Genomic DNA, 121,896 nt, shown 5'->3' on the forward strand with positions numbered 1-121,896 from the left:
CTGACCCGGGACTCAACCTCATGAACCATGAGATTATGACCTGAGCTGAAAGCAAGAGTCGGACACTTAACAGACTGAGCCACCCAGGCGCCCCTGTTTTTGTTTCTTAAAGTTCACATATGAGTGAAATCATATGGTATTTGTCTTCCTCCATGGGCTTTTTTTTTTCTAATGTTCATTTATTTGTTTTGAGAGAGAGAGCTGGGGAGGGGCAGAAAGAGAGGGAGAGAGAGAATCCCAAGCAGGCTCTGCACTGTCAGCACAGAGCCCGATGTGGAGCTCAATCTCACAAACCATGAGATCATGACCAGAGCTGAAATCAAGAGGTGGACCCTTAACTGACTGAACCATCCAGGCGCCCCAGTCCATGGGCTGTTTAAAACCCAAACTCCTGGCGCGCCTGGGTGGCTCAGTCAGTTGAGCATCCAATTCTTGATTTCATCTCAGGTCATGCTCTCACGGTTTGTGAGTTTGAGTCCCGCATGGGGCTCTGTGATGACGGCACAGAGCCTGCTTGGGTTTCTCTGTCTCCCTCTCTCTCTGCCTCCCCGCCGCCCCCAACACTCTCTCTCTCAAAAATAAATAAATAAACATTTAAAAACCCAAACTCCTAATGTTCCAGTAATTGTAAACATGGTCCATACTTTCATCTTTCAACATACTCATTTATCCAAGTGCGAACCCAACCAGTTTCCTTTCTTTATGTGACGTTTATACACTGGTGATTTCTACATTGTTATTTCTAGTTGAGACCTTTCTTAGGATTTACATATCCAATCAAGCTCTTCGTGTCTGTATCAGCTATCCAAAACGCCTCTGAAGGCTGATACGCTCGCTTAATTTCCCCACATTCCAAACCCCAATAATATTTCCCATCTCATTAAAAGTCACTACCCACCTGTCAATTGGCCTAGGTCAAATACTTCAGAATAAGACCTGATTCCTCACGTGTATTAATTCCCCCCAAGTTGAAGTTGTGAGCAAGCCTTGTCTTTTCTCTCTCCACGTTATGTTCTGACTCCGTCCACCTCACTCTCCATTGCTCCCTGAACCCACTTTTCACAGTTTGTACCTGCTTTCTCTGTCACTGCTTGGTTAATTTGGTTTTTCCTAACTAGAACGTATGCTCAGTGGAAACAGGAAATGTGTTTCTATGTCCTCATCACCAGCACAATGCCTGGTACATGGTCATAGTTTCCTAAGGATTTATGGATATGAATTAATGATTTAAGGATTTATGAATGTGTCCCACAACATTTTAAAACAGATATCCTTCTATCTCCTCTGGGAACTTGGTTTTATTGTACTTTCTTAGCATGCTTTGTAAGGTCACAGTTAGAAAGGAGCCAAATCTATGTTTATTCATTTTGAGTGATCTAACCTTATTTAAGCACTGACTATTCTTACCTTTCTTCTTTGCTTATATTATTGTGCTTAACCTTTGTTCAAATGATAACAAACATATTTCCTGGAGTTTCTTTAAAATGAGGTCATAGTGTTGTCAATAAGGAACCAACCTACACAGATCCACTTGAGAAATAGTTTTAGTATATATCAAGCTGATATATCAAGCTCATGGAAAGATTCATTCTTCTCTTCTTTCCTAGAGATCAAGAAAGATGGTGGCCATCTACAAGGGCACTTGCAAAATCAAAGATGTCCAAAGAGAATGAAACAATGCCATGAACATAATGCATTTGGAAACATTGTTCATCGGAGTAAAAGTAATTTTCCTGTAAGGCAAAGTCATGACATCTTTGACTTACATGGGAAAACACTGAAGTCAAATTTAAGTTCAGTTAACTGGAACAGAAGCTATGAAGTAAAGAACCTGACTGAGGTTAATGGGGATATGAAATCCTTTTCCCATACAAAGCATGACCAGTATTGTATTGAAATTAAATTTCCTGAATGTGGAAGTTCTGCAAATACAAATTCCCAATTCATCAAGCATCAGAGAACTCAAAAGACAGAGAAACCCCATGTATGCAGTGAGTGTGGAAAAGGCTTCTTCAAGAAGTCTCGGCTCACGGATCATCAGAGAGTGCACACAGGAGAGAAGCCTCATGGATGCAGCATATGCGGCAAAGCCTTTTCCAGAAAGTCCAGGCTCACCGAACACCAGAAAACTCACATAGGAGAGAGGCGGTACGCATGCACTGAATGTGACAGATCATTCCCCAAGAAATCACGGCTCCTTGTGCATCAGAAAACTCACACAGGAGAGAAACCCTATGTATGCAGTGAGTGCGGAAAAGGCTTCTTCAAGAAGTCTCGGCTCATTAACCATCAGAGAGTTCACACGGGAGAGAAGCCCCATGGATGCAGTCTGTGTGACAAGGCATTTTCCAGAAAGTCCAGGCTCATTGAACACCAGAGAACTCACACAGGAGAAAAACCTTACGAATGCACCCAATGTGACAAAACGTTCCGCTGGAAGTCGCAGCTCAACGCCCATCAGAAGACTCATACAGGAGAGAAACCGTATGTATGCAGTGATTGTGGGAAAGGCTTCATTCAGAAAGGCAATCTCATTGTACACCAGCGGACGCACACTGGGGAGAAACCTTACGTCTGCAGTGACTGTGGAAAAGGCTTCATTCAGAAGGGCAATCTCCTTAAACATCAACGCATTCACACTGGAGAGAAACCCTATGTATGCACCGAATGTGGGAAAGGCTTTAGCCAGAAGACCTGCCTCATATCCCATCAGCGGTTTCACACTGGAAAGACGCCCTTTGTGTGTAGTGAGTGTGGAAAATCCTGTTCCCACAAGTCCGGTCTCATTAACCACAGGAGGATTCACACAGGAGAGAAACCCTATACCTGCGGTGACTGCGGGAAGGCCTTTAGAGATAAGTCGTGCCTTAACAGACACCGGAGGACTCATACAGGAGAGAGGCCCTACAGGTGCACTGACTGTGGGAAGGCTTTCTCCCACCTGTCTTGCCTCGTTTACCATAAGGGAATGTTGCACGCAAGAGAGAAAGGTGTACGTCCAGTCTCGGTGGGGAATCCTTTCTCAGAGAGCCACAGCCCGTCACGTTCAAGTGATAGCACGCAGGAGAAAGACCCTGTTAATAAGGTGTCCAGGCCAATGCCTTCTGTAGCGGCTCAGACTTCGTTACGCCTCTGTGGGCTCCTAGCAAATAGGAACACAGCCACGGTGGGACAGCCAGGTGCTAGATGTGCACCACCAGCAGATAACCGAGTTTGCACAGGGAAACCTGTTGAATGCAGTGAATGTGGTGCTGCCTTCACCGACCAGTTGCGTCATAGTTTATGTCCCAAAAAGCACACAGGCATAAAGTGTGATACAATCTAGGTGGAAAGCCCTTGAATAAAACCTGCCAGGTCAGTGTGTGGCTGACAGGCGTATACTGAGACGCATAGTGTAAAGCCTGGGAATAGTATAAAAAGACAAATAGAATAAAGATCCAGAAAGCCTTTGTGGAAAGATAGAGCCTGCCTGGTGTCTCACGGGTCCCATATCAGCAGTGAGCTCATAGCTGGTAGAAATATAATGACTGTGGGAAAGTCCTTCCCCAGAGAGAAGACCTCACTAGGTGCCAGACGGTTCCCACAGGAGAGAAACTGTTGGAAGAGCTTTGAAGGCAGTACTGTGGCAGGACTGTCACTGAAGCATCCTCAGGCTGGGGAAATCCTACAGAAAAAAAGGACTCTGAGCACACCAACTGTGGAACGTCTTCAGCAAAATAGCAGCAAACACATCCAGCGAATACGCCCTGTGAAAGTGAATATTTCAGAGATTTCTGCCAGAAGTCTAGCCTCATTCCACACCGTGCACATTTCAGGACAATATACCTTGAATCAGACTCCTAATTGATGTGATGGTGACTCCTTAATTCAAAGGAGGTGGTAGATGGTGCACATCAGTGGTTAGAACTATAACCGTGCACCCCCCCTTTTCTGGGGGGCGCATGAATCTTTCATTCCCACCCAGGATCAGTATTTGGTTAGCTCCTGTATTATTTTGGTTCTAAATTTATTCAGTTAATTTTAGACCACTGAAGTCCTTCAAAAGGAAGCTGAATACATTTAATTCAGTGTTGTACCGTGGCATATTTGGATGCCTTTGACTTTGTAAATATCCCCCAAAGGAACAACTACTCGGAACTCCTGAATAACCTATCCGTCAAGTTCTTTGCCTAGAAGACAGTTCCCAGCCGGTACACACACCGCTCAGAAAACCTTTCATTAGCTATTTCCTTACATGATCTACAGATGCTGACAGTAGTGAACTAAATAAGAATCCTTGCTGCCTTTGAAGTGTTTTTTTTTTCTTTTTAAACTGAATTACATGCATATAGCACTTTGACCTTCTAGCACATGTAATCAGAGGATAGATACACCTACATTAGTTGAAAGGGACATAAGGTAAAAGGTACAAAGTATCATGGTAATTTCTTGCTGGAGGGGCATGTTATTATTTGGACAGGGATGGGGAAAAGATTCAGTTGGTTTTACATGTGTAAAATAGGATGTGGATACTTTGTTAAAAGATACTATCTTTCTACCTGGATTATAAATCCCTACCCAGATAGTTTATAGATTTTCGCATATTCCCCAGCCCTTAGCAGACTGGAAACAAATCCCATGGCTTTGAAAGGCGACTGAAAGTAAATGTGTGGCCTAAATGAATGACCCACTGGACTAATCAATCAAGCGGATTTTTGTTCACTTAAGGAAAGGAGCTACGGAAAAGAAATTTCAAAGATCAGAAAATTATAAAAAAAAGAAAAAAGAAAAAAAAAGAATCCTGAATAGAGGCCCCTGGCAATAGAGAAAGGGCAGATCAGAGAAGGAATAGGATCCTCAGAGCAAGCCCAATTGGTAGAAAATGACGTCACCTCCAAAAAGGAGGACAGTGCATTAGATGGGTGGAGGTGAGATTCTTTCGATGCTGTGAAGCGCCCTGACCCTCGCTCCACAGTCTGCCCCCTGTTAGAGCTTTTATCTCAGGGATCCCAGCTCCTTTGTGATGTGATGAACTGGGACACGTAGCTTCATCACGCTCACTGTCCTGGGAACGGGGCCTTGTCCTCTCTCCTGTACTCAGGGTTCTTTCCCTTGCTTCAGGAAAGATCTGTCCAGCTTAAAAGCGGAGCGCTGATTACAAGGGAAAAACGTGGAAATTTGCCATCAAGTGGCTGTCTCATTGAATTCCAAACACTGGGTTTTTGAGGAATTTACTGCAACAGATGTTTTTTTGAGCGCCTGCACTGTGCCAGGCACTGTTGTAGACATGGGGTACACACTGGTGAACAAAACATGCAAAATAATGGCCTCTGGAAGGATGGATTTGGGACAGATGCTCTTCAAAGAATCAGAAATGGACTCTTGTTCGACTCAGGCTTCAGGTCATCTCCACTCCTCGTGTCGCGAATCTGCACCGCCTCTCGTGGCCCGTGTCTTTGTCCTTGAATCTTCAGTCAGGGTCCCTGAAGGGGCTGCCCAGGCCTGCCTTGAACCCTGAGGCCCAGGTGCTGACTCACCTTTCCGAGGCTGGCGTTCCAGGTAAATAAAACATTTTAGTAGGATAGGTAATTCCAGGTGGTCCTCTTTGAGAAGGCCATGTCTTTACATCCTCTAGGCTCTACCTCTCACCTTCATAAAAATCGTAACAATTACTAAGCATGCTGACTGCCAGATGATAATGGCATTGTTGGTTACTTAGACTCTGGAACGCTCCATTTCCATCTTCATGTATTTTAGGGAACTGCTTTTCTACCTTTGAAGCCTCATCATTTTCCCCTCCGTCCAGGTGCCACGTTCTCAGCTGTGGCACAGGGTGATGAGTGAGGATCCTAAGGTCTACGTGGGTCACTGCCTTGTGTGGCTCAGTGGGGTGGGTGTATTAGTCTTCTCGGGCTGTCATAACAGAGCACAGACTGGCTGGCTTACGCAACAGACATTTCTCACAATTCTGGAGGCTAAAGTCTGAGATCAAGGTCCCCACGGTTCCTTCCGAGGTCTTTCCTCGACTTGTACATGCCACCTTCTCCCTGTGTCCTCATGTGGTATCTGGTCCAGGTTTCTTTTTTTTTAAATTCATTTTTATTAAAAAAATTTTTTTAATGTTCATTTATTTGGGGGGGGGGGAGGACAGAGCGTGAGAGGGGGAGGGGCAGAGAGAGCAGGAGACACAGATCCGAAGCAGGCTCCAGGCTCTGAGCTGTCAGCACAGAACCCGATGAGAATGGACTCCCGAGGTCATGACCTGAGCTAAAATCAGACGCTTAACCGACTGAGCCACCAAGGCACCCAATATATGTGTATATTTAATAGTTAATATTTATGCATATATTGTATGTATATTCAGCAAACAAGTGAGTTCCCTTTTACCTTGCGGGTCCCCAAGACCACCCTCAGGTATGCTAATTTGCTAAGAAGACTCAGAACTCAGAAAGCGTTTTATACTCGAGGTTACATTTATGATAGAAAGAATAGAGATTAAAACAGCCAAGGAAAAGCCACAGCGGGACTTGGGGGGCGGCTGTGTGTCCGTGCACCCCTGGAGAGGCTGGAGACTGAAGGCGGACATGCGTGTGTCCTGCCCAGCTGATTGAGCCCCCACACGGAGCAGACATCAAGCTCGGGAGTTTTCTGTTGGCAGTTTCCCCTGCCTTCTGTCGCAGGTGCATGCTGAGGAAGTAACACTGCCCGTGGCTCCATTGTGGGAGGTCATCTGGAAGCTCCATGTCTGGGACTTTGCTGTGCTCTGCGCTTTGCGCCACTTTTCTTGGCTCATGTTAACCCGTATCCTTTAACTATCATAAGCTGTAACAGCTTTCAGTGAGTTCTGAGTCCCGCTAGCAAATTATCATGGTCTTTCGGAATATTCTGCCCAGCTGCAGTAGCTCTGCTGCATTTTGGGTAATTTCTAGTTCACTATCCCTTCAGTGCCTCTAATATGCTTTCAACCTGTGGGGGTGTTTCTTTTTTTCAGATATACTGTTCCTCAATTCTGCCTACCTGTCTCTTTATAGTTCCTGTTCCTTAGACATTTTAAAATACTCCTGGCGACATTTTAAAAAGATGTTTAGGGGCGCCTGGGTGGCCCAGTCGGTTAAGTGTCCGACTTCAGCCAGGTCATGATCTCGTGGTCCGTGGGTTCGAGCCCCGCGTCAGGCTCTGGGCTGATGGCTCAGAGCCTGGAGCCTGTTTCCGATTCTGTGTGTCCCTCTCTCTCTGCCCCTCCCCCGTTCATGCTCTGTCTCTCTCTGTCCCAAAAATAAATAAAACGTTGAAAAAAAAATTAAAAAAAAAAAGATGTTTATTTATTTATTTATTCTGAGAGGGGGTGCAGAGAGAGAATCCCAAGCAGGCCCCACACTGTTGGTGCAGAGCCCGATGTGGAGGCTCGAACCCATGAACTGGGAGATCACGACCTGAGCTGAAACCAAGAGTCAGACGCTTAACTGACTGTGCCACCCAGGTGCCCTACCTTGCAACACTTTTTAAAAATTCCTTAGAACATTTTAAACACACTTATTAAACATGACATATCTTGTAATTCTGGCATCCCTCGTCTCCACGTGGTTAATTCGGATCCACCAAGTCTGGGAAGGCCCTGGATGAGTGTAATAACATGTTTCATTAATCTTGTTTTATTAATATTGATTAATCTTGTTTTATTAATCTTAATATCAAGATTAATGTTTGGCAAGTGTATAATGTTTGGCAAGTAAGTGCTCCCATGTATATGATTCTTGGTTGGCAAGAGAATGTCATATCTACTTATTACAGAAATTTCTGATCTGTCAGACGAATGGACTATTGAAAGTATAAATGCAGAATATCCCAATAGTATTTTCCTTCTACAGACTGATTTAAAATAGTTTTTAATGATTATTTATTTTTGAGAGAGAGACAGAGTGTGAGCGGGGAAGGGGCAGAGAGAGGGAGACATAGAATCCAAAGTGGCCTCCAGGCTCTGAGCTGTTAGCACAGAGCCTCATGTGGGGCTCGGACTCACAAACCGTGAGATCATGCCCTGAGCCAAAGTCGGATGCTTAACCGACTGAGCCACCCAGGTGCCCCTACAAAGTGGTTTTTAAAAAACTGCTTGTGGGGCTCCTGAGTAGATCAGTTGGTTAAGCGTCTGACTTTGGCTCAGGTCATAATCTCACAGTTCATGGGTTCAAGCCCTGCGTCTGGAGGGGCAGAGAGAGAGACACACACACAGAATGGGAAGCAGGCTCTGCGTTCCGAGCTGTCAGCCTAGAGCCTGACATGGGGCTCGAACCCACGAACTATGAGATCATGACCTGAGCTGAAGTCATACGCTTACCCAACTGAGCCACCCAGGCACCCCAAGAAAAAATAAAATCTTAAAAAAATAACAAATAAAAGGGAAACGCTTCTATCAAACAGGACCATGTTATTACAGGAGTTGCTGACACTGGAGGATGTGACCATGGACTTCATGTGGGAGGAGTGGCAGCTCCTGGCCCCCACCCAGAAGAACCTGCCGGGACGTGATGTGGGAGAACTACAGGAACCTGGTGTCAGTGGGTGAGGACAGCCCCCCTGTCATTCAGAGAGTCCCCATCAGTGGCCTTTCCTCTGTCAGCTGCTTAACACTTCAGAGTATCTGCAGCGCTTTCCAGTGGTAGATTCTCGGGTCCTTCTCTGGCTTCAGACAAGAGTGTATAACGTGTCCGCTCCTGTGAGAGAAGAACCCCTGCCATGCAGATTCGAAAAGTGCCTCAGCCCCTCACGTGTAGCGTCCTCCCATCCCGACACACCCCAGCCCATCTCCAAGTGTCCTGTCTCTCCCACAGGCAGGGCATCAAGCCAGCAAACCAGACTCGCCGAGCTGGAACTAGGGGAAGAACCGTGGGCGATAGAAGAGGAAGTCCGCAGTGGAACCAGTCCAGGTGAGCAAGTGACAACAGCAAGGTGAATGGCCGAGGAGGTCACATTCTCATGAGCCAGGGAAGGTGCCAGGGCTGTGAGAGTGTCTGAAGATGTCTAAACAGCTGCCCCTCATATCCTTCCCTGATGAGAGCTTCTTTGTAGGAGCCGATAGGAAAATATGCCCCTTTTCTTCTTCCGAGAGCCGACCCCTGTTTATTTTATGTACATCTTAATTTTTTTAAAAGATTTTATTATTATTATTTTTAATGTTTTATTTATTTTTGAGAGAGAGAGACAGAGACAGAGTACAAGCAGGGGAGGGGCAGAGAGAGAGGGAGAAGCAGGCTCCGGGCTCTGAGCTGTCAGCACAGAGCCTGACGTGGGGCTTGAACTTGTGAACTGTGAGATCATGACCTGAGCCGAAATGGGACACTTAACCGGCTGAGCCACCCAGGCACCCCTAAGATTTTATTTTTAAGTAATCTCTACATCCAATGTGGGGCTCAAAATTATGACCCTGAGATCAAGAATCACATGATGTACCGACTGAGCCAGCCGGGCATTCCCATCTTGATTTTTGTCATTGTTTGCTTAGTTCTCTTCTTCCTACAGTTCTCAAGTCTTTTTTGTCCATTGTTGCAGTGTCTCTAGCTACTTCTTCCCCACTTCCATTGCTATGAAATTCCACCTTCTAAGTGTTACTCCAGACATAGCTCTTTGAATTCAAAATAGTCTTCCAATTGGTTCATGTAACTGCCCCATTGCAAACTAGTGATTTCCCTTCCCAGCATTCAGCCTCGCTTTGGATGCTGTGTCCACACTGTAATCTGATCTCTGTGTTTCCATGGCTTCTTAGCTTCTTGTTCTAGACTAAATGTTTGTGTCCTCTCGAGATTCAGGTGTTGAAATCCTAATCCCCAAGGTGATGGTGTTAAGAGATGTGGCCTTTGAGAGGTGATTAGGTCATGATGGTCCTGCCATTTCTGCCATATTAGATTGTAACTAGAAGGTACTGCCCACGAGGAAGCAGGTCTCACCAGACAGCCAATCTGCTGGTACCCTGATCTGGGACTTCCCAGCCTCCAAAAATATGAAATACATTTCTGTCGGTTTTTGTTCTAGCAACCTGAATGAACTAATGAGACACTTCTCTTTCCCCACTCAGAAGTTGTCCAAAGATTCTGTTTTCCATCTCTTGTTCTGTTCTCCTGTCCTTAAACTTTCCCTTTAATTTGTGAGTTAAGCTTTTATTTTCAACAGAGACTCCTAAGTTCACAGAAACTCCTGAATGAATTCAGACTTTTTAGTAAGGAACTAAAATCACTTTCTCTAGAAGAAAATTTCTTCCACCTTCCTCTTTTTTCCCCTTAAGTTTAGTGTCTTCTAACAGTTTAGAAAAATGAGTACTATAGAAGGTTAAGAATGGGGGGCACCTGGGTGGGTTAGTTAAGCATCTGACTTCAGCTCAGGTCATGATCTCATGGTTTGTAGGTTTGAGCCCCACTTCCGGCTCTGTGCTGACAGGTGGGAGCCTGGAGCCTGCTTTGGATTCTGTATCTCCCTCTCCTCTGCCCCTCCCCTGCTTACACTCTGTTTCTCTCTCTCTCTCTTAAAAATAAATATAAAAGAAGAAAGAAAGAGCAATGGAAATTAAGAAAGAGGTGGTGAGGTTGGAAGATCTAAGAGAGGCTGGTTCTCCAAAAGCAGAACAAAAATGTCTTTCAGGAAAGTAAGAGCCATAAACGTCGTGGGGAGTTGCTGATTCAGCAAGAAAAGACAAAAACTAAGGGACAGGGGTATGATCTTAGTGTTGTCTTCCCATTCATATAATTGTGTGTGTGTGTGTGTGTGTGTGTGTGTGTGTATTGCTGCACTTTGAATTCTGTGTTCATGAAATGGTCTCTGACTGTTTGTTTTCCTTCTATGAATTCTCTTAGTGCTTTGTGCCCACAGCACTGAAACTCAGCCTTGAAAACATCGTATCTATTTTTCAAACATTTCTTAAATCCAAGGCTTTTGTTGGAGACCGTGTGTATAATGCATGCATCCAGGCCTTTCTCTCTCAGCCTGGTTGATTAGATTTCGGGTACAAGTCTGGGGATGTTGATATCTAAAGTTCTTTAGAGGCTGCTGTTGTGGCACTTTATTTGGTGACTCACAGCTAAAATGCTGAATTTCAAAAGAAGCAAAGAAATACCACCTAGTAGCAGAGATGTTTGTGGTAAATATATGACATGGATCCATGAAAATCTGTATGCAATACAGGTTTTGAACACATAGTATTGTTGCTAGAATTCAAGGTTGAGGTTACATGTCAAAATGATTAGCAAAGGTGTGATACTGTGGAAATCTAGAGGAAATAGAACCTACAGTTATATAGAGAGCCTGGGGAATAACGCCACGATATGTGGGCGCATACCTTGATTTTAAATAAAGAAGGTAATGAAGGGCAAAGAAGAGAGGCATAAATAGTAAGAAATCTGCAAGGCCATGGCCAAGACTGCCACAGAGCAGCCTGAAGCCTCGCAGAGGCCAGTGTCAGAGGGTATTTGGGGGGGCAGCACTGGAATGGAAACAGGTAAATGGGGTGATCAAGGCAATGTTAACTTTTTTATTTTTAAGTTTATTTATTTGAGAGAGAGAAAGCACGAGTTGGGGAGGGCCGGGGGGGGGGGGGCGGGAGAGAGAGAATCCCAAGCAGGCTCCACATCATCAGTGGAGAGCCCGATGCGGGACCCGAACTCACAAACTGTGAGATCACGACCTGAGCCCAAGTCGGACGCTTAACCGACCGAGCCCCCCAGGCACCCCAAGGCAATATTAACTTTTATTGCCAGGCTGACTGTTTAGACTTTATGTATTGTTAATTGAACTAGTTGAGGTAGCATGATGAATGGTAGGGGTTTTTTGTTGTTTTGTTTTTTCACCTCTGGGTTGTCTTAATTTCTACCTGGTGGCAGCTGTGTAGCAATAATAAGGAAGGGCCTGAGGCTGTGGGAAAAACAGCGTACCAGTGGCCCGAGTCTTGGTTCAGAAGGAGGCAAGCGGTCCCAGAGGCTGCTTAACTGAGGCCAACATGGAGACAGAAATGCAGAATTATGGAAGAAGACGCAGTCCATTGCAAGATGAGGGATCAGTGCCTTAGGGGTGTCAAAATGGGAGGAAATCAGATGTGACATCTGTACAGGTACAGCTTGCAGAATGCGACGGAAGGTGATGGTCTTCTTCTTCCGTATGGAAGCACATCTGTCCCTGGAGAAGTCTGCGTGTCCACCAGTCTGGTGGAATTTCCTGGATGGTCATTCTCTCTCACCTTTGCCCCTTTCTTCAGGAACGTGCCCCAGCTAGACTAAAAGTTGGGAGTGTGGAGATAAGAGTCTGTCCCTAAATGTATGGCCAGGGTGATGGTGCTGTGCAGAATGAAGAAAGGGGTAAATTTTAGAAAGCCGACAACCACCCAAGAGTATCACAGAAATGTCATACTCAAACGCTGAGGGTCCAACATTCTGAATTGCCTGAGATGTTTGTTCATAACAAGCATCTGGTTCTGCCCTTGACCACCATAGTCCGTTTGCTTCCTTTGGTGGGACTCTTCCAAACCGGAAGTCTGAATGTTTGAGCAACTAACATCTTGGTCCTTTGCCTCAACTTTGTTTCAGTCTTTGTGCTCTGAACACGACCTCAGCTTATCCTTTATCCTTAAAAATTTACATATGGTGGGGCGCCTGGGTGGCGCAGTCGGTTAAGTGTCTGACTTCAGCCAGGTCATGATCTCGCGGTCCGGGAGTTCGAGCCCCACGTCAGGCTCTGGGCTGATGGCTCGGAGCCTGGAGCCTGTTTCCGATTCTGTGTCTCCCTCTCTCTCTGCCCCTCCCCCGTTCATGCTCTGTCTCTCTCTGTCCCAAAAATAAATAAAAAACGTTGAAAAAAAATTAAAAAAAAAAAAAGAAATAAGGGGCATTAATAGAGACTCTTTTATACTGAGATCACGCAGTCAACACTAGAGATTGGCTAGCCCACACCTAGGCACTCATTGTTCTCTTCTTTCCTAGAAGCTGAAGTTGATGATCACCTACGGTGACACTTGCATGGCTGGAGATGCCTAAAGACAACGAAATGCGGAACAATGCTGTGAACATGATGCCTCTGAAAATATTGTCCATCTGGACCATCATTTTCCTTTAAGGCAAAATTAGGGAAAAACTCTGAAATCAAATTTAAATTCAGTCAGTTAAAGCAGAGGCTATGAAATAAAGAACTCCGTGGAGTGTAGTGGAGATGAGAAATCCTTTCTCCTTACAAAGTATGAGCAAATTCATACTAAAATTGCCTGAAATTGGAAAACCCACCAGCACTAAGGCTCCCGTTTCAGCATCAGAGGGCTCACAACATTGGGGAATGCACGTATGCAGTGAATGTGGGGAATCCTTCATGAGGAAGTCTCAGCTCACTAAACGTGAGAGGATTCACCGGGGAGAGAAACCCCATGGATGCAGTACATGTGGGAAGGCACATACCACAAAGTCCAGGTTCACTGGACACGAGAAAATTCACACAGGAGAGAAACCTATAGGTGAATATGGCAAAGCCTGTTATAGGAAGTCAGAAGTCATTATACACGAGAGAAATGGAAGAGGAGAAAACCCCATTGAGGCAGTAAATGTGGCAGAGCCTTGCTCATTAAATGACATCTCATTTTACTTCAGAAAACTCATACCTTAGAGAAACCCTATGTATGATTGTGGAAAGGGCTTCACCCAGAAGATTAGTTTCATTGTACGTGAGTGAACTCATACTGGTGATAAACCCTGTATATGTAGTGAGTGTGGACAAGGCTTCATCCACAAGGTGCGCCTCTTACGACATCAGGGAGTTCATGCAAACAAGGCTTCCTTTGTATGTAGGGACTGTAGAAAATCCTGTCCTCAGGGGCACCTGGGTGGCTCAGTCAGTTAAGTGTCCAACTTCGGCTCAGGCATGATCTCGTGGTTTGTGAGTTGGAGCCCCGTGTTGGGCTCTGTGCTGATGGCTCCGAGCCTGGAGCCTGTTTCAGATTCTGTGTTTCCCTCTCTCCCGGCCCCTCCTCACTCACGATCTATCTCTCACTCTCACTCTCTCAAAAATTAAAAAAAAAAAGAAAATCCTGTCCTCAGAAGTCAGGTCTCATTAAACATCAGAAAACGCACACAGGAAAGAAACCATATAAATGTAGTGAATGTGGGAAAACCATCAGGAAGCAACAGGTCATTATCCATTAAAGAACTCCTACAGGAGAGAGATCTGTGAATGCACTGGGTGTGGGAAAGCTTTTGCCTACAAGTCTTGCCTTATTAAACAAACAAACAAACAAACAAACCCCCCCCCCACACAAAGGAGAAACACGTAGATTTATAAAATTGGAAAACCCTTCCACAGAGTCACAGCTTCTTAGAAGTGAAGTCCTGTTAATTTGGTGACTGTGCAAATGCCTTCTGTCGCCTCTCAGACATTATTAAATATCAGTGGGCTTCTAGCAAATAGGAACTTAGCCCTTTTGGAACAGCCTCTTGCTAGGTTGTGCCCTCCAGTGTTGGCAGAAAATTTGCCCAGGGGAACAAAAATCTTACAAATGTAGTCAATGTGATTGTGCCTTCAGTGGTCAATGATTTCACACGTTATGTCTCAAAAAACCTATGGGAAGGAAATACAGAGTAGAAAAACAGTGAACAAAAAATTCCAGGCCATTATATAGTTAAGTGTATTTTGAGAGAAATATGAATGCAGAGACTGGGAAAGCCTGATAAATTTCATTCTCTATATTGTTGATACAGAGACACAGTCTGATGTTAGTAACCCTGTTGTTTCTTTGCCTCTTTTGTTTCCTCCCCTATGTTCATTTGTTTCTTTTTAAAAAAAAATTTTTTTTTTCTCAACGTTTTTTTATTTATTTTTGGGACAGAGAGAGACAGAGCATGAACGGGGGAGGGGCAGAGAGAGAGGGAGACACAGAATCGGAAACAGGCTCCAGGCTCCGAGCCATCAGCCCAGAGCCTGACGCGGGGCTCAAACTCACGGACCGCGAGATCGTGACCTGGCTGAAGTCGGACGCTTAACCGACTGCGCCACCCAGGCGCCCCATGTTCATTTGTTTCTTAAGTTCCACGAGTGATATCCTAAGGTATTTGTCTTTTTCTGAGGTATTTTGCGTAACATAATACTCTCTAGCTTCCACATCAATTGCTCAGTTTCGTCAACTAATCTGGAATGCCTGGGATCATAAGTGAAACAAAACACTGCTGTGAGTATAAAGAGATAAGGTGGTATCTGGATATTGCTAGGAATGAACATCTTTATCATATAGAGTTGGTTGATAGGAAAAAGCAGTCTTTGACTAGTGGAGTTTGGGGAACATATAAGATCTGTTCAGTTTCCCTAGGATAGTGTGGAGATTTTCAGGACCTTATATTATGTAAAGTCACCTGAGAAATAGCCTTTCAATGAATTGCTGTTCATTCAGTGAGTATTTGTGAAGTACCTGCTTTATACCCGGTATTCTTCTACCAGCTAAGGACACAGAGGTGAACAAAATGTCTTTGCCCTCCTGGAATGAGTGTTAAGTTAGCTGAATTAGGGGCGCCTGGGTGGCTCAGTGGGTTAAGCGACCAACTTCAGCTTGGGTCAAGATCTCACCGTCTGTGAGTTCGAGCCCCGCATCAGGCTCTGGGCTGACAGCTCGGAGCCTGGAGCCTGTTTCCGATTCTGTGTCTCCCTCTCCCTCTGCCCCTCCCCCACTCATGCTGTGTCTCTCTCTGTCTCAAAAATAAGTAAAAACATTAAATTGGTTAAAATGAAATAGAAAAAAAAGAAAAAAAAAAGTTAGCTGAATTATATGTAAGTGGTGTATCTTCACGCTCCATCTAACATACTCAGGGTATGTAAACTCCACATTAGGTGAAATGGGACGTGAAATAATTGGATCACAGGTTTTGTGCTTAGAATGACGTGGAGTTAGAATGATCCTAAGTACATTTTTCCCCAAGGAGAGTATTTGAATGGGAGACAAGCGAAGGAGTCCTATTAATAATGTATAAGTAATTGATTAATGAATGGATAAAGATGTGATACACACACACACACACACACACACACACACAAATGGAATGATAGCCACCAAAAAGTGGAATCTTGCATTTGCAATGATATGGATGGAGCTAGAGAGTATTACACTAAGTAAAATAAGTCAGAGAAAGACAAATACTTTATGATGTCACTAGTGGAATTTAGGAAACAAATGAACATAGGGGAGAAAAAAAAAAAAAGAGGCAAACCGAGAGGGAGGGTGGGGAGGGGTGGGTTAAACTGGGGATGGGGATTAAGGAGTGCACTTGTGATGAGCACTGGGTCTTGTATTAAGTGATGAAGCACTAAATTCTACACTTGAAACTAGTATTACACTGTATGTTAATTAACTGGAATTTAAATTAAAACTTGGAAAGAGAAAAATAATGTATAAATAATCCAGGATACAAATACGTCTTTAGAAATGCCCATGTCTTTTCTCCCCATGTTAACTGTACATTCCTTGATAGTTTTGCACTGCTTCAGTACCACTAGCCACATGTGGCTATTTAAATGTAGATTAATGAAAGTTAAACATGTATTTCCTTAATATCAAGAGTTCACATTCCAAGAATTCAATAGTTCTAGGTGACTAGTGACTACCATGTCAGACAATACAGATGTATTACATGACAATTACATCATCACAGAACCGTCTATTGATTGGTGCTGCTTTATAGGGTCATACATTCTTTGTGACATAGAAGAAATAAAAGAATTATCATGTCGATTTGGAAGATGAAGGTGAATGGACTATAAAGAAAAAAGTTCTATCAGTGCAAAGAATGAGCGATTGTAAGGCAGTTGTAAAGAATGGAATTGTTCAAAAAAATACTGTGTGTATGTGTGTGTTATTAGGCTAAATGTTTGCCTATAAAAGGGGGGAGAGAAGAGGACTAGGATCCCTAGAGAAGCAGAATAAAAAACATGAGAACCTCAGGCAAGATGGAGGAAAGCTGGGATATGAAAGGAGGTAAGATTCCTCTTGAGTGTATTGGAGAAGAACCCTTAAGTTGTTCACAGCCCTATCACCTTTGAAAGTTGCTATAATTTGAGTTCCCATTTCCTCTGTGACCTGCTTAACAGCATATGTGGTTTGCCTTTTCTATTCCTTTTTCCTCTTATGATTGGGGCTCTTGTCCTCTCTCCTCTTTCCAGTCTTTCTCTTGATTCATTAAAGATACCCTGCTTGAGTCCTGGTTAGAGAAGAAATGGATATTTGCTATGCAGTAGCTGTTTTACATTTCCATCACAAACCCTGAATTAAGGGGTAAATTGAATCCGACATATATATATTTTTAAGCATTTAAATGTTATGTTTTAAAAAAAAATTTTTTTAATGTTTATTTTTGAGAGAGACAGAGACAGAATGCAAGTGGGTTAGGGGCAGAGAGAGAGGAAGACACAGAATCTGAAGCAGGCTCCAGGCTCTGAGCTGTCAGCACAGAGCCCGATGCAGGGCTGGAACTCACCAGCTGTGAGATCATGACCTGAGCCGAAGTCGGACACTCAACCGACTGAGCCACCCAGGCGCCCCAACCCAACACATTTTTAAGCACCTAAACTTGGTTATCTCAATTCCTGAGATTTTATTCTGTATTGCAGTCATTAGATAATGGAGAACAGGAAATTTTTCATGATTGATTTGTATTTTACAAACATCACCTTGCCTGCTGTATGAAAACGAGCTTAGCACAGACCAAAGGTGCAAGCAGGGACAATTTTAGTATCAGGGGCGAGACTGGGCCAGCATAGTAATGATGGAGGAGTATGAAGATGGAACTGTCTTTTGCTTTGACCTGTGGTTACATGACTTTATCAGGTGCATTCTGAAAATTATAATAGCCTATGGGCTTTAACATAGTGGGGGCAAACAGGTGAACACAGCCTGTGTTCTTGAGGTGTCTGGTTCCTGGGAGTGAGGGAGACTTCTAAGCTCAGCAACTGGCATTGGCGGGAGTGAGGGTGGGGAGGCGGTGCGGGCTGGAGAGGAGAATATGAGCGAGAGCAGGCTGGAAACGGGTAGCAGGCCTGCAAAAGGCTGGCAAACACGTCTTGGTGAAGATGCACAGGGCTGTGGTCAATCTGTTTTTTGTGCTCATTTTATTTCCTGCACGTGAATATTCACAGCAGTTCCAGCTGCAATATCCAAAACACTGGAAACAACCCCAAGGCAATTATGCTGTGTTCAAGAAGCTAGAAAAAGGAGTACATACGCAACTAATTTCATGAATATGTTGCAGACTAATCTTTATAATTTTTTTAAAGTTTATTTATTTACTTTGGCGGGGGCGGGGGTGCAGAGAGAGAGGGAGCGACAGGCTCCGCACTGTCAGCACAGAGCCCGATGCGGGGCTTGAACCCACGAACCAGTGAGATCATGACCTGAGCCGAAACCAAGAGTCGGACGCTCTACCGACTGTGCCACCCAGGCGCCCCTTTATAAATTTTTTTAAATTAACATGTATTTACTTTTGAGAGAGCACGAGTGGGGGACGGGCAGGGAAAGAGAGGGAAACAGAGCCCGATCGCCGGCTGGAACCCACAAACCGTGAGATCGTGACCTGAGCCAAAGTCCCACGCTTAACCGACAGAGCCACCCAGGCGCCCCTAATCTTGAGTGACAGAAGTGGCTGCCTGGGATGTGTAAGGGACATGGATGGGATGAGGCTGGCAAGAGGCTCACAACGACCGTGGCTTCAGCTCTCTTGGCGACCGCCGCATGCCCCACCCCATCTCACTTTTCCAAACCGTGGTCTCCCCGGCACCCTCGCCGAGCTCCCGGCCGCGCGGCTCCCTCCCAGCCGGCGGGCACCTGCCCCGGCCCTCTCCGGCCGCAGCACGCCGCCCGCTTTCTTGGCAAGCCTGCTGGAGCTTTTACACCGCCGCTGAGCCTTTCCGCGATGAGAATCGAGACCGTGGTGCCCAGAGGTTATTTTAATTTCCCACCGAGCGGAGACCTCACGGCCGGAGGAGCCGCGCCCCTTAGATGGGGAAGGGCTCCGGCTTTGGTCAACTCGGCGCCGTTCCGCGTCCCCTACAACTAAGGGTCCTCTGTCCCTTCAAAGGTTACCGCCATATCACGTCTGCTTCGCGTGAGCGGGAGCCTCTGAACATCTCCCCATTTTCCTGTGAGGCCTGGAGGGGCGAGAAAGGGCGAGGGTTTCCGCGGCGTTCTTTCACCGCCGCCTCACAGCGCAAACACACCGCTGCCCAGGTTTCCGTACGGCGGGTATTCAAATATGGCGGCCCCCGGGGCGCCGAGGCGACGGCCGCGCGGACTTATGACCTCATAAGGAGGAGCCGGAAACCCGTACTCAGTTCTCCATAGAAACGCGCCAGAAACGCCGCTGACCCTCGTCAGGTGTTCCCGGGAGAGGAGGCCGGGCGAGGGAACTAGAGCGAAGGAAGTTTAGGGAAGTAAGTTAGGCCCTGAAGAGGTCGCTGCAGGTTCAGGAGAGACTCAAGTCCTTGTGTGGGTCTATTTGTAGAAAAGGCGGGGAGAGGGGCGGCCTGTCGGCCTCTAGGTAAGTTGTTGCTCCCCTAAGTCGGTGAAGGTAGCGTATGGCGGGTGTGTTTTTGGAGGTGAGCACGGAGGAGTCTGTACTGAATGTCTGTAATCGAGATGTCTTTGGGGTCAATCCTGGGGGGGCTGTGCTGGTCAGTGATTAAAGATCTTAACAGATCAACTACCGGGAGTCCTGAGGTCAAGGTTTAGGGTCTTCGCAGGTCACCCAGCCTGTAGGTGATTGACAGCTGGTGGGGTGGTGTTTGTCACAGAAGGCGGCGTTTGGCTCTGGTTCTGCAATAATTTGGAGCTCAGTGATTGAGGAACCATTAAGGGAGGTCAGTGTAGCTGATCCAGTTTTGGTATTGATTCGGTGGGGTCGTGGCCTGTCTTTTGTGCAGGATCGTGTGACAGCAGGCTTGGAGGCTCAGGGGCCCCGGCTGGTTCGTGCGTTGGGCTCAGACCGGCTCCTGGAACAGACGTGTTGAATGTTAACATTCCTTAAAAGCTTCAGGTCCAAGTCCCTCCTCCATATAATTTTCTAATCTCTTTTGGCTCTCCACATCATCCCGTCCCTTTGAATCCGCAGAAATGAAAGTTTTGGGAGAGAGAAACGATTCAGCAGATTTAAAATTAATTAGCCTTTTGTTTTTATTAGGCTTTTATTTAAGATTCTGTGTTTATCCTTCTGTAATTTTACTGTGTGTTGTCTTGGATATTTCCTTTCAGGTTATATATTATATAAAGTCTGCTATTTTCCCAGTATTTATTTAAAATTTTTTTAAATGTTTGGTTTTTTAGAGAGAGAGACAGAGTGTGAGAGTGTGAGAGGGGAGGGAGCAGAGAAAGAGGGAGACACAGAATCCGAAGCAGGGTCCAGGCTCCAAGCTGTTAGCACAGAGCCCAATGTGGGGCTCGAACCCATGAACTGAGAGATCATGACCTGAGATCACATCGGACACTTAACGGACTGAGCCACCCAGGCGCTGCTCAGTATTTATACTTTTGAGTTGTCTTTTAATTTTTAATTTGTTGAGGTGTTTTTAAAACTTTGATTCTATAGCTCATATTCTCTCTCTCTCTCTCTCTCTCTCTCTCTCTGGTGTGCTCATTGTTCTGCATATTGAAGTGTATGTACATAGGGTAAATAAAGAGATAGGAGAGCAACATAGTTTAAAGGAAAAATTCACTGTTCCTCGCTGTCCATATGGCCTCATTTCTAAAATTGATCTGAAAATTACTTGCCACTGAGGCAGAGTTCTGTTCCGATTCTCCTTTGCCACTTCCCATTACCTGCTACTTCAGGGTCTTATGCCTAAGTCATGATTCCTGGGGAACCAAATAGACACAAATACTGGGGACCATGTGTCAAGGTGAGTACACAGCAAGAGAGGATGTAACACTGAAAGTAATTTTGCTCTTTGGCCTACAGGTCCTGACAAGAGACAAGAAATGAATGAAGAAAGAGGAGGTTCCACGACCTAGACAGTGTCATTTCTGGAGCACTTTTGACTGGCTACTAGATTTCTAACTAGAAATTTGGGGCATATCCGGAAGAGACAAAGACAGAATATCCCAGTTGTTGGCCATTTCTCAAAACAGAAGAAAATGATCAATGCCCAGGTGATTTTTGTCTTTTTTTTAATTCTCTTCTTTATTCCCTGGTGAATTTATAGAGGCTTGTGAAAATATAGAGCCTGAGTGGCTCAGCTGGTTAAGCGTCTGACTCTTGATTTCGGCTCAGGTCACAATCTCACAGTTGGTGAGTTCAAGCCCTGCATCGGGCTCTGCATTGCAGTGCAGAGTCTGTGTGGGATTCTCCTTTTCTCCCTCTCTCTCTGCTTCTCCCCTGATCACGTTCTTTGTATCTCAAAATAAATAACTTTATTTTTTTTTTTAAATCCGTTCAGTATCTAGAGAGAAATAAACTTTGACTCTACCTCCAACATCATGGCAAAGTAGAATCAAGAATATAGTGTTAATGTGATTCCTGGTAAATGACCAGCGTTGGAACATAATATGTAACTAAAGGATCCTCTGGGTTACATCAGCTGACACGCTGCATCTAATATGTGTGACAATGACAAGAGAATCATGCTAAGTTACATGATATGCAGTGACTGAGAGGAGAAAGCAGAAAGGTTCCTCAGGGGATGTCAATATTTCATGGTACTGAGGACTCAGGAAAAATTTTATATTCTTCTTAGAGGTGATGGGGTAGACAGTGTTTTCAGCAGTCACCTTTTTTTTTTTTTAAGTTTATTTATTTTGAGAGAGAGAGAGAGACTACCAGCGTGGGAGGGGCAGAGAGAGAATCTCAAACAGGCTGTGTGCCATCAGTGCAGTGTATGGGGCTTGAACTCACAAACTGTGAGTTTATGACCTGAGCAGAGATCACGAGTCGGACACTTAATCAACTGAGCCACCAAGGTGCCCTAGAACACTAACCTTCTAATAAAGGCAGCAGCTGACTCCCTCCTGCTGTTTATTATAGAGTTCCACAGAGACTCCTGGGGCATAAACCAAGCAAATTCAGTGAACACGGCTTTTTCAGGGGACCAAAGTAAGGCTCCAGGAACAGGTGCCTGTACTGGCATTCAAGAACAGATTTGGCATTAGATAGTTGCACAAAATTTTGTCTAGTAAGGGCTTGAATTACTGGGTTCTAGGATGTTTACAACTTTATGTTATCTCAGAAAATGAAGAATCCTTTCCTGTTTAAAAAAAAATTTTTTTAACCTTTATTTTTGAGACAGAGAGAGACAGAGCATGAATGGGGGAGGGTCAGAGAGAGGGAGACACAGAATCCAAAGCAGGCTCCAGGCTCCGAGCTGTCGGCACAGAGCCTGATGCGGGGCTCGAACTCATGGACCGCGAGATCACGACCTGAGCCGAAGTCGGACGCTTAACTGACTGAGCCACCCAGGCGCCCCCCTTTCCCGTTTTTAGATCCAGTTTTGACCTACTCTTCTTTTTAGTGCTTTTGTTTCCTGTAACTATACAAATTGCTCACGAGTACCTTTTAAAGAAAAAAAAAATCGGGGCACCTGGATGGCTCATTCGGTTAAGCATCTGATTCTTTTTTTTTTTTTTCTATTTTTTTTTTTAAATTTTTTTTTTTCAACGTTTTTTTTTATTTATTTTTGGGACAGAGAGAGACAGAGCATGAACGGGGGAGGGGCAGAGAGAGAGGGAGACACAGAATCGGAAACAGGCTCCAGGCTCTGAGCCATCAGCCCAGAGCCCGACGCGGGGCTCGAACTCACGGACCGCGAGATTGTGACCTGGCTGAAGTCGGACGCTTAACCGACTGCGCCACCCAGGCGCCCCTAAGCATCTGATTCTTGATCTTGGCTCAGGTCGTGATCTCACAGTTTGTGAGTTCAAGCGCCATGTCAGGCTCCGCACTGATGGCATGGAGCCTGCTTGGGATTCTCTCTCTCCCTCTCTCTGCCCCTCCCCTGTTCATGCTGTCTCTCAAAGTAAATAAATAAAACTTAAAAGCAAAAAAGTACATTCTCTCTTCATGTCCTCTTTCCTCATTCCTTCATACCGCTTTAACAGATGTGTGAGGTGCTCCTGCTGTCCCTGGACCTGTGTGTGCATCTGTGCACGTGGCCCACTTACAGATGTAACTGGATTTATGTACATCTGTGTATGTAAACACACCTGTCATGACATCTTGTGTGTCGGTGGAACCATACTCCAAAGAACATAATCTGTTCTTAATCCAGGCATCTAAAGAAATAATGACTGCAATGGATTGATGAATATTAACTATACAAAATTCCATTGGTCTGTAGTCATACTCAATGAGTAAAACTGTGTAAAGCATTTAGCGGGTACCTTCTAAGTGATATGTGGATCATCTTTGCCTAAAATCTTCACCAATGCTTAATAATAGCACATTATCAACTTGCATAATTGCAGTCTGGGGCTCGAACCCACGAGCCGTGAGATCAGGCCGAAGTCAGCTGCTTAACTGACTAGTGAGCCACCCAGGCGCCCCCTAATATCCTTGTAGTTCCTTAAGTGAAAAGAGCACTAGAGGTATCTTTCGGTCCAATATTTGGTCTTCAATCTCATCTGTGACAGAGTTCCTAAATCCCTTGGAATGTCCTGGGTGATAGGAGCAGCTCTTGTTCTTAATAAACTTTTTATTTAAATTTTTTTAATGTTTATTTATTTTTGAGGCCGAGAGAGACAGAGCATGAACAGGGAAGAGGCAGAGATAGAGGGAGACACAGAATCGGACGCAGGCTCCAGGCTCCGAGCGGTCAGCACAGAGCCCGACGCGGGGCTCGAACTCACGAAGTGTGAGATCGTGACCTGAGCCGAAGTCAGATGCTTAACCGACTGAGCCACCCGGGCACCCCGGAGCAGCTCTTGTTCTAATGGTGTGACTCTGGGTGGGCTCCTGGATGGGGGCTGGTCTGCAGAAAGGCCAAGCCATTATCAGAAGTGTGGAATTTTCAGCTGTATCCCCATTATCCAGCGAGGAGAGAGGGGCTGGAAATGGAGTTCATGACCCCCCATGCCTGTGATGGAGCCTCCATAAAATCCCAAAGGTGTGTGGTTTGGAGAGCTCCAAGCTTAGTGGATGTGGGTCCGGAGGGGGTGACGTGCCCCTCCCCTCGGACCTCGCCCTGTTCGTCTCTTTCATCTGGATGAAATCTGTATCTTTTATCATATATAATAAACTAGTACGCAGTTAAGTACACTGAGTTCTCTGAGCCGCTTAAGCAAATTAATCAAACCCAAGGAGGGGGGTCACTGGAACCTCCACTCTGTAGTTTGTTAGAGCACGGGTGACAACATGGACTTGGATTGGTGTCTGAAGCAGGGGCAGGGGCAGTCTTGTGGGACTGACCCCTTAACCTGTGAAATGTGACGCCGTCTCCAGGTAGGTAGTGTCAGAATTGAGTTCAGTTGTAGGCCATCCAGCTGGTGTCAGAGAAGGGCTTAAAAAACACACAAAAACACCACCTATACTTCAGAACTGGTCTCAGCGTCATAGTTACTATTAGCAGGGCAGCTTCCTTTATATTCCTCATGAACCAATAAAAGCGAACCTTTCATATTAAACAGGGCTTTGTTATTACAGGAATCACTGACACTGGAGGACGTGGCCGTGGACTTCTCCCGGGAGGAGTGGCGGCTCCTGGCCCCCGCCCAGAAGGACCTGTATCGAGATGTGATGCTGGAGAACTACAGGAACCTGGTGTCAGTGGGTGAGGACAGTTTCCCTGTGTCCCTCAGAAGGTGCCCGGTCGGTGGCCTTTCCTTTCTCAGCTGCTTACACTTCAGGGTCCCTGCACTGTTCTGAATGGCTGATTCCCAGGACCACCTCTGGCACATGCTAAAAGGGTCTAACGTATTATGAGCTGTTTTTATTAGCAACACAAATGATGCCAAGCGCGTGGGGGTTTTCCGCACCGACAACCAGGCCTCCAGCTCTTCAGGTAGCAGCTAGGTGTCCTGCAATCCATTTCAGTTCTGACACTACCCAGAGTTGGCGTCAGACTCCACAGGTTTAAGGGTTTAGTACCGCAGGACCGCCCTCACTTTGGAGGCCAGTTGCAAGTATTGGGTACCCACTGTACCCACGCTTCAGTCCAGCTATAAATTAGGCATTCCTGCAACCCCGCTTCTGGTCTGCTAATTTGCCAGAACAGGTCGCAGAGCTGAGGAAAGCACTTTACTTAGGATTGCCATTTTATGGGGGCACCTGGGTGGCTCAGTCAGTCAGGTGTCTGACTCTTGGTTTCGGCTCGGGTCATGGTCTCGCGGTTCGTGAGGTTGAGCCCTACATTGGGCTCTGTGCTGACAGCGCAGAGCCTGCTTGGGATTTTCTCTCTCTGCCCCTCCCCTGCTTGTGCTCTCTCTCTCAAAATAAATAAATGAACATTAAAAAAGAAGATTACCATTTTATTATAAAGGATAAAACTCAGGAGCAGCCCAAAGGAAGAAAGGTAGAAGGGAAGGTATGGGGGGAGGGGTGTGGACCTTCTATGACCTGTCCAGGTGAGCCACCCTCCTAGCACCCCAGTGTGGTCATGAGCCTGGAAGCTCTCCCAGCCTGGTTGTTTGGGACTTTTTATGGAGATTTCATTATGTAGACATAACCACTGAGATCATTAGCCACTGGTGATTAACTCAGTCTCCAGCGGCCGGGGGAGGGGGTTGGAGCTGAAGGTCCCAACCTCCTAATCACTCGTGGGTGTTTCTGGCAGCCAGCCCCCAGGCTAAAGCTAGATTGGTGCCCCTATGACCAGTCATTAGTTCACAAAAGACACCCTTCACTCTGGAGACTCCAAGGACCTTAGAAGTTCCCGTGTCAGGAATTGGGACTTAGAACAAATCCTGGAACAGATATTCCTATCACAGCTGCCACTCAGGAAATTACAAGGGCCTTACGAGCTCTGTGCCAGGAGCCTGTACAAAGACTAAATATATATTATAATATCACAGCATCACGAGTGCCCTCTCCCGAGAGAAGAACCCCTGCCATGCAGATGCGAAAACTGTCAGCCCCTCACGTGTAGCGTCCTCCCATCCCGACACATCCCAGCCCATCTCCAAGTGTCCTGTCTCTCCCACGGGCAGGGCATCAAGCCAGCAAACCAGATGTGCTCGCCAAGCTGGAACGAGGGGAAGAACCGTGGGCCATAGAAGAGGAAGTCCGCAGTGGAACCAGTCCAGGTGAGTGGGAGCCAGCTAGCTGGGTCACTGAGGAAGTCCCCCTCCAGCCGGGGAGAGGAGGCGGGCCGGGTGCTTGAGGACTCCATGCATCTCCCCGCCATGGGGGAGCTTTTCCTCCAGGTCTTTAGAAGGAAGTAGAACTCTTTTTTTCCTCTTCTGATATCTGATCCTTGCTTTTTTTCATTTTACACCTTAATTTGTGTTGCTTTTGCCTAGTGTTCTTCCATGGATTCTGTAGCTGACCCCCTTCTTTGTGCCCCATCAGAGTGGGTGTCCCTGTTCCTCCCACCCTGGCTGTGAAATTACCCTCCCGGGGGCTGAGTCCAAAGAGAAATGTGTGACTTCACACTGTTTCCGACGGTTGCACGTTCCGGCCCCTCTGGAAATGCTGATTTCCCTCCCAACAGCCAACCCCACCCTGTATGTTGTGTCTCCACAGTAACCTGGTCTCTTCCCTGGTCCGCTTCCTAGCTCTTCCCCCACCTCGAAGGTCTTCAGATCCTTTCCATTTTCTCTGCTGTATTCCTAATACTTGAGATTTCTCTTCTGGGTTATGGATTAAGCTCTTTCTGATGTCTGGATGAGACTCCAAATCGATACCTCCCTACTTGTTGTCTAGTGTGAATTCAGTTCTAGGTATTTTACCTGCCTACAATTTCCGAGTCCCTGCATGAGGAATAGGAATGCTCTGCCCTCTACACAAAAAATCCCTCTTGATCCCATTTTAACATTATTCTGTCTTAGTACTGCACACCTTTTCCTGCCCACGCTGTTAACTGTGGCATTCTTGTCTTAAAGACCCCTGCTGTTTCTGTTGACTGTGTCACTAGAAAAGTTTCTGTTGACTGTTTCACTGGAAAAGATGGTTTTACATCATCAGGTCTAGCCTAAATCAGCTGTGTTTGCTTCTGTGGCTTCCTTCCTGTGGTTGATATTTCTGATTTTCCTTTGGTTCATCGTAGGTCTTCCCGTTGTACTAATTTCTCTAAGTCATTTGTTTTTCATATTCTTTTTTTGTAAGCAGTTTTAAGATAATTCACATAGCCTACAATTTGCCAACTTAACACATACAATTGAGTGCTTTGTATCACATTAACACAGTTATATAACCATCCCCGATTCTGAAAGATTTTAATCACTTTAAAAAGAAACATTTCTGGGGCACCTGGGTGGCTCATTGGATTAAGTGTCTGACTCTTGATTTTGGCTCAGGTCATGATCTCACGGTTCATTAAGTTCAAGCCCCGCATGGAGCCTGCTTGGGATTCTGTCTCCCTCTGTCTGCCCCTCTCCCACTTGCTCTCTATCTCTCTCTCATAATAAATTTAAAAAAGGAAAGTTAAAAAAAAGGGAAACATTTCTAGGGCTCCTTTTTTGAAATATTTTGAAATATTTTTATCACTTTAAAAAGAAACATTTCTAGGGCACCTGGCTACTGGCTCAGTTACGAGAGTATGCAACTCTTGATCTCAGGGTTATAGAGATTACTTAAAAGTAAAATCTTTGGGGTTCCCAGGGGGGGGCTCAGTTGGTTAAGCGTCTGGCTCTTGATTTCAGCTCAGATCATGTTCTCATGGTTTGTGAGATCGAGCCCTGCATTGAGCTCTGTGCTGACAGCATGGAGCCTGCTTGGGATTCTCTCTCTCCCTCTCGGCCCTTCCCTGACTCGTATTCTCTCTCTGTCTCTCTGTCTCTCTCTCTCTCTCCCTCTCAAAAAAAAAAAAATTTTTTTTTTAAAAAGTAAAATTTGGAGTGCCTGGGTGGCTCAGTCAATTAAGTGGCCGACTTTGGCTCAGGTCATGATCTCATGGTTCATGAGTTCAAGTCCTGCGTCGGGCTCTGTGCTGACAGCTCAGAGCCTGGAGCCTGCTTCAGATCCTGTGTCTCCCTCTCTCTCTGCCCCTCCCCCATTCACACACACACACACACACACATACACACACACACACATTCTCTCTCTCTCTCTCTCTCTCAAAAGTAAACAAACATTAAAAGGGTGCCTAGATGGCTCAGGCTGCTAAGCTTCTGACTTCAGCTCAGATCATGATCTCACGGTTCATGAGTTCAAGTCCCGCGTTGGGCTCTGTGCTGACAGCTGGGAGCCTGGAGCCTGGTTCACATTCTGTGTCTCCCTCTGTCTCTGTCCCTCCCATGCTCACACTCTGTCTCTCTCGTAAATAAACATTAAAAAAAATTTTTTTAAGTAAAATCTTTTAAAAAATAAGATAAAGAATAAAAGGAAACATTTCCTCCCAGGCCCCCAGCCCCAGGCAACCCCTGCTCTCCTTTCTATATCTACAGATTTGCCTGTTCTGGATATTTCATATAATCATAAAATATTTGGTCTTTTGTGTCTGGCTTCTTGCATTTAGCCTAATGTTTCTGAAGTTCTCCTGTGCTTTAACATGTATCAGCACTTCATTCCTTTTTATTGCCAAATAATACTCCCACTGTATGGATATACCACATTTTATTTACTTATTCATCCATTGATGGACATTGGGTTCTTCCACTTTTGGGGCTTTTATGAATTATTCTATTAACATTAATTTTTCTTGGGTATACATCAAGGAGTGGAATTCTTGGGTCACATGGAGTCCAGGAAGTGTCCGAACATGGTGCTTCCAGACTCATGGTCAGCATTTCCTCCTCCCAGCCACGGTGTGTGACAATAACAGAGTATTGCCAACCAGGGGACCTCACTTGATCCTTTGGGTGTTTTTACTGGGGCTCAATCCCACATTGCCCACGTGGCTGAACTTTAGTTTCTAGCCCCTCCAGAAATCAGGCTAATTCCTATAGTCTCCAGTTCCTCTGAGGGTCTGAAGGTTGGAACTGATATGGCATGACCCAAAGCCTCCATCGTAAATCACATTGTTAGAATGTCCTGTGGTCAAAGACCCCAGGCAAACAAAGACACTCCTGTCAGGTAGGACATCCCAAGGGCCTAGAGATCACTTCCCTGGAGCCAAGGGCAAGGGCCAGACTTCTCTTTGGGTGAGGTTAAATCTTCACTGAAGGTAACTCTAAACACGAACAATAAAGGGATTAATTTAGAAATAAAGAAGAAATAGAGCTGATGGCCGTCCGATCAGAATGGAATGACAGCATGATATGTATAAGGTACACGTACATTTTGAATTAAGAAGATGCTGCCATGAATTAGGAATGAAGGCATGAAATAGGAAATGGGCAAGGCCATGGGGTTGACTATTCAGAGTGGTCTGGAATTGGCTGGATGAAAGCCAGCATTAGAAGATATCTGTAGGAGAAACAGCGGGGACATGGATGAATGGGAGTATTCATGATGATGTACACGTTTATTGCCAGGATGACTGGGTTTGATAGGTGAGTAATCGAGGTAGCATGGTGGAGGGCTGTGCTTGGTTTTGTATTTTTTGTACAAAGATTTCCTGCCAATCACGTGTGGCCTATATGAGCCAGGTGGACCAAGATTGGACTGTGGTTCACTAAATCTGATTGATGTTTGGGAAGTTAGTTGGATGGTGGTCTATAGAAAGGCAAATTTAGGAACAGGATTATAATGCAAGAGTATCTTTCAGCTCATGTTAAATTCTGAAGGCCTTACTTTCTTATTTGCTAGGTAACAAATGCATTTTTTCTATATACACCTTAGTATGCATATTTCCCTGATCTCTCTAGTCAGAATTTGGTTTCTCTCCGTGAACTTAAAGAATCCGCAAACTAAATGTTGGACTATCTAAAACCTTCATTATCTTTCATTCTCTGTGTCCTCCCAATGTTTCACCCGGTCCTCTTTTGAATAACAGGTATGTATTATTTCCACATTGCTATCTCTATTTATACCCCCAACCAGATCTTGATGTCTATACTACATTTTTTTAAGTTTATTTATTTTGAGAGAGAGAGACAGAAAGACCGTGTGTGGGGGGAGGGACAGAGAGGGAGAGAAACAACCCCAAGCAGCACAGAACCTGATGCAGGACTCCCCATCCCACGAACCATGGGATCATGACCTGAGCCAAAACCAAGAGTTGGACGCTCAAACAGCTGAGCCACCCAGATGCCCCTATACTACATTCCTAATAATCCTCTCGATGTTTGCAACACAGACTTTTTCCAACACTTTCTGGATCTCAGTAATATTCCTCATCTCCATTTGACATGTTTCTACCTACCCAGTGGCTCAAGCCATAAAGTTAGCAGGGTCACCCTGATTCCTAACCACTGTCTGCTGAATTCATCATTTAACTGTCTTTTCCTTATGCAAGTACGTCCTGTTTTTCTCTACTTTCCAGTGTCCATTTCTCCTTTAATCACATTTAACAGTATCCAACTCCTTTCTTTTTTTTTCTTCATTTGGTTTTCCCCAACTAGGCTTAAGATCAGTGAAAGTGAGGCATATTTTAAATGTTCCAAACACCAGCATAAGTGCCTGTACACAGGAGCCATTCAGTAAACAGCTGGGAGTGAATAAACACAACCCTCATCGTTCTGGATAGTAGTCTCTTCTACCCCTGTGACCTGATGTCTTTCCAAGTTCTGTGGAATGGTATCCCTCCGACCTTGTCATTTGCTGCCAAAAATGACTTGTGTTTTAGTATCTCTGCAAGTTCCTAGTTAGAAAGCAGCCAAATGTACATACGTTGTCAACGGTGTCACCTTATTGGTACACTTACTGCTTTTTTCTTTTCATTTGTCTGTATAATTATGTTTTTATCAATGTATAAGAGATAAGGAACATTTATATATGGCATTCTGTATTATACTGTTGTCACTAAAATGCCGTTTTTAAGACACACCAAAGAATTTCTTAAAGTTTTATTTGGGGGCACGTGGGTGGCTCAGTCAGTTGAGTGTCCAACTCTTGATTTTGGCTCGGGTCGTGATCCCCAGAATCTTGGGATTGAGCCCCACATCGGGCTCCAAGTCTGGAATCTGCTTGAGATGATCTCTCTCTCCGTCACTCTCTCTAAAAAAATAAAAAATAAAGTTTTATTCTCTCTTTCTCTCTAAAAAATAAAAAATAAATAAAGTTTTATTCAAAACAAGATTATGAAAGGATTCATTGTTCTCTTCTTTTCTAGAAACTGGCAAAGTTGATAATCACCTGCAGGGTCACTGGGAAGATGAAAGAATGCTGAAAGGTATGGAACTGTACCCCGAACACAATGCATTCGGAAATATCGTCCCTCAAAGCAAAAGTCATTTTCCTTTCAGGCAAAATCATATGTTTGAGTTCTATATAAAAACTTTGAAATCAAATTTAAGTTTAGCCAACCAGAGCAAGATCTATGAAATTAGGAACTCTACAAAAGTCAATGGAAGTGAGAAATCATTTCTGCATGATAAGCGTGAAGATTTTCATTCTGCGGTTAAATTCCCTGTAAGTACAAGACCCGTCAGCAATAAGTCCCAAGTCACTAAGCATCAGAGAACTCATGAAATAGAGAAAGCCCATGTGTGTGGTGAGTGTGGAAAAGCCTTCGTTAAGAAGTCTCAGCTGACAGATCATCACAGAGTTCATACAGGAGAGAAACCTTATGGATGCAATATTTGTGCAAAAGTTTTCTCCAGAAAGTCCAGGCTCAACGAACATCAGAGAATTCATAAAAGAGAGAAATCCTTTATATGCAATGATTGTGGAAAAATCTTCACCATGAAGAGCCGTCTAATTGAACACCAGCGAACTCACACCGGAGAGAAACCCTATGTTTGCAGCGAATGTGGCAAAGGTTTCCCAGGGAAGCGTAATCTCATTGTGCATCAGCGAAATCATACTGGAGAGAAATGCTATGTATGCAGTGAATGTGGGAAAGGCTTCACTGGGAAGAGCATGCTCATCATACACCAGCGAACTCACACAGGAGAGAAACCCTACATCTGCAGCGAATGTGGGAAAGGCTTCACCACGAAGCACTATGTCCTCATACATCAGCGAAATCACACAGGAGAGAAACCCTATCTATGCAATGAATGTGGGAAAGGTTTCACCATGAAGAGTCGACTGATTGAACATCAGCGAACTCACACCGGAGAGAAACCCTATGTATGCAACGAATGTGGAAAAGGCTTTCCCAGGAAGAGTAATCTCATTGTACATCAGAGAAATCATACGGTAGAGAAGTCCTACATATGCAGTGAATGCGGAAAAGGCTTCACTGTGAAGAGCATGCTCATCATACACCAGCGAACTCATACTGGAGAGAAACCCTACGTCTGCAGCGAATGTGGGAAAGGCTTCCCCCTGAAGAGTCGGCTGGTCGTACATCAGCGAACACATACCGGAGAGAAACCTTACAGATGCAGTGAATGTGGGAAAGGTTTCATTGTGAATAGTGGACTGATGTTACATCAACGAACTCACACTGGAGAGAAACCCTATATATGCAATAAATGTGGAAAAGGCTTTGCCTTTAAGAGCAATCTCGTGGTACACCAGCGAACTCATACTGGAGAGAAACCCTTTACGTGCAGTGAATGTGGGAAAGGCTTCACCATGAAACGCTATCTCCTCGTACATCAACAAATCCATACAGGAGAGAAATCCTATGTCTGCAGCGAATGTGGTAAAGCCTTCGCTGTGGAAACCGAGCTGATTTTACATCAGCAAATTCATACTGGAGAGAAACCTTATGCATGCAATGAATGTGGGAAAGGCTTCACTGTGAAAAGCCGTCTAATCGTTCATCAGCGAACTCATACAGGAGAGAAACCTTTTATATGCGGTGAATGTGGAAAAGGCTTCTCCTCAAAGAGAAATCTGATTGTACATCAGAGAACTCATAATGGAAACAAACCCTAATGACACAATGAACGCGGTCACACCTTGAGGAGGAAAATACGCCTTGTGCCACATTGGAGATTTCACACAGGATTGACTTCCTTGATTTGTACCGACTGTGGAAAATCCTATTCATTACCTCCCAGGGAATTTATGCAGGAGACAAACTATGTATGTGGTGAGTGTGAGAAAGTCTTCCGACACCAAGTCAGCACCATTGGACATCAAAGAATTCATAGAAGAGAAAGCCTCGATGGGTTCAATAACTGAGGATTACATCTCTCTCATTTGTCAAGCCTCATTAATACACACAAGAAATGGGGGCACCTGGGCGGCTCAGTTGGTTAAGCGTCCAACTTTGGCTCAGGTCATGATCTCACGGTTTGTGAGTGTGAGCCCCACATCAGGCTGTGTGCTCTCAGTGCATCAGGCTCTGTGCTCTCAACACAGAGCCTGCTTCGGATCCTCTGTCTCCCTCCCTCCCTCTCTGCCCCTGGCTCACTTGCATTCTCTCTCAAAAATAGACACTAAAAAAATACACACAAAAAATGTGTAAGTCAAAGTACATAATCCTTTGCAGGGAATCTGAAATTACATACAAGTGAACTCAGGCAGGAGACAAACAGTGATAGTTCAGTGAACTCATTAAACACCAGTGTGCTCCCAGCATACCTGAAAAAGTCAGTGTAGATTAATTAGCCTGTTGCTAAATTTTCACCCTTGGGAAGGTAGGGAATTTGGATAGGAGTGACATCTAATGGATGCAGAGAATGTGCTAGTGCCTTCAGTGATCAGTTACCTCACACCGTAAGTCAAAACAGGTAGACAAAACCTCTGACACATTCAATGTAGAAACGTCTTGAAACATTTTTAGGTAATTATATATCTGAAAAGCATACAGTAAGATGAATCTTGTGACTGGAGAGAGCAGGGAAGCCTCATGGGAATAAAGATCCTGTCTAATCAGTGATCATAACAGATCACCAGTGAACTTACACACAGTAGCAACATGATGATCGTGGGAAAGTCGTTGCCTAGAAGTAAAACCTCAGTAATTGTCTGAAAGTCATGCTGAAGGAAAATGGCAGTGAATATGGCAGGATTTTAGTGATACATTCTGCCTCATCCTTTCTCATGAAGTCATGCAGAAATAAAACTCATGAACACACTAAATGTGTTGGAACTAGCAAAATACCAGAAATTCTGAAGAAAAGAAGCCTCATGAAAATGATGCATACCTGAGTTTTCTGTCACAAATCTAAACTTAATACACCTGATGTCCATTTTGGGGCAGGGTACCTTGAATCACATTCTCAGTGATTACATACTTTTAAAGCAGGGTGTTCTCACCGCTGATTAAATGTTAACGTTGTACACAAGGCAGGAGTGTTCTGTGCCCAACATGTGTCATCTGATTCTTGCATTTCTGAGGCTCTAAATTCATCTCTTTTGGGCAAAAGAAAAAGGAATATATTTATAAATGTAATTTAACATTTGGACGTATTTATCTAAGTTTATAAGTTAGCATTAAGTAGTTTACAAAAATAACCTTATATATGATTTTTCTAAGTTTTTTGAAATAATTTTAGACTCACAAGAAAGTGTAAAGTATGCAAAGTTCCTGAGTACCTGTACTCAGCTTCTTCAGTGACGTGATCTTACATAACTGTAATACATAATCAAAACCAATAAAATAACATTGGTACAATGCTGTTAACTATAGACCTTTTTTGGTTTTCACTAGTTTTTGCATGCACTAATTTGTGTGAGGTTTTGTTTTGTTTTTTAGTAGAGAGTTCTAAGAAACTTTATCACATATATAGATTTCTGTAAATCCCACCACACCACAAGCAGGAAGCAGAATTGTGGCAACACAAAGAAACATCCTTGTTCTGCCCCTTATAGTCACACTCTCCCCACAACCCTGACCCATGGCAACCGCTGACCAGTACTCCATCACTCCGATTTTGTCATTTCAAGGATGCTGTTGAAATGGGATGATTCAGTGTAGCCTTTGAAGACAGGCTTTACTTTACGCAGCAAATTGCCCTTAAGTTCCATCCACTTTGTTGGGCATATAAATAGTTTTGCTTTTTGTTATGAGTAGTGTTCTTTTGTGATGAATGTACCATGGTTATCTGTTCAGTGTTGATGGACTTTGGGTTGTTTCTAGTGTTTCACTGTTATGAATAAAGATGCTATGAATCCAGTTTCGTGTGAATGTAAGTTTTCATTTCTCTGGGATAAGTACCCATGTTAAATTTGTGTTTAACCTTATAAGAAACAGCCAGGCTCTTCCTGAGTAGCCATACTAATTTACATTCCTACCAGCAGTGTACGGATGCTCCAGTTGTGTCTTTTCTAGCATTTGGCACAGTCATATCGGATCCTAGACATCCCATCCAGTGTGTGTATGTAGCACATAGTGGTGGTCTTAGCTTTCCCAACGGCACGTGATGCTTACTTAGCACTTCTACATATGCTGAGAACCATTATCAGGGAAAGTTGTTACTTTTGTTTTCAACCATCAAACATAATTTAAAAAACTCAAAGCCTATCATGTCTGATGATATATTCACCTTTTCCTTTTTTTACTTTGATATGTTTATTTTTATTTTATTTTTTAATTTATTTATTGTTTAACATACATCCAAGTTGTTTAGCATATGGTGCGACAGTGATTTCAGGAGTAGATTCTTTAATGCCCCTTTACCCATTTAGCCCATCCCCCCTCCCACAACCCCTCCAGCAACCCTCTGTTTGTTCTCTGTATTTAAGAGTCTTACATTTTGTCCCCCTCCCTGTTTTTATATTATTTTTACTTCCCTTCCCTTATGTTCATCTGTTTTGTCTCTTAAATTCCTCATAAGAATGAACTCATATATTTGTCTTTCTCTGACTAATTTTGCTTAGCATAGTACTCTCCAGTTCCATCCACGTAGTTGCAAATGGCAAGATTTCATTCTTTTTGATTGCTGAGTAATACTCCATTGTATATATATACCACATCTTCTTTACCCATTCATCCATCGATGAACATTTGGGCTCTTTCCATACTTTGGCTATTGTTGATAGTGCTGCTATAAACATGGGGGTGCATGTGCTCCTTCAAAACAGCACATCTGTATCCCTTGGATAAATACCTAGTAGTGCAATTGCTGGGTCGTAGGGTGGTTCTATTTTTAACTTTTTGAGGAACCTCCTTCCTGTTTTCCAGAGTGGCTCCACCAGTTTGCATTCCCACCAACAATGCAAAAGAGATCCTCTTCCTCCACGTCCTTCCAACATCTGTCGTTGCCTGAGTTGTTAATGTGAGCCATTCTGACTGGTGTGAGAGGTGGTATCTCATTGTGGTTTTGATCTGTATTTCCCTGATGATGAGTGATGTTGAGCATTTTTTCATGTGTCGGTTGGCTATCTGGATGTCCTCTTTGGAGAAGTGTCTATTCATGTCTTTTGCCCATTTCTTCACTGGATTATTTATTTTTAGGTGTTGAGCTGGTAAGTTCTTTATAGATTTTAGATACTAACCCTTTATCTGATATGTTGTTTGCAAATATCTTCTCCCTTCTGTTGGTTGCCTTTTAGTTTTGCTGATTGTTTCCTTTGCTGTGCAGAAGCTTTTTATTTTGATGAGGTCCCAATAGTTCATTTTTGCTTTTGTTTCTCTTGCCTCTGGAGATATGTTGAGTATGAAGTTGCTGTGGCCAAGGGCAAAGAGGTTTTTGCCTGCTTTCTCCTCTAGGATCTTTTTTTTTTTTAATTTTTTTTTTCAACGTTTATTTATTTTTGGGACAGAGAGAGACAGAGCATGAACGGGGGAGGGGTAGAGAGAGAGGGAGACACAGAATCGGAAACAGGCTCCAGGCTCTGAGCCATCAGCCCAGAGCCCGACGCGGGGCTCGAACTCACGGACAGTGAGATCGTGACCTGGCTGAAGTCGGACGCTTAACCGACTGCGCCACCCAGGCGCCCCTCTCCTCTAGGATCTTGATGGCTTCCTATCTTACATTCAGGTCTTTCATCCATTTTGAGTTTTGTTTTTTTTTTTTTGTATGGTGTAAGAAAGTGGTCCAGGTTCATTCTTCTGCATGTCGCTGTCCAATTTTCCCAGCACCACTTGCTGAAGAGACTGCTTTATTCCATTGGATATTCTTTCCTGCTTTTGTCAAAAATTAGTTGGTCATATGTTCCCTTTTCTTCATTCCTGATGTTTCATGTTTCCTTCTGTCATTTCGGTTTTGTTAAAACTTCCTTTAGTAATTCTTGAGCAAATCTGCTGGCAACAAATTGTTAGTTTTCGTAGCAAAACTACGTTCTCTCTTGTTCTCTCTTTTTTCTGGTTCTCTCTTTTTTGGTCAGTTATTTCTCTTGATATAATAAGGATATGCAATCCAATTTACAAATCCTACTTGTGGGGAAAAAAGACGTTTGCCATGCAGTGTTATGGTAAAATTCATTACCAACTTAGTGTTGAGTAATTCATTTATTAAAAAAAATTTGGGGGGCGCCTGGGTGGCGCAGTCGGTTAAGCGTCCGACTTCAGCCAGGTCACGATCTCGCGGTCCGGCAGTTCGAGCCCCACGTCGGGCTCTGGGCTGATGGCTCAGAGCCTGGAGCCTGCTTCCGATTCTGTGTCTCCCTCTCTCTCTGCCCCTCCCCCGTTCATGCTCTGTCTCTCTCTGTCCCAAAAATAAATAAACGTTGAAAAAAAAATTAAAAAAAAAATTGGGGGGGACGCCTGGGTGGCTCTGTCAGTTAAGCATCCGACTTCAGCTCAGGTCATGATCGCACAGTTCATGGGTTCGAGCCCCGCGTCGGTCTCTGTGCTGACAGCTCAGAGCCTGGAGCCTGCTTCGGATTCTGTGTGTATGTCTCTCTCTCTGCTCTTCCCCCACTCATGCTCTGTCTGTCTCTCTCTCTCTCTCAAAAATAAAAAAATAAACATAAAAAAATTTTTTAATGTTTATTCATTTTGAGAGAGAGAGAGTGTGGGTACATATGCATGAGTTGGGGAGAGGACAGAGAGGGAGGGATAGAGAGAATCCCAAGGAAGCTCCACGCTGTCAGTGCAGACCCCAACGTGGGGCTTGAACTCATGAACTGTGAGATCATGACCTGAGCCTAAATCAAGAGTCAGACGCTTAACTGACTGAGTCACCTAGGCGCCCCTAAAAATATATTTTTTGAGCATTTACACTGTGCCAGGCACCATTGTAGTCGCTGGGGACACATCAATGAACAAAATGAACAAAACAGGCAAAGTCATGGCCTTTGTGGTACATATCATATCGTAAATGCGACTGAGTAAAATAAATACATAATAGAATGTCAGTTCTGCTAAGTGCTATGAAGAAATATTAAGCTTAGTACATAAGTTGTAATGGAGGAACTATTTTAATAAGGGTTTTCAAGGAAGGCTGTTCTGAGCAGATGTAATTTGAACCAAGACCTAAGTGTACTGAGGGTAACCAGCCAGCATATTTGTAAGCCAGAAACACTCCAGATCAGTTTCTAAGTGTTTTCTCTGGGCTTTCTGACTCAGGATTCTCTGAAAAGCTTGAAAAAGATACAAATCCTTGAGTCACACTCCAGACCTCCTAAACCAGGACCTCTAGTATTGGGGTCCAGGACCCTGCATTTATAAAATGATCTTTGTGAACTCTTCTTAAATTTTAATATCTCTTCCCTAAATCCTGGATTAGTGTTCCTGTCACTATCTCCACTCTGTAACAGGATGGATTCTGGGCACTCTACAGTAAAAACAAACAAACAAACAAACAAACAAACACACAAACAAACAGACATGAATGCTCTAGCAAGCAAGCGCTTAGAACCCTTTTACTTCTTATCCTTCTGTGAATCTACACATCCTGCCATGGCAAGGAAACTGATCAGGCAGGGTCCAAGAATAGGCTACCCAGGCTGCCTTGAGCTCTCTGGACCAGATGCTGAACTCACTTTTCAGAGCTTGACATCCCAGGTGAATGGGGCTGCCCATTTAATTCTTGAAGGGAATATAATACTATTAAGAAATTATGCCAACAATAAGTTCTAAACATATAGAAACTAGAAAACATATATAAGCAAATGAAGAAATCTTAAATCACCCATAACTATACCTGAGAGTCTAGCATTGTTAACAGTATCTTCTCCCAAATTTTCAAACATATGTAAGTATGTCTTTCATGAAAGAAAAATGAGGCTTTTTATTATATTTACTATGTTATGAACATCTACATCATTAAATATTCTAAAACTTTTCTAAGATTGACATCTTTTTATAATATTAAAGTAACAGAATCATGATACAAAGATGTTAATGGAAAACTGCAAAAATTGGGAATGTGAAAACTTTTTAAAAAAATGATACCTCTTCAGTGACTCAAGAATGAACCTTTTATTTTTTTCCAAGATTTTATTTTTTTTAAGTCATTTCTACACCCAACGTGGGGCTCACACTCACAACCCAGAGATCAAGAGTGAATGGCACGCTCCACGGACTGAGCCAGCCAGGCCTGCAGGAATATGAAAACTTCTGACATTCACTACCCATAAGTATAAACCCTGAAGTAATCCAAACTAAATATTTAGCCAATGACTGGGGCGCCTGGGTGGCTCAGTCACTTAAGTGTCCAACTTCAGTTCAGGTCACGATCTCGCCATCCGTGAGTTCGAGCCCCGCGTCAGGCTCTGGGCTGATGGCTCAGAGCCTGGAGCCTGCTTCCGATTCTGTGTCCCGCCCCCCCCCCACCCCTCCCCTGTTCATGCTCTGTCTCTGTCTCAAAAATAAATAAATGTAAAAAAAATTTTTTTTAAAATATTTAGCCAATGACAAATATTTATGATTTATTCCCATAACGGGGGTCATAATATTTATACTATCCAGCAGGCGTGTTTTTTTCTTCTTGAGAAAAGTTATATTTCCTTATTTAAACTGACAGCTGCAGTATATTCTTTTCTCTCTTTTTTAAGCTTATTTATTTTGAGAGAGAGAACAAGCAGAGGAGGGGCAGAGAGAGAGAGAGAGAGAGAGAGAGAGAGAATCCCAAGCAGGCTCCGCATGGTTAATGCAGAGTCTGATGCAGGGCTCAGTCTTATAAACCCATCTCATGAACCCTCAGATCATGACCCGAGCTAAAATCAAGAGCCGGAGGCTTAGCCAACTGAGCCACCCAGAGGCCCCTACAGTATATTCTTTTCAATTTCTATATACTGTTTCTCTGAGTGGATATTCCACAATTTACCAAAGTATTCGTGTATTATTGTACATTTAGTTTTTTTCTTCTAAATTACAAAAGCCAATGTGGTTAATATTAAGAAACATTTTTACCGAGTAAACTGTTGCAATTAGAATTTCTAGGTCAAAGAGAAAATTTTAAATTGACTCAAGTTGCCTTCTAAAAAGGGACTAGCTAGGGGCACCTCGGTGGCTCAGTCCGTTAAACGGACGACTTCAACTCAGGTCATGATCTCGCGGTCCGTGAGTTCAAGCCCTGCGTCGGGCTCTGTGCTGACAGCCTGGAGCCTGTTTCAGATTCTGTGTCTCCCTCTCTCTGACCCTCCCCTGTTCATGCTCTGTCTCTCCCTGTCTCAAAAATAAATTTAAAAAAACTTTAAAAGAAAATAAAGGGAGTAGCTACTTAACATCTTCTAAGATTAAACCTCCCACGCCTAAATAGTAATAAAATTTTAAAGTGTGCTCTTTTTTTTTATTTGGGAAATGTGCAAAGTATCATCTCGTAATTTCATATTCTGCAATGCCCCACGGTCACCTTCATCTATCTTTGGAAGGAAACATACTCATTTGCACCTTCACTTCATCCCTTCCCGCTAGAGGTAGCTATGTATCTATCTACTCTCGGGGGGGGGGGGGGGGGGGGGCATTCGCATCTATTAGGAAGCTCCGCCCTATTGGCTTCGTCCCTTCAATGGCAGTCTTCCTGAAACACAACCGCCCTCTCCCCACACCCAAGATGTCAAGTGACCACTGCTTTTGTCAACTCTGTTACTGCCGCTTCTCCAAGACGTCTCAGGTTCTACAAACCTTTTCCCCCCGCCGTCGGTCGGGGCATGAGCCCATCTCAGCCGTACGGACACCTGCCTTTCTCTAAGATGGCCGCGCCCATGGTGCTCCAGTCTGACGTCGGCGCTCGGCCTTGCACAAGGGCGCTGCCATCTTTCTTCCCCTGACGGATAAATGTGCCTGGTGGCCTTAGGTAAACACCGGTCTCTGAAGTCTCACCTGGTTAGTACCGCTTTGTTGGTCATCCCTCGCACGGAGGAGGTGAAAACACTGAGGTGGCCAGTAATGATTTTGGCCTCCTCGCAGAGCCGCTCTGGCCCCTCCCGTTAGAAACGCCGGGGTGGGCGTGGCCGCTGACATCATAGAGCGGAGCCCGCCGTCGGAGCCCCGAAATCCCTCAGCGCCCTCAGGTCCTCGCGGGATTCGCTGGTTCCTGTGTATCCGAGTCCCTGGGTACTGCGAAGAAGGGCTTCCGACCAGGAAGTAGCTTCGGACGTGGGCGGCCTTTCGTCTCTACCCGCGGCGTTTGGAGAGGTACTGGTTCAGGTGAGTCGGGTTCTGGGCTTGGCTCGCCGCCTGTGGCGTCCGTGAAACGGGAGCGCGTGTGAAGGACCACCGTTGGGATTTTATTTGGGTTCAGTCATTGAGGAATCCGGGGTACTGATGGGGCCTTTGGGAATCGGTGATTAAGAGTCTGAGGAAATCGTCCACCGAGAGGCCGACTGTGTTAGGGTTCGAGGTCCACGTGGATCACGCTGCTTACGGGACCCGGTGCGTGAGAAGTGGGGTGGAAGGTTTTTTTCCGTGAACGCGTGTCTCGTCCAGGTTCGCGAGTTAATGTGGGGCTCCGTGTTAGAGAAGCCTGGGTTGGTTCAGTATGGCGTTTAATAGACGACTCACTCTCAGAGACTCCCGGCGGGCGCTGTCAGTGTTTGAGGAGGACCAGGGTCCTCGGAGAATCGGAAGGTTCAGGCTCAAACCCTGAAAGCCGTAAACAGACCTGAAACCTGCATTTCCCCAGTTAATCGAAACCCAGTTCGCTCCTTCAAGGTCTTCACGGACCTAAGAAAAAACTTTGCCTCCCACATCACCACTCTTCTCACTGTCTCCGCAAAATTCAGTGTGTTCGGGGTGAGCTAGTGATACATTTACTGCTAAAGATGTAGTTCTTGTTCTTGCCTTTAAGGGGGTGCCTGGGTGGCTCATTCCGTCAAGCGTAGGACTTCGGTTCAGGTCGTGATCTCATCGTTCGTGGGTTCGAGCCTTGCGTCGGGCTCTGTGTTGACAGCTTAGAGCCTGGAGCCTGCTTAGGATTCTGGGTCTCCCCCTCTCTCTCTGCCTCTCCCCTGCTTGCGCTTTCTCCCTCAAAAATAAATAAACATTTAAGAAATTTAAGTTTACTATACTTTGGGAGATTTTAGATTTTTTATTTTTATTTTCAACGTTTATTTATTTTTGGGACAGAGAGAGACAGAGCATGAACGGGGGAGGGGCAGAGAGAGAGGGAGACACAGAATCGGAAACAGGCTCCAGGCTCTGAGCCATCAGCCCAGAGCCTGACGCGGGGCTCGAACTCCCGGACCGCGAGATCGTGACCTGGCTGAAGTCGGACGCTTAACCGACTGTGCCACCCAGGCGCCCCGATTTTAGATTTTTTAAAGCTTTATTTATCGTTGAGGGAGGGAGCGCGCATGCGTGGGGGAGGGGCAGAGAGAGGAAGACACAGAATCTGAAACAGGCTCCAGGCTCCCAGCGGTCAGCCCAGAGCCCGACGCGGGTCTCGAACTCACGGACCGCGAGATCGTGACCTGAGCTGAAGTCGGACGCTTAACCGACTGAGCCACCCAAGCGCCCCGAGCACAATCCAGTTTTAAAGCATTTTCATCACTCTGAAAAGTTTTCTTGGTCTTCTATCCACTCCTTCTCCACTCCTACCCCCAGCCATGCACAACCACTGATCATCTTCTTGGGTCTATTAGTTTGCAATTTCTAGACATTTCTTATAAACAGAATCATAAAGTATGTATAGTCTTCTGTTGCCACCTTTTTTGATTGGCATTAAATTTTGGTCTATATTATAATTCTCACCAGGTTTTTCCCCTTTTCCCCAAGCGATTTATTGAGGCAAAATTGACTTACAGTAAGCCACAGATATTTAAGTCATATTGATTGGGGGACACCTGAGTGGTCAGTCAGTTAAGCGACTGATTCTTGATTTTGGCTCAGGTCATGATCTCATGGTTTGTGCATTCGATCCCCACGTGGGGCTCCGTACTGAGAGTGGCGTCTGGGATTCTCTCTCTTTCCCTCTCTCTCTGCCCCTTTCTGTCTGTCTGTCTCTCTCTCAAGATAAATAAATAAACTTAAAAAATCATATTGATTGGTATTTTGACATATATACTCATGAAAGTATCACCACCATGAAGATCATAAACACACCCCTCAGCACCAAATTTTCTTTATGCTCCTTTTTAATCTACCCCTCTCATACTTCCCCATCTCTCCCCAAGCCACCACTCATCTAGTTTTCATTACTATAGGCTAGTTTATATATTTTTAAGTTTTATGTAAATGGACTTATACAGGATGTGCTGGGGTTTTTTAAAATTATTTTTAATGCTTATTAAAAAAAACTTTTTTTTTTAATTTTTGAGAGAGAGTGGGAGCAGGGGAGAGTCAGAGAGAGAAGGACACACAGATTCTGAAGCAGGCTCCAGGCTCTGAGCTGTCAGTGCAGAGTCCCATGAGGGGCTTGAACCCACAAACTGTGAGGTCATAACCTGAGCCAAAGTTGGATGCTTAACTGACTGAGCCACCCAGGCGCCCCTGGCCACATTTGCTTTTTAAATGCACATTGTCCAGATCTTTGGAACCTTCCATATGTCCTGAATGGATGTGCCTGATAATCCACCTGCTTCTGAGGCATTGTGTCTTCTGCTTTTGCTTTCCCAACTCCCCTTTAATAGCCATGCCACTTCCGCTCCACAGAGGAAAGGCATACCTTTCACACATTTAGAACTCCCCTGCTTTATTGCCTTACGGTGTGAAAGCCTCGGGGGCACCAAATGAAGGAACAGTTGGAAATATTGGGGTCCTTTAAGGTAAGTGCATAGCAGCAGTAACAACACCTGGGCCCAGGGCGAATGTGTAGGCAAAGTCCGTTTGCTCTTTACCCCACAGGTCCTGGGTCCCCAGGAGCAAGAGAGGTCAAGCAAAGGAATGAGGGAAGAAAGAGGAAGTTCTTGGACTTGGCTATCATTGCTTCTGGGGAGAACTTCAAGGGGACACCAAGATTTCTGACTCTAAGAACTTCGTGGCAGATGCAGGAGACACCAAAGTCATAGAATCCTCGTTACTGCTTCCTGAGCACAGAAGAAAATGATCAAGGCCCAGGTAATTTTCTTTTGCTACATCTTTCCTGTGTTTTCTGACATATTTGTGGTGACCTGGAAAAAATCAATTCAACTAAAAGAAGTATAAATTGGGATACTTGGGTTCTAGGGAGAAATTAACTTAGACCCTAAATTCAAAAGCAGGGCAAAGTGAGATCAGGAATATATCACTCACAGGCGTCATCCTGAACGATGACATCGGAACACTGTGGGTTACATTAGCTGTCACTTTGCCTCTCGTATCTCTAACAGACATCACAACCAGATGGACATGAAAAGCTACGTGATGTCCACTGACTCTGTGGGGCAGGCAGACCAGTCTCTTGGGGGATTCAATAGTTTATGTCACCTAGGTCTTAGGAAATTTCGTCAGTGGATGTCTTGGGAGGGGATCATTGGGGTATATCCTCACCCAGAGCCTTCTGGTAAGTGGAAAAGCAGATTTTCTATGGCTGCCTCTTACTGAGGCACATTCCCTCCTCTGGGAATACGCCATATGCCAAGCAGAGCTCAGAGGATACAGTTCTTCAGAGCACCATAGTCTGGGGACCCAGGGACCCAACTTCATAGCAGTCTGGTTTTATTCAGGAATAAAACCACTGAAATGGCCTACGAAAGTGGAAAGGTTGCATGGCTTTCAAATGGTCCTCCATAAATAGGTAATTGAAGTGGAGTTTGAGTAGAGATTTGGCAGTAGTAAGTGGAAAGTGTGTTTCCCTATTAAGGGTTTGGATTGGGGCACTTGGGTGGCTCAAGTCAATTAAGCGTCCAACTTCGGCTCAGGTCATGATCTCATGGTTCGTGGGTTCGAGCCCCGCCTTGGGCTCTGTGCTGACAGCTCAGAGCCTGGAGCCTGCTTTGGATTCTATGTCTTCCTCTCTCTCTGCCCCTCCCCTGCCCACACTCTGTCTCTCTCTCAAAAATAAATAAATACTAAAAATAAATAAATAAGGGATACCAGGGTGGCTCCATTGGTTAAGTGTCTGACTTTGACTTAGGTCATGATCTTGCAGTTTGTGGGTTTGAGCCCGTGTCGAGCTCTGCTAACAGCTCAGAGCCTGGAGCCTGCTTTGGATTCTGTGTCTCCCTCTCTCTCTGCCCCTTCCACACTTGTGCTCTGTCTCTCTCTCAAAAATAAGTAAATTATAAAAATAAGTAAGTAAGTAAGTAGATAAATAAATAAACAAAATGAGTTAATCTAGGGGCTCAGTTGGTTAAGCATCTGACTCTTTTTTTTTAAGTCTTTTTATTTTGAGAGATAGCTCTCATGCATGAGCTGGGGAGGGGGCAGAGAGAGAGAGAATCCCAAGCAGGCTCCGCACTGTCAGTGACGAACTGAACTGTGAAATCATGACCTGAGCCGAAATCAAGAGTCAGTTGCTTAACTGACTGAGTCACCCAGGCCCCCCAAGCATCTGACTCTTGGTTTAGGCTCAGGTCATGATCTCACAGTTGTGATATGGAGCCCCTCATCAGGCTCATGCTGGGTGTGGAGCTTGCTCAGTATTCTCTTTCTCCCTCTCCCTTTGCCCCTCTCCCGTGAGCATGAGCACGAGCATGTGCTTGGCCTCTCTCATAGATAGATAGATAGATAGATAGATAGATAGATAGATACGTAGATAGGAAGGAAGGGAGGGAGGGAGGAAGGGTGAGTTAATCTAGACAAAGCATTTAGAACAGTGCCTGGTTGATAGAAAGCGGTATGTAATAGCATTCAGTGCCCCACAGCTTGCCAACACTTGTTGTTATGTTACCAAATTGTATATTTTTCAGTTTGTATGATCTAATATTCTCTTGCCTTATTTCATTTTGCATTTTCCTCATCAGTTGTGAGGGTCAGATACATGTCTCTTTGTTGCTTTTTTGGATTATTTCTTCTTTGCTCATTTTAAAAATTAGGGCCTCCTGGGTCTCTCAGTTGGTTAAGTGTCAGACTTCAGCTCAGGTCATGATCTCACCATTTGTAGGTTCGAGCTCCACGTTGGGCTCTGTGTGGACAGCTCAGAGCCTAGAGCCTGCTTCAGATTCTGTGTCTCCCTCTCTCTCTCTGCCCCTGCCCCAGTCACACTCTGTGTCTCTCTCTCTCAAAAATAAGTAAACATTAAAAAAATTAAAAAAAATAAAAGTTAACTTTTTTATCTTACTGATTTATATTATTTGTCTTGTGGTGTATTGATCCTTTTATATGTTGCAAATATTTTTCTAGAATTTTCCTTGTCTTTTAGCTTTTGTTCTTAATATTTTTCTCCATGCAAAAGTTTTATTTTTTTATTCAAATTAAAATGTGTTAGTCTTTTTCTTCATGGCTTCTTACTTGTGCTATAAACATTCCGTATTTTCTTCTATTCTTTCATAAGTTCTTTCTTTAAAAGTTTATCTCCCATATTCATTAAGTATTGATGCTATAAAATAAGAACATATATATATGTAAATCTCTGCCCCTGGTTCCTGTTAATACTTAGTCTTTTACCCTGGCTCATGCCCAAGAGTTCTTCTGAAACCCTTATAATTTCCTGGGTGATAGGAATGTCTGTCACTGGGCTCTTACATCTCTTGGAATTTTCTGGGTGATAGGACCATCTTTTGTTCTAATAAGGTGACTCTTGGTGTGGGCTCCTGGATGTCCCCTGTGGGGGCTGATCACTAGAAAGACCAAGCCATGATTAGAAGCGCAGAACTTGTAGCCCCACCCGCCATCCTCCTGAGAAGGGAGAGATACTGGATAATGAATTAGTAATTGATTATTAGATCATGCCCATGCAATGAGGTCTCCATAAAAAGCGCAAAAGTACAGGATTTGCAAAGCTTCTGGATTGGTAGACACATCTACATTCTGGTAGGGTGGTGTACCCCAGCTCCACAGGGACAGAAGCTTGTGGGTTTGGGACTTTCCAGACCTTTCACTAAGTGCCTCTTCATCTCAGCTGTTCATTCATATCCTTTTTTTTTTTTTTTTTTTTTTAATTTTTAAGTAAACTCTGCCACACGTGGGGCTCAAACTCATGACCCCAAGGTCAAGAGTTGCGTGTTCTACCGACTGAGCCAGCCAGGCTCCCCTCATTTGTATCCTATAAAATGTCCTTTACAATATAGTAAACGTGTGGGGTCTATGCCGACTCCAGGTGGTTGGTGGCAGAATTTCTTGGTGTGGAAAACCCACACATCTGGTCACTGAGGTGTTCTGTGTGAGTGTGTAAAGAAAAACAGAAGTGAGTTTTTCTCAGCTGCCTGACAAAATTACTCCAAAACTTAGCAACTTCAAACACCTTTTTTTAATCTCATACTTTCTGTGGTCAATAATTTTAACATGATTTAGCTAGACTGTGTTGTTTTTACTCATAACACCTTTGACACCGTATGAGGTTTTTTCCTCCTGACACCAGATATTGGATCTCTTCCAACGCCACTTCTCCAATTCTCTGACACTGAGTACCTGCAGTTAGCAACTGGTTACATGGATTTAAGGCTGCAGACCAGCAAGAATGCCCCCACTTCAGATGCCAATCACAAGTCTTGGTCTCCTGCACTGACTGATGGGCTCTAAATTTTTTTTTAAATGTGTATTTATTTTTTGAGAGAGAGAGAGACAGAGTGTGAGTGGAGGAGGGGCAGAGAGAGAGGGAGAAACAGAATCCAAAGGAGGCTTCAGGCTTTGAGCTGTCAGCCCAGAGTCTGATGTGGGGTTGGAACTCATGAACTGCGAGATCATGACCTGAGCAGAAGTTGGACGCTTAACTGACTGAGCCATCCAGGTGCCCCTGATGGGCTCTAAATTTATCACGGTTTCCATGGTCCCTTTCTCAAGACAGAGTGTGGGGGCCTGCAACCCTTCCAGGACCTCAATGTGCTAATGAGCTTGGAGGAAGCTTGCTGACCCTGTAGTTTTGGGGGTTTTGTGAAGATTTCGTTATGTGGACATGATGGATTAAATCATTGGCCACGTAAACTCCATCTCCAATCCTTCTCCCCTCTATGGAGGTTGGGAGGTGTGGCCAAAAGCTCAACCCTGTAATCATGGGTTTGTTCTTCTGGCATCCAGCCCTCATCCTGCAGTGGTGTGATAGCCTGGGCTACCAGTCATCTCATTAGCACACAAAAAACACTTAACACTGGAGATTCTAGGCATTTTCGGAGTTCTTTGTACTTGGAACCAGGGCCAAAAGCCAAATATTTTTTGTCATGTTGCTGCTGGGTACTTTGTTTCACATTCTTTCCTGAGCCTGTAATCAAGGTGTAAGCCAGGGTGGCGTCTGATCTGGAGGCTCAGGTGGGGAAGGATGCACTTCTAAGCTCACTTACTGGGTTTTTGGCAGGATTCATTTCCAGAAGGGCTGATCAAATGAGATCCTCAGTTCCTACCTGTCTGCTCGTATAAGATTCTTACTTTTTAGTTCCTTGCCACATGGGCCTCCCCAACATGCCCCTTGTTACATCAAAGTCATCAAAGGACAGGTTCTGTTAGCAAGATGGAATTCACACGCACAATTGTATGAGGTCACCTCTAAACCCGTGGAATTACCTGTGTGATTGGAGTATCTTTGTTATTCATCATGGGCCACGGGGACCACACTTTATAGTTTATGTCAATGAAGTGACTCATGTAGGCCCTAAATAATTTGTGCTAATGAGGTGACTCAAGACGGGACTGTCCATGCCAGAAGGACCAACCATGTGATTTGTGGCTTTGAACCAGGTGACCTCCAGGAAGGGGAAGGAACCTGGAGATTGAGTTCAGTGATGTAGTCTGTGTTTCAGTAAATCATGCATAAATCATGAGGCCTCAGTGAAAGGTATAGACTTTGCTTGGAGTTTTTTGGGAGTTGTGAATCTGAGGTTTGGAGTATTTAATTAGTTGTGAGTTTTTCAGCTTTTAGGTCTTTGGATACTGCTTCTCCAGTATTCCCTTTTATTTTTGAGAAACTATAAGCCGGTATACATCAGATCTTTTGACACTGTATGCTTATTAATCTCTTTCTTACATTAACCTTCTTTTCTGTGGTCCATTTTTGGTAATTTTTTCAGTTATATTCCAGCTTACTACAGTGTATCTAATCTGCTGTTTTCTGTCCACTGATAGATGTATGTGTATGTATGTTTGTCTATTAGAAGTTTCTTTTTTTCCCCCCAAATATTCCTAATCAACTTTAGTGGTCTTTTTGCATTAGATATACCTTGTATGGTTTCTCTTATTCTTTTACATTTATTAAAAATACTATCTTATAAACTGTGAATGTGGTCTGGTTGATGCTCATATTGGCTGTGAAGTTTTCTTGTAAAGTAAAAATATTTTATTTGTCCTGGTGTTATTTGCCTATTTTTAGTATTTGAAAATGGTGCTTATGTAGTCAACTAGTCTTTGACAAAGCAAGAAAAAATATCCAGCGTGGGGAAAAAAGCCTATTCAACAACTGGTGTTGGGAAAACTGGACAGCTACATGCAGAAGAATGAAACTGGACCACTTTCTTATACCATACACAAAAATAAATTCAAAATGGATGAAAGATCTAGATGTGAGACAGGAAACCATCAAAATCTTGGAAGAGAACACTGGCAGCAACTTCTTTGACCTTGGCCGTAGCAACTTCTTACTAGATACATCTCCAGAGGCAAGGGAAGTAAAAGCAAACATGAACTATTGGGACCTCATCAAGATAAAAATCTGCTGCACAGCAAAGGAAACAACCAGTGGAACTAAAAGGCAGTCTATGGAATGGGAGAAGATATTTGCAAGTGACATATCTGATAAAGGTTAGTATCCAAAGTCTATAAAGAACTTAGCAACTCAATACCCAAAAAACAAATAATCCAGTTAAGAAATGGGAAGAAGACATGAATAGACACTTCTTCAAAGAGGGCATCCAAATGACTAACGGACACATGAAAAGATACTCAGCATCACTCATCATCAGGGAAATACAGATCAAAACCATGATGAGATACCACCTCACACCTGTCAGAATGAATGGCTAAAATTAACAACACAAGAAACAATAGATGTTGGCAAAGATGCGGAGGAAGGGGAACCCTCTTACACTGTTGATGCAAATGCAAACTGGAGCAGCGACTCGAAAACAGTATGGAGATTCCTTAAAAAGTTAGAAATAGAACTACTCTATGACCCAGTAATTGCACTACTAGGTATTTACCCAAAGGATACAGAAATACAGATTCGAAGGGGCACATGCACCCCGATGTTTGTGGGAGCATTATGAACAATAGCCAAAGTATGGAAAGAGCCCAAATGTCCATCAACTGATGAATGGAGAGAGAAGTGGTATATATATGCAGTGGAATATTACTCAGCGATCAAAAAGAATGAAATCTTGCCGTTTCCAACTATGTGGATAGAGCTAGAGTGTATTATACTAAGCGAAATAATCAGAGAAAGAGAAATACCATATGATTTCACTCATGTGGAATTTAAGAAACAAAACAGATGAACATATGGTAACGGGGGGAAAAGAGAGCGAGAAGGAAACAAACCAAAAGAGACTCTTAATTTTTTTTTAATGTTTATTTATTTTTGAGAGAGAGAGTGCGAGCAGGGCAGGGGCAGAGACAGAGGGAGACACAGAATCCGAAGCAGGTTCCAGGCTCTGAGCTATCAGCATACAGCCCAACATGTGGCTCGAATTCAAGGACTGCAAGATCATGACCTGATCCAAGGTCAGACACTCAACTGACTGAGCCATCTAGGTGGCCCAAACCATAAGAGACTTTTAAGGATAGAGAACAAACTGAGGGTTAATGGAGGGAGTGGGAAGGTGGTGGGCTAGTTGGGTGATGGAAAGTAAGTAGGGCACTTTTTATGATGAACACTGGGTGTTGTAGGTAAGTGATGAACCACTGAATTCTTTTTTTTTTTTTTACATTTTTTTATTAAAAAAAAATTTTTTTTTCAACGTTTTTATTTTATTTTTGGGACAGAGAGAGACAGAGCATGAACAGGCGAGGGGCAGAGAGAGAGGGAGACACAGAATCGGAAACAGGCTCCAGGCTCTGAGCCATCAGCCCAGAGCCCGACGCGGGGCTCGAACTCACGGACTGCGAGATCGTGACCTGGCTGAAGTCGGACGCTTAACCGACTGCGCCACCCAGGCGCCCCATACATTTTTTTATTTTGATATACAGAGAGCAAGCTGGAGAAAGGCAGAGAGGAGAGAGAGATTCCAAGCAGGCTCTGGGCTATCGGCACAGAGCCCAACACGGGGCTCAAACTCTTGAACTATGAGATCATGACCTGAGCCGAAATCAAGAGTTGGACACTCAACCGACTGAGCCACCCAGGTGCCCTGTGATGAACCACTGAATTCTATTTTTGAGACCAATATCGCACTGTATGTTAAATAAAAAGTTGAAGGAAAAATAAATAAGTGAAAAAGAAAATGGTGCTAAAATATATAGAAAGATAGGATTTTGCTTCCACTAAAATGCATTTAAGAAAAGTATATAGGGGCGCCTGGGCGACTCAGTTAAGCCTCTGCCTTCGGCCCAGGTCATGAGCTCGCAGTTTGTGAGTTCAAGTCCCACATCAGGTGAGCTTGAGCCATGCATCGGGCTCTGGGTGAACTTGAGTCCTGCATTGGGCTTTGGGTAAACATGAGCCCTGCTTCAGGTGAGCCCCTCTCCTCTCTCTCTCTCTCTCTCTCTCTCTCCCTCTCTCTCTCTCTCTCTTCCTGCCCCTTGCTCACTTGCACCATCTCTCTCTCAAAAAAAAAAAACCAAAACACATATTTGGATGAGGCTTTGGTGATTACAACTTCCCTCATGCTTCTTCCATGTTGATAAAAGTAATTCACATCAGGGGCGCCTGGGTGGCTCAGTTGGTTGAGCATCTGACTTCGGCTCAGGTCATGATCTCGGGGTCCGTGGGTTTGAGCCCCGTGTTGGGCTCTGTGCTGACAGCTCAGAGCCTGGAGTCTGTTTCAGATTCTGTGTCTCCCTCTCTTTTCTGACCCACCCCCGTTCATGCTGTCTGTCTCTGTCTCAAAAATAAATAAACGTTAAAAGTAATTCACACTAAACAGGACTGTTGTCGTTACAGGAATTACTGACACTGGAGGACGTGGCTGTGGACTTCTCCCGGGAGGAGTGGCAGCTCCTGGCCCCCGCCCAGAAGGACCTGTACCGGGATGTGATGTTGGAGAACTACAGGAACCTGGTTTCAGTGGGTGAGGAGAACTCCCCTGTGTCACTTAGAGGTGCCTGGGCACTGGCCTTTCCTCTATCACTCAATGAAAGCTTTGCCATCGCTGTGGTCTTGAGAAGAGTCCAATGTTTGGTCCCCTTTCTTGACCCCAGACAGAGCGGTGTAATCTTTTCTATTCTGAAAGAGAATCTTTGCATGTGAGAGATTGGTCGTCTCTAAAATGTAGTATTTTCCCATCTTGACCTACTGTACCCAAGTCACTAAGCATCTAAGTCTTCTGTCATTTCTCATGAACAGGGTGTCAAGCTACCAAACGAGATGCACTCTCTGTGTTGGAACACAGAGACGAAGCATGGATGAAAGCAGAGGATGAAATCCAGGATAGAACCTGTGCAGGTGAGTGAGTGAGAACCTGCAAGGGGAATGGTGGAGGAAGTTACATTCTAGTCATGAAGACAAGGTGTCACAGCAGAGAGGGTATCTGAAGATACCTAAACAGCCCCTCCTCATACTCCTTTCCCCAGATGAGAACTGTTTTTCTTTGTGGCTGTTTAGCTTTAAATATGCTCCTTTTCTCTCCTTGGATCTTCCATTTATTTCATCTTACATCTTTATAATTTTCTTTTAAATTGGGATCATGTAGGGGGCGCCTGGGGGGCTTAGTTGGTTAAGCGTCCGACTTCTGCTTGGGTCACGATCTCATGGTTCATGGGTTCGAGCCCCACATCAGGCTCTGTGCTGACAGCTCAGAGCCTGGAGCCTTCTTTGGATTCTGTGTCTCCCTCTCTGTTCCTCCCCTGGTCACACTCTGTCTCTTTCTGTCTCTCTAAATAAACGTTGAAAAAAATTTTTTTTCAATAAATTGGGATCATATGATCAACAATAAAGAGTCAGCCCCGCTATGTCATCTTTAAAACACTTTTATTTCATACCGTTCTCATGAGAGAATTTGTTACTGTCTTTTTGCCTAGGAATTGGGAAGGTTGACAGTCATCTGCAAGAGCACTCTCAAAACCACAGATTTCTGAAGAGCCTTCAACAATATGGAGAACAGAGCGCATTTAGAAATGCTGTTCACCTGACCAAAATACATTTTGCCTTAACGCAAAATCATGTGTTTGACTTATGTAGAAAAGCTTTGAAATCAAGTTTAAGTTTAGTTAACCAGAAGAGAAGGTATGAAATAGAGAAAGCCGATGACTTTAATGGAGACAAGAAATCTTTTCTACGTGGTAATCATGAATGTTTGTATACTAGAATTGAATTCCCTGAATGTGCGAAACACATCAGCACTAAATTCCAAGTCTTTAAGCATCAGAGGACTCCTAACACGGAGAACTCCCAAGCATGCATCGAAGGTGAGAAAACCTGCATCAGGAAGTCCCGGCTCCTTTACCGTGAGGGCGGTCACAGAGGAGAGAAGCCCCACGGGTATGATCCGTGTGGGAGATCCTTCTCCAGAAATGTCATGTTCACTAAGCATCAGAAAACTCCTGCACCAGACAGAGTCTGTATAGCCAACGACTGCAGAAGAGGCGCTAGTGCGAAGAGCAGCCTCGCTGTGCCTCAGCAAACCCATACGGCAGAGAAGTCCTACATGTGTGGTGAGTGTGGAAAAGGCTTCACCATGAAGCGCTATCTGATCGCACATCAGCGAACTCACAGTGGAGAGAAACCTTATGTCTGTGACGAATGTGGAAAAGGCTTCACCGTGAAGAGCAACCTCATTGTGCATCAGCGAACTCACACAGGGGAGAAACCCTACCTATGCACCGAATGTGGAAAAGGCTTCACCATGAAGCGTTATCTTGTTGTACATCAGCGAACTCATACCGGAGAGAAACCCTATATATGCGGCGAATGTGGAAAAGGCTTCACTGTGAAGAGTAATCTCATTGTGCATCAGCGATCTCATACTGGGGAAAAATCTTACATGTGCTCTGAATGCGGAAAAGGCTTCACCACAAAGCGCACCCTCGTTATACATCAGCGAACTCACACAGGAGAGAAATCTTACCTATGTAATGAATGTGGAAAAGGCTTCACCACAAAGCGCACCCTCATTATACATCAGCGAACTCATACTGGTGAGAAACCCTATGAATGCAGGGAGTGTGGTAAAGCCTTTAGCCAGAAGATCTGCCTCATACAACATGAGAGATGTCATACAGGAAAGACTCCCTTTGTGTGTACTGAGTGTGGCAAATCCTATTCTCACAAATACGGTCTCATTACGCATCAGAGAATTCACACGGGGGAGAAACCCTATGAGTGCAGTGAATGTGGGAAAGCGTTCACCACAAAGTCGGTACTCAACGTCCATCAAAGAACTCACACAGGAGAGCGACCCTATGGATGCAGCAATTGTGAGAAAGCCTTCTCCCACTTGTCAAACCTTGTTAAGCATAAGAAAATGCACACGAGAGAAACGGGTAGATTCAGTCAGGTTGGAAATTCCTTTAACACAGAGTCGAGGCTCATTACTTAACGAGTGAACTCGTGCAAAACAAAAGCCCTTTGAATGTGATGCCTTCTGTGGCAACCAAGACTTCGTTAAACATCACTGTTTCTGGCAGATTGGAATGTCATTGTGTCCCTGCCTGTTGTCATATGTGTGCCCTGAGGAGATTAAAGAACTTGTCCAGGAGGTAAACCTGGTGAATAGAGTGAATGTGGTGCCTTCTGTGATCCTTACCCTGTATTTTCTGTCAATGAAAACATGTTGGAAAAACTCATGCATTGAGCATGGAGATGCCTTGAGCAAAACTTGCTAGCTTCATTATATTCTGAGAAGTGGATACTGAGCCAAATTCTGTTGACTACAGAGACTAGGAAGGCCTTCAGTGGGAAGGTAGATTATTATCAGGGATCGTCGTAGATCATCAGTGAGCTTATTGTTCATAGAAATACCATTTTAAAGAAATTCATGTTGACCATGACCATGGGAAAGCCTTTACCCAGAAAGAAGACCTCAGTGAGTGTCAAGAGTCCACACTGGAGAAAAACTTTAGGAGGACAGTATGACAGGATGTCAGTGATACATCCTGCCTTGTTTGGTCAGGTATCATACAGAAATTAAAACTATGAACATGCTAAATGTAGAGCACCTTTAGTCAGATATCAGAGAACTTGTGAAGGAATGAAGTCCTGTAAAAGTGGAAAATATTTGAATGCCTTTTTTAAAAAAGTTTTTTTAATGTTTATTTTGAGAGAGAGGGTACAAGTGGGGGGGGGACCGGGGGGGGGGGAGCGGGGACAGTGGACCCAAAGCCAGCTTTATGTGGACAGCAGAGAGCCTAATGCGGGGCTCGAACTCGCAAACTGTGAGATCATGACCAACTAGGCCAAAGTTGGACGCTTAACCAAGTGAGCCACCCAGGTGCCCCTGTTTGAGTGCTTTTAAATATTGCAAGTCTGACCTCATTGTATACATCAGGTAATTCACCTGATGTGCATTTTCAGATGATACTTGGGAACCCTTTTCTAGTTGCCTTGTCACTGATTCCATAGTTTTAAAAGTTAGTCTGCTTTCTTCATCATTGACTAATATTTATTGTTCTATGGAGTGTTCTAGGACTACCCTGTATTATATGATTTGTAAATTTAGTATTTTGAAGTATTTTTTTTATTAAAAAAAAATTTTTTTAACGTTTATTTTTGAGACAGAGAGAGACAGAGCATGAACGGGGGAGGGTCAGAGAGAGAGGGACACAGAATCTGAAACAGGCCCCAGGCTCTGAGCGGTCAGCACAGAGCCCGACGCGGGGCTCGAACTCATGGACCGTGAGATCATGACCTGAGCTGAAGTTGGACGCTTAACCGACCAAGCCACCCAGGCGCCCCGAGTATTTTGAAGTATTTTAAAAGGAAACTTTTAAATTTATGATACCAGATATTTGTACTTGCTTAACTCAGTTTTTACTTATGACCAGATATTTTATAAAACCACCTTCCAAGTTTTTTTTTTTAATTTTGTTTTTTAATGTTTATTTACTTTTGAGAGAGAGAGAGAGAGAGAGAGAGAGACAGAGCACAAGCGGGGGAGGGGCAGAGAGAGAGGAGACACTGAATCTGTAGTAGGCTCCAGGCTCTGAGCTGTCAGCACAGAGCCCACTGTGGGGCTCAAACTCACCAATCAGGAGATCGTGACCTGAGCCAAAGTTGGATGCTCAACCGACTGAGCCACCCAGGCACCCCCAAGTTATTTTTGAAAATGTTTAATTTGAAATCATTTTAACTTAGAAGAAATTGCAAGATAGTCCAGAGACTTCCCTAGTATCCTTTACCTAATGTCTCCCAGTATGTAAACCACATTTTGTTGTTGAATCTAGGAAAGTGACATTGGTAGTGTACTGTTAGCTAAACCCTTAACCTTATTTGGATTTCATTAGATTTTCATAGTTTTTGTTTTGTTTTGTTTTTTTAGGTTGTAATTCTAAGCAGCTTTATTACATTATAGAGAGTGATGTAAACCACTACCACAACCAGGATGTAAAACTGTAATCAACACAGAGTCTCTCCCTTTTTATGTTCATACCCTTTATCCAGACCTACCTCCTGCAACCACTTACATTTTCCATCAGTATAACCGTGTAATTCTATGAATGCTATAAAAATCATTTTTATAACTGGATTTTATATATTTTGTAGATATATTGTATTTATATAATTTTATAATTTTGATAAAGGTTATTACAATATTATTGACTATGTACAAATTTATAATTTTTTATTAATAGGGAGCATGTAAACTTTTCATGTTTTTGTCATTTGCAAATTGCTCTGAAGACTTACTTGAGTTGCTGGATGGTTTTATTATTGTGAGTAGTACACATACAAATGTGTCATTACTGACACATTTTATTAGTAATACACATGACCAGTTTATTTATCCCTTTATTTTTTTTAATTTCTTAAATTAAAAAAAATTTTTTGAGAGAAAGAATGCACGTGAGCAGGGGGCAGAAAGGTAGAGAGATGGAGAGAGAAGCGGGGCTCACCTGCAGCGCAGCACGAGTTCACCCAAAGTGGGTCTCGGGCTCACCGATTATGGGGCTTGAACCCATGAACCGTGAGATCATGACCTGAACTGAAATCTGAAGCTTAACTGACTAAGCCACCCAGGTGCCCCTTTCCCTTCACTCGAGATTTCCTGGTTTCAACTGTTGTAAAGATGGTATGAAATCTGCATACGGGGCTTTGTGTGAACATAAATTTTAATTCCTCTACAATAAATATTCAAGTGTATGATTGTTGGAATGTATGGTAAGTTGTGTTTAGCCTTTTAAGAAACTAGTCTCTTCCAATGTCCCTGTGCTCTTTTACATTCTCACCAGCAGTGTATGAAATACTGTTCCACATCCTCTCCAGCACTGGGCATTCAGTATACTTGGCCTTGAATAATGTAGGGGTTAGGGGCACTGACCCCCACGCAGTTGAAAATCCACATATAACTTAACTGCTAATAGCCAACTGTTGATCGGGAGCCTTACCAATAACATAAATAGTTGCTTAACACATATTTTGTATATTATATGTATTACATACTGTATTCTTAAAGTAAGCTATAGAAAAGAATGTTAAAATCAGACTTTTGGGGAAGAAAGAAAAATACCATATGATTTCACTCATACATGGAATTAAAGAAACAAATGAATAAAGCAAAAAAAAAAAAAAAAAAGACCAAAAAACCAGACTGTTAAATATAGAGAACAATCTGAGGGTTACTAGGAGGGGAGGTGGGTAGGGGAATGGGTAAAAACATGGGGATTAAGAGTACACTTATCATGGTGAGCACTGAGTAATTTATAGAATTGTTGAATCACTGTATTGTACACCTAAAATTAGTATAACACTGTATGTTAATTATATTGGAATGTTAAAAAATTTACAAAGCCTAAGAAAAACAAAAACAAGGAAGAGAAAGTACATTTACAGTGCTTTACTGTAAAAATAAAAAAAACCCCTGCATATAAGTGAACCCATGCAGTTCAACCCCACGTTGCTCAAGGGTCAGCTGTAGATTTTATTTTAGCCATTCCACCAGCAGCGTAGGAGAGACTCAGTCGCTCTCCATCCTCACCAGCACTTGGTATTGTCGTTATATTTTACATTAACCATTTTATTAGGTATATAGTAGTAACCGATCTGGAGCTTAACTTGGGTCTCCCTAATGGCTAACGATATTCCACACATCATTATTACTATTATTACAGACTTATTTATCTTATAACTGGAAGTTTGTACCTTTTGATCACCTTCACCCATTTCATCCACATCCCACCCCCACCCCTGCCTGTCACAACCAAATTTTTTTCTGTATCTAGGAGTTTGGTTTTTTTTTTTAGATTCCATATATAAATAAGATCATACACTATTTGTCTTTCTCTGATTTATTTCACTCAGCATAATACCCTTAGGATCTATTCATGAGTCATATATGACAGGATTTTCTTCTTTTCTTTTTTTTTTTTTTTTTAAGTTTATTTATTTTGAGAGGGCACAATTGGGGGCAGGTCAGAGAGAGGGAGAAAGAGAGAATCCCAAGCAGGCTCCACGCTGTCAGTGCAGAGCTCAACACGGGGCTCAGCCTCACAAACCGTGATATTGTGACCTGAGCTGAAGCCAAGAGCTGGATGCTTAACCAACTGAGCCACCCAGGTGCCCCACGGTTTTCTTTTTTATGGCTGAATATTCAATTGTGTGTGTGTGTGTGTGTGTGTGTGTCTGTACCACATTTTTTTTTTTTAATTTTTTAACGTTTATTTATTTTTAAGACAGAGAGAGACACAGAGTATGAATGGGGGAGGGGCAGAGAGAGAGGGAGACACAGAATCGGAAGCAGGCTCCAGGCTCTGAGCCATCAACCCAGAGCCTGACGCGGGGCTCAAACTCCCGGACCGCGAGATCGTGACCTGGCTGAAGTCGGACACTTAACCGACTGCGCCACCCAGGCGCCCCTGTACAGTGCTTTACTTTAAATCCATTCGTTTGTATAGGACACTTAGGTTTTGATGCATGGCTATTGTAAACAATACTGCGGTGAACGTGGGGGTACGGCTGTGTTTCTGAAACAGTGACTTCATTCCATTTGAGTGGATACAGGAGAATTGGTGGATCATATTGTAGTTTTGTTTTTAATTTTTTGAGGAACCTCCGTACTGTTTCATAGTGGCTACACCAGTTTACAGTATGTCTGTAGGTTGTTCATGAAGAGACATCTCTGATTTAACAAATCACCTACTGGTGTACATTCATACTGGTATTCGTTTCTTTTGACTGCATTACAAAATTACTTTCCTAAAAGTTAATGTCTAAAGACAAACATTTACCAATTCTGTTGTGTGGGTCTAGGGTTGGATTGTCTAGTGTGGGCTGTCTGGACTGGGGCTGCACAAGCTAGGTGGCTTTTTTTTTTTTTTTTTTTTACACGTCTAAGTGTCACTGGAATGGATGGGGTCATTCACAATCTCATGCTGCAAGAGGCTAGCCTGGGCTCTAGTATAATGTGTTAGAGGAGCTTCAAGAGAACCATATACCATACCTCACTGAGCAAGTCTGGTTCTGTCCTGTTTGTTACTGTCTTATTGGACACATTAGTCACAGTCCCTAGGAGGGGATGCTATCCAAAAGTGTGAATATAGAGATGGAAGGATAAATTTATTTTTTTAAATTAAAAAATGTTTATTTTTGAGAGAACAAGCAAGCGAGGGGCAGAGAGAGAGGGAGAAAGAAAATCCCAAGCAAGCTCTGAACTGTCAGTGCAGAGCCGGATGTGGGACTCGAACTCATGAACTGTGAGATTGACCTGAGCCAAAATCGAGAGTTGGACGTTTAACCGACTGAGCCACTCAGTGTGCAAGAGTAAATTTAAGAATCACAAGAGTGTTTATTTCCTTACATTTGTCAAAATTTATACCATAAATATCCTTGTACATGTTTGTTCTCAAAAAGATTAATTTCTACTGAATCAATTCTTAATATTAATCCCTGGCTCAAGGAGAATGAAAAGCTTAAATTGGATAATTGCAGATTGTACTCTAAAAACATTTTAGGGGCGCCTGGGTGGCGCAGTCGGTTAAGCGTCCGACTTCAGCCAGGTCACGATCTTGCGGTCCGTGAGTTGGAGCCCGGCGTCGGGCTCTGGGCTGATGGCTCGGAGCCTGGAGCCTGTTTCCGATGCTGTGTCTCCCTCTCTCTCTGCCCCTCCCCCGTTCATGCTCTGTCTCTCTCTGTCCCAAAAATAAATAAACGTTGAAAAAAAAATTTTTAATAAAAAAAAACATTTTACTAATTTACATACTCTGGTCTGAAGCCTGTCGTCCTAAACATACCAAATACCTAAAACTTATTAAATGTGGTGTGCATCTTTTAAACTTAGAACTGTGATAAGCATGATAATAACCTCAATTCATTCAAAGCTGTACATGGTGGACAACAGTTACCTACTAAGCAGATGAGAAAAAATAAAACTTAGGCTTAGCATAAGAGTGCCTTTATCCACATGGCCTCGCCACTGTGAATGTTGCTCATCATGAATGTTAAGGTTTAAAATGTTTTTGTTTCATGTTTATTTTGCATTTATTTGAATATTAGATGCATTTTAAAACTTGTTATGAGTACTTGCGACTTTTAAAAGTAAATGGCCTGTTTGTTAGTTATATAAAAAATTAGGTTGGCCTTTCTCTTATTCCTTTTGTAATAGGGTGTGGAAGAGTGGATCTCATGTATTGATCATAGGAATGGAAACTGGCACACTGACTCTGGAAAAGTTTGGCGGTTTCTCTTACACACACACACACACACACACACACACACACACACACACACTCAGGCCTTTCCTGTCCTTTCCCTCCATTCTTCCAATATATATGACAGGTTCAGTTGGATCCAAATTTAGGATTTTTATTGCTGTGACTGTTGATGCTTTTCGCAATTGACACATGTGGTATAACATTTTTTTTTTTTTTACACAACTTTTATTCTTGTGCAAGCTGTCACAGTTGCCTATTCCTGGCCACTGGTCCTCAGAGCCCTGCCTTCCTCTCTGGACCCAGGAAAAGCTCTGTGTGCAGCCTAGGCTCCGCCCTTCCCTGGGCACTGATCTTCTCTCACTTTCGCTGGCCTTAGTGGCCTTCCCACCCCATTACTCTTGCCCACGCCTAACTGGCGCGTTCCAGCGGTTTTCTTTCCTAATCAGTGACCGTCATCCCTGTGCCCTCAGAGCTTCTGCGAACGTTGTTCTCCGTCCAAAAGTCGCTTCAAACCCATTTCTGCTGGAAACTCCCCCGAGGAGGCTTCTGTGAGTTCTGTGCTGTACAAATACCTCCACTTCCTGTTAACAGGATCACTTCAACCGAGCCGTGTCCTAATTTTAATTTTCCAGTCCACTCGCTGAAAGGGATTTTCCCCGCACCGTTTTCTGCCTGGCGTAAGCTCCAAATTTGCTCCTCCTACCTGTGCGTTTCTGCCCAGACTGACGGGCCCTTTCACTTTCCCAGCCGCCCCTGCCGGCGGGCGCGGAATCGGGCTCTTGGCGCCCCGTAGGGCCGAGATCCAAGATGGCTGCCCCCACGGGGCATGGCCAGGGTGCGGCCATGTTGCCGCAGCGGCAAAGCCGGGGTCCAGTTGTCTTTTCTCTAGAAATGCTTCAGACCCTTGTTGGCCGCAGCCCCGCGGTGCTGAGGGACGCGGACGAAGTTCAGCGAAGTAAGTTCAGGTGCCGGTCGGTCGCAGTGGTGTGTGGCGAGAATCAGGTGCGTTCGCGGACTGTGGCCGGGGACGGTTCGTCGGCGTCTGCCTGGGGTGGTGTGGGTGGAATTCTTGCGGGAGGAGACCGTGGGTGGGTGTTCTTCCGTGTTAGGGTGTGCGCTTGCGGTGCCCGTGGTCTCGGTCAGGAGGTGCTCTCGTAGTTCTTGGGTAAAGATTTCTCGGGAACAGCGACCGGGTGCAGAGGGCACATTTGGGGGCCGTTTACTCGCTGGGGCTCAGAGATTGCGAGCGGGAGGGTGGTGGCGGTCAGCTGCAAGTGGAGCGGGTTTTGTTCGGGGCTCAAAGACATGCTGTTTCGGGGCTCACGGGTCGGGGTCCGTGGAGTTCACGCGGGGGCCGCCGGGTGCGTCGGGGGTACGGGTGGGAGCGTGGGCTGCGCCTGGATGCGGGGGGCTTGGCCGCGGCGTGCGGAGCTCGGGCCTGGGCCGCCGCCAACGACAGCGGGTGTGCGTCCCCGCTTCTGCCCTTTAGCCCCGGGTCCTTTTTTCAGCTCTGGTTTTTTGGCAGCCGGCGCCACTTCGTACCCTCGGACTCTCAGGAATGAAAGTTTTTGCCGAGATGAACGAGCCAGCCTATCTAATAGCAGTTTTATGTTGAAGTTGCCGCCTTTTCTCTTTTGTCCTCCGAGGTTCCTTGCACATTCTTCTTGGATATTTCTTTTCAGATTCTGACACAAGTAAAATCTCTTATCACACTGTACGTTCCGTTCACAAGGGATAATCCTTGTCAAAATTTTAGTAGATTTCAATTTGAGGCTTTTAGATTATGTGCTTAATATTTGTAATTCAGATAAGTTGTGTAAATGGTACTGTGATTTTCTCCTTGGCCTTATTTCATATAATAAACACTTACAAATTATTTTTAATGTGTGAACCGGTGATATTGTGAGTGGATTCGTATTAAGCATTTGCTTATGTATAATCTACATAGAGATGAAATGTTTGAGATGTTTAGGTATCATTCGGGGGACAGTTTATGATTATGCATTTATACCCTTGGATTTGTTCCCCAGCCTTTCGTTTCCAATATAAACTGTTTATTTTTATTGCAGTTGTAAGCGTGTTATTACTTTCTGACTCCCTTTTCCTTATCATTTTCTATAATGCAAAAGATAATTAACTGTAAATATTTATTTGCTACTTGGCCACCCTACTAAATTCTTATTACAGTATCTTTCTCTCCACCCAACATTTTAGTGTAGAAAATTTTCACACATACAGACATACTGAAAGAATTTTAAAGTAACCATTCATATACCTACCACCTAGATTTTACCATTAACTTCAGACTAGACTAGCTCTACCAGTTAGTTACCTGAGCTTCTATCCATCTTCTTTTCATGAATCAGTCTTCTTGTTGGTTTTGGTGCATTTTATTTATTTATTTTTAATGTTTATCTATTTTTGAGAGAGAGACAGAGCACTAGTGGGGGAGGGGCAGAGAGAGAGAGAGGGAGACACAGAATCCGAAGCAGGCTCCAGGCTCCGAGCGGTCAGCACAGAGCCCGAGTCGGGGCTCGAACTCACAGACCGTGAGATCATGACCTGAGCCCAAGTCGGACGCTTAGCCGACTGAGCCACCCAGGTGCCCCGGTTTTGGTGCATTTTAAAGACAGTTGCAGATCACTGCCAGTACTCTAAATGCCTCTGCAATTACATGATTAATAGCGTTCCAATAGCTTTTCACTTGTTTCCTTTGTTTACTTAATGAACAGAGATTTTATTTACAAATAGTCTTGGCCTGTTGTGTAGTGGAATGAAAGTGAATTTTGGAACGAAATTAATCTGATTTTTCAATTCCATTATGTGACGGGTGTGACCTGTGTCTTTTTCCCACTTGGCAAAAAGAGAAGTTAAACTCTCTCCCTCAGGGTTGTTTTGAAGATAAGTATAGTAAAATACCTAAAATTGTGGTCTGTGATGGCAGGAGCCTAGTGTATTTGAGTAAAAAGGCTGATAATTTCCCCATATTTATGGTTTTGTGCTGTGTAAAATTTGTATGTGTAACTCATTTTCTCTCTCCCTACCTCCTTCCTTACTTCTCTGTCTCTTTTTTAAAGTAAACTTGTGAACTTACATTAATGATCTAGCAACAGCAACTTAAATGTAGAATGCCAATAATTTTCTGACTTAAAACATAAGTGCTCTTATGAAAAAATATAATGAGGAACTAAAAATGACCTCTCAAATATTACACTGTTGTCAGTATTTCTTTTCAGAAGTTCTTAGAAGTGGATTTTTCGGTTACTGGTGATACTTTTATTGCCTGTTTTAAGTGAACGTTAGGTGTGGTTGGGTGGCTAAGTCGGTTGAGCAGCCGCATGTGACTCTGTGTTAAGCCGGAGTCAGGCTTGTGCTGCGTGTGGAGCCTGCTTAAGATTCTCTCCCTCCCTTTTCCCCTCTTCTCTGCTCGGGCTTTCTCTCTAAGAATGAATGAATGAATGAATGAATGAATGAATGAATGAATATATAAATAAAGAAATTTTTAAAATGTTAAATTATTCCCATGAAATGTCCTGCTCTTTAATACTGACCTTGACCTGTGTATGCTTTAAAATGGTCTAGATTTTTTTTTTTTTTTTTTTTAATATTTAGAGAGAGTGTGAGTGGGGGAACAGGGCCGAGGGGGAAAGAGAGAGAGAGAGAGAGAGAGAGAGACATTGAGAGAGAGAATCCTAAGCAGGCTCCATGCTCAGCACAGAGCTTGACACAGGGCGTGATCCTAAGACACTGGGATCATGACGTGGGCTGAAATCAAGAGTCAAGGCGCCCAACCGACTGAGCCACTGAGGCGCGCCTAGAATTAAAAATATATATTTTTTTAAGTTTACTTATTTATTTTGAGAGAGGAGAGCAAGCAAGTGGGGTAGGGGCAGAAAGAGTAGGCAAGAGAATTCCAAGCAGGCTCTGCACTGTCAGCACAGAGCCCTACTCCGGGCTTGAACTCACCAACCTCAAGATCATGACCTGAGCTGAGATCGAGGGTCAGTCGCTTAACCAACTGAGCCTCCTAGGCGCCCCTAGAATTTTTCTATTTAAGTGTTGTAGCCAGCCACCTGACTAAAGATGTACACAGACGTGTTAGGTGAATACTGATGATTTGCCTCTTTCTATATTCAAAAGTCATCTTTGATTATTTTTTCAAAGTGTGTTGTACTGGGTAATGTTTTCAGATGTAAATTCTCAACTCTACCTTTGTAGATAGAGTGTGAAAGCCTGAGAGAATGGTCAACAAGTGGATCTGACTGTATTCCCATAAAACTATTTACAAAAACAGGTGGTCTAGGCCCTGTGTTACTGACCCTTGATTTATTTATTTTTTTTAACGTTTTTATTTATTTTTGAGACAGAGAGAGACAGAGCATGAACGGGGGAGGGGCAGAGAGAGAGGGAGACACAGAATCGGAAGCAGGCTCCAGGCTCTGAGCCATCAGCCCAGAGCCTGACGCGGGGCTTGAACTCACGGACCGTGAGATCGTGACCTGAGCCGAAGTCGGACGCTTAACCGACTGAGCCACCCAGGCGCCCCTACTGACCCTTGATTTAGATGATTATGTGGCTTTTGTGTTCTCATTTGGAGTTGGGCAGGTAGAGCCCATGAACTGAATCTGGGCCAGTGCCTGTTTTTGTTAATAAAGTCTTATGGGAACTCAGCCACACCTATTTTTTTTTTTTTTTAATATGACTGCTTTTGACCTATAGTGGTATAGTTGAGTAGTTGCTACAGAAGCCATGTGCGTTATATTTTTTTCTCTTTTAACATGTAGTTATGTATGTTTAAAAATATATATATTAGTTTTATTCACACTAGAGATTGCAAAATAACATACAGTTTGTATTTGTCGAAATATTATGGTAATTAGTACTTTTATATTCTTCTCTGTCTATACAGAGATTTTAGAACAGTTTTTCATTCACCACTTCTATGTTATATGCTGCCATGGAATACTTTATTTTTTACTTTATTTATTTTATTTTATTATTAATATTTTTTAATGTTTATTTTTGAAAGAGAGAGAGAAAGAGAGATACAGAGTGTGAACGGGGGAGGGGCATACAGAGAGAGGGAGACACAGAATCCTAAGCACTCCAGGCTCTGAGCTGTCAGCACAGAACCCGACGTGGGGCCCGAACCCATGAAACTCGAGATCATGACCTTAGCCAAAGTCTGACACTTAACTGACTGAGCCACCCAGGTGCCCCTGTCATGGAATATATTAACTCTTCATGTTTTTAAAACCTTCTGAGAGATGATCATTGTTGTATTTCCAGTTGGTACTGATTTAGACTTCAACTCTTATTTACCAGTTTTATTTCTCTTGACTCCTTGCTCCTCTGCTTACATTGGAAGATCCTTTCCTTTTGCTTGAAGAACCTTCTTATTTGCTGTAACACAGGTCTTCTGACGAAGAATACTGTGTGCTTTCGCCTGAAAATTCAGTTCTATTTCTAAAGAATGTTTTTGCCAACTATCCTATACAGGTTTATACTTCTAATACTCTACAGAGTATGAAGAACTGGATGGCAATGAGAAATTATGAAGACAATGTATTATTATTTGCTTATTAGCATGATGTTCTCAAAATCAAAGTGTATGTCCCCTAGGATGTAAAAAGACTTTTGCAGAGGTAGATGGACATGCATGATTTAAGAGAAAAATGTGTATCTCTTACTGTCTGTGTGTCCTCTTTCCTGAAAATGATGGGCCTGAGGAGTCCCCTGCCACTTGGCCCACAGCACTTAATAAAAATACCGATTTTTTTTTAATTTTTAAATTTTAGTTAACACACTGTGCAATATTGGTTTCAAGGAGGGGCGCCTGGGTGGCGCAGTCGGTTAAGCGTCCGACTTCAGCCAGGTCACGATCTCGCGGTCTGTGAGTTCGAGCCCCGCGTCGGGCTCTGGGCTGATGGCTCAGAGCCTGGAGCCTGTTTCCGATTCTGTGTCTCCCTCTCTCTCTGCCCCTCCCCCGTTCATGCTCTGTCTCTCTCTGTCCCAAAAATTAAAAAAAAAAAAAAAAAAAATTAAAAAAAAAAATATTGGTTTCAAGGAGTAGAATTCAGTGATTCATCACTTGCATACCACAGCCAGTGGGGGGCGCCTGTGTGGCTCAGTTGGTTAAATATACAACACCCAGTGCTCATCCCAAGTGCCCTTCTTAGCACCCAGCACCCATCTAGCCCATCCCCCACCCACCTCCCTCCATCACTCCTCAGTTTCTTCTCTATCATGAAGAGCCTCTTTGTTATGCCCAGAGTTCGTGATCCCCAAAGACCACCAGGGAGCCGAGTCCGATGCAAAAGCAAAAGAGCCTTTATTCGAGCTAGCTCGAGCTCAATCCCCTACCTGCACCAACACAGCGGTGAGATACCGGGGAGAGAGAGCCAGTTTCAAAAGCACAAAGGTTTTATTGGGGTCTAGGGGCAGTTGGTGAGGTAATGGCTGTGGCCTCAGCCGATTGGCTGGGGAAGGGTCGTCGCCTTGGCCGATTGGCAAGGGAAGGGTCGGAGTCCTGTTACTCAAGGGGAGGAGGCGTGGTCGGCCAGCGTAGGTCCGCCCCTTCATCTTGTGGTTTTTTTCCCTCTCTTTTCAAAAAGACAGATCTTTGGGGGCCTTGGTTTAAGGTGAATGCATAGCGACAGTGACAATATTTGGGCCTAAAGAGATTGTGCCGCTCAGAGTAATTTGCTTTTCAGCCTGTAGGTGCTGGCTCCCCAGGGACAAGAGGAATCCAGGGAAAAAGGAGATGGATTCCAAGACTTAGGCATCAGCATTTCTGGGGAAACCTTTGACTGGAGACTGAGATTTTTGAACAGAAATTTAGAGCTGATCCAGAAGAGCTAAAGACAGAGCATCCCTGTTAGCACCCATTTCCCAAAATCAGAAGAAGATGATCCAGGCCCAGGTGACTTTTGGTTTCTTTTATTCTTTCCTCCCCCTCCCCCAATGGATTTGTAGAGGCCTGTAGAAAAAAAAAAAATCAGTGCAATTAAACAAAAAAGTTTGAATTGAGAATAGCAGGATATGGAGAAATCTGGGCCAAGTAGGATCAGGAACATATTTTTCGTAGGATTCATACTTTGTGGCTCTTGTTGGAATATATGTGATTGTGCAAGACCCTGTAGGTCACGATACCTGTCAATGTTGCATATATCTCTGACAGCCATCATAAGAGAATCTTGGTAAGTTACATGGTAGGCATTAGTTACTGTGATCTGTTTCTACTGCCAACACTTCTGATACCAAACATGTGAATTTTTTCATACCAACGACCAGTTCCTCAACTCTCTAGACACCACTGTGTACAATTTGATTCAATCTTGACGCTAACTACCTGGAGTTACTATCGTACTCCACAAGTTTATAGGGCTCAGTCCCACAAGACTGACCTCATTACAGATGCCAAGCATTAGGTGCCCAGGGTACCCATACTTCTGACTTGGCTACAAATGGGCAGTTCCCACAATCCCTTCCTTGGGTTCGAGAATTCACTCCAGTGGCTCACTTAACTCAGGAAAACACTTTACTTCACATTTACCAGTTTATTATAAAGGCTACAAGATGGGAACAACCAAATGGAAGAGAAGCATAGGGGAAGGTATGGGAGAAGGGGCGAGGACCTTCCATGCCATCTCCAAGCAAGCCACCCTCCCAGCACCTTGATGTGTTAACCAACATGGAAGCACTCCAGCCCTGTAGTTTAGTGTTTTTTATGGAAGTTTCATTATGTAGAGGCGATTGATGAAATCACTGGCCATTTAGTGATTATCTCAATCTCTAGTTCCTCTCCCCTCCCTACCCTGGGGTAGGGCTGACACTTCCAGCCCTCTAATCAATAGCTTGGTTCTCATAACAATCAGCCACATCCTTAGGGTATCTAGGGGCCCACCAGAGTTACCTCGTTAATATAAATTCGGGTATGGTTGAAAGGGGCTTGTTACAAATAACACAAGGTGCCCCTCCCACCGCAAGCCCTTCTAAAGGCTTTAGGAGCTTTGTGATAGGAACTGGAGATGAAAACAAATATATACCTCTTATTATATCACAGTATCACAGGCATCGACTGTGAGGAGAAAACAGACTAGTTCCTTGAGGGAATGTTAATGTTTCATGACACATAGGTTTGAAGTTCACATAGGTCTTTGATCGTTCTTCATAGATCTGTTGTGGTGAGTAAAGGCCTTAACTGCCCTTACTTCTCATAAATGTAAAAACGTGGTTCCTGCAGCTGTTTCTTCATTGTTTCTATTGTAGTGTTAACTCTGCCTAATGATATGCACACATACATATATATATTTGTCTATGTACATCTATGTGTCTATAAGTATATTTGTAGTTTTTTTTATAAATTTGCTTGATGATTAATCTCTTTGCTTTATACATGTATTATATGGTTCCTTTATTTTGTTTAGTATATTAACCACTGAAATTAGTATGGGTTTTCTGGTGATTCTAGCATATCTGCAGTCTTCATCACTGATTTTGGTATTGGTTCACATGCTCGTGGTGAACTTAGAAATCTGTGTTATTCATCTACGTACTTCCATATTGGCAAATAGATGCTCAAATTTATACAGATGTTCTTACACCAGCAAGAGGATTTAATGGTACATATTACAGAAACTTTCTCTGATTTTCAACTTTGTTTGATGAAGAGAAGACTGCACAGTGACATAATATTTTACAAGATTTCTTATTCTATCACCATGTATTAAAGAACAAAACCCACCAATTTCCTTTATGGTGAAATGAACAGAATAGTTTCCCTTATCCATTTTTTACATATCACTGAAAGAATATCATTTCATTAAATGTAACTGTGTTATAACAGGAATCCCTGACATTTGAGGACGTGGCCGTGGGCTTCTCCCGGGAGGAGTGGCAGCTCCTGGCCCCCTCCCAGAAGGACCTGTACCGGGATGTGATGCTGGAGAACTACAGGAACTTGGTGTCCGTGGGTGAGGACGACTCCCCTGTGTCTCTCACAGAGTGCTCTGCCTGTGGTTTTTTTCTTTCTCAGCTACTTAACTCTTTAGTACTCTGACATGATAGATTCTCGCATCCTTTTCTTCTCTCAGACAAGAGGATATAATGTCCCCTCTCTTGAGAGAAAAGCCTTGATGTTTACAGATGTGAAACATTGTTTATTCCCTAAAATGTAACATTATGCCCTCCTGATATACCCCAGGCCATGGAGTCGTCTTCTTCTTTTTCTTTCTTTTTTTAAGGTTATTTATTTATTTTGAGAGAGAGAGAAAGTGTGAGTCAGGGAGGGGCAGAGAGAAGGGAGAGAGAGAGAGTCCCAAGCAGGCTCCGAACTGCCAGCGCAGAGCCCAACATGGAGCTTGACCCCGCGAACCACGAGATCGTGAGCTGAGCTACAGTCGGACGCTGAACCAACTGAGCCACCCCGGTGCCCTAACCACTGAGTCCTCTATCATTTCTCACGAACAGGGTATCTCGCCAGCAAACCAGATGCACTCTCCAAGTTGGAAGGAGGAGAACTTTGGACAACAGAAGATGAGATCGACAGTCGAATCTGCCCCGGTGAGTGAGAAGTTGGCAGGGTGGGGGGTGGCTGCAGAAGCAGTACCCTGGTCAGACAGAGAAGGCGTCACAGCTGTGACAGCCCCTCCCCACATCTGTTTTCCCCTATGGGAACTCTTCTTCTTTGTTGAAATTTCGAGGAAAATATATCCCTTTTTTTCTTTTGAGATCTGATCCCTGTTCCCTGTTTGCTTTATATACTTCTTGTTTTTGTTTGTTTTGCATAGTCATCTTCTTCCTCGGACTTTCTAATCTTCATCCACTGTGACAGTGTCTCTCCTGCTGTGAAATTCCACTTTCCAGGCCTTTCTGGAAAAAAACAACTTTGACTTCCCCACTTTTTTCTCACTACTATGCCTGCTTACCAGGAAATAATGATTTCCTTCCATAACTTCTGACTATACCTTTGACACTTGGTCTCCATGGTAACCTGGCTTTTGCTGTGCATTTATGTCGTTCTTTGCCCCCACCCCCACCCCGGGAACCCCTGAAGTTCTCCATACTTTTGTTCTCGTTTTCTTCTCAGTTCTCCTCACTCTTAAGTTTCCTCCATTCCCGGGAGTCAACCTCTTTCTCTTTTTCTTAAGATGTCAATTGACTTCTCTCTCAATATTGCCTAATGCATGCTTTCATCCTATATATTTTACCCTTCTTCATGGCAGCCAGCCGTAACTTCCCATTCTGTGTGTGAGCACAGGAATCCTCTTCTCTTCATCCTTTTTTTAAAATGCAGGTTCTTGAGGTGCCTGGGTGGCTCAGTCGGTTGAGCATCCAACTCTTGGTTTTGGCTCAGGTCATGATCTCACGGCTTCGTGGGCTCAAACCCACAGAGCATCGGGTTCTGTGCTAGCAGCACGGAGCCTGCTTGGGATTCTCTGTCTCCCTCTGTCTCTGCCTCTCCCTTGCTTGTGCTGTCTCTGTCTTTCTCAAAAAATAAATAAATAAACTTAAAAAAAAAATAAAATTTAGGTTCTCTTTGAGTTCAACACAACTACACATTTTAAATTGTCCCCATCCTGGCATTACCTTGAATGTTCTCTGCTTGCTGAGCTCTCAAAGGTTATTTAATTAACAAGAAAATATCTTTTTTAACATGCCACATGATTGCCAGCCCAAACTGGGTCATAAGTTATGTCTGCTTCAAATGATTTCCTTCATGGTTTTGTTAATTCAGATTTTCCTTTAATTATTAGATGTTATCACTGCATTTATTTTCCTAAAGCTTTTGTTTTCACATATTTTTTTAAAATTTTTATTATTTATTTTTGAGAGAGAGAGAGACAGAGCACGAGCAGGGGAGGGTTAGAGAGAAAGATGCAGAATCCGAAGCAGGCTCCAGGCTCTGAAGCACTCCCTGACATTATTATTATTGTTGTTGTTGTTGTTGTTGTTGTTGTTATTATTATTGTAATTCAGTCACACCCTGATACTGGATGTACCCATGTATTATTACTTTTCAATTTGTAAAGTGATGGCAAAATGGGGCACCTGGGTGGTTCTGTAGATTGAGCGTCCAACTTCGGCTCAGGTCATGATCTCACAGTTCGTGAATTGGAGCCCCACGTCGGGCTCTGTGCTGACAGTTCGGAGCCTGGAGCCTGCTTTGGATTCTGTGCCTCCCTCTCTCTCTGCCCCTCCGCCACTCACTGTCTCTGTCTCTCTGTCTCTCTCTCAAAAATGAATAAATGTTAAAATAAATAAATAAATATAAAAAATAAATTTAAAGTGATAGCAAATGGAATTTCTACTAATTTTTCAAGAACTTGAGTCTGATTTTTTTTTTTAATTCAAGTATAATTAACATACAGTGTTATATTAGTTTCAGGTGTACAATTCAACAATCTAGGGGTGCCTGTGTGGCTCACTCGGTTAAGCATCCAGCTCTTGATCTTGGCTCAGGTCATGATCTCACGGTTCATGAGTTTGAGCCCTCTAGTAACACAAAGCCTGCTTGGGATTCTGTCTCTCCCTCTCTCTATCCCTTCCCTGCTCTCATGTGCTCATCTCTCTCTCAAAATAAATCAACTTTTAAAAAAATCTCACATTTTAAGATGTAATTTCACATTTTAAGATCACATCTTCACATTTAGCATGCATGTTTCACAATGCATGCTAGATTTTCCCCTCATTCTGGACTTCAGTAATATTCCTTATTTTAGTGAGAGACATTTTGTCCAGCAGGCCAAGCCACACAATTCCTGAAGTGATCCTTGAGTCCTCGCTTTCATTAACCTCTTCCCACTTCTCCCATTGAGCCCATCAGTGAACCTTATCTTTTCTTTAAATACATCTTGATTTCCTCTACCTCTTACTTCTCCACTGCTTCTTTAACTGTGTTTCACAAACTGCAATTGCCTTCTTTAATCCTTTGCTTCAGTTGTCTATACCTAGAATAAAATCAGGATGTTTTACAGATTTAACTCAATTCTGATACTATCTACCTGGAAAGAATGTCAGATCCTATAAGCTGAAGGTTCAGTCCCACAAGTCTGTCCCTACTTCAGATGTCAGTTGCAAGTCCAGATTGTTACCTATGCTTCTGTCCATCTGGCTATAAATTGTAGATTCCCATGTCCCCCTCTTTGGGTTCAATTAATTTGCTAGAGTAGCTCACAGAACTCAGAGAAACACTTGTGTTTGCCAGCTTAATAAAGGATTTATAAAGGATACAGATGAACAGCCAGATGAAGAGGTACATAGGGCAAAGTATGAAGGATTTCTGAATGCAGGAGCTTCTGTCTCCATGGAACTGGGGTGCACCACCCTCCTGGCACAAGGATGTGTTTACCAACCCAGAAGCTGATCAGATCTTATTTAAGAGTTTCTATAGAGCTTTTTAAAAAAAAAAAAAAATGTTTATTTATTTTGAAAGAAAAAGAATGAGCAGGGGAGGGGGAGAGAGAAAGAGAGAATCCCAAGCAGGCTCCGTGCTGTCAGCACAGAGCCTGACATGGAGCTCAATATCACAAACTGTGAGATCATGATTTGAGCCAAAGTCGAGTCAAGAGCTTAACTGACTGAGCCACCCAGGTGCCCCGAGAGTTTCTGTACAGCTGTAATCTCTAGTTCCTCCTGCCTTTCCCTTTCTTGGTGGGTGGGGCTGAAAGTTCCAACCTTATAATCAATTGGTCTTTCTGGGTACCAGCCCCATTTCGTGGTTGTGTAGGAACCCTATGCTAAATCGCCTCATTAGCATAAACTCAGTTGTGATTGAAAGGGCTTGTTATGAATAACAAAAGAAACTCCCGTTAGGACATTTAGAAGCTCTGTACCAAGAACTGTGGATAGAGACCAAATGTATTTCTTATTATACCACCTGTAGGATTGTCACTTAAAATAACTACTTCACATGAAGGCCTTTTTAGAACAGTTTTATTCCAAACTAAGATTATGAGAGATGACAGAGTGATTCATTGTTCTCTTCTCTCCTAGAAATCAGGAAAGTTGATGATCCCCTGCAGTGTCAGTTACAAAATCGAAGCATTCAGAAGAGTGTGGAACAATGCTGTGAACATAATACATTTGCAAGCATTTTTAACCAGAGTGAAAGTGATTTTCTGTTGAAACAAAATTATGATATGTTTGATTTACATGAAAAACCTTTAAAATCAAATTCAAGTTTGGAAAGCCAGAGTATAAGCTGTGATTTGGAGAACTCTGCTGAGTTTCATGAAGATGGGAAATCCCTTCTTTATGGTAACCACGAACAATTTTATAGTGTAAATAAATTTCCTGTAGGTGTAAAACCCATTAATAATAATTCCCAGGTCATGAAACAACCGAGAACTCAAAATACGCAGAAAGCCCATGTATGCAGTGAATGTGGGAAAGCCTTTGTCAAGGTGTCTCAGCTCACTGATCATCAGAGAGTTCATACTAGAGAGAAACCTCATGGATGCGGTATGTGTCGGAAAGCATTCTCCAGAAAATCCAGGCTAATTGAACATCAGAGAATTCATACAGGACTGAAACATTATGAATGCACTGAATGTGACAAAACATTTCCTAAGAAATCACAATTCAACATACACCAGAAAACTCATATGGGACAGAAGCCTTATACATGTAATGAATGCGGGAAGGCGTTCATCAAGAAATGTCGGCTCGTTTATCATCAGCGAACTCATACAGGAGAGAAGCCCCATGAATGCAGTCTATGTGAGAAAGCCTTCTCTACAAAGTTTAGTCTCACTACGCATCAGAAAACTCATACAGGAGAGAAACCATATATATGCAATGAATGTGGAAAAGGCTTCATTGAGAAGAGGCGTCTTGTTGCACATCATCGAACTCATACTGGCGAGAAACCTTTTATATGCGATGAATGTGGGAAAGGTTTCACCCTGAAGAACAGTCTTCTCACACATCAGCAAACTCATACAGAAGAGAAATTGTATACATGCAGTGAATGTGGAAAAGGCTTTTCAATGAAGCACTGTCTCATCGTACATCAGCGAACTCATACGGGAGAGAAACCCTACACATGCAGTGAGTGTGGAAAAGGCTTCACCTTGAAGAGTCCGCTCATCAGACATCAGCGAACACATACGGGAGAGAAACCCTATGTGTGTAGTGTATGTGGAAAAGGCTTCACCATGAAGAGTGATCTCATTGTACATCAGCGAACTCATACTGCAGAGAAACCATATATATGCAGTGATTGCGGGAAAGGCTTCACCGTGAAGAGCCGCCTGATTGTACACCAGCGAACTCATACGGGAGAGAGACCCTACATATGCAGTGAATGTGGGAAAGGCTTTCCAGCAAAGATACGGCTGGTCGGACATCAACGAACTCACACGGGAGAGAAGCCCTATATATGCAGTGAATGTGGAAAAGGCTTCACAGAGAAGAGTCATCTCAACGTGCACAGGCGCACTCATACAGGAGAGAAACCCTATGTATGCAGTGAGTGTGGCAAAGGCTTAACTGGGAAAAGCATGCTCGTTGCACATTTGCGAACTCATACCGGGGAAAAACCGTATATATGCAGTGAGTGTGGAAAGGGCTTCACCATGAAGAGTACTCTAGGTATACATCAGCAGACTCATACCGGAGAGAAGCCATACAAATGCAACGAATGTGATAAAGCCTTCCGGAAGAAGACCTGCCTCGTACAACATCAGAGATTTCACACGGGAAAAACCTCCTTTGCATGTACCGAATGTGGAAAATTTTCTTTGCGCAAAAATGATCTCATTACCCATCAGAGAATTCACACGGGAGAGAAACCATTTGAATGCAGGGAATGTGGGAAAGCCTTCACGACCAAGTCAGGGCTCAATGTTCATCAAAGAAAACATACCGGAGAGAGGCCCTACGGATGCAGTGATTGTGGGAAAACTTTTGCCCACTTGTCAATCCTTGTTAAACACAAGAGAATTCACAGATAGTCACTTTGGGAAAACCTGTTGCCAGTTGTAGGCCCTCAAGATAATATTTTGCAATGAAGAATGAATGCAAAGAATGGTATTATCTTTAGTGATCAGTTGTGTCACATTTTACGTTGACAAAAAATTTATAAAACTGCTCGCGCAGTCAGCCTTGATGAAAATATCTTAGGACATTATACATCTAAAAAGTGTTGACTAAGATAGATTCTATGAATGTGACAGACTAGGAAAGCCTTCGGTGGGAAGAAGACCTATCACGTGATCATCACAGATCATGAACGACTAGGAAAGCCTTTGCCCAGAAGTTAAGACCTCAATAGATGTTAATTCACACTAGAGAAGTACTTTCCTATGGTAATAAATATAGTCCGGTCTTGAAGTAACGTATTTGCCAGGAAATCCACACAGAGATAACTTAGGAACACGTTCAATGTGGTGGACTTTACCAAAATACCAGACAACTTAAGGAAAGAGGCCTTGGGGAAATGATGAAGGAGAGTTCTGTCATATGTCTAAACATAACAGATAATATACCTCTCAGACATTGAGAACAGGATACCTTCAGCCATATATCTGACTGCCTTGTCATTGATGTTACCAATTTTAAATCATGGCAGTTACTCTTATCATGTATTAAATTTTAATATGTGCAATGCAGGAGTGTTCTATGAGTGTTCTCTGCCTGTTTCATTATATAATTAACCCTTGAATTTCTTTGTTCCAAGTTTAATTGTTATTACCAAATACTTGAATTACTTCAGAATGAAACGATATATTCATATGTGTAACTCAATATATTTGGATGTGTTTAACCAAGTTTATAAGCAGCATCAAGTGGTTTATAAAATTAATGTAAATGCAACGTTTATATGACTTCTAATTTTTTTTAAGTTCATTTATTTTGAAATAGAGACCGAGATGGGAGAGGGCAGAGAGAGAGGGAGAGAGAGAGAGAATCCCAAGCAGGCTCTGTACCATCAGTGCAGAGCCCAATGCGGGGTTTGAGCTCACGAACCGTGAGGTCATGACCGTCAGATGCTTAACCGACTGAGCTACCTCGGCGTCGTATGTGAGTTTTAATTTTGAAATAAGTTTAGAATCACAAAAACGAGTATTTCTGAGATTTCCTAAATGCCCTTCAGCCAGCTGTTTCCAAAGGTAAAACCTTACATAACCGTAGTCCAATATCAAATAGAGGAAAGTGAAATTATTATATTACTTTTAACCACAGGATTTACTTGGATCTCACCAGTTTTCACATGCACTCATTTTTGGTTTTTATATATAGCTTTAAGAAACTTTATCACATATGTAGGTTTCTGTAACCAACACCACAGTAAAAATTCAGAATGTGTTGTCGACACAAACTCCCCATGCCACCCCTTCATAGGGACACTTTTCCCTGACCCTAAACCCTGGCATCAGAGATTCTATAAATTTGTCATTTATAGAACATTAATTAGAAAAGTAGAGTCATTTAGCACTTAATTTTTGAAGTTGGCTATTTGACCTTATGAGATAATAGGAAATATATAGGTCTCTGCCCCTTGTGGCCAGCTGCCCCTGGTTGCCGGCACACGCTCCTGAAACCCTTGTAAATTCCTAAGTGATAAGTGCATTAGGAGCAATTTTTATTCTAATGAGGTGACTCTGGGTGGGCTCCTGTAAGGCTTCTGGATGAGGACCAAGCCATAATTAAAAAGTTTGCAACATTCTGCCCAACACCCATCTTCCAGGGAGGGGAGAGGGAAATTGAGTCAATAATTGGTCAGTCCTGAAGAAGCCTCCATAAAATCCCCAACGAGGGTGAGCTTCCAGGTAGGTGAACACAGCCAGGTTGGGGGAGGGCAACATAACACAACTCCACCAAGACAGAAGCTTGTGCTTGGGACCCTTCCAGGTCTCATTCCATGTGTCTCTTCATCTGGCCGTGTACCTATATGCTTTAACCTAGCTTTTAATTGGTGTCCGTGTTTCTCTGAGTTCTGTGAGCTGCTCCAGCAAATCAATGGAACTGGAGGGAGGAGTTGTGGGGAACTCCCACTTGTAAGCAAGTCCGAAGTTGTAGGGAACCTGGGGACCTACTACTGGTCCCTGGGGTATGAAATGAGGAGGGGGGTTCATTCGTGGGGCCGAGCCCTTCACCTGTGGGACCTGACACTCCAGGTAGCTCGTGTCGGGATGGAGTTACACTGCATGGCCCAGCTGGTGTCCTGGAGAATTGCGGGGGGGGGGGGGGGGGTGCGGAAATCCCCACACGCGTTTGGTGACCGGAAGTGTCCCAAGGGTCGCGTGGCAGCCAGTGTGAGTAAAGGAGAAGCACGGGAGGAGGCCGAAACTGTAGGTTTGTCCAATACAGTCCTCAGGAAAAGTCAACCCAAGATCCAGCCAGAAGCTCTGTGGGGTCTTCTCTGCACTTGGACGCGAACTTCACGCAAACTGGCTGCACCCCAGGTGCTCCTGCCTAAGTGCTCAGCTTGCCCTTTTCCCCAAACTGATGATCAGAATGAGCCCCCACGTCACATGGGTTTCTGGTAGGTTCCCGCCTCCGAAGAGGCCTGTGACCGTCTCTTTCGAGGAGGGGAAGGCCCCGGGTGCCCTCATGACGGTTCCGATTCTTCCCGCCGGACAGAGGGCCGGCAGCCAAACAACTGCTCCGGTCAGAAGCGCTAGGAGCGCTCAGTGAGGAAACGAGGTCACCTCCCACCCGAGTGCCCTCAGGCCCGGAGCGAGCGAGCCGAGACGCACATCCGGAAGCCCCGAGCCCGCGCCCCTCGCCGCCCAGGCCCCGGTGTGGGTCCCGAGCGAGGGGCCAGGCCCGGGAGGCGGGAATGCGCCTGGGGACGTCCTCAGTCCCCGAGGAAGGCGGGCGCGCGCTCAGGCGAAGTCTTTGGGGCCCGACGGCCGAGGGCGGCCGGTCGGGACCGGGGGCTTGTGCGTTAACTTCGCGGGGCGGGCTGCGGACCCACGAACACCGCGCCTCGGCGACCTCAGCGATTTCACCTGGGGCTCCGAAGGGGCAGGTGCGTCCACGAGCGAGGAGAGCTCCTGCGGTAACCTTGACATCGAATCTGAGGTCAATGTTGTTTTGGGGAGTGCAGGATTTGAGAGCCTAGGAGTCTAGAAGTTTTGAGACTCATAACCCCAGGCCTGTGTGTGTGTGTGTGTGTGTGTGTGTGTGTGTGTGATTTAATGTTCATTTTTGAGAGAGAGAGAGAGAGAGTACAAGCGGGAGAGAGGCAGAGAAAGGGGGAGACAGAGGATCCCAAGAGGGCTCTGTGCTGATAGCAGCGAGCTGATGCTAGGCTCCAACACAGGAACCATGAGGTCATGACCTGAGCGATGCTCAACGGACTGAGCCACCCAGGTGCCCCATGAGGCTCAACCTTCTGGATGGGGGAAGTATTTCCTTTCAGTCTTTTGAGTCCCTTCTCAAGATTCCAAACAAAAATTCGAGTCAAAATTTGTCTCCTGCATCCCCTCTCCTCACTGTCCCTGCAAAAATCAGAGTAGTTTGCCATGATCAAGTGCTGTGTCCCTGAATAAAGATAGTATTTTTATCTTTCTTTTCTTTTTAAGTAGACTTCACACTTAAAAGCAGACTTGAACTCATGACCCTGAGATCAAGACCTGACCTGAGATACTTAACCCACTGAGCTACCCAGGTGCCCCAGGATTTTTATTTTATGGCAAAAGTCTCCTCAGGTATTTCCTTCCAGGTTTGACACAAGCAACCATTTTCGTAAATTCTCCTTCTCCATGAGAGCTATTTCATTAAATTAAAAAAAAATTTTTTTTAATGTTTATTTTTGACACAGAGACAGAGACAGAGCATGAGTGGGGGATGGGCAGAGAGAGAGGGAGACACAGAATTTGAAGCAGCCTCCAGGCTCTTATGTCACTATCACCACTATCCAATTTTTTTGAATTTTCATGACCCCCAAAAGTAACTGGATGGTTGTTTTGGTATTGTTGAGTTTTGGCAATTCTTAATATATTCTGAATATAAGTCCTTTATCAGATGTACAATGTGGAGGTATTTTCTCCCAATTCCTGGCTCCACTCTTCTTAAATGTTGTGCTTAGAAAGTACAAATGTTTAAAAGAAAAAAAAAAGTACAAATGTTTTTAATTTTAACCAAGTCCAATTTATCACCTTTTATGGCTCATCCATTACTGTCTTGTCTCACGAACTCTCTGGCTAACTTATTTGGTTTATGAACATTACCTCCCATTTGCCTCTCTCCCTTATATTTAGGTCTGGGATCTATCTTGAGTGAATTTTTGTATATGTTTAGAGTTAAAGGTCTTAATTTATTTTTCTGCAAATAGAAATACAATTATCCCAGCATCCTTTGTTGAAAAGACCAATCCCATTCAATCATCTTGGTACCTTGGGAAAAAAGCTATTGATCTTAATATTTTTGGACTCTCAATTCTAGTTGTAACTTTCTCATTGACTCCAGACCCTTGTTGGCCTCACTTTAGTGGCCTTTTCCTGAGGCCCCAATCTCAGTCCCAATTTAGGTTCCTCCCAGCTGCTCTTTCCTCTAGTTGGTGTTGGCCAGCCTCATGCTGATGAGGGACAGAAGCAGAAGAATGTTCACTTTTAGTCTGGAAGGCTGACCAATAGCCAGCATAGTTCTAATAAGGATCAAATATGTACTGGTTCCTACATTCTTCTTCTTTTTTATTTTATTTTCTAAAAATCTTTATTTATTTTTGAGAAAGAGACAGAGTGTGAACAGGGGAGGAGCAGAGAGTGAGGGAGACACAGAATCTGAAGCAGGCTCCAGGCCCTGAGCTGTCAGCACAGAGCCCGACGCAGGGCCCGAACTCACAAGCCCTGAGATCATGACTTGAGCTGAAGTCGGATGCTCAACCGACTGAGCCACCCAGGCGCCCCTACTTCTTCTTTTTTAAAGTTTATTTATCTTGCGAGAGACAGAAACAGTGCCAGTAGGAGAGGGGCAGAGAGAGAGAATCCCAAGCAGGTTCCTCATTGTCAGCACAGAGCCTGACACCAGGCTCGATCTCTTGAAACCTTGAGATCATGACCTGAGCTGAAACCAGGAGTCTGACACTTACCCAAACTGAGCCACCCAGGCACCCCTAGGTTGCTACATTCTTAAAGGGCCTCATGACTGCCTGTAAATCTCACGGATAGTTACTATCAAACTGAATGATAAGCACCAGAGATATCTTGGGTAAGTAGTTTCATGAGTCGAAATTCTAATAGAACATTTATGATCCAATACTCCCTGCGTGTCCCCTTGCCGTTGAGTAGTAAGCACATAACCACCAGATTCATACAGCAAAAGTGCAGCTTTTTCTGCCCACAGGTCCTGTCCCGGTGCTGCTTAAATTAGTAAGTTGCACCACAAAAGTCTCAAGAATTCTTTCTTCACCATTTAGCTCAACAATCTCACAACAATATTGTACCAGTTGCTCAAAATATTTTTCTGTTCTTAAAAACCTCCTCCTGCAAGCAATTTTTCACCAGAAGCTTTCCGTGGGTGCCTGTTACCAGATGTATTTTCCTCTTTCCAGACGTTTGTTCTCTGCTGCACCATCCACACTCGAACTTTTACTGTTTGGAAACTTTTTTTTTTCTTCCAGAGAGAGAATCCCGGAGGCACAGAGACAAGGAGAGAGAAAGTGAGAGCGAAGCGGGGCTCCAGCTCATCTAATGGGGGCTGGAGCAAATGAACGGTGAGATCATGACCTGAGCCCAAGTCCGATGCTGAAGGACTGAGCCACCCAAGTACCCGGAACCCTTTTTTTAAAAAATACAGCATGGAGGGGCGCCTGGGTGGCTCAGTCAGTTAAGCATTGGACTTTGGCTCAGGTCATGATCTATCCTTCCTGAGTTCCAGCCCCAGGTCAGGCTCTGCACTGACAGCTCAGAGTCTGGAGCCTGCTACGGATTCTGTGTCTCCCTCTCTCTCTGCCCCTCCCTCGCCTGTGCTCTGTATCTCAAAAATAAATAAAATAAAATAAAATAAAATAAAAAAATAAAATAAAATAAATAAATAAAATAAAATAAAATAAAATAAAATAAAATAAAATAAAATACAGAATGTATACTATACACTCGGGCCTTGTCACTTCCTGCATAGCTCGAGAATGCAATTTAACTCACACCAAGTTTGCCTCCAAGAAATTGAGTCTGAAAATCTACCCGTCTCCCGCAAGACCCGACTTTAAGTAAATGAGATAATTTCGGCGGCTTCTGACTTCCGGGCCATCACTGGCTCGCAGCCGCAAACCGGCCGCCTTGCCTCGTGTACGTCACTTGTCCCACACTCGTTCCAGCATGGCCGCCCCCGAAGCCACAGCCAGCGGGCGCGGACATACTGCTCCCGGAAATACCGGCCAACCTTTCGCCTTTCTTCGAAGTCTTAGGGTCCTCCTCGGCCGCCATAGGCTGTCGAAAACTTGGAGCGACGGTTCCAGGAATAGCAGCAGTTCGCGGAAGTGTTACCTTTAGGTCTCCTTGTTTCCTGGAGAAAACCAGGTCGGTGTGTGCTTTTGTCCCTTGGAAGGTTTTCGGTTTGTCCCATAGGAGGTTTGTTTCTCATGGGATGATGTGGTGTCCACATCGTGGAAGTGGAGTAGGGTGGACCTGTGGAATTACTGGCTCAAAAGTGGAGGTATTTGAGGGGAACCACGTGGGAGTCTGTGACGCCTGTGTCTGTGGATGGGGTACTTTTGGGGCCATTAAGACCGTTAAGGGTCTGTAGAGATCACGACCGTGTCCGCGCTGTAGAGCGTATGCAGTCCTGCAGCAGGCGGGGCAGATCATTTACGATGATCGAAGTGTCTGGTTCCGGGGGGGTATTTAATTTGGGGCTCAGTGATGTTGGGGCTCCGGTGGGTGCTCATGACATCGGGGTGTCTCGCCCGGTTTTCGGATTAATAAGGGCGTGTGTGATCGGTGTCTGGTACAGAGATATTTATCAGGGCTGCAGCTTTGGACGCCAAGGACCGGGGGCTGGAGTTTGGGTTGAAGTTCTTAGCTGGGCTGCTGGGACCGAAGACTGCAGAGCGCAGGAGGGTAGTTCCAAACCCTCTGTGGTTTTGTTTGGTTTGTTTTGTTTTGTTGTAAAGCCTTTTGTCCAGGGGTTGACTTATTGCAGACGGAGGGGCTAAATCGCCACTGCCGTCTGTTAGTCATCGTCTGTGGCTGTTTTCCCGGCGCAGAGGAAGAATTGAGTCCTTGCGACAGAGATCTTAAGTTGAAAACGTGTAATATCTATCCGTTTGCAGAAAAATGTTTGCCAGCGCCCGCACTCACCTCTTAATACATAGCAGCGGGGAACACTGTTGCTTACTTGCCTGCCCTACGTCCACACTTTGTTCTTTGCCAACAGAATGCCCGTTTTGCTTGGTATCCACCCCTCTTGCAGGGTGACCCACATGTCGGTTTATTACTAAGTACCGGTTGGTGTTAGTCAGCCGTGGTGGTCCCAGTTCCGATTGCTAATGACTGAATTTCTGTGAAATGAGCTTAGTATGTGGTGCGGTTCCAGCCAGCTATCTGTGAAAATCTGCTTACTGGTTTCTGGGGGAGCATTTTCTCTTTTATGTTAGTAATTCTTTGAATCTCTTTTTCTATGTCCATGATGATGTTGTCTGAGTATAATCTTAATTTTCATTCCGGTTTCCAATGTTTATAATTTATTATAATTTATATTATTTTGAGCAAGGCCTCAAAAATAAAGGAAATATAAATGAAAATGCAATTTATTTATTTAAAAATGTTTAAAAATGTTTATTTTTGAGAGAGACAGAGACAGAGAGCAGGGAAGGGACAGAGAGAGAGGGAGACACAGAATCCAAAGCAGGCTCTAGGTTCTGAGCCCTCCGCAGGACTCCACAGTTTGAACTCACCAGCCCTGAGATCATGAGGTTATCCGACGTCGGTCGCTTAATTGACTGAGCCACCCAGGCACCCCAGGTCCATTTTTGTTGTATACGTTTCAAGGCTATGTTGTTACGTGCATAGAAATTCAAATTTTTATAATGTGGTGGATTGGACCTCTTAACCAGTGAGTGTTGTTTCTCTTTTTCTTTAGTAATTTTTGGGCTTTTTGGTCCATTTTGTCTGAGAATATAGCTAAACCAGATTATGCTTACTCTTTTCGTGGTATACTTTTTTCCTAATCTTTTTTTCTGGAGCTTTCCATGTCATTGTTTCAGACATGTAACCTATACTAGCATGTTATTAGGTTTTAAATTTTAATCCAGTGGGACAATTTTGAGGCATTTGTGTTTAATGTAATTAACTGGAATCCTGGTTATCCTTAATATAATTCTTATGTTTGGTTTGGTTTAAAAACAGTCATCCAAGTGCATTGTAGTTACCCCACTTATTCTCAGTTTCTTACTCTTTTTTGCCTTGTTTTGGGTGAGTTTCATGCCATTATATTTTCCCATTCTGTCAGCATGAAAATTGTGAACATCAAGACAATTACTGGTTTTTGTCAGGACACTGGACATTATCTGTATGGCATGGAACCTTCCTTTGTCAAATTCTCATGTTAATTAGTTCTTTTACACTCTTCTCCAGCGATGCAGGAATCTTAGAACACTTCGACTTCATTTACCACTTTTCAATTTATTTTTATTTTTAATTTTTAATTTTTTTAGAGAGAATGAACTGGGAAGGGCCAGAGGAAGAGGGAGTGAGAGAATCCCAAGCAGGCTCCACACCCAGCCCAGACCCCAAGTCTGAGCCACTCAAGTGCCCCACCACTTTCCAATTTATTTACAATGTTCTGTACTTTTGTTTCTTATGTATTGAAAACCTCCTAAGATATTACCATTATTGCTTATAGAACCATGCTTCTGATTTTCCCAGTACTTTGGTTTTCAAACTGAAGTGCCTGTACTCACAGGCTGTACAAAAAGCTCTGAAGATATACTTGAGCAAAACAGTGCCCTGATCCTCTTCTGTGTGGTCTGTTGTGTGCAAGTGGTCTGCCTGATTCCCCTTCTCCTGAGGCATGTGTTGGGTGGATCTCCTTTTCCTCGTCTCATGTCAGACTCCCCCGCTTACACATCACACGATGAAGGAAAACCTTCGCCACATTCAGAACCTCAGGCTTTACTGAAGAATAAATCTTCTGGGGTATTAAACAAAGGGACACTGAGTAGAGGTGCCTGGGTGGCTCAGTTGATTAAGCGTCCAACTCTTGATCTCGGTTCAGGTCATGGTCTCATGGTTTGTGAGTTCTAGCCCTGCATTGGGCTTCTGTGCTGTGTGGAGCATGCTTGGGATTCTATCTCTCCCTCTCTCTGCCTCTCCCCTGCTTGTGCTTTCCTTCTCTCTCAAAGCAAATAAACTTAAAAAAAAAAAAAAAGGGGGACACTTAGCAATACTACAGGTATTTGTTAAGGTGAGTGCCCAGGAGTAGTGACAGCATCTGGGCCCAGAGGAAGTGCACCACTCAGACTACGTCATCTCCTCAACCCACAAGTCCTGATGCCCCAGGAGTAAAAGGATCATGTGAAGGAGAAAGAAGTTACGGATATGGTGTCAGTTTTTATGGGATACACCTGACTGAAGATTGAGATTTTTTTTTTTTAATTTATTTTCAACATAGTTAACATACAGTGTAGTCTTGGATTCAGGAGTAGAATTTAGTGATTCATCTCTTACATATAACACCCAGTGCTCATCCTGAAAAGTGCCCTTTTAATGCCCATCACCCATTTATCCCATCCCCTCACCTACCTCCTCTCCAGCAATCCTCATTTTGTTCTCTGTATTTAGAGTCTCTCTCTCTCTCTCTTTTTTTTTTTTTCTAAATCACACTTCTCTTTAATAATGCTTCAAAGTATAATTTTGGCTTCTTTTCTTTCTTTCTTTCTTTTCCCTCCCCTCCCCTCCCCTTCCCTTCTTTCCACCCAAGTTAATTAGCATATAGTGCATTAATGATTTCAGGAGTAGAATCCTGTGATTCATCCCCTAAATATAACACCCAGTGCTCATCCCAATAAGTGTCTTCCTTAATGCCCCTTTGCCCATTTAGCCCATCCCCCACCACAACCCCTCCGGCAATCCTCAGTTTGTTCTCTATATTTAGGAGTCTCATATGTTTTGTCCCTTTCCCTGTTTTTTTTAGCTTTAATTTTTTTCACCCCCTCCCTGTTTTTATATTATTTTTGCTTATGTTCATCTGTTTTATACCTTAAAGTCCACATATGAGTAAAGTCATATGTCTTTCTCTGACTTACTTTGCTTAGCATAATACACTCTAGTTCCATCCACATTGTTGCAAATGGCAAGATTTCATTCTTTTTGATTGTCAATTAATACTCCATTGTGTATATATATATCACATCTTAATCCATTCATCAGTTGATGGGACATTTGGGGTCTTTCCATATTGGGCTATTGTCGATAGCACGGCTATAAACATTGGGGTGCATGTGACCCTATGAATCAGTAATCCTGTATCCTTTTTATAATTACCTAATAGTACAGTTGCTGGGTTGTAGGGTAGTTCTATTTTCAATTTTTGGAGGAATTTCTATACCGTTTTCCAGAGTGGCTGCACAAGTTTGCATTACCACCTAGCATTGCAAGAAGGTTCCTTTTTTTCCACAGCCTCACCAAGATCTGTGGTTGCCTGAGTTGTTAATTTTAGCAAGTCATACTGGTGTGAGATGGTATCTCATTGTAGTTTTGATTTGTGTTTCCCTGATGATGAGTGATGAGCATTTTTTTATGTGTCTTTTTTGGAGAAGTGTCTATTCATGTCTTTTGCCCATTTCTTCACTGGATTATTTGTTTTTTGGGTGTTGAATTTGATAAGCTCTTTATAGATTTTGGATACCCTTTATCTGATACGTCATTTGCAAATATCTTCTCTCATTCCATTGGCTGCCTTTTAATTTTGCTGATTGTTTCCTTTTCCATGCAGAAGCTTTTTCATCTTGGTGAGATCCCAATGGTTTATTTTTGCTTTTGTTTCCCTTGCCTCCAGAGACATGTTGAGTAAGAAGTTGCTGTGGCCGAAGTCAAAGAGTTTTTGCCTGCTTTCTCCTCTAGAATTTTGATGGTTTCCCGTCTTATATTTAAGTCCTCTATCCATTTTGAGTTTATTTTTGTGTATGGTAAGAAAGTGGTCCAGGTTCATTCTTCTGCATGTTGCTGTCCAGTTTTCCCAACACCATTTGCTGAAGAGACTATTCCATTGGATATTCTTTCCTGCTTAGTCAAAGATCTGTTAGCCATACATTTGTGGGTCTATTTCTGGGTTCTCTATTCTATTCCATTGATCTAAGTGTCTGTTTTGTGCCAGTACCATACTGTCTTGATGATTACAGATGTGTGATACAGGTTGAAATCCCTAATTGTGATGCCTCCAGCCTTGGTTTTCTTTTTTAGTATTGGTTTGGCTATTTGGGGTCATTTCTGGTTCCATACAAATTTTAGGATTGTTGGTTCTACCTCTGTGAAGAATACTGGTGTTATTTCGGTAGGGATTGCATTGAATATGTAGATTGCTTTGAGTAGTATTGACATTTTAACAATATTTGTTCTTCCAATTCATGAGCATGGAATGGTTTTGTGTGTGTGTGTGTGTGTGTGTGTGTGTGTGTGTGTGTCTTTTTCAGTTTCTTTCATAAGCTTTCTATGGTTTTCAGTGTATAGATTTTTCAGCTCTTTGGTTAGGTTCATTCCTAGATATTTTATGGGTTTTGGTGCAATTGTAAGTGGGATCGATTCCTTGATTTCTCTTTCTGTTGCTTCATTATTGGTGTATAGAAATGCAACCGATTTCTGTGCATTGATTCTATATCCTGCGACTTTCCTGAATTCATGGATCAGTTCTAGCAGTTTTTTGGTGGAATCTTTTGGGTTTTCCATATAGAGTATCATACTGTCTGTGAAGAGTGAGAGTTTGACTTCCTCCTTGCCTGTTTGGATGCCTTTTATTTCTTTGTGTTGTCTGGTTGCTGAGGTTAGGACTTCCAATACTATGTTGAACATGGTGAGAGTGGACATCCCTGTCATGTTCTGTTTAAGAGTCTCTTATGGTTTGCCCCTTCTCTTCTGTTTTTATCATGATTTTCCTTCCCTTCCCCCATGTTCATCTGTTGAGTTTCTCAGATTCCACATATGAGTGAAATCATGTGATACCTGTTTTTCTCTGATGACGTATTTCACTTAGCATAATACCCTCTAGTTCCATCCACGTTGTTGCAAATGGCAAGATTTAATTCTTTTTGATTGCCAAGTAATGTTCCATTGTATATATATACAACATCTTCTTTATCCATTCATTAGTGGGACATTTGGGCTCTTTCCATACTTTGGCTATTGTTGATAGCACTACTATGAACACTGGGGTGCATGTGCCCCCTCGAGTCAGCGTTTTTGTGTCCTTTGGGTAAATACCTAGTAGTAGGACAAGCCCCATTTTAACAACATGTTCATGTTTTCATTCTGCTTTTTTTTTTTTAATCAAAATATATTTATTTATTTTTTTCAGGAATAAAATTTAGTGATTCATCATTTACATATAACACCCAGTGCTCATCCAGGACTGAGATTTCTGAAGAGAAGTTAAGAGTGGATCCTGAAGACACAAAGCAGAGCTTCCCCATTGCCAGCTATTTTCAGAGAGCAGGAAAAATGATCCAGGCACAGGTGACTTGGTTTATTTTATTCTTTCCTTTGTTCCCTAATGGTGTTGTAGAGACCTATAAAAAAATCAGTTCCATTAATCTGAAAAGTATACATACATATATCTTTTGTCTGTCATCTCCATATGGATGGTGTTTCTAGGTTAACAAGATTGAACTTCTACATGTTATAGAAACTTCTCATTGGAAGAATGGATGGATGACTGAGTGCACAATTACAGAATATTTAATTAGGTATTTGCTTCGTCCACATTGTACCAAAATAAAAGCACCACTACATGTCTAGATAAAACCTAGAGTGGAAATAGGCAGAAAAATTTTAACATTTCTTCCATACCATCAAAAGGACATCACTTCATTAGAGAGCACTGTTATTACAGGAATCCCTGACGTTTGATGATGTGGCTGTGAACTTCACATGGGAGGAGTGGCAGCTCCTGGCCCCTGCTCAGAAGAACCTGTACCGGGATGTGATGTTGGAGAACTATAGGAACCTGGTGTCATTGGGTGAGGACAGCTCCCCTGTGTCACTCAGAGGGTCCCCATCAGTGGCCTTTCCTTTCTCGGCTTCTTAAAGCTCTGGAGTATGTGTGCTGCTCTGAAATTAGATTCTCAGTCCCCTCCCTGGCTCCAGAGACATGGGTATGTTCTCCCTTCACCTAAGTGCACAACCTTTACTTTGTACAAATGTATGATATTGTGATATATATATATATTTATGTATATACATGCTTTTGTATACATATACATATGTACATGTATATTTTATACATATATACATGTATATGCATATGTATGTATATGTACATATATTTATATCTTTTTGGCCTTCATCTCCAATTTTGGCACAGAGCTCCTGCAACAGTTGTGATTTCCTAGGTTATAAGAAGATAAATGTAAAATGGGTGTCTTTTGTTATTTATATAACAAGACCCTTTCAGCCATATTTGGATTTATGTTGATGAGGTGATTTTGGAAAGCCACTATATGACCTAAGGATGGAGTCTGGTTGCCAGGGGAGCCAACCACGATTAGAGGGTTGCAACTTTCAGTTCCACCTCACCTCTGGAGAGGAGAGAACAGCTGGAGTTTGAATCAGTCACCAAAGGCTAATGATTTAATTTACTTAATCATGCCTACTTAATGAAGCCTCCATAAAAACCCACAAGAACAGGTTTAGAGGTGCGGGGAATGTGGGATGCCGAGACACAGCATGGAAGCTCCACACCCTTCCCACATACCTTGTACTGTGTATCTCTTTCACTGGGCTATGTCTGAGTTATATCTGTTTATAATAAACCAGTAACGTAATAAGTAAATTGTTCTACTAAGTTCCGTGGGTTGCCCCAGCAATCAATTGAACCTGAAAAAGGGGGTCATGAGAACCTCCAGTCCATATTTAGTCTATCAGAAGCTCAAGAAACAACTTGGACTTCTGATTGGCGTCTGAAGTGGAGAAGGTGTGCAGTCTTGTGGTAGTGAACCCCTAACCTGTGGGATCGGAAGCCGTCACCAGGTGGAGATTGTCAGAACTGATCTAAGTTGTCGGACACCCAGTCGGTGTCCTTTGGTGTCACAAATTCCTTGATGTGTGAAAACCCCATGGATCAGGTGTCAGAAGTCAAGTACTTAGTAGAGTATCAACGGGAGAGGAGACAAGCAGGGCAGTATGTTTTTCCTTTGTAATGTGAAAATTGTTTTGTCGTCAACTGTAACATTTCTGTGGTCTTCAGAGACCGCAAGCCCAATGCTTAGTCTTCTGTCATTTCCCATGAACAGGTTTTTACCCCAGGAAACCAGATGTGCTCACCAAGTTGGATCAAGGAAAACCAACAGGGACAGTGGAAGATGACATCCCCTTTCGAACCTATTCAGGTGAGTCAGAGAACCAGGAGGGGGCTGGGCTGTGGAAATCATATTCTAGTTGGCCAGATAAGAGTCACAGCTGTGAGAGGGTTTGAGGATAGGTAGGCATTGCCTCCATGCATCTCTCTCCCAACGTGCGACCTCTTTTTTTTTTTGTAGGAGTTTAGAGAAAAATATACTCTTTGCCTATTCTGGGATCTATTCCATTTTTATCTACATGTTAATATTTTGCCTATTTGCATAGTTTTTTTCTTCCTAAGATTCTCTGATCTTTCCCTTCCTCTTCATTCCCTTTGACCTCCCTTGCTATAAAATTCCATTGTCCAAAGGCCTCTCTCCAAAGAGAACACTTCGAATTCCTGTCTTCTGACTACTGCACCCCTCTGTCCCATTGGTAGTGTTGATTTTCCTTCCTAACCTCCACCCCCGCCAGGATGCTGGGTCCCCAAAGTCTTCACTGTGCCCTTGTCCTCACTCTGAAGTTCTCCCAAGGTTCTGTTTTCCATCTTCTCATCTGGTCTCCTAGCCCTTCACACTTTTCTGCATTCTAAGTTTCTTCTGTTCACTTAAGAAAATTCCCAAACTGACATCTCCTCAATGTGATCCACCAGACTTTAGGTCTGTATAATTCACTCATCCCCGTGGCAACTCTCCTGAGTTCCCAATTACTGCAAGGAACTCACCTTCTCTTTCCTCCCAGGAAGCCCCTGTAAGTTTAGGTTCTTCTTTACTCCCGTGCATCTCACATCCTGGCCATCCAGGCACGACCTCAGATATTCCCTACCTGCAGAGTGCTCTTCTTTAAAGGAGTCAGTTGTTCATGAATTTTAACTAAAAAGATATTTTAACATCCTTCACTCTCTGCAGATCTTACCTCATGCCTACTTTAATTCCTTTGTGTATTTACTAATTTTGAACTTTCTTCTTGTTCATTATAGATGTGACACCACTGTGTTCATTTCCCTAAAACTTGTATTTTTTCCATTGGATTTGATGACATTGAATCCCAGTTAACTACGTTACCTGTCATGTGACATGAAATTCCTCTTTCTGTGATATCTATGATGTACCATCTCACTTACACAAAGGCGGAATTTCATCATCTCTCCTACACTCTCCCCAGTGTGTTCCATACATGTGACTGCTTCCTTCATTCATTCCTTTAAAAATTAGTTTCTGGTAGCTTAGCAGTGTATACTTGAGGGTAAGAGCAGTAAGAAAAACACAAGAGCTTTCGTTCTAAGAGAAGGAATAAAGAAAATAATCAAAATAAACAAATAAATATGTCTAGGGAAGTGAAAAGTACTGTGATAAAAATTTAGTTACCAGGGCATCTGGGTGGCTCAGTTGGTTAAATGTCTGATTCTGGCTCAGGTCATGATGTCATGGTTTGTGAATTTGAGCCCCACATCAGGCTCCACTCCTGTCAGGGCAGAGCCTGCTTCAGATCCTCTGTTCCCCTCCCTCTTTGCCCCCCACCTCAAATATAAGTAAGTAAACATTTAAAAATATGTAAACATTTAAATAGAAAAACTTAGTCACCATAATGGAACAGTAGGGTCTTGGTCTCCTTTTTAGGAATGGAGCACCCCTCTGATAAGGTGCCTTAGAGCCAAGAGGTGAGGGAAGTTAACAGGTTGCTGGGTTGGGAGTGTTCCAAGTAGAGACCATAGCAAGTTCATTTTTTTTTTTTAAGTTTATTTATTTATTTTGAGAGAGAGAGAGAGAGAGAGAGAGAGAGAGAGGTCAAGCTGGGGTGGGGCAGAGAGGGAGAGGGAAAGAGAATCCCAAGTAGGCTCCACGCTGTCAGCACAGAGCTCACAAATGGTGAGGTCATGATGTGAGCCAAAATCAAGTCAAATGCTTAACTGGCTGAGCCACCCAGCCGTCCGAGAGCATAGCAAGTGACATGTAATAATTATGTTTTCAAAGAATCCCTCTGCTGTGTATATAGTAGACAGTAGCAGGCAAGGGTGTAAGCAGGAAAGCCATATAGGAGGCTGCCGTACAACATGACAGGTTGGTTGTCCTCAGAATGGGTGGAAGGGACGTGTTGGTCATGATCTGGATACGGTCATTACAGAGGGCAGATGAGATCTGACATTTAAGTAAATATGGGCTATAAGAGGAAGGAATGAATGGAGGTTGAAGGTAAGACTCTGGGGGTGGAAATGGCTATAAGGAACGTTAAAACGGCATTATTGAAGAATGAGTGCTTGGTCTTGGCTGTGATTTGAGGAATAGGAAATCCTTAAGGTACATTTGAGCAAGTAGATGAGGGATGTAAGCAGCTCCCTGGGTAAGGAATGTTCCAAAGTAAACCTGTACAGTTCAAAGGCCCGAGGCAGGAGTGTGATCTGAAGAATTTAGGAAGAGTGGACAGAGCAAGACTGGAGAGAAGGTCACTGGGGTAGTGACAGGAGGTTGGGGTAGCAGGTCACATAAGGCCTTTTAAAGACATGTTAAGACCTTGACTTTATTCCTCATGAGATGAGAAAATGTTAGGGAGTTTCAAGTAGAGGAGGCTTGACATGATGTAATTTATGTTTGAAAGGATCACTTTGGCTATTGTACAGGAGACAGGACTCGGCAGGGGAGGAATAGGAAAGCCAAGTAGGAGGCTGCTGCTGTAAAATGAGAAAGAAATTGGCCTCCACGAGGGTGGAGGGCATTGGTGTTGGTTCAGTTCTGGTTATGATTATAAAGAGGGCAGGTGGGATTGATCAATGAGGTATGTACTGTGTGTGAGCAAGACAGACAGATGACAGGAGGCGCTGAGGAGTTCTGTCCTGGTTAAAGGGAAGACTGGAGTTGTCATTCACTGTGATGGAGGTGCTGTGTGGAGGAGAAGATTTGGGATGGGAAATCAGGAGTTCCCTTTTGGAATTTGTAGGTTACATGTGCTTGGAACCCAGTGTGTATCATTATTATTGCTCCCCAAGGCCAACCACGACAATGAATCCTATAGGGAGGCCCGTTTTCCAAGTGTAACCTGATTTCCTGCACCTCTCTCCATCTCCAATGTTCCTTCCCACCTGTTTCACAACCTGCAGCTGTTTTCCTTGTGTCCTTCTTTGCCCTTTAAGTGGTTTTACCAAATGGCAATGTAGGCTCCCTGAACATGATGACTCTGTGTGTGTGTGTGTCCCCAACATGAGCACATGCCCCGTGCACTGTAGTCATCAGTAAGGATTTGTGAAGTGAAGGAGTCTCTTACCAGTTTGGATGAGGCGACCCTCCAACCTGTGGTCTGCTGCTCACAGTAAATTGTGTGTATTTCACAGTCTCTGCATGTTTTGTGAGGCCTCCTTTAGAAAGGAGGCAAATCTGTATTTATTCATTGCAAATGATCTAACCTTGTTTTTACGCTAACTACTTTTATCCTTTGGGTTATTTATATTATCGTTTTATCTGATGTGCGAGGAACATTAAAATGTATTTTTATTGATCCTAATTTCATAGGGTCATCACTAAATAGACACCTTACATCAAGATAGTTTTTCAGTGATCTTTCTTCCAAATCAAGATGATGAATGAATTCATTGTTCTTTTCTTTCCTAGAAATCTGGAAACTTGATGACTATTTACTGGAGCACTTAAAAAATGAAATAATGGAGAATAGCCTAGAACAATGGCATAAACATAACGCATTTGAAAATACTGTTCATCAGAGCACAGCTCATTCCGTGTTAAGACAAAATCATGATATATGTGACTTACATGGAAAAACTATGAAACCAAAGTTAACTTTACGTAACCAGAACAGAAGCAATGAAATAAACAACCCTGCAGATCCTAGTGGAGATGGAAAATCCTTTCTCCACACTAATAATGAACACTTTCATACTAAAATTAAATCCCCTGAAAGCAAGAAACTCATCATTACTAAGTCCCAATTCAGCAAGCATCAGAAAACACAAAAAACAGAGAAGCCTCATGTATGCAGTGAATGTGGGAAAGCCTTCAAGAGGAAGTCCTGCCTCACTGATCATCAGATCATTCATACAGGAGAGAAACCCCACAGATGTTGTCTCTGTGGGAAAGCGTTCAACAGAAAGTTCATGCTCACTGAACACCAGAAAATGCATACAGGAGAAAAACCTTATGAATGCAATGAATGTGGCAAAGCCTTCCTCAAGAAATCACGGCTCAAAATACATCAGAGAACACATACTGGAGAGAAACCATACATTTGCAGTGAATGTGGAAAAGGCTTTATCCAGAAGGGAAATCTCATTGTACATCAGCGCATCCATACAGGAGAGAAACCTTATATATGCAATGAATGTGGGAAAGGCTTCATCCAGAAGACCTGTCTCATAGCACATCAAAGACATCACACCGGAAAGAGTCCCTTTGTGTGCAGTGAATGTGGAAAATCCTGTTCCCAGAAGTCAGGTCTCATTAAACACCAAAAAATTCACACGGGAGAGAAACCTTTTGAATGCAGTGAGTGTGGGAAAGCCTTTACCACAAAGGAAAAGCTCATTGTCCATCAGAGAACTCACACAGGTGAGAGACCCTACGTCTGCAATGAGTGTGGAAAGGCTTTTGCCTACATGTCTTGCCTTGTTAAACATAAGAGAATACACACAAGAGAGATCTGTGGAGATTCGGTCAAAGTGGAAAATCCTCCCTCAGAGAGTCACAGCTTATCACAGACTAGTGGTGCTGTGCAGGAGAAAGGCCTTGTTAATACAGTGACTATGCAAGTGCCTTCTGTGGCTTGTCAGACGCCATTAAACATCAGTGGACTCTTAGCAAATAGCAATGTGGTCATAGTGGGACAGCCTGCAGCCAGATGTGCACCCTTAGGAGATAACAGAGGGTTTGCACAGGACAGAAACCTTATGAATACAGTGAATGTGTTCGTGCCTTCTGTGGTCAATTATGTCTTATTTTATGTCACAGAAAACCAGTAGGAGGAAGCTTGGAGACATTCTACGTGGAGAAGGATTGAGCAAAAATTTCTAGATTATATTATGGCTGAAAAGTATATACTGAGAGGAATTGTATAAAGGCTGAGGCTGGGAAAGCCTGATTTCCATATCCTATTAAAAATATGCATTGATACAGAGGCATAATCTGATGTTAACCCAAACACATACACATCAGTTGCTCTATTGTATCTGTTAAAGGAATGGAGGAAGTCTGAGTTCAACTAAGTGGAGGAAATGAGTAGGTGAATTTTAAAAACATACAAGATAATTTGTATCTGGAATGCTGCTATGAATGAAAAATCAGGAAAGGGCTAATATTGGGTGGGTGGGATATGGGACATGTGTATATCAATTCAGTTTCCCCAGGCCAAGATGATACATTGGAAACTGGGATGTCTGCTGTAAGCTCTTAAAGTTTATTTTATGCAGAGGCACTCATGAAACAGCAGCCTTAGACTGAGTCAGTTCATTAGTTTATGGAGTATTTGTCAAATACTCCTTTTGTACTGGGTCCTGTTCCAGAAGCTGAGGATACAGTAGTGACCAAAAGTAGAAAAAGCCCCTAGTTTCCTGGAGAGAGCACTGAGGTTACTAGATTATCCTTAAGTGGTATGTTTACACACCAGCTAATCTAATAAGAGGATGTAAATATCCACACTAGGTGAAATAGTCTTGGTTGTTTGCTGTAAGAGGATACTGTAGACTGGATGGCTTATAAAAAAAAAAATTATTAAAAAAGTGCAAAGTTTCTACGTAACGAAAGTTTCAAAACTTTCTAAGTATGAGAAGAATAAAAAATGAAGAAAAAATTATTTCTGTTGTGGAAGCTGCAAAGTCGAAGATGAAGGCACTGGCAGATTTGTTGCCTAAAGGTCTGCTTCCTGGCTCACAGGAGGCAGTCATCTCACTGTTGTCCTCACATAGGGGAAGGGGAAGGGCGTTCGTGGGAGGTCTTATAGGGGCACTGATCTGATTCATGAGTGTTACATCCTTATGGCCTAATCACCTCAAGGGCCCACTTCTTTATTTTTTTTAATGTTTATTCATTTTTGAGAGAGAGAGAGAGAGACAGTTATGAGCAGGGGAGGGGCAGAGAGAGAGGGTGTCACAGCACTCGAAGCAGGCTCCAGGCTCTAAGCTGTCAGCACAGAGCCTGACGCGGGGCCCAAACAAACGAACTGTGAGATCATGACCTGAGTTGAAGTCGAACACTTAACCAACTGAGCCACCCAGGCATCCCATCAAGTGGCCACTTCTTAAAACCATCATATTTGGGATTAGGCTTCAATATATGAATTTTGGCGGGGGGGGGGGGGAGAAACACAAGTAGTCCATAGAAGATAGAGAGTATGGTGGTCCCCTCTTATATGCTGAGGATACATTCTAAGACCCGCAGTGGATGCCTGAAGCTAGAATAGTACTCAACCCTATACATAGTATGTTGTTGTTTTTTTTTTTTTTTAATTTATTTTAATTTTTTTAAATGTTTATTTTTGGGAGAGAAAGAGGCACACAGAGTGTGAGTGGAGAGGGGCAGAGAGAGAGGGAGACAGAATCAGAAGCAGGCTCCAGGCTCTGGGCTGTCAGCACAGATTCTGATGCAGGGCTCGAACTCACAAACCGCGAGATCATGACCTGATCTGAAGTCGGACAATTAACTGACTGAGCCACCCAGGAGCCCCAATTTATTTTTTAAAAAATGTTTATTTTTGAGAGAGCAAGTGCAAGCTGGGGAGGGGTAGAGAAATGAGGATAGAGGATCTGAAGCAGGCTCTGCACTGACTGCAGGGAGTCCAGTGGGGGGCTTGAATTTATGAACCACAAGATCATGACCTGAGCCAAAGTCAGGTGCTCAACCAACTGGGCCACCCGGGTGCCCCCATAGTATGTTTTTTCTTATATGCAGACACCTGTGATAGTCTAATTTATGAATTACACACAGAAATTAACATCAGTAAGTAATAATAGGACACTTATAACAACATACTGTATAAAAGTTATGTGAATGTGTTCTCTCAAAACATTTTATTGTCTTGTCCTCACCCTTCTTCCTGTGATGATGTGAGATGATAAAATGCCTACGAGATATAAAGTGACGTGTAGGAGTTGTGATGGTTTTAGTGTTAGGCTACTGTGGATGTTAGGAGGAGGATGATCTGCTTCTAGACCACATTTGACCTCAGGTGAACGCCTTGAAAGCCAAACCATGGATAAGGGATGATCACTATAATTGGCTCAAGGGGTTATGAGAATTTCTTGTCCAAAGGGTATATTGCTTCAAGGGAGGGCAAGGACTCTTAATGGACTTTAAAGCAGTTTAGGATGTAAGTAAGTTATTTTTTTCATGTCCATGTCTTATCTCCCAAATAGGTTAAAAATTCCTTGGTAATTTTTTTTGCTGTTTAAATTTTAAAGTTTTAAAAACAAAAAAAATCAGTTCCTCAATTGCACTAAACCAAATTTCAAGTACTCAGCAGCAGTATGTAACTAGTGGCTACCTCACTGGACAGCTACCTATATGGCTAACTATATATAGCTAACTATATGGCTAAAAAGCACAGACTGAGAGAAATCTATTATAATTCCCAGAAAGTTATCTTGGGGAGTATTGGTTTACATAGTTTTATATTCCCAGCACAGAAAACTTAAGACAAATATGTTGATTTGGAAAGTGAGTGAATTAGCCAATGGACTAGTCGGAATGTTTTGTCATCAAAAGAAGGAATGAGTCCTTCAGAGGCAATTCTAAATAATACAGATGTCTCCTTCCAAACTGAGTGTGATTAGCAACTCAATAACTGAATATAAACCAGGCAGAGCAGAAAAGAAAATGGATCCTCAGAATACATATCATAAACAGGACAAGAACCTCAGTCTGTAAGAATAGAGAATATAGGAGATGGGAAGTGAGATCCCTAGGGGATGCCATGGAGAAGAACCTTTGTTATTTACCTACAGAACTATCACCCTTGAGAGTTGCCACCATATCAAAGATTCCAGCTCCACTGTTCACTGCTGAACTGAGACGTGCTTTCTCTTCATTATTTACTCTCCCTCTTCTGGGATTGGCCTCTCCTTATCAAGTAACTATCATATAGTTATTCACCTATCCAAGTTATAAACAGTGGGTTCTCTCTGGAAGGAGAGATTTCCCATCCCGTGTCTGTCTCAGAATTCAGTATGAAATACTAGGATATTGGTATTCATTCCTTCAGGTATATTTTAAAGCACCAACACAACGCAGGGCACTGTTCTGTACAATGAGGATACATGAGTGAATAAAACAGGCAAAGGAACTGCCTTTATGGAGGCAGAGTAAGTGTGTTATGTAATGTAAGAAAGCGTTAAGTCCTATGAAGAAAAATAAAGCCTAGTAATACTGATTTATATTAATGAATAGGTAGTTATAGGCAAGGCTCTATTCCCTCCTCCTTACCCCTCCATGGGCTTTTCTGGGTATAATTTGAGCTAAGACAAATCTACTGGGGGGAGTCACCCATCAGTATTTGTAACCACATAACATTTAATAATGGTTTCTATGGATTGTCTCTGACAAGCCTCCTGCGTCTGATATCTGAGAAACAACGCAAACTCTTGAGTCCCATCCCAACACCTCCCAAACCCAGAGCCTCTGGGGGCTGGAGTCCAGGACTCCGCATTTTTAACACCGGCCCGACATACACTTAATTTTGGCGCTCTCTGTCCTAAATCCTGGGTTACTAACCACCCCCACCCTCACATGATTGGATGGATTCAGGCTGTGCCTTTCTCATTGGCATCGGACCTTTGCAGGCCCGCTTTTGGTGGCCTTTCTCCCAGACACCAATCGCAATCCCAATTTAGGTTCGTCCATCCGCTCTTTCCCTCTGGTGGGTGATGACCAGCCTCACGCTGTACCAGTTTCTGGAAATCTTGTGTTCTTAAAAACCACTTTCTGCAAGCAATCTTCCGCCGTAAGTTTTGCGTGGGTGTCCGTTTACCGGACGTATTACTTTTTCTTACCAGGTGTTAGTTCACTCTCTGCTGCGGTATCGACACCTAAACTCCTACTAGTTCGTTTGGAAACTTTTTCTTTTTTTTTTTAACACAAAGTGGATAATATACGCCCGGTCATGTAAGTTCCTGACAAGCCCGTCCAACACAATGTAGCCCGCACCACGTGTGCCTCGCGAAGCTCCAGACTTTGAAAATTTATCAATCTTCCGCGAAAGTCCACGTTGAGGATAAGAGATAACCTCAGAAGCTTCTCATCTCGGCCACTCCCGCTTCTGGCCGCAAATCCACCCTTCTCCTTTGAGTACGTCGGACGCCCCAATATGGCCGCCCGCACGGCCACCGAGAGCGGACGCGGACACAATGCCTCATGGGACATACCGGAAATTCGTCGTTCGCGGATCTCTGAGGGCCTCCAGTGCTCGTCGGCCGCCGTACTCTGAGGGGTTGCCGGGAGTTCCGCGTTCAGGTTCTCCCCACGGATCTGACGGCAACTAGGTCAGTGTGTGGTTTTGTCCTTGGAAGGTGGTGGTTGTTGTTGTTGTTGTTGTTGTTGTTGTTGTTGTTGTTGTTCACGGTGGGCATTTTGCTTCTCACAGGGTGACGTGTGGACCTGCTGTAGCATGGATCCGTGAAATCACTGCCGGGGACGGTCGGGGAGGGTAGAAAGCGCCGAGGTGGAGGTATTTAAGGAGAACCAGGTGGGCCTCTGATTTGAGGTATTTGAGGGGAACCAGGCAGGTGTGTCTGTGGTTGGGGTACTTTTGGGGCCATTAAGACCGTTAAGGGTCTGTAGAGATCACGACGGTATCCGCGCTGTAGAGCGTATGCAGTCCTGCAGCAGGCGGGGCAGATCATTTACGATGATCGAAGTGTCTGGTTCCGGGGCGGGGGGGGGGGTATTTAATTTGGGGCTCAGTGATGTTGGGGCTCCGGTGGGTGCTCATGACATCGGGGTGTCTCGCCTGGTTTTCGGATTAATAAGGGCGTGTGTGATCGGTGTCTGGTACAGAGATATTTATCAGGGCTGCAGCTTTGGACGCCAAGGACCGGGGGCTGGAGTTTGGGTTGAAGTTCTTAGCTGGGCTGCTGGGACCGAAGACTGCAGAGCGCAGGAGGGTAGTTCCAAACCCTCTGTGGTTTTGTTTGGTTTGTTTTGTTGTAAAGCCTTTTGTCTAGGGGTTGACTTATTGCAGACGGAGGGGCTAAATCGCCACCGCCGTCTGTTAGTCGTCGTCTATGGCTGTTTTCCCGGCGCAGAGGAAGAATTGAGTCCTTGCGACAGAGATCTTAAGTTGAAAATGTGTAATATCTATCCGTTTGCAGAAAAATGTTTGCCAGCGCCCGCACTCACCTCTTAATACATAGCAGCGGGGAACACTGTTGCTTACTTGCCTGCCCTACGTCCACACTTTGTTCTTTGCCAACAGAATGCCCGTTTTGCTTGGTATCCATCCGTCTTGCAGGGTGACCCACGTGTCGGTTTATTACTAAGTACCGGTTGGTGTTAGTCAGCCGTGGTGGTCCCAGTTCCGATTGCTAATGACTGAATTTCTGTGAAATGAGCTTAGTATGTGGTGCGGTTCCAGCCAGCTATCTGTGAAAATCTGCTTACTGGTTTCTGGAGGAGCATTTTCTCTTTTATGTTAGTAATTCTTTGAATCTCTTTTTTTATGTCCATGATGATGGTGTCTGAATATAACTTTTTTTTTTAATGTTTACGTATTTTTGAGAGAGAAAATGCGAGCGGGGGAAGGGCAGAGAGAGAGGGGTCAAAGGATCCAAAGGGGGCTCTGTGCTGACAGCAGAGAGCCCCATGCGGGGGTTGAACTCACCAACTGTGAGATCATGACCTGAGCTGAGGTCCATGAAATCTATGCTTAACTGACTGAGCCACCCAGGCGCCCAGATTGTCTGAGTATAACCTTAATTTTTCATTCCAGTTTCTAGTGTTTATAATTTATTCTTAATGCTTTGGCACTCCTCTGCAATATAGAGTTAAAAGTGGGGTGGTAGTGGACATCTTTGTCTTATTGCCTATCATTAAAATTCACCTGCTATATTGTCTGGAGTTAACATGTTTTAGGAACATTAATCCAGGACTTTAAATTTAGCGGCATAAAAATATTCATAGTAATCTTTCAGACAAAAAAAAAAAGCCCTTTATCTTATTTGAGTCATACCTCTCACTAATTCCTTATACTCTTTGTTTACACTTTCTCCTTTGACTGGATAGGTATTTGTAGTGAGGCAAATACGTATTATTGGCCTTTTAACATAACAGTCTTTTAGTATATTTCAGCTCTTCCCTTTCTTTGTTAATTTAAAATATCTACAAGTTAGTCAGTATAAAAGAAATATACATATATAAACAGTCACTACCCAGGTTAAGAAACAACATTGCCAGCACCCCAGTGCTGTTTGTGAACCTCTTCCCAATTATATCCCATCCTCACACCCAAAGGTAATTACCATCTTGCTAGTGTAGCAAGCACTTTCATGCTTTTCTTTATAATTTTATGATATAATTAACTATTCCTAAACATTACCACTGTGTATGAACATAATTATACATCATGCATTTTTGAAAAGTTTATTTAAGAGAGAGAGTGTGAGTGGGTTAGGAGCAGAGAGAGAGAATCCCAAGTAGGCCCTGCACTGTCAGTGCAGACCCCAACGCAGGGCTCCATCTCATAACTGTGAGATCATGACCTGAGCCAAAATCAAGAGCTGGTCACTTAATCCACTGAATCACCTACATCATGCATTTTCTTAATTATTTTTTTTAATGTTTTATTTATTTTTGAGAGAGAGAGAGAGAGGGAGGGAGAGAGGAGAGAGAGTGCAAGCAGGGAAGGGGCAGAGAGAGAGGGAGACACAGAATTGGAAGCAGGCTCCAGGCTCCCAGCTGTCAGCACAGAGCCCAATGCAGGCTTGAACCCACGAACCATGAGATCATGACCTGAGCTGAAGTCAAGTGCGTGTAGGGGAGAGGGGCAGAGGGAGAGAATTCCAAGCAGGCACCAGGCTCAGCATGGAGTCCTCACGGAGCTCGATCCAATGACCCTGCAATCATGACCTGAGCCAAAATCGAAAGTTGGACACTCAACTGACTGAGCCACCCAGGCACTCCTCAGCTGTTCACAAATGTTAACTAAAAAGATATTTTAATATCCTCCATTCTCCATTCAAGCCTAAGGCAGATCATGCCTCATGCCTACTTTATCTTAATTCCTTTGTATATTTACTAATTCTGATCTTCCTTTGGTTATTGTCGATGTTACCATTGCATTGGCTTCCTGAAAGCTTCCATTTTCTTCCCATTATATCCTGATGACATTAAGTCCCAGTTAACCATACTACTTGTCAGACATGAAATTCTTCTCTGTGTCTCTGTGATAATAGTTATTTCTTGCTCACGCAGAGATTTCTATTTTTTTCCCTAAACTTCCCAGTGTTTTCCACACATGATTGCTTACTTGATTCATTTTTTTTAATGAATTTTTTCTTGATAGCCTAGTGTAACAGCAGTGAGAAAAAGCATAAAAACAGAGAAAGAGCTTTCATTCTAAGATAACAAAACATAAACCTGATCCAATAAGAAGATATATTGTATGTCTAGAGGGTGAAAAGTGCTGCCATGAAATGGTATTTGGTATATGATGATGGTAGTAATGGAAGAGGAGGTGCTGGGACTGGGGCTTCTCTTTTAGGAAAGGGGACATCTCTCTGAGGTGTAGGTTACATGTGCTTGGAGCTCTCTGCTGCATTATACTGTTAATCCCCAAGGGCAACCACGACAATGACAATGAATCCTCCAGGGAGGCCCGTCTTCCAAGTGTAACCTGATTTCCTGCACTTCTCTCCATCTCCAGTGATCCTTCCCACTCATTCTCACAACCTGCAGCTGTTCTCCTTGTGTCTTTCTTTGCCCTTTAAGTGGTTTTACCAAACTGTAGTGTAGGCTTCCTGAACACGAGGACTCATGTGTGTCCCCAACATGAGCACCATGCCCAGTTCACAGTAGTCATCAGTAAGGATTTGTGAAGTGAAGGAGTCTCTTACCAGTTTGGATGAGGCAACCCTCCAACCTGTAGTCTGCTGCTCACGGTAATTTGTGTGTATTGGACAGGCTGCATGTTCTGCAATATTTGGAAAGTTGCCAAATTTGTGTTTATTCATTATTACTGTTTTTTTTCTAATATATAAGGAGCATTAAACACAGAGTTTTATTTATACTCATATAATAGGTTCATCATGAAGTCACCTCAAATGAAGCTATTTAAAAAATACTTTTATTCTAGGGGTGCCTGGGTGGCTCCGTCAGTTAAGCATCTGACTTCAGCTCAGGCCATGATAGTACGGTTTGTGGGTTTGAGCCCCCCGTCAGGCTCTGTGCTGAAAGTTCAGAGCCTGGGGCCTGCTTTAGATTCTGTGTCTCCCTCACTCTCTGTCCTTTCCCTGCTCACACTCTTTCTCTCTCTCAAAAATAAAAATAAACATTTAAAAAATACTTTTATTTTAGTCAATATGGTGGAAGAATTAATTTTTTTTATTTTCTAGAAATCTGGAAACTTGATGGTCATCTGCCAGAGCACTTACAAAATGAATTCATGGAAAATAGCCTAGAAGAATGACACAAACGTAACACATTTGAAAATTCTCTTCTTCGGAGCAAAACTCATTTGGTGTTAAGGCAAAAACATGATATGTTTGACTTACGTGGAAAAAGTATGAAATCAAATTTAACTACTTAACCAGAGCAGAACCACTGCAGAGCATACTGTAGATGGGAAATCCTTTCTTCACGTTAATCATGAACAATTTCAGAATGAAATTAAATCCCCTGAAAGCAAAACACTCATCAGCACTAAGTGCCAAATCATCAAGCATCAGAAAATTAAAAAAACAAAGAAACCTCACGTATGAAGTAAATATGGGAAACGCTTCATTCAGAAGTCCTGGTTCACTGGTCACCAGAATCTTCATGCAGGAGGGTAACCCCACAAATGCAGTCTTTGCAGGAAAACATTCTCCAGAAAGTTCATGCTCACTGAACACCAGAGAACGCATCAACAGGAGAAAAACCTTATGAATGCACTGTATGTGGCAAAGCCTTCCTCAAGAAATCATGGCTCAGTGTACATCAGAAAACACACGAGAGAGACTTTTTATGTGCAGTGAATGTGGAAAAGGCTTCATCGAGAAGGGAAATCTCATGGTACAGCTGCGGATTCATACAGGAGAAAAACCTTATATATGCAGTGGGTGTGGGAAAGGCTTCAGCCAAAAGACGTGCCTGGAGCCTGCTTTGGATTCTAGCACATCAGAGATTTCGCACAGGAAAGACTCCCTTTGTGGACAGTGAATGTGGAAAATCCTGTTCCCAGAAGACAGGTCTCATTAAACATCAAAGAACTCACACAGGAGAGAAACCCTTTAAACGTAGTGAATGTGGGAAAGCCTTACCCAGCTCATTATATATCAGAGAACTCATACAGGAGAGAAACCATATAGTTGCATTGAATGTGGGAGATCTTTTTGAGGGAAGTCAGTCCTCACTGAACATCAGAAAATTGATTTAGTCAAGGTAGAAAATCCTCCTTCAGTCACAGGTCCTCACAGACCAGTGTTGTCCTGCAAGAGAAAAACCTTTTTAACGTGGTGACTGTGCAGGTGGCTTCTGTGGCTTGTCAGACGCCATTAAACATCAGTAGACTTCTAGCAAATAGGAATGTGGTCATAGTGGGACAGCCTGCAGCCAGGCAGGTATTTGTTAAATACTTCATTTGTACTGAAATGAAGCTGTTCTAGGAGCTGAATATACAGTGGTGGCCAAAACAGAAAAAGCCCCTGGTCTCCTGGAGAGAGCATTGAGGTAACCTGGATCATCTTTAACTTAACTTTTTTCAAGTAATTTCTCTGTTCACCATAGGGCTGGGGAACTCACATCCCAGAGATTAAGAATCACATGTTCTGGGGCACTTGGGTGGCTCAGTCGGTTAAGCATCCGACTTTGGCTCAGGTCATGATCTCACGGTCTGTGAGTTCGAGCCCCGCGTCAGGCTCTGTGCTGACAGCAGGCTCTGTGGAGCTTGCTTTGGATTCTGTGTCTCCCTCTCTCTCTGCCCCTCCCTTGCTCATGCTCTGCCTCTCTTTGTCTCAAAAATAAATAAAAACATTAAAAAAAAATTTAAAAAAAAATCACATGTTCTACAGGCTGAGCCAGCCAGGTGCCCCATGGATTATCTTTATGTGGTACTTTTACACACCAGCTAATCTAGTGAAAGGACATAAATATCTATATTAAGTGGAAAAGGGGCGCCTGGGTGGCGCAGTCGGTTAAGCGTCCGACTTCAGCCAGGTCACGATCTCGCGGTCCTTGAGTTCGAGCCCCGCGTCAGGCTCTGGGCTGATGGCTCAGAGCCTGGAGCCTGTTTCCGATTCTGTGACTCCCTCTCTCTCTGCCCCTCCCCCGTTCATGCTCTGTCTCTCTCTGTCCCAAAAAGAAATAAACGTTGAAAAAAAAAAAATATATTAAGTGGAATAGACATGGACTAATTGGTTCAAGGAGCATATTTTGGAAGATGGAGGAAAGACTAATGATTAAGATTATAGTACACAAGTTACTTAAAAATATTTTTTTTTATGTTTATTTATTTTAGAGAGAGTGTGTGTGAGTGAGGGAGGGGCAGAGACAGAAGGAGACACAGAATCCAAAGCAGGCTCCAGGCTCCGAGCTATCAGCACAGAGCCCAATGCGGGGCTGGAACTCACAAACCATGAGATCATGACCTGAGCCAAAGTTGGACGCTTAACCAACTGAGCCACCCAGGTGCCCCCATAAATAAATTTATTAATAAAATTAATAATAATTTTATTTTTTAAATGTGTATTTCTTTTTTGAAAAAATGCTTATTTCTTATTTTCTTAAGGAGATTATAAATTCCCTAATTTTAGTGGCTTTACTTAAATTTTAATGTTTAAAAAATTCTGAACCAGGAAGATGAAAAATCATTGCCTCAGTAACACTGACCGCATTTGAAGTGCTCAACAGTCATATGTGAATAGTGGCTAGAGAACTGGACAGCACTGGCACTGAGCAAAAACATGAGACAATGAGAAAATCTGTCATCATTTCCATCACACCAGAAGATTATACTGGAGTGTTGGTTTCCATGATTTTATATTTCTAGCACAGAGAAAAAAACCCTAATTATATATAGATTTGGAAAGTGAGTGAACATATTAACGGGCCAAAGTATATTTTGTCACTGAAGGGAAATACGGTTCTAAAGAACAGACTTGTTACCCCAGAGTGTTTTCATTGTGACGTGAGAGACTTAATAACTGTTTATAAAGGGACAAAGCAGAAAAAGTGGTAATAATAAAAGTACTCTTATTCCTTCTGAAGAAGGACTCCTCCTTCCCCTCATTTTTTGGTTTCTTCATCCTTCATCATCTTCAATTATCATTTCTTCAGTGCGGCTTTCCCTCAGTTGGCCAGGTTCCCCAGTCTCTCTGTTTAAGCCCTTTATAGATTTGCAGTTTCATGTATTTTTTGGTGGTGACTGTGAAGATAATACATAGATTATGTTTTGGGTTGATCCCTGATGTTGTCATATCAACCTCCAGTGATCTACAGTCCAGGTAACTCACACTTCCATTCTTGATTTATTGCATAATAGTGATGCTGGATGAGAAAGAGAATAAGAGAAGGTCAGTCTGGAGGGGAAAAGGACTTCCATTTTAGAGCTCCCTAGTTTGAGGGGCTGTGGCCATGCATGAGGCAGTATATTTGATACTGTTAATAAATCTCTTGATTAGAATTTAGTGGATACATACTCAGTGAAGAGTCTCTTGATCTCAAGTCCAAACCCTTAATATACTCAGAATTATGTTTTAATCCATTCAAAATTTTGAAATGCCTATGTTTATGAATTTTTGCCATAAGAAGATCATATAAATACTGTGTGGAGATCACTATGCCATGCTTTCAAGAAGTCATTAAAAAATACTGATAGTTTTATAATTGCCTTTTTTTTTAAGTTTATTTTTGAGAGAGACTCAGAGTGAGCAGGGGAGGGGCAGAGAGAGAGAGGGAGGGAGAGTGTCAAGTGGACTCTGCACTGTCACCACGCAGGCTGATGTGGGGCTCGAACTCACAGACCATGAGATCATGACCTGAGCTGAAGCCAAGAGTCAGACGCTTAACCGACTGACCCACCAAGACATCCCTGTAATTGGCTTTTGTAACGGCTATAGACCTGACTTCTGGTGAAGGGATGTGTTTAATTCACCAAACTGCCTGCTGATGTACAGTCAGGTCATGCCTCTTTTTTTTTTTTTTTTTTTTTTTTTTAAGAGAGATGGGGGAGAGTGGCAGAAGATGGGGAGGGAGGCTCCCTCCTACTTACTAGAAGCAGCCTCCAGTCCAGCCCCCTAGACAGGCTCCCGAGGGCATCCATTTTCGCAGCTCCCTCCCTCCAGTAGGTCTCTGACCTGCCTAATCCGGACCCGCGTTACTGATTCTCACACGTTACTGATTCTCACCCGCGCTGGGCCCCGTTGTCAAGTTTTGGCAGAACTCGGAGCCTGAGCCTCTGTTATTTGGTCCGCGGTCTGGCCTCCGCCTTTCCTACGTCTTGGCTTCTGCAAAGCTCGAAGGCCATGCGAAGGCCTCTAGCCCGCACCTGCCGGGGTCTTCCCCGCCAGCTGCACTTCCTGACTGTGGGAGTGCTCCTGCCTAGTCCTCATGGGCACCGCCATCTTCCCGAAAGGCTCGGTAGAAAACCGCAGGGCCAGTGCCGGCCTCTGAGGCATTCATCACAGCGCTAGGAGCCAACAAGATGGCAGGCAAAGGCAAGGTGACACCCCTAAAGCGATTTCAATTTCTTTTGGCAGCCCTCCTGCTGGCCGCTTGGACCCAGATCGCCAAGGTGGGGGTGGCCACTTCTGTGTTGAGCATCTGGGGGCGGAACTCGACTTCCAGGAACGTCGTGAAGGTTCCAGCTCCACCTGAAGCGTCCCTAACCACCATGGAGGTGGGGGAGCTTGAGAATGGGGGTCATTTCGGAAGGCGGTCCAGCCTGTGGTAGATGCGGTGGAGTGTAGAGAAGTTCAGCGTCAAGTGGGTAGGGCTCTGCACGTGTCTTTGGAGTGAAGTGCCTGTGAGGCCAGTAAAGGGCCCTTCTGGGATTTCTTTTGCTTCGCTGGAGAATCTGGCCTTTAGTAATAGACCCAGAATGTATTATGCTAAGTGAAATAAGTGAATCAGAGAAAGACAAATACCATATGATTTCACTCATATATGGAATGTAAGAAATAAAACATGATCATATGGGAAGGGGGGGAGAGAAGAGAGGGAAACAAACCACAAGACTCTTAAAAAATTTTTTTTAATGTTTATTTATTTTTGAGAGAGAGAAAGAGACAGAGGGTGAACAGTGGAGAGGCAGAGAGAAAGAGAGAGAGAGAGGTAGACACAGAATCAGAAGCAGGCTCCAGGCTGTTAGCACAGAGCCCAATGCAGGTCTCAAACTCACAAACTGTGAGATCATGACCTGAGCTGAAGTGTGACACTCAACCGACTGAGCCACCCAAGCGCCCCCACAAGATTCTTAATGATAGAGAACAAACTGAGGGTTGATTGAAGGAGGTGGGTGGGAGATGGGCTAGATGGGTGATGGGTGTTAAGGAGGGCACTTTTGATGAGCTCTAGGTGTTGTATGTAAGTGATGAATTGCTGAATTCTACTCATGAAACCAATATTGCACTGTATGATAACTAAAATAAATTAAAAAAAAAAGATGAAACTAGAAAAAAAAATAATGGCAGAGGGTCTGTTAGTGTTGGTTGTCAGTGTGAGTGATTCTGTTTGTGGGGCTCAGCAACCAAGAACTGGAGTGGTAGGTATGTATCAGTGAATGTGCTTTCTTGTCCAGGATCACACTCCACTGTGGGGCTCAGACACAGGGAGGCCTGGGGTGAAGGGTGTTAGTGAACGGGTGTTTCTGGTTTGGATTTCGGACTTAACTTGGAGTCAGTTTTTGTTTTTGTTTTGGGAGGAAGCCATTTTATGTCTGGAGACATATGTACAGAAGAGGCAAGAGGCTGGAGCCTTGGAGACCCTGCATCCCTGGAGAGTAGGTAGGTTAAGGTTGAGGCTTAAATGTTGACTACTAGGAATAGACTTGATGATACATTCCTCCAGCTGATCCAAATCCATTTCACTCCTTCAAGCCCATATATTGCTCAAGGTACTCATGAAAGTCTTTTGTCTTGCTGCATTAACAATCTTGTCCTTATCTTCCTAACAAACAGTAATGAGGTAAGATCTAGTGAGGTGTTATAAGAGATGTGTTTTGTCCTTCTTGTCTCTGTGTTTACCCTACATTTTTTTCTTGGAGGTTTCCTTTCAGGTTTGTTCTATACAAGTAAAAACATCTCTGTTAATTAGCCTGAGCTCTGATGTCCACTGAAGACCACAGCATGTTTAATCTCTGTGCTACCTTCACATGTGGAATGATCTGTATAACATAGATACCACTTAATTTCTAATTATAAACATATTTCCATAGTATAAAAAGGTTATATAATAGTGTCACATTAGGTGGGTGAACCAATGGCAAGTTTACTAGAGTCATATTAAATGTGTACATTACTTTCAATAGGCTTGATTTATATATTTATACTTTTTTTATAATATGATTCTCTGCTTATCCAGATTCTCCTACCCACCACCTCTACAATGTGTTGTGTCTTTTTTCATGTGTGTCTCAGAAATTTTGGGTTATTCTTTTCCCTAGGTTATGCTTCGTTGCAGTTGTTAAGTAGTATCTTAAAAACATTCCCTGCTTCTTGGGGCGCCTGGGTGGCTTAGTCGGTTAAGCATCCGACTTCAACTCAGGTCATGATCTCACAGTTTGTGAGTTTGAGCCCCGCATTAGGCTCTGTGCTGACAGCTCAGAGCCTGGAGACTGCTTCGGAGTTTGTGTCTCTCTCTCTGTCTCTCTGCCCCTCCCCTGCTCATACTCTGTCTCTCTCAAAGCAAATAAACATTAAAAGTTAAAAAAAAAATATTCCCTGCTTCTCAATGTTGCACTGTAAAAGAGCAATTGACTTGCTCTTGGTATTATTGAAAGTGAAAGTTTCAGTGAATTCCTTTACATTATTTATTTATTTTTTACTTGAGAGTGAAAGAGGGCAAGCCAGGGAGAGTTGCAGAGAGAGAGAGAGAGAGAGAGAGAGAGAGAGAGAGAATGAGAATCTTAAGCAGACTCCATGGGCATGGAGCCTGACGTGGGGCTTGATCCCACTACCCTTGGATCATGACCTGAGCTGAAATCAAGAGTTGGACACTCACCTGACTAAGCTACCCAGCCTCCCCACATTTACATTTTTTAAGTTGAGCAGTCTTATTATCTGCAAATAATTTTGGCTCAAGAATAAAGGGTGTGAATAAACCTGTTTTTTTAATAGTGCTTTTCCCCTTATCCATGTGCCTTGAATAAATCTTTCCAAGGGATGTGAAATTAAGTGAACTAATGTACATAAAAGTAGGTAACATATACCAGGATATAAATTTCTCCATGTATTGCCTTAGCTGCTTCTCACTAGCTTTGATATTTAAAATTTCTATGTCATTCAGTGTATTAGTGTTCCATTGCTGTGTACCACAAACTTAGTGGTTTAAAACAATGCACATTGCCTCAGGGTTTCTAAATTTTTTTTTAATGTTTATTTTATTTTTGAGAGACAGAGAGACAGAGTGCAAGCCAGAAATGCTGACAGCTCAGAGCCTGGAGCCTGCTTCGGATTCTGTATCTGCCTCTCTCTCTGCCCTTCCCCTGCTGGTGGTTGATCTCATGTTCTCTCAAAAAAGAAAAAGATTTTATTTTTAAGTAATCTCTGCACCCAATGTGGGGTTGCACTTACAATCCTGAGATCAAACATTTGATGCTCTACCCACTGTGCCAGCCAGGCGCCCCTAAAGTATTGAGATTTTATGTTAGGGGACACCTATATGAGTTTTCTATTCGTTCTGTAATAAATTAACATAACCTTAGTGGCTTAAACGATGCAAGTTTATTACCCTACAGTTCTATGGATTATAAGTTCAACATGGATTTTCCTCTGCTAAAGTTAAGGATTTTCCTGTCAGTAGGAGTACTTTCTTCTCTGTAGGCTCTAAGGGAGAATCTGTTTCGTTGCCTTTTCCAGCTTCCAGAGGCCGTCCCCGCTCCTTGCCTCCTGTCTCCCTTTCCCCTCATCTTCACAGCCAGCAATGGTGTGTGGATTTCTTGTCACATCACATCTCTCTGGATTCTTCTGCTTTTCACTTATGGGGACCCTTGTGATGACATTTGGCCCACCTGAATAATCCAGGAAATCTCCCTATTTTGGGGTTATCTGATTAGCAACTGTAATTTCATCAGCATCCTGAATCCCCCTTTGCCATGTGGTGTAGCATGTTCACAGGTTCCAGAGATTAGAAAGTGGGTATCTTCCAGTGGGCACGATTCTGCCTACCACAGCACCTGTGGTACCACTGACAAGGTGTGTGGCTCAGGGGGATATACTGCTTAAAGTGAATTTGCTTTTGAGTTCTTAGAATCAAGTGAAGTCAGGAGCAGGGAGCATTATTTCTGGGGACGTCATTAACATGACCTGTGAAATCTGTGACCAGAATCCGAGTGACAATCTAGAAGAATAAAAGGACAAAGATCTCAGTTCTGGCCATTTTCTAAGAGCAGAAGGAAAGGACCAAGGTCCAAGTGAGTTTTACAGATTTCTTTATCCCTTCTTTCTTTCCTGTTGCATTTGTGGAGGCTTATACAAATTGATTTGACTAGTGGGAAAAATACACATTGATAAAGGCCTGAATTTGTAGAAAACTAAATATTGACTATAATGTCAAAATCAAGGCAAACTTGGAATGGTGGAAGTGTAGGTCATAGAATCTGCTCAGAATTTTAAAAGTCAGAATATTAATTAAAAAAAAGACTCTGAATTATTTATGTTAAGCTACCCAGATGATCTCCAATATTTTTGGCAGCCATTTCCAGCAAGAGAAGCACTAAATGTTACGTGATTTGCAGTTTTGTACAGAGAAAGTAGATCCTTTGCTCAGAGACATAAATATTTCCTGGCATTGAAATTTCAATAAATTTCTCGATGGCCCTACAGTGGGTAGTGGCTTCAATAGCAGCTTTCTGGTGTATGCATGAAGAAGCTTTCTGTGGTTGTTTTTCTATTTCCTGTGTGTGTGTGTGTCCATGCATGTGCATACACACACACATATGCACGTTTGTGCTTTCTTATTGGGGTATAGCATACACATAATAAAGTGAATTTTTATACATTTGTATACCTGGCCAGCATAAAGCATTTATTAAACCAGTGGTTGTTCCTTCTAGAGTTCCTTTAATACCTTCTGTTATCCCATCTTTTTCAAGATATAAAACCTAGATTTACCGAGATGAATTAAGGTTTAAATGGCCTCTCAAACCATTTGCTGAATTGGATTTTGAGTATAGAACTACCAGTAGAATTTGTTTTTTTCTTTCTTTTTTTAAAATTTTTTTTAAATGTTTTTATTTATTTTTGAGACAGAGAGAGACAGAGCATGAGCAGGGGAGGGGCAGAGAGAGAGGGAGACACAGAATCCAAAGCAGGCTCCAGGCTCTGAGCTGTCAGCACAGAGCCTGACATGGGGCTTGAAACCACAGACCATGAGATCATGACCTGAGCCGAAGTTGGACGCTTAAGCGACTGAGCCACCCAGGCGCCCCTTTTCTTTCTTTTTTAAAAGTGTATTTATTTATTTATTTAGAGAGAGTGAGCAAGTGTGGAGGGGAGGTACAGAGAGAGAATCCCAAGCAGGTTCCACACTGTCAGCACAGAGCCCAATGTGGGGCTCAAACCCATGAACTGTGAGATCGCGACCTGGGCTGAAACCAAGACTTGGACACTTAACTGACTGAGCCACCTAGGTGCCCCCTTTAATTTAGAAAACCTTCTGAATTATTGAGTAAATGGATGACTGAATTATAGTAGCAGGATGTCTATATAAGACTTCCCTCTCTTCGACAATATGTAATGTAAATTCACACGTATAGATACAGCCTATACATTAGAAATGATTAGATTTCCACAGATCTCTTCCAAACTGTCAAATAATCACCTCAGATGAAAGAAGAACTTACTGCGAGGCACCTGGGTGACTCAATCAGTTGAGCCTCTGAGTCTTGATTTCAGCTCAGGTCATGATCCCAGGGTCGTAGGATCGAGCCCTGCATTGGGCTCCATGGTGAGTGTTGAGGCAGCTTAAGATTCTCTCCTCTGCCCCTCTCCCCTGCTCATGTGTGCTCTTTCTCAAATAACATAACAAAACATACCATCTTAAAAAAAAAAAAAAAAGAATATACTGCTGCAGGATCATTGTTATTTGAAGATGTAGTTGTGCAATTCACCTGGGAGGAGTGGGCAGCTCCTAGCAATGTGGCGGAGAGGACTGGTTCCCTGTGTCACTCAAGGTGTCCAATTGACACCTCGTCTTTCTCAATTGTGGACTGATTTTGGGGGGTATCTGAAGTGCTGAGTAATGTAAGAGAGGTTGCGAAAGTTTTTCTGGAGGGCCAGGTAGTAAATACTGTAGGCCCTATGGGCTACTAACTGTCCTCTGTATCATATTCTCCTTTTTTCTTTATAACACTTAAAATGTAGAAACTTTTCTTAGTTACAGTCATGGGCCTTAGTCTGCTGACCCCTACATAAGACTTGAACTTTGTAAGCGGTAGATTCTCAGTCTCCTAGATGGATGGGGGAGTGTTCTCCCCACTCTTCAGGATAAGCCCTAGTCCAAGGTATACTTGCACAATCTGTAAAAGGTGTTATGTAACAATGTCTGCATATCGTGCCCAAATATATTTTTCAAGTATTCTGCAATTTTTCCTAATAGGGTACCAAAATACCAGACCATGGAAATCTTCAAATTGAAGCTAGGAGATAAACCGTAAATGGAAAAGGAAAACCATGCTTGGAGCTTTCCAGGTAAGTGAATGAGAAGCATCCAGGTAGAAGAGAAATAGAAGTAAATTCCTTGGTTCGTGAAGGCCTCACACTTTTGAAATACTGTGGAGGTGACTCATCTTCTAGTTTCCAAACTTTTGATGGTCTCTAAGGATATCTAAATGGAGTCTCTGGTTATTGCTTTCCTATGTTATTCATCGCTTATGCATTTAGAGGAAAATACTTCTGTGTTCCCACCTCTGGATTTGGTCCTGTTTTACTTCATCTAGGGTCTTGATTTGTTTTGCTTAGATTTTTTTTTTGTACTGAGCATTCTCAAATCTTTCCCTTTTTCGTTGCCAACCATAGGGCCATTGTATGTTCCTTCCTCTTCTCTTGCGTTGGAAATCCAGTCTTCCATGCCTCTCTGCAAAGAGAATACTTCAGATTCATCGCTGTCTTCTGACTAGTGAACTTTCCTGCTTCATTGGATAATACTGATTTCCCTTCCTGACCTTCAACCCACTTTGAGTGCTGTGTTTCCATAACAACCTGGTCTTTTGATGTTTATGTATTTAGTTCCTCATTCTGGATGGGCGAATATGAGATAGAGCAAGTGTAGCAAAATGTTAACTGTAGAATCAGGGAGGTGGGCATATGGCTGTTCAGGGTATAATTCTTTCAACTTGTGTGTATGTTTGAAAATTTTTATAATGAAATGGTAAGGGAGGAGCTATAAATATTGTAATTTTCAGGATGAATTACAGCTCCCAAATGTACTGAAATAATGGAATTCACTTAAACAACAACAACAAAAAAAACAAAACAAAGAAATTCACAATCTTAGGTTTCACCTGAAATCAAACCATAAAATTCATGGATACTTTGCTGATTTCCACATATATTTACGGGATCAGGTCTTTTGATTCATCTTCGTTGTTACTCTTGGTTTAGTTTCCCTAGTCTAAAAAATCCTAGTTATAACCCTGTTACCAACTATATGATATTTAAATCCCTCTGTGATCCAGAGACTCCAAGATACAATATTTTGCTTATATTTAGTTTTCTCAGGGTGCCTGGGTGGCTCAGTCAGCTGAGCGTCCGACTTCCGGTCAGGTTGTGATCTCACAGGTCTTGAGTTCGAGCCCCGCATTGGGCTGTGTGCTGACAACTCAGAGCCTGGAGCCTGCTTCAGATTCTGTGTCTCCCTCTCTCTATGCCCCTCCCCCACTCGTGCCATGTCTCTCTCTGTCTCTCAAAAATAAATAAACATTTTTAAAAAAATTAGTTTTCTCTCTATTCCTTGAATTCCAAGTTAGCTTCCTTTAAACCAGTCTCTACAAGTCGAAGATTAAGTGCCCCAGTTTCTTGATCTAGAATGAGGACCCCTTAATTGATGAATTCCAGATCTGTAACAACTAAGGTATAAATACAGAATTCAGGAAGAATCAGGAGTCTCATTGGCAAGAAGAGGGCTTGGGGAATGTAACAGGAGAAAGCCAGCTATTATAGTCTGTAGTTCCGTTATTTAAGGGACTTGAAAGGAAAAAGTGACAGTTCAGCAGTGTTGTGCTAATGGATGCTTAGATGGTTTAGATGGTTCTCTGGCCTAATTTTATTTTTTACTTATGTATGTGTGTATTTAATATTTATTTGGAGAGAGAGAGAGAGAGCACAAGTGGGAAGGGGGAGAGAGAGAGGGAGACAGAATCCCAAGCAGGCTCCGCACTGCCAGCGCAGAGGCCAAAGTGGGCCTCAAACCCATGACGGTGAGATCATGACTTGAGAAATCAAGAGTCTGAAGAGTCGGACGCCCCACCAACTTTTTGGTTTTAAAATTCACAGGATTTAAAAATTTTAAAAGACACATGATGATCCTCTTTCTCGTCCTTATATGAGAATAACCTCAGACAGAAAGTTAGAGCATTGACTACAGGAATCTTCCCCACATTGTAAGAGAAGGGCACTTTAGGGAAATTAACTTGGTAGCAGTATTACTGAATTAATAAGAGAGACAAGATTCGGGAGCAGGATGTCCACTGAAAGAAATTTTGCTTTCTGACCTGCCTCTTCCAGAATTTGTTCTAAGTAAATACCTATACCTGCTTATTTCCCTGGTCATGAGTCACTTCTCTTTTGCTCCTGGAAGGGCCTCCCTCATTCTCTGGGCATTTCCTCTTTACAAAACCCTAAAAGTCAGAATGCGTAAAGGCCTGAGTCATCATTTTCCTGGTTTTTAACTCTCCCAGAGAGACCTCACCTAGTCATTTCTCTTTAGGTAATATTTCTAAATAGATAACACCCAAATTTGTCTTCCAGCCAAAATCTTCCTCCACATTCCTATCTCCAATTGAGTCTGAACTTAGATATCCAATAACCATCTCAAAATGTTTGTGCCTCAAAATATAGACCTGGTTTTTCCCACATTCAAAACCTATCTTCCTGATGCTCCTCAACAGTACAGCCAGTACTTAGGCATTTAAGCCAAATGCCTAGGAAAACTCTGCGATTCCTCCCTTTTACTCACAGTCCACATTGAATTCAACATTGAATGTTGTCTTTTCTTTCTCCTAAATGTATCCTGAGTTCATCCACTTGACATCTCCACTGTTGTTGCTCTTGACCCAGCCACCATTATCTCTTGGCTGCCTTACTACATTAACTTCCTGTTTCCTCTCTCTCCCACACTCCGCCTTCTCCCATCAGTATCTGTGTAACAGTCAGGAATCCTTTGGAAATGTAAATCGGAACATGATGCCACCTGCTCAAAACTCCCAGTGGCTTGTCACTGGTAATAGCGTCAGATTCTGATTCCTCCTGTCAGATCTACATGATCTAACTCCCATCTACCTTTTGAACATTAATTCTTCTTTCTCCCTGTATTGGGATTGTACTCAGGACCTACTGGCTACCTTTCTGTGTCTTGATCTGGCCGAAACCTCTGTCTCCAGGCCTTTGTACTGCCATTGTACTTGAACAAAACCTTCTGTAATTCTTTACATTCCTTATTCCTGGTTTCTTGGCTCAACTTTTATTTTCTCATTGCTGATTATCTATGTAAAGTTGATCAACTTCCATTCTTTTTCATATCCTTTGAACCACTTTTTGGTCTCTAGTTGTCTTATTTCTTTCCTTCCATTTTGTTCTCTTTTTGCCCACTGGAATGCAGAGAACGTTTCTCTTTAGTCTGTACCCCAGTGCTGTTTACAATACATGATACATAGTATACATTCAATAAATATTGGTAGAATGAATGGCTACGTCCCCTCATCATGTTAGATCAGATGTCTCTCCACCTTACCTGATCTTGTGTTAATGAGATACATTTCTGCTTCATCCTCTTTGCCCATTTTGCAAAGATCTATTCGAAGAGCACCAAAAAGTTTTACTAATTGGAAATTTTCTACCATTGATTCTGTATCAACTGTTTTTGGTTTGGTTTGGTTTGGGTTGCTTTTTTTTTTTTTTGTACATTATGACTTTACTTCATTGTGTTTCTCCTCTTGTCCAAGAAAGAAATTTATGCTTAATGATTTCTTTCATGTGACAGTAGAATTGTCAGAGAGTCAGCCCAAACCATGGTATTTTAGAAGCAGTTACGTTCTGTAACATTATTGTGAAAGAATTCATTTTTTTCCCTAGAAGTTTGAGAAGTTGGTGATCATATGCAGTGGCCTTTGGAAATCCAAAACAAGCTAAAGAACATGGAAAGATGTACCCCAATGTTTATAGAAGCACTTTCAACAATAGCCAAATTATGGAAAGAGCCTAAACGTCCATCAACTGATGAATGGATAAAGATTTTGTGGTTTATATACACAATGGAATACTACTTGGCAATGAGAAAGAATGAAATATGGCCTTTTGAGCAACGTGGATGGAACTGGAGAGTGTTATGCTAAGTGAAATAAGTCATACAGAGAAGGACAGATTCCATATGTTTTCACTCCTATGTGGATCCTGAGAAACTTAACAGAAGACCATGGGGGAGGGGAAGGAAAAAAAAAGTTAGAGAGGGAGGTAGCCAAACCATAAGAGACTCTTAAAAACTGAGAACAAACTGAGGGTTGATGGGGAGTGGGAGGGAGGGTAGGGTGGGTGATGGGCATTGAGGAGGTCACCTGTTGGGAGGAGCACTGGGTGTTGTATGGAAACCAATCTGACAATAAATTTCATATTTAAAAAAAAAAGAACATGGAAAGAGGTCATGAACACAGTTCATCTGGAAATATGTTTCATCTGTAAAGAAATCTTGTTACTTTAAGGCAAAGTCATGGTAGTTTTGACATACTGAACTCTAATTCAAAGTTAGTTAACCAGAATAAAAGCTGTGCAGTGAAGAATACCGATAAGTTTAATAGATAAATCATTTCCTCGTATTAAGCATGAAAAATGTTACACTGGAATTAAATGCAGTCAATACAGAAACACCATCAGCACCAATTGACAATTCATTACACATCAAACTGGAAAAGGAAAAGAAAGAAACATGAATGTATTGAATGTGGTAAAACCTTTATGAGAAGGTCTCTGCTCACTGGACATCAGAGAACTCATACAGAACAAAAGCCCCATGGATGCAGTGTATGTGGGAAAAATTTCTTCAGAAGTTTTAGCTCACTGCACATCAGAGAACTCATGCAGGAGAAACCATGTAAACACCTTAAATGTGGTGAAGTATTCTGTAGGATACATCAGCAAACTGAAAGAAGAATGAAGCCCTATGGTTGCAGTGAGTGTGGGAAAGCTGTGTCCAGGAAGTCTCAGCTCGGTACACATCAGGGATCTGACACCGGAAATTCTCCCTATGTAGGCAGTGGCGCTGGAAAATCCTGCTTTCAGAAGTCAAGTCTCATGAGACATCAAATAACTATATAGGAGAGAAACCTTATAAAGGTAGTGAATGTGGGAAAGGCTATTTCACAAAGTCAGTACTCAGTAGACATCAGGGAATCCATACAGAGAGACACAATATGGATGCAGCGATTGTAGGAAAGCCTCTCACAAGTCATGCCTCATCAAACACAAGGCAAGTCACAGGAGAGAGACACATGTAGATTTAGGCAAGGTGAAAATTGTTTCTGTGGAAATTCCAGCTCATTGTGTATCACAGACCCCATACAAGAGGAAACTCTGTTAAACAGTGACTGGAAGGCCTTCTGTGGTATTCCAGACATTAAACACAAGTGGGGATAGGAATATAGTTCTTGTAGGACAACCTGTTGTTAGATGTGCACTTTTAGGAGACAACAGAGAATCTGCACAGGAGAGAAACCTTATGGATACTGTCAATGTGGTAGTGCCTTCAGTTACCAATTGTGTTTTATTTTAGGTCACAGTAAACTCATAAGGAAAATTTGATACACTCATGGAAAAGCCTTTTAAAAGGTGAAAGATTTATACGGTCTGAAGAGAAACCAGAGTATTGGAAAAGTCTTTGAATAAAAGTTTTAGCTTTTTATGCAGTTGAAAACTTTCACTGAGAGTACCCTAATGAAGCACTGATAATGGAAAGATAAACGTCATTAAATATCAGTGGCTCTTAGGTTGAATTGTAGTGAGCTTGACTTCCAAATCATCAATAAGTTCTCATAGGAAAAAAATTATAGGAAGACAGTTATAGCAGGTCCTTAAGGTCACTTTCCCATTGGATTATTCTCAAAAAGGACTGATAAAGCTCTTAAGAACTGCTATGCTTATGGTTATAGTTATTATAGTGAAAAGTTACAGATTGAATTAGCAAATGTAAAATGCATAGGGCAGAATCCAGGAGAAACCAGGTATATATTTCCAGTTGCCTTTTCTCAGTGGAATTGTATGGACAGTGCTTAATTCTTCCGCCACAATGTGACACCTCATATGGAATATTGCCAACCAGGGAAACTCACCTTTGTCTCAGTGCCCAGGGTGTTTACTTGTGCTTATGTAGGAATGGAGCAACCATATGTCTGACCTGAACTCACACTCCACACTCCTCAAGGTCAACAGGTGAACAAAAACAGGTGTTTACCAAAAACATTGCTAGCATAAACTACACCGTGTGGCCCAAACCCCAAATATACAAAGACGCTCTTCTCAGGCAGTATACTCCAGGGGCTGAGAGGTTCTCTCCAAGGTGCTAGTCAAAGGTCAGTCCATTTGGGGGTGCCTGGGTGACTCAGTCGGTTAAGTGTCCGACTCTTGATTTCGACTCAGATCATGATCTCACAGTTTGTGGGATTGAGCCCCACGTCGGGCTCTGTGCTGACAGCATGGAGTCTGCTTGGGATTCTCTCTCTCTGTCTCTGTCTCTGCCCCTCCCCTGCTCATGTGCTCATGCACTCTCTCTCCTAAATAATAAACTTGGAAAAAAAGCTCAGTCCTTTGGAATGTGCTGGGTTTGAACACCCCAAACCTGCCAAGTTACAGGGGTGAATAGGATAAGGTTTTCGGTTATATTCTGTGGCCTCGTGTCAGAAACGAGAAATGTCTGCGGATACGTTAAGTGTGTGGAATCTTTAGCCAAATGGCAGAGATCTCACAAAGGAGATAAACCTATGGTTGCAATGGATATTTGGAGGCTTGTCATAAGTCCACCCTCATTTTTCATCAGATAAATCTCCTAAATGTGTATTTTGAGATAGAATGCCTTGAGCTCTTCCTCATCGCTTTGTGAATGACTCATAACTCATTTGAAGATGGTTTATAGACAGTATCACATTGTGCATATGACATCTAAATCCACTGTCTCTGCTATCATCTTGTCTCAGAAGCAAGTTGCTAGGCCAGCACATGCTGGGGACGGGGAGAGTTTTACAGAAGAGTATGAATACCAAAAGTTGGGAATCATTGAGGGCTTTCTTGGAGTCAGCCTGCCAGAAAAAATGATTTTCAGGAAAGGAAAAAAAAAAAAAAAGAAGATTCTTTGCCAAGAGCTGCCGTGGTTTCCTGCTTCAACAGTGCTTGGACAGTACCTGTGGCTTGCCTCCTCGCCTTTCTCAATAATATCCCTCTGAAAGCGGATGGTATTGGTTCTATGCTAGTGTTTTCCAAATTGACAAGTATTGCCACATTTGGCCTCTACTCCCATATTTGCTTGCCTCCAGAACACCTCCCCTCCCCTGTGATGTTCTTCCTTCATCATAAAGATCAGAAATAGAAGTTATCTCCTCTCCCCCAAAATTCCTTATGTCTTTTAAAAAACTTATTCAT

At 43.2% G+C, this 121,896-nt stretch overlaps 4 protein-coding genes and 1 pseudogene across 28 annotated transcripts in view; all 5 read left to right on the forward strand.

The window, feature by feature from the left end:
- Positions 1 to 4,585, forward strand: part of ZNF613 (zinc finger protein 613) — a 17,057-nt gene extending 12,472 nt beyond the window's left edge. For 3 of the 4 annotated variants that reach the window (XM_047837261.1, XM_047837262.1, XM_047837263.1), the window contains one exon: positions 1,608 to 4,585. In XM_047837261.1, the coding sequence (XP_047693217.1) occupies positions 1,608 to 3,325 (1,718 nt within the window). In that variant the 3' untranslated portion in view covers positions 3,326 to 4,585. The remainder of the gene's footprint in view (positions 1 to 1,607) is intronic. The other variant, XM_047837264.1, reaches the window with a different exon arrangement.
- A 14,730-nt stretch (positions 4,586 to 19,315) lies between these two features.
- Positions 19,316 to 55,741, forward strand: LOC125153802 (zinc finger protein 432-like). Its single transcript, XM_047837324.1, is given in 8 exon segments — positions 19,316 to 19,508; positions 20,922 to 21,112; positions 24,594 to 24,720; positions 26,096 to 26,191; positions 31,261 to 32,994; positions 54,112 to 54,943; positions 54,945 to 54,996; positions 54,998 to 55,741. Coding segments are annotated over 7 exon segments (3,036 nt in total). The 5' UTR covers positions 19,316 to 19,508; positions 20,922 to 21,097; the 3' UTR covers positions 55,178 to 55,741.
- Positions 55,742 to 61,669: 5,928 nt separating this feature from the next.
- Positions 61,670 to 77,084, forward strand: LOC125153760 (zinc finger protein 615-like). 5 transcript variants are annotated; one of them, XM_047837255.1, is made up of 5 exons: positions 61,670 to 62,280; positions 67,992 to 68,200; positions 70,127 to 70,253; positions 70,750 to 70,842; positions 74,275 to 77,084. In XM_047837255.1, exons 2-5 carry the CDS (start codon positions 68,186 to 68,188, stop codon positions 76,233 to 76,235), a joined length of 2,196 nt encoding a protein of 731 aa, XP_047693211.1. In that variant the 5' UTR covers positions 61,670 to 62,280; positions 67,992 to 68,185; the 3' UTR covers positions 76,236 to 77,084. The 5 variants fall into 5 exon arrangements, with proteins under 5 accessions (XP_047693211.1, XP_047693212.1, XP_047693214.1 ...); XM_047837256.1 differs by having other exon boundaries at positions 61,670 to 62,233; XM_047837258.1 differs by having other exon boundaries at positions 61,670 to 61,826.
- A 5,557-nt stretch (positions 77,085 to 82,641) lies between these two features.
- On the forward strand, positions 82,642 to 118,542 carry LOC125153773 (zinc finger protein 350-like). Of its 18 annotated transcripts, none has more exons than XR_007147567.1 (10): positions 82,766 to 82,887; positions 88,741 to 88,898; positions 89,275 to 89,401; positions 90,674 to 90,769; positions 94,322 to 95,272; positions 108,598 to 108,827; positions 109,765 to 109,842; positions 112,382 to 112,469; positions 114,656 to 114,747; positions 118,348 to 118,542. XR_007147567.1 is itself a non-coding variant. In XM_047837292.1 (7 exons), exons 2-7 carry the CDS (start codon positions 88,884 to 88,886, stop codon positions 109,840 to 109,842), a joined length of 1,407 nt encoding a protein of 468 aa, XP_047693248.1. In that variant the 5' UTR covers positions 82,766 to 82,887; positions 88,741 to 88,883; the 3' UTR covers positions 109,843 to 110,590. The 18 variants fall into 18 exon arrangements, 6 of the variants coding, with proteins under 6 accessions (XP_047693246.1, XP_047693248.1, XP_047693249.1 ...); XR_007147559.1 differs by having other exon boundaries at positions 108,598 to 108,737; positions 109,761 to 109,842; positions 112,300 to 112,469; XR_007147556.1 differs by having other exon boundaries at positions 108,598 to 108,737; positions 109,761 to 109,842; positions 112,307 to 112,469.
- Positions 97,463 to 105,778, forward strand: LOC125153794 (zinc finger protein 350-like; annotated as a pseudogene).
- Positions 118,543 to 121,896: the final 3,354 nt, after the last annotated feature.

This window comes from Prionailurus viverrinus, chromosome E2, assembly GCF_022837055.1.
Source record: "Prionailurus viverrinus isolate Anna chromosome E2, UM_Priviv_1.0, whole genome shotgun sequence".
In the NCBI taxonomy this organism is placed as follows: Eukaryota; Metazoa; Chordata; class Mammalia; order Carnivora; family Felidae; genus Prionailurus; species Prionailurus viverrinus.

What these genes read in the sequence shown, in the direction of transcription:
- LOC125153773 (XM_047837290.1), top strand. An exon ending in TAGGAACCTGGTGTCATTGG is followed by an intron (nt 89,402 to 90,673) that starts GTGAGGACAGCT and finishes TCCCATGAACAG; the next exon opens with GTTTTTACCCCAGGAAACCA. An exon ending in CCCCTTTCGAACCTATTCAG is followed by an intron (nt 90,770 to 94,321) that starts GTGAGTCAGAGA and finishes TTTCTTTCCTAG; the next exon opens with AAATCTGGAAACTTGATGAC.
- LOC125153760 (XM_047837255.1), top strand. An exon ending in CAGGAACTTGGTGTCCGTGG is followed by an intron (nt 70,254 to 70,749) that starts GTGAGGACGACT and finishes TCTCACGAACAG; the next exon opens with GGTATCTCGCCAGCAAACCA. An exon ending in CGACAGTCGAATCTGCCCCG is followed by an intron (nt 70,843 to 74,274) that starts GTGAGTGAGAAG and finishes CTTCTCTCCTAG; the next exon opens with AAATCAGGAAAGTTGATGAT.